Genomic DNA, 119,924 nt, shown 5'->3' on the forward strand with positions numbered 1-119,924 from the left:
GCTAGGTAAAATTATATGTGGGGCAATTTTTTCTTCTTTTTCTCTTTTTGGATGATTCCTTTTGGTTGCATGTCTTTATTAGGCTGGGAATCTGTCTCTATTTTGTGAGTTGATGGAAGGGACCTTCTGAGGCTGTGAATGGCTGTTCTCTTGGGGATGTTATGTCTAGTAGATTTTGAATAACTTAAATTTGTTTGTTTTTTTTAACATGTTGAGGTGCATCATCTTCCTCACTTGATGGTGTTATATCCAACGCAACTTTTAGGTGTTTCTTTCTTCTGTAATACCTTTTGAGTTTCCCTGCCACTGTTTTTTTCTTCTTTCTTGTTTCCTTGTCTGATCTGGAGTCTTCAAGTCAAATCACAAAGCTTTTCTTGTCGTTTCAACCATATACAGATGCTGCAATACATAGTGAAATCAAACAACATTCCTCCATGACCATGGTGCTACATATAACAACAGAGAACTAAGGACTAAGTACATTAACACAGTTCCACAAAAAGTGCATGTGTGCAAGTAGTACAAATCAGACAGTACAATACAGTATTGTTACACAGAGCAGTGCCAACCAGTATACAGTTCTGTAGAGTGCAAGAGTGCTAACCCTAAACCACACACATTCAAGTGGAGTAGATTCATTTCATAATCACCTACCACTACAAGATAAATTATTTTGTAGAAGTAGAAATTAAGTCAACAATATTTTTAATAGTTTGAGGAGTAGATATTAAATACGCAGGGTATATTGATCTAAATAAACTTTTTTTTTATAAGCAGCACTCATGAAAAGCCAAAAAATCAGAATCAGTTTAATTATTTACTTATTTAACATTACTTATCAGGTAAAGTTATTTATTTGCATTTTTTTATATTCTGAATATTGTTCAGATATTATAATATAATATTTAATAATATATTTATAATATTTAATAATATAAAATATTTTTAATATTACTGGAATTTCTCTTTCATTTCTCCAAAACCAGTATTGTGTCATCAGTGAACTGATAAATTCTGGTTTCCCATCATGTTTAAGCCATTAAGATTTGTTTTATTTCTTTGAAAGCATTTCAGCCACTGCAATACAAAAGAGAGGTGAACTTGGAGGCACATTGTTTTATTTCACATTTACTTTAAAATTACAAACATATATGATTAGAAAATTCAACTATTTGCACCTACAGGGGTTGGACAATGAAACTGAAACACTGGCCAATTTAGTGTTGGAGGTTTCATGGCTAAATTTGACCAGCCTGGTGGCCAATCTTCATTGATTGCACATTCCACCAGTAAGAGCAGTGTGAAGGTTTAATTAGCAGAGTAATAGCACAGTTTTGCTTAAAATATTGCAATGCACACAACATTATGGGTGATATATCAGAGTTCAAAAGAGGACAAATTGTTGGTGCACGTCTCGCTGGCGCATCTGTGACTAAGACAGCAAGTCTTTGTGATGTATCAAGAGCCACGGTATCCAGGGTAATGTCAGCATACCACCAAGAAGGACGAACCACATCCAACAGGAGTAAATGTGGACGCAAGAGGAAGCTGTCTGAAAGGGATGTCCGGGTGCTAACCCAGATTGTATCCCAAAAACATAAAACCACAGCTGCCCAACTCACTGCAGAATTAAATGTGCACTTCAACTCTCCTGTTTCCACCAAAACTGTCCGTCGGGAGCTCCACAGGGTCAATGTACATGGCCGGGCTGCTATAGCCAAACCTTTGGTCACTCGTGCCAATGCCAAACGTCGGTTTCAATGGTGCCAGCAGCGAAAATCTTGGGCTGTGGACAATGTGAAACATGTATTGTTCTCTGATGAGTCCACCTTCACTGTCTTTCCCACATCCGGGAGAGTTACGGTGTGGAGAAGCCCCAAAGAAGCATACCACCCAGACTGTTGCATGCCCAGAGTGAAGCAGGGGGTGGATCAGTGATGGTTTGGGCTGCAATATCATGGCATTCCCTAGGCCCAATACTTGTGCTAGATGGGCGCGTCACTGCCAAGGACTACTGAACCACTCTGGAGGACCATGTGCACCCAATGGTTCAAACATTGTATCCTGAAGGCGGTGCTGTGTATCAGGATGATAATGCACCAATACACACAGCAAGACTGGTGACAGAGTGGTTTGATGAACATGAAAGTTGAACATCTCCCATGGCCTGCACAGTCACCAGATCTAAATATTATTGAGCCACTTTGGGGTGTTTTGGAGGAGCGAGTCAGGAAACGTTTTCCTCCACCAGCATTACGTAGTGAACTGTCCACTATTCTGCAAGAAGAATAGCTCAAAATCCCTCTGGCCACTGTGCAGGACTTGTATCTGTCATTCCCAAGACGAATTGATGCTGTACTGGCCACAAAAGGAGGCCCTACACCATACTAATGAATTATTGTGGTCTAAAACCAGGCGTTTCAGTTTCATTGTCCTGTACATACGCGACATTAATCTGGCAAAGAACGCGGACAGAGCAACCCGTAATTACGACTTCCGAGAAAATTGACTGCGTCATTGTACTTCAACCATGTGCATGCTTTTGTGAGCATGCGCGACAACTGTACTTCCGGTATCAACTGAGCTATAGAGATATCTTAAGTGTCTTATAATAAATAAGTTTTTGAGTTATCATATAGATTAAGATTGCTAACTTATCACAGCTTCATGCTTACTTTCCTGCTTAACGCCATTTTCTGCGCAGCATACTTGTCTCCGATTAATAGCCATGACTTCACTAAGCAGGAAATGTCTCAGTACAGGTACGCTATCTAACCAATCAAAATACACATTAGTTAGCCTGGTATTCTTATAGCTAAGTAGCTAATAAATAATAACAAGTAATTTATTTACAACGAAGTTTGTTTGCATTATTCTTAACTTTTCCGGGGAAAGTAAACAACGCATTCTCACAAAGTCGCTTGAAATCACCATATGGACTCATTTTTCATATTGAGCTGCAATTTTCAGTTGTATGTAAAATGTTTCATTAAGCCTTTCAAGGACTGTTAGTTTATGGTTTTAAATACATTCATGTAGCGCTTTCAAGAAAAGATTTCATCCCTAAATAAACAAAAAATGCTGGTCCAGGGGGCGAGCTCTTAGTTGAATGTTGCAATGCAGCATCAATGAGCAAAACCTCAGCCAGGCTTTAACACCCTGGTAATGAGTTCAGTTAGATTTATTCATTGTATGCACTGTATGCCATATAATATATGCATTAAAATGCTTGTGTCAAAGCTCAAGTGAATTGCGAATGTAACAAAATGAATGATACCAAAAGATACACTCATGCACACTCTATGTGATCAAAAATGCCAGAAATGCTCTGTCAACTTGTATAACGAGCATATTACAGAAAGTTGCAGCATGGGTAAAAAACATGTCAAAAAAGTCAAAAAAAAAAAAAAAAAAAAAAAAAGATGGCATGCAGAAGTATAAATAATTTGTTTTTATTATTGGAATAAATCCTATATTGTTAATGTTTTAAAATGGTCTTAAGTATCAAATAATTTTCTCATTTTAGGCCAGGACAGTGTGATTAAAAATATCAATTTGCACTTACATTTGAGTTTTGATTTCACTGAATAGCAAGCTTCATCATATGCAGGGATATGATTTTTCCCCCAATAAATACAGATTTCCATATTTTGAGAACTATGCCATATCTGAGAACTATGATGAATTGTGTAAATACACATTTATTTATTTATTTATTTATTTATTTGTTTGTTTGTTTGTTTGTTTGTTTGTTTGTTTATTTATTTATTGCATTAGGTTTAGGGGGAAATCAGAGTGCACATGAACCAGATCTGCTCATTTACCTCTCCAGATCTGCTCAAATCTTAACTAAACAAATGTGTTTTAGTCTGGACTTTGTCTGAGTCCTGGACAGTAATTAGAAGGCTGTTCCATAACTGTGGGGCTTTGAAAGAGAAAGCTCTTCCCCCTGCTGTACCCTTTGCTACTTGAGGTACTAGGACTCTGGCTGCTGTGTTCTGGACTAACTAGAGCTTGTTTATGCTCCTACTGGAACATCCAGACAATATGGCAATACAGTAATCCAACCTAGGAAGTAACAAAAGCATGAACTAGTTTTTCTGCATTATTTATTGACACTCTATTTCTTATCTTGGACATATTTCTGACATGAAAGAATGTTACCCTAGTTATATTATCTACATGAAAGACTGGAGTCAATAGTCACACCAAGGTCTTTTACTGCTGTACAGGATGAAACAGAAATGCTGCATGTGGTCCTAGTACAAGCACTTCTGTCTTGTCAGAAATAAGCAGGAGGAAGTTAGTAAGCATTCACTGTCCTTTACACATTCTTTAATCTTATTAAGCTGGGGCCTCTCATCTGGCTTTGCTGAAACACATAACTATGTGTCATCACCATAACAGTGGAAGCTAATACCATGTTTACGAATAATTGTTAATAAACATGGTATTAGCAAAAGGTAGCATATAGGTAGCATATATGAGGAGAAAACTAGTGGGCCTAAAACAGAACTTTGTACAACACTGAACATAACCATAGTATGCAAAGAGCAGTCAACCATTTACATCTCCATTTCCTTTTCATACCAAAATCGGTAAACTACTATGGTAGATAAAAACTATTGCTTATTTTGTTTTACTGTCCCCGTCAATGTGGAGATGTACATATTAATACATATTGTTAAACAGTATTGTTAAACTCATGCTAGAGGGGACTGTTATCTAGTATAAGTCTTTAATTTCTTTTTAATGTCTTTAATTTCTTAAAAGATCCAAAGTTTTATATTTGTTAATTTATAGTCGGCTGACATAAAACATATGTCATTGACATCGGAAAAAAAATTCTTTCATGCTTTGGAGCAACTTTGGTCATTTATGTCTGCACACTAAATCACATCAAATAAAATTGTTGACCTATTACTCGTTATATTGAATTTTTTAGCATCTAGATAAGACCTAATTTATAGGCATTTACTATTGTTCACATTCATTTATGCAAACTGTGGTAAAGGCTACCCCGGCATTTGTTCTGATCTTCAGTTATGTACTTGTTCAGAGGTTGGTAGATCTGCAATTAATTTTCAGACTTGCAAGTGATTTTCTCTGACTGTTTCACTCATCAGAGACAGAATAAAGTCTATGTTTTACCATGCCTACAACAACTACTTGGAGCATGCATATCCATATGACGAGCTTCGGCCTTTAACATGCGATGGACAGGATACATGGGGCAGGTATAAAAACCAATTTACAAGTTAAATTAAATGACCATGTTACATGTCAACATGCATTTTCATAATTATGACATAAATCTATTATATTTTCTATTCCAATACCAGTTTTTCACTTACTCTTATTGATGCCCTGGATACCTTGCTGGTATGCATTTGTTTACAGATTTGTTCGTTTGTATGTATTTATGTACGGATTTATTTTGTTTGTTAAAGCTTTTGAATTCCATTCTCTCCTTATTCTCTCAGATACTAGGGAACCACACTGAGTTTCAACGGGTGGCTGCTCTTCTACAGGACAGTGTGAATTTTGACATTGATGTAAATGCCTCAGTGTTTGAGACGAACATACGAGGTGAGAAGCACCTTGATTGATTTAGGCTGGGTTTAAGAATTGCAGTAGAACAAAATGAAATCAAAATGCTTACCAAAAACCAGATGCTTTATGCTGTTGAGTCATTATACTTCTTACATGTGTCAAAGGACATGTGCTATACTGACAAACGTAAGTAGACACCTGACTATCACACCAATATGAGGGCCTTCTGTTCTTTTTTTTTTTTTTAAACTTCACTTAACTGGTGCTAGCCCAAACTTGTTCAAACTTGACAGTGCAGCTGCTCACAAAACATATAGAATAACATGAGTGGACTGCACAGATCTCTCACCTCAACCCACTGAGCACCCATGGGTTGGATTGGAATGGCAACTGCAACCCATGCATGCTTCCCCAATGCTAGTGATCAGCTTCACTGATGCTCTTTGGCTGATTGGACAGAAATTCCCTCAGCTATGTTCGAAATAGGCTGTTTTAACAGCAAAGGGGCAACCAGCTTTGGAATGCAAACCTGCCAACATCAGGCTTCTTTTTTCTCTAATAAAATGTCCACAAAGCTAAGTGAGACATGAATCTGAAATGATTGACATGAAGTCGTTTTGAACTCTCCAGTGTGATTGACAATCACTGAATATTCCATACTCTGTTAGTCTTGCCGGTACACTTGAGTTTCAAGCTTGTCAAGGTAAATAGGCAGCTGTGATGAGTTTATTACTTAAATAAAGAAAATCTAGCAATGTTTGTTCCATTCAGCTAAAAACAGACAGGTTTGATATTAATATTGATTACTATATTGATACTTGTCTTAATAGCAGTATGGCTAACTGCAGCCATGTTAGTGTGGCTAAAACATTGTTATTACCACAGTTCGGTTGAATTCTTGAAATAAGGTAACATGTATGTGCTTGTTCTAATACATTATTGTTTAGTCACAGCTACAGTGTCATCTACAGAAAGACCAACAAATGCTCCACATACAATTCAATCAATGCTACTTTGTGGAAGGACACTCATATGCCATGATTTTGGATGTCCTGATGGCATATTTCATATTTCACCTGTGTATATGTTTGCACCTGACAAATTCCTAGTACTGTAAAGTGCTCTTTGCTGACCCTTTGCTGTACCTGGCAATAAAACTTTTTCTGATTCTGATATCATAGCATAAAGATTAGCTTGCAATCTCTAAAAACACAGCTGAAGAATGCAGGTGTTTTTCGAAGATAAAACTATTCCAGATTAAACGACTTAGGGAATGCTATAAGAGCAGAACTGCATTCATACACACACAAATCGACTTTCTACTGCTGCAGCCTGCTGTACTTCCTGTATATTTTGAATGACAGTCTTTTCCAATCATCGGTAAGAATGCCATTTGCAAACTATGCCTACCTTTCCGGTTTGTTTGAATTGACTTTATTTTGTTTGTGTATCTGGGTTTTTTTTCTGAGTTGTTACTTTGTTTTTAGATTTATTTTGTTTTCTGATTTGTTATTTTATTTCGAAGTTCTCAGCCACTGTAGTTTCCATAGTAAAATTGTGTCTGTTTTTTTTTTTCCTTGGCAAGTTTGCACTCATGATAATACAGTCTTCACAGAATTCTCATCGGTGTTGAATAAGCAGAATGACACACATCTGTCAGGCAAATTAAAAGTATTAAAAGGGTAGCTATAAAAAAAAAAGCCACTGTTGAACAGTAAACAGATATTTGAAGCTGTTGGTGCCTGGAGTCCAAAGAACCTCTCGATATAGGATCCTATATTTTGACCACCCCTAACCAATGCTCACAAAGAGAAACATTTCAGTGGGCTCAGAAATACATGAAGACAAATTTTCAGATTTATTCACTGAGGAATGCGGTGCTACACTGGAGGGCCAGATGGATAGAGTTATGGATAGTTGGTGAATGGACAAACGTTCCTGTTCTTGTGACTTCAGCAAGGTGTCCAGAGTGATCTTTTGGGCAGGAATAGTGAGTGGATTTGACACATAACGGTCATGCAGTTTCTAACTGACCATTTTCTGCCATGGTATAAAAAGAAAAATTGTGCCTTTCGGAATAAAATTATTCTCATGCAGGACAATGCACCATCCCATGCTGCAAAAACACTGTTGACTCCTTGATTACCATAGGCATAAGGGGAGAAAACATCATCATCCCCTGGCCTTAACCCTATTGACAACTTATGGAGCATCATTAAAAGGAGGATCTATGAGGGTGGGTGACAATATACTTTAAAACAGCAGCTCTGCGATCCAATAATAGCATCCTCAAAATAAATACAGGCATAAACTGTACATTGGAAGTTCACTGGATGAGATGTTCAATCTGCAATGTGCATAATAATTTGAAACAGTGTATTTTTTGAGTTGTTTGCAAAATATTAGAAAAAGCAATCGTCCATACATTACACTACAGTGGAATTCTTTTCTTCACATATCCCAGCTGAGGAAGTTGCGGGCAGAGCGCAGGGACACCTATGATTCAGAGCCCCTGGAGAAGAGAGGGTTATTGAGTGGGTTATGAAGAGGCTTTGCTCAATTGCCCAACAATGGAGCTTGGTGTTGCTGGAGCTTGAAGCTTAACAACTTGAACCACCACTGCCCCTAAAGCTGTTGTCATCATCAGCAGTGTTGCTTGTACCAACACCCACATTATAATATAATGGTTGAGGATTTAAAAAATCCTTAATCGTATTAACTGATTAGGATAAACAAACAAAAACTTCATGTGCATAATAATTTGTTAAATTTCTTAAATTGTCGACAGTGTGCTTTACTTGCTAATGTTAGTTTTCATCTGTGTTTCGGCTTCTGCAGTGGTTGGTGGTCTCCTCTCAGCTCATCTGTTGTCCAAACAGGCTGGGATTGCTGTAGAAGAGGGCTGGCCTTGCTCTGGTCCTCTTCTCCGCTTAGCTGAGGATGCAGCACGCAAACTTCTCCCAGGTGAGTCCAAACCACATAACAAAAATTTTGTTACATCAAATCACATTCTAGCAGTGAATCATCATAAAGACAATTCATAATTTGATGTTGAGTGGTTCAAAGATTAGGTGTTTACTAGTCTCTCATAGCCAGACCTTCAGACTGATGGCAGAATGTCTGGACTCCATAGCAGCTTTTATAGGCCAAGGACCACCAAAGAGGATGCCTGGCTGGCATGTAAAACAACCAATCACTGTTTGTTTTGTTCAGTGTTATGTTTAGCAAGATGAAAATGTTTAGTCAATGTCCCTATAAAAACAGAACAGCGTGCAACCTTAGATCTTTCATTTCATGTCATGCAAATTAATGAGTCTATACCGTGAACTTCAAATAATTCAGAGAGTCATTGTGCTTAGCATTTAATGTCACAGTTATAAACATGCTTCTCTCTTCCATGAGGGAAGTACACAATGCCTTTGTTTCCAGGGGGAACCTTAAAAAAAAAAAGTGATGCATACGTCTTGCAGAAAGTCTATAGAATCCAACCAGTCAGTTGCCGACTTTGAAACTCCTGAAGTGTTTCCAATTTAATGAGCCATGTGCATCAGAAGTTCATCCAGCAGTTTATGGGCGTGACATATGAGACTGAGAATAGATGTTTACTAATCTGTAAATTATAGCACCCCCTTCAGGTGATTTTAGAAAGAAACTTCCTTGGAGTCCTCTGTGTGTTATTCAAAAGAATCAGATGAAAGTAGAATCACATTTTTTCTGTGACATGAGCTAACACTATAAAAAGATGTGCAGATTTGCTCTGTAGATGCTGCTTGAGGGATCGAGGAGCATAGCCTATATCAAAACTGATAAGTAGGTAGCTGACAGTCTCATCTCAGTGCATGCTAAATAGTCAGGACAACAGAACAGTGTGTAAGAAACCTGTGCAAACAATTTTCTGTACATTTGCTTTTGCCTTTCATAAAGTTTTTTGTAGAAAAACATAGCAAGAAAATAATTAATAAAATAAATAAATAAATAAATTGTCATGTACCAATATAATGTGACAGTGCATGTGCAGTGATGGTTTTACTATGGTGTTGAAATAGGTTTAGATTTAGTTGTCGGAGTCTGGTTGTGATCCCATGCATGCTTTGGCATAGGTTTATGCGATATTGGTTTTTCCTTGCTTGCAGTACCTTCTAGTAAGGTACATAAATATTTAGACAATGAGAAAGTTATTGTCATTGTAGCTGTCTACACAGTTAGTCTGTCTACACAGTTATGTTATAGCTGAAATTAAATAAGGAATATGTGAAATAAATATGTAATATAAGAATTTACATCTAAATTGGGTGAAAGGTGTAAGAATTATAGCACTTTTTTTGTCCAAAAGTAATTGGACATTTTGATGGAGGAGAATGCTATGTATATAAACTGTATTTCTATGAACCCCTACAGTTCCAAGTAATTTGGAACCTTCAGGAAGGAACCTTGCTTTCAGGTTTCAGGTTTTAAATATACTTATAGGTACATAGTTCTTAACAGCAGTTACCCATTGCTAAGCTCATGGTGAAAATGTCCTCTCTAGCATTCCACACACCCACTGGTATGCCCTATGGAACAGTGAACCTGCTGAGGGGTGTCAACCCCACTGAAACTCCCATAACCTGCACAGCTGGTGTTGGCACTTTTATCCTGGAGTTTTCCACCCTGAGCCATCTCACTGGCGATCCTGTGTTTGAAGATGTGGCCCGAAAGGCTCTCAAGGCCCTCTGGAAAACCCGCTCAGACATTGGCCTGGTAAGAACCACTCCCTTAGATCAATTTTTAGCAGTATGTTGGGGCCCTCCACTGATCTAATGATCATCCTCTTATTACATAAATTACATGCATTTTTAATAGCCATGCGTCAGTATCTGAATACTGTCTAAGCTTCACTGGATTATGGTTCACAGCAACACAGAAAAAATGTGTGCTTAAGTATTTAATAAGTTGTGAAGGAGCCTTTCAGTAGTTTTGTGTAATGTTGTTACTAATAAATAGTTTTCAGTCTACTCCACCTCATCCTTTTCTTTAATAAGCATGCTCAGTAATGCCTTATTTAATGGTCTGGTTAGCCACACTAGCACTCTATAGTAAAGATACTGTTTAAATGGCATAATTATTTCTTGTCAAACTTTGTATATGTGAGAAGAAATGACTAGTGACAACATTTTTTTCATTAATTAGACCGTTGTCTTTGGAAAATCCTGAAGGCTTGATGACTCCCTTTAAAGGCTTCATCATGCACTGTTACAATGCTACAGTAAGGGCAGGGGACTGCAGGTTGTTTTATATCCAAACAGTTGGCCACTGGTTATGTCCATCAGGTGCTTGGTGGAACACAGAATTTGACATCCTGCTCTGAAATAAGGTTTTGGATAAATTTACTCTGTGTCCACAACACCCAGACTGCTACATACCAGCTTAAACAACAGACCACATATCTTTTTTAACAACACAGAAAATCATGACTAAATTAGATTCAAATATTAGACACACCCTTACTGTCTATTTACATGCAGATTTTAACAATACCAAATGTAGCAGATTAGATGATATGCTCAGTATCTTGAATCTAATCGCTAAACTCCTAAACAAGGCAAGCATAAGAACAATGATAAGCATGAGATAACAGGGACCTTTCATATGCTGCAAAAGTGATAGCACAGTCACATGGTGATTACTGCATAGCAAGGAAACAAGAATACAGGACTTTCCTTTTGTGAAGGAAACTAGCCTGCTGGTCCAGAATGAGAGGAAGTAGAACTTTATTATTTATTACTTTTTATTATTATATTTTATTTTTTAGTAAAAACACGCTGTTAGTTTACTAACATTATGTTTGTTGAACAATGTTAGAATACAAAAAATTCTGTTATAGAGGATATTTATATACGTCTCCCACATCCGTTTTTTTGTTTGTTTGTTTTTTCCATAGCAGCATTGTGATTCCAGTTTTTCCCAGTGCATATTAGCTAAGGCTGTGAGACTAAATTTCTTTGAACTTCAGTTAATTTGTGTTAAATATCTCAGTACTCTACTTACAGTACTCTTCAAGGTTTCCCTGCAAAACATTGCTCATGTAAGCAACATACACCCTCCCATCCACATGATTTAAAAAATAATTTAAGGTTGGCTTCTTCCATTGTTCCATGGTCCAGTTTTGATGGTCATGTAGTTTTGATGGTCACCCATTGTAGGTGCTATTGAATGTGAAAAGGGGCAAGCATGACTGGTCCCCATTGTCAAGGTATGAAGGACTTGGCCAATATTTGATGAATAAAGCTGATTCTGATTATTTTTAGAAGGGGTTTGGTAATTGCTGGTTTTGTCTGATGATTTTGAAGAAGAAAATTAATGAAATTAAATCAGTCTCTCAAAGGGGAGTGAAACATTAATCAGACTATTGTACTATGTTTCTTATGTTCTGTAAAGCAGCTTTGAGACAATGACCATTGTTAAAAGAGCTAAACAAATAAAGTTGAATTGAACTGACATGCTAAGCACTGATCAAAAACATTAATATTATCCACAAGATAACAAAATAAGATCCACTATCCACTAGCTATCAAATTGTTTGGTATTAAATTAATAGTTTGAATTTTCTGCCTGATATTCTCAATATTGCCATTAAAATAATTCATGAAGTCATTGCTTCCGCATATCTATGTTGTGTGCTTTTCTACAGTGGTTTTATTGTAATTAGTTTTGTTTCAGTATTTAATAAACATTTACGATTATTTATCTTTAAGTAGGTTGGAGGTAGATGATCTAGCAGAACTAAGAGATTTTCTGGCTTTCCTCCAGTGGTAATTGAAATACTGCCGTTTACATTATAATTTCCTAGTGGATTGTTTTAACTTCTTCTAATTTATCAAAAGGAATATCGCTCACACAATATATGCTGTGTCTAAAGAAACAACTAGGTTTGAAATCAAATCCGATAGACTTACGTTTTTGTAGCTACATACACTATATTGCCAAAAGTATTCGCTCACCTGCCTTGACTCGCATATGAACTTAAGTGACATCCCATTCCTAATCCATAGGGTTCAATATGACATCAGTCCACCCTTTGCAGCTATAACAGCTTCAACTCTTCTGGGAAGGCTGTCCACAAGGTTTAGGAGTGTGTTTATGGGAATTTTTGACCATTCTTCCAGAAGCGCATTTGTGAGGTCACACACTGATGTTGGACGAGAAGGCCTGGCTCTCAGTCTCCACTCTAATTCATCCCAAAGGTGTTCTATCGGGTTGAGGTCAGGACTCTGTGCAGGCCAGTCAGGTTCATCCACACCAGACTCTGTCATCCATGTCTTTATGGACCTTGCTTTGTGCACTGGTGCACAGTCATGTTGGAAGAGGAAGGGGCCAGCTCCAAACTGTTCAAACAAAGTTGGGAGCATGGAATTGTCCAAAATGTCTTGGTATGCTGAAGCATTCAGAGTTCCTTTCACTGGAACTAAGGGGCCAAGCCCAGCTCCTGAAAAACAACCCCACACCATAATCCCCCCTCCACCAAACTTTACACTTGGCACAATGCAGTCAGACAAGTACCGTTCTCCTGGCAACCGCCAAACCCAGACTCGTCCATCAGATTGCCAGATGGAGAAGCGCGATTCGTCACTCCAGAGAATGCGTCTCCACTGCTCTAGAGTCCAGTGGCGGCGTGCTTTACACCACTGCATCCGACGCTTTGCATTGCACTTGGTGATGTATGGCTTGGATGCAGCTGCTCGGCCATGGAAACCCATTCCATGAAGCTCTCTGCCCACTGTTGAGCTAATCTGAAGGCCACATGAAGTTTGGAGGTCTTTAGCGATTGACTCTGCAGAAAGTTGGTGACCTCTTCGCACTATGCGCCTCAGCATCCGCTGACCCCGCTCCGTCAGTTTACGTGGCCTACCACTTCGTGGCTGAGTTGCTGTCGTTCCCAAACACTTCCACGTTCTTATAATACAGCTGACAGTTGACTGTGGAATATTTAGGAGCGAGGAAATTTCACGACTGGATTTGTTGCACAGGTGGCATCCTATCACAGTTCCACGCTGGAATTCACTGAGCTCCTGAGAGCGACCCATTCTTTCACAAATGTTTGTAAAAACAGTCTGCATGCCTAGGTGCTTGATTTTATATACCTGTGGCCATGGAAGTGATTGGAACACCTGATTCTGATTATTTGGATGGGTGAGCGAATACTTTTGGCAATATAGTGTATGTTAAGTTAATGTAAAGTCTAGGTTTTTATTCGGCACCTAGCTTATCATTATAAATAACTGGGACACCTCCTTCCCAGCCTGTTAGGCATGGCTGATGTAAATAACTATATCAGAGGGGACAAGCTTCCTTTAATGCTATTATATTACTTATTTGGTTTAATCCATGGTCCTGCTAAACTCCTGATCAGTAATAATTATCAATTATTACAGTGCTTTAGCTGCAAGAGATATAATATTTACCAACCAATCAAAGGTGCTGGATGTGCATTCACTATGATCTAATTTTATGCAAATCAGGTTACAAATCAGCTTCAGATCAAAGGTGCTGGATGTGCTTTCACTATTATCTAATTTTATGCAAATCAGGTTACTAAAATTATTTTTTGAGTGTTTCTACATTTTTGTTTAGCTTGAGGAACAGACACAGTATATTGTGAACAAGTCATTGCAGCTTGCAGACAGTCATTTGCAGCTATGCTACAAGAAATGAGATTAGAATGTCAGTGGAAACAGTAGGTCATTAGTGTACTTCTTACCCAATGTTTTAAGAATGTTTTAAGAATATTAATATGCAGCTCTAGAATTTGGATTCAATTTCATTCATGCTGAATGAAAGTTTCAGTTCAGTTGGACTTTCTGAACATCACTCCACCCCTATTAATAAGGGATAATTGAGGAAGAAACTTTCCTGAGCCATTTGTTGGCAGCTTTATGAAAATGGGACAAAAAATTATTTATTTTTTGACTAGATCTAAATAGAAGGTTTTGCATTATTAGCAAATTAGCAAAACATCTAAGTGATTGGTGCTAACTGGTCCAAATTGTAAATTGATTAGCCAACTGAGAAAAAATAATTTATCTTTAAGCCTCACAATTCTTGAGATATGGCCTCAAAAGTAAAACTGTGCTGTGCTGCTCTATAGCAACACCATTAGCCCAGAGTAAAACAATTTGGCATTGGTCCTGTTTGGATATCTCAAGAAAACAGAAAAAAGGGTGACTGACTGACAGAAAGACAGACGGTTACCGATAGAAAGCAATATTTTCTGGTACAGTTAATAGCTGTTTGATGTCTTTACTTCTTCTTCATTGCAACATTAAAGGTACATACTGCTAAAATGAGTTAAGGGTTAATAATTTTAAAATTAATCACAGTATTTCTTTTCAGGTTGGGAACCACATTGATGTCATTACATCAAAATGGGTCGCTCAAGATGCAGGAATTGGGGCAGGAATTGATTCATACTTTGAGTACTTGTTAAAGGGTGCAATCATGCTGCAAGATGAAGAACTTCTGAACATGTTTTCTGGTATTTAGACATGATACTCTATATTACCATTATTGCTATTTTTGTGTGTTGTGCCATATTTCAATAATTTCAAGAATTTCAATTCTTCAAAATATCAAGGCATATTAATAACTCTTTGTCATTTAAATTGTACTGTTTTTGTTTTGTAGAGTTTGATAAGTCCATAAAGAACTACACAAAGTTTGATGACTGGTATTTATGGGTACAAATGCATAAGGGTACAGTTTCCATGCCTATATTTCAATCTCTGGAGGCTTTCTGGCCTGGTCTGCAGGTGAGAGCAAAGATAGTGTCCTCTAGATCATGTAAACTAGATCTTTCTGCTTTATATTTGAATCATTCAACAGTCTCTTGGTGTACTAGTTAACTCAGTGTGTGTATTTGGTTTGTATGAAACAATTTTAGAGTCTCGTAGGGGATGTTGAGAGTGCGACAAGGACCTTCCATAACTACTGTACAGTGTGGCGTCAGTTTGGTGGCCTTCCAGAGTTCTACAGCATTCCTCAGGGCTATACTGTTGACAAGCGAGAAGGATATCCTCTGCGACCAGGTACATGCATATTACAGGAAACCAGGACAGCAACAAAATAGTGAAAAATGTGTGATTGTATGTCATGATTTTTTATTAAGTTATAAAGTTCATTGCGTGCTCATTGCATGAATTAGGTTTTTAGTGTAAGATTGGGTGTTAATAGGCCACATGTTGCTAGGAGATGAAGGATTACTGCACTCTGAAGAGCCTTTCTTTGTACCTGTATTTATCATTGCATAAATTTTGGCATTCTTTTATGTCACTGATAGACTGCAAGTAAGTTTGAGTTGTTAAGTGATGTTGCATTGTGAGTTCTAAAAGACATTCTTCAACTACCAAGCTGTGGCTGTAAATTTTTTGATTAATAATTTCGATTTTTTGAATAAAATTGCAATTTTTTTTTCCATTGTAAGGCTGTGCATATAACTAAAGTAAAACATCAGTAAAATATAATTAAATATTTGTTTAATTTAAAATATTTAATGTTAAATTTTAAATGTTATATAAATATAAAACATAATTGCTTTTTCTCCCCCCAGAGTTGATAGAGAGTGCAATGTACCTGTATAAGGCCACGGGTAACCCAACATTTCTTCAGCTAGGACGTGATGTGGTAGAGTCCATAGAGAAGATAAGCTATGTTAAATGCGGATTTGCAAGTGTGAGTACTTGAATGCTAACCCAGTTTTCTCCACACAGTTTAAACTTAGGAAAACATAAGACATTAAGACATTTACAATTACTACAATCACTAGGTTTCTGTCTCCAGACACCTGCTTCTAACACATCAACTTTGAGGAAAAAATGCTCACTCACTGCACAATATATCCCACTCACTAACGATCAGCCATAACATTATGACTACCACCTAATATTGTGTTGGTCCCCCTTTTGCTGCCAAAACAGCCCTGATCTGTCGATCCTCTGAAGGTATGCTGCGGTATCTGGCACCAAGATGTTAGCAGCAGATCCTAGTTGCAAGGTGGGGCCTCCATAGATCAGACTTGTTTGTTCAGCACATCCCACAGATGCTCGAGAGGATTGATATCTGGGGAATTTGGAGGCAACGTCAACACCTCAAAGTCTTTGTTGTGCTCATCAAACCATTCCTGAACCATTTTTGCTTTGTTTCACGGTGCATTATCCTGCTATCCAGTGCTTAGGAAGGTGGTACATGTTAAAGTAACTTCCACATGGATGGCAGGACCCAAGGTTTCCCAGCAGAATATTGCCCAAAGCATGACACTGCCTCTGCCAGCTTTCCTTCTTCCCATAGTGCATCCTGGTGCCATGTGTTCCCCAGGTAAGCGACGCACACGCAGCCATCCATCCACGTGTTGTAAAAGAAAACGTGATTCATCAGACCAGGCCATCTTCTTCCATTGTATCTGTGGTCCAGTTCTGATGCTCATGTGCCCATTGTTGCGCCCTGACTGGTCTGCAGCCCCATACACAACAAACTGCATTGTGTATTCTGACACCTTTCTATCAGAACCAGCATTAACGTGAGCAATTTGAGCAGCAGTAGCTTGTCTGTTGGATCAGATCACACTGACCAGCCATCACTCCCCATGTGCATCAGTGAGCCTTGGCCACCCGTGACCCTATCACTGGTTCACCACTGTTTCTTCCTTGGACCTTTTTTTGAGAGATACTGAACACTTTAGACCGGGAACACCCCACTGCAGTTTTGGAGATGCTCTGATTCAGTCACATCACAATTTGGCTCTTGTCAAACTTGTTCAAAGCCTTATGCTAGTCCATTTTTCCTGCTTCTAACTCGTCAGCTTTGACAAAATTTTTACTTGCTGCCTAATATATCCCACCCACTAACAGGTGCTGTGATGAGATAATCAGTGTTATTCACTTCACCTCTCAGTGGTTATAATGTTATGCCTGATCGGTGTATATAGCCAGTGAAATAAACTAAAAAAGAGAAACCATTCGAATAAATGTGAGGGAAAAAATAAATGAATGAAAGAAAGAAGAGGCCAAGTCAACATCTTGAACTCTTTTGTCATGTTCCTCAAACCATTTCTGAACAGTTTTTGTGTTGTGGCAGGGTGCATGGGCACTCTGACTAGTTATGCTGCTCCATACTCAGCAAACTGTAATGTGTTGTGTTCTGACATGTTTCTATCCTAGACAGCATAAAACTTTTCAGCAATTTGTGCTACAGTAGCTCTTCTTTGGGATCAGACTAGACTGGCTAGCTTTCATTCCCCATGCCCATCACTGAGTTTAAATGCTCACGACCTAGCTCTGGCCCAGCCATTTAGCCTTAAAAATGGACCTTGTCAGAGTTGTACAGATGCTTGTCCATTATTCCTGCTTTCAACACATTATAATGAGAGAATCAATGCTATTCACTTTACAGTTTCATTGTTTTAATGTTATGTCTGATAAGTATTTGCACAGCTTTTAACTACTTGAATAAATTAACATAAGTCTACAACTAATCAAAGTGAAAATTGATTCTTTTGGTTTGCATGTTACATGCAAAAAAAAATTCAGCTTACCTGTTGCTTGTCATGCTGCTGTCGAAATTGTGGCTCCATATAATTTACATAGGAAATAAATGGCTGTGGTTTGTCACTCTCTAGTGTGAAAGCAGTGTAAGAGAATTTAGAAAAAGCAGAGAGCCAAAAACGATAAAAAGAGAATGGAAAACATTTCCTGATAAGCACCTAATGCAAAACATGAAATTCTAAACTTTTGTTGGTGTTAGAAGGGACCAAAGTCAAATATTTACACCTAGTATAAAGTGTAAAATCTCATGGTGAATAATTAGTGCTGATTATTCAGCGATCCAGGTGACATTTAATGGCAGTCAATATTTTTGTACATTCATAAGAATGTTTTTTATTAATTCTGGAGTTAAATGTATTAACCCTCTAAAGCTGATGCCTTTATAACTTTTCTTGTTTGTTTTTATTTTTATATTTCCAAAGGTGAAGGATGTAAGAGACCACAAACTGGACAACCGGATGGAGTCATTCTTCTTGGCTGAAACTATCAAGTACCTTTATTTGCTGTTTGATCCTGACAACTTTATTCACAACACAGGCACAACATATGAGCTGGGCGGGGCACATGGGGACTGCATTCTGGGGGCTGGGGGTTACATATTTAATACAGAGGCACATCCAATTGATCCAGCTGCTCTGCATTGCTGCAGCAAGGACCAAGATGAGCATTTGGAGCTACAGGACATCCTTCTGAACCTGGCAGAGCGCTATAACCCTTCTGTGGTTCAATCAGAGGAGTCTTTGGAAGACAGAAATTCAGAAAGTGTCATATTAAGCCCTGTAGAGAGAAGAAATAAATTTCGTCTCTCCTGCCCAATGCAAAGTTTCAGTGCTCGATTTGCAGTCATGGGTCAAGTCTTTTTTGACAGCACCTGAGCAGAAATTGTTCTAAGATTGAGATGCAAAATATTAAATATTTTCACATATTTTCAGTGAAAATATAAAAATCTTTTCACCTTATATGTAAAACTGAAATGTGTGTGGCAGCTTGTGAAAACCAGTCTGATGTCACCGACACTGAATAAAATTGATAAATGAGAATCAAAAAGTAAATGTATGATAAAGCAATTCAATTCTTGCTTTATCATTTATTTTCTTGTTTTATGCGGTTATATTAATAAAAACCAAATAATGCCAGCAAGCCATGGCGACATGCATTAATCAGATGATGGTAAAGAGCTTCAGTTCATTTTTATATCAAACATCAGAATGAGGGAAAAAATGTACTTCTGTGACTTTAATTAAGATGTAGTTGTTTCTGCCAAATGGGCTAATTGATGTATTTCATAAACTGGGAATGTAACACGCAACAGTATCTAGAGAGTTCAGAGGATAATGACCAAACTGGTCTGAGCTGACAGAAAGTCATAAACTTTAGACAAAAACTTTAATAAGCACTCTTCACAACTATGGTGAGCAGAAATACGCAACATACAAAACCACTAGTGGATACACAACAACAGCAGACCACATCAGGTTCCACTCCTGTCAGCTAAGAACTGATTTCATCTCAGAAATATAAAATAATAAATATAATGTCACTACACAATGTAGAAAAATTGTAAGAAAAATTGTAGAAAAAAGTAACAAAAGTTCAGGCATTTGTTACCTCTAGATTGGATCTCTAGATTACCAGATTACTATCTTACATACACTGCATTTGCCCCTGTGCAACTTTCATTTTATTATAAAATACTACTACTGACCTATAAAGCTATGAATGGTGTTGTGCCGTGGTACCTGAGTAAACGTTTGGTCTTTTATGATTCACCATGCCTAAATTTGGCATCAGGCCTGATGCATCCTGTTTGCATCTAATAAAGATACCTACTTCTGGTTGGTGTTGCTGAGGATGCAGCAAGCCTTAAGATACATGAAACTACTCTGGATGGTACAACTTAGAAACCATGAAAATAGTTTTGGACTGCAATTGGTATGAACAGATTTACACTGAAGTCTCTATCAATGAACAGCTGATTGAAAAGAATTTGTGCTGAAACTAGAAATCCTGATTACACAATTACACTTTTTCACAACACAGTACACAGTAATAGAAGGGAAATTATTTCTAAACACACTATATGGTGTCACCCAGATGAGGATGGGTTATCTTTTGAGTCTGGACTTGCTCATTAGGGAACAGTTTATATCCACAATGTATTTATTTCTGTAAAGCTCCTTTGAAACAATGTCTATTGTTAAAATCAGTATACAGATAAAACTGAATTTCATTTAACACAGTTAGACTGATTGAGTGGTATTCCTAATTTAAGTTCTTTTTTTTGTAAAAAAAAAAATAAAATTGGCATGACACATCTTGACTTATTTTCAATATTTTCATACTTTTTTTTTTCTTTCAAAAACAAAGCCTATTTCAGGCAACCCCATGGATTTTCAGTAGAATTCAGGTCTGGGCTCTAGCTAGGTGATTCAAAAAATTTGGTCTTCTTTTGGTTAAACTTTTGGTTAGACTCCCACAGATTTTGTGTTAATTATTATTTTATAGCTCAATTTAGACTACATTTTTGTCATATTTACCTCAGTGTGTTTTGTGCATGCTTTTTTCACACCTTGATGTCTTATCATGGCCTGTAAAAACCCATGCCACAACAACCCAACAACTGAGGCCTGCTTCACAGGTAGTGACCCTGGACCTAGGGGCTCCACCCCACGGCTCCACCTCTCCACAGGGCCACAATAAGACCTCACTGGGCTCAAATGTGCATATTTCTAATGCTACTGAAGTTGTTTTACACTAATAAAATGAAGATAAGATAAAGGGTCTTTATTAGGCTGCTGTCACTTAAAAAACTTCAGATCTCATACTGTACTTTAATAGTAATACACATTTTATAGACATTTTATCTTTAACTGTTACTGTTCATTTAAGGCACAAATGACTGCGTTTACAAGGATACTTGGAAAGACGGGTATTTTTACACATAACTATGTGCATCTGAAAGATCAGGTACAAGGCGCGAACAAGGGTGCTTTAACTCCAAACTGAATTCTCCCCTGCTGCTTACTGAGCTGAAAATGTTTAAAACCAGTTGTATTAAAACCACAGTGCTTAAAATATGTTTAAATGATAAGCTTGCACCATGTTTCCTCTGCTGTCTTTTAATTTTTTGTATCTTTTTTGAGCCCCACTCTCATTTTTTTAACCAAATGACATTTTTACTTCATCATGCGTTATCATTTCCAAATTTGACTAGAATGAAGACTGAAGAGTGATTGGTGCATGCAGCCATCCTAATAAGGTGCAGCGATCACCTGATTGTCCCACGTCCAAGTGTTTCAAAAGTTAAATATAGAATAAACGCATTTGATTGGTGAAACACAACTGGCAAATGACAAAGCCCTTTCGGATGCCAAGCTGGCTGTACTGAAAGGTACAGTGGGGCAAATGAGATCAGGCATAACATGGCCATCTGCTTAATATTGTGTTGGTCCCCATTTTGCTGCCAAAACAGCCCTGATCCATTGAGGCATGGACTCCACTAGATCTCTGAAGGTGTGCTGTGTTATCTGGCACCAAGATGTTAGCAGCAGATCCTTTAAATCCTGTTGCGAGGTAGGGCCTCCATGGATCGGACTTGTTTGTCGTGCACAGGCCACAGATGCTCGATTGGATTGAGATCTGGGGAATTTGGAGGCCAAGTCAACACATCATACTCGTTGTTGTGCTCATCAAACCATTCCTGAACCATTTTTGCTTTGTGACACGGCGCATTATCCTGCTGAACGAGGCCATAGCCATCAGGGAATACTGTTTCCATGAAAGGGTGTACATGGTCTGCAACAATGCTTAGGCAGGTGGTATGTGTCAAAGTAACATCCACATGGATGTTTCCCAGCAGAACTTTTTTTGTTCTAACTTTTTTTGCAATTTGAGTAACAGTAGCTCGTCACACGGGCCAGCCTTCACTCCCCACGTGCATCAGTGAGCCCTGGCCATCCATGACCCTGTCGCCAGGTCACCACTGTTCCTTCCTTGGACCACTTTTGATAGATACTGACCACTGCAGACCGGGAACACCCCACAAGAGCTGCAGTTTTGGAGATGCTCTGAAACAGTCATCTAGCCATCACAATTTAGCCCTTGTCAAACTCGCTCAAATCCTTACGCTTGCCTAGTTTTCCTGTTTCTAACACATTAACAAATTGGACATTTACATTTCTGGCATTTGGCAGATGCTCTTATCCAGAGCAACATACAAGTGCTTTAAGTCTCTATCATTGAAAACATTAACACTGGTTCAACAGGTTGCATACTTAGGATACCATTAGCCTAAAATTGGATGTTTTGTTTTTGTTTGTTTTTTAATTAAACATATAACAATACATAAACAGGGAAAGATAAGAGCTAGTTTAAGTGCTTCAGGAAAAGGTAGGTCTTAAGACATTGTTTGAAGATAGTCAGAGACTCTGCTGTACGGACATCTAGGGGAAGTTCATTCCACCACCTCGGTGCCAGACCAGAGAAGAGTCTAGATGAATACCAACCTTTTGCCCTGAGAGATGGTGGGACCAGTCAAGCAGTGCTAGTGGATCAGAGGGAGCGAGGTGCAGTGCGAGGAGTAATAAGATCTTTGAGGTAAGATGGTGCTGGTCCATTCTTGGCTTTGTAGGCAAGCATCAGTGCATTGAATCTGATGCGTGCAGCTACTGGAAGCCAGTGGAGGGAACGCAGCAGTGGGGTGGTGTGGGAGAACTTAGGCAGGTTGAACAAGCCGTGCAGCTGCATTTTGGATCATTTGCAGTGGACGAATTGCATTCAGAGGAAGACCTGCTAGTAAAAAGTTGCAGTAGTCCAGTCTCGAAATAACCAGACTGAACAAGCACTTGAGAAGCCTGTGTGGATAGGAATGGTCGAATCCTTCTAATGTCGTACAGAAGAAACCGACATGAGTGTGTCACATTGGCAACATGGGAGGAAAAGGACAGTTAATTGTCCATGGGTACCCCAAGGTTGCGAGCAGTGGCTGAATCATTGAAGATCATTGAGTTGTTAGAGATAATGCAAGATCCTGGGCTGGGGATGAATCACCTGGGATGACCAGCAGTTCAATTTTGCTGGGATTAAGTTTCAGCTGATGAGCCGTCATCCAAGATGAAATGTCCGCCAGACACGCTGAGATCTGGGCAGAAGCTGTGGTATCTGAGGGAGGGAAGGAGAAGATAAGTTGGGTGTCATCAGCATAGCAGTGGTATGAAAAGCCGTGTGAGGATATAACTTTGCCAAGAGTGTGGGTGTAGAGAGAGAAAAGGAGAGGACCAAGTACTGAGCCTTGTGGGACACCAGTAGAGAGTCTGAGTGGGGCAGATGTCAGTCCCTTCCATGTTACCTGATATGAGCGACCATCCAGGTAGGAAGCAAACCATTTCCATGCTGTTCCACAAATTCCAAGATTCCTGAGGGTGGACAAGAGAGTCTTGTGGTTAACTGTGTCAAATGCTGAAGAAAGGTCGAGGAGGATGAGGACTGATGACAGCTTGGCTGGTCTAGCAGCATCTAGTTTCTCAGTGACTACCAAAAGGGCAGTCTCTGTGGAATGTGCTGCTTTGAAGCCAGACTGGTTGGGATCATGGAGGTTATTCTGCAAGAGATAGTCTGACAACTGATTATAAACAATTCGTTCGAGAATTTTTGAAAGATAGGAGAGGAGTGATACTGGTCTGTAATTATTGATGTCAGAGGGATCATATCAGAGGGGTCTGGAGCATAGTGGAAGGGATTGAATCCAGTGGGCAGGTGGTGGGATTGCAGGAGTGGATGATTTGCAAAACCTCTTCTGCTGCTATGGTTGAGAGATGCTTCAGTGAAGGAGTAGCTGAGTCCTGGCTGTGTAATGTAGATGAAGTTGGGGCGGACGTGAAGGTCTGGCAGACAAATTGTTAATCACCACTACGTTATTTCCTTTGCATCAAAGCACAATTTTTTTTTTTAAAAATGGAAAAGGCAGAGCTATTTGTACACTGCAGCAGCAATTTTAGCTTAGCTGGTGAGAAAACCTTATGAGGCTTCAATTATGCAATATAATCTATTTTAATGAGGGTCCTGTCAAGGATTTTCTTGTCAGTCATCAATTGTGTTTGCATTATTCTGAGAACCCATAATATGGAAAATTACGTCAGACCACTTAATATTGCCTATAATAATAAATAATTCTCAGCACAAAAAAGCCACAGATATCAACAAACAGTTGCAGTCTTCTTTTTTATGCTGTTCCAGGCATGTGCCGCAGCTTCTTTCAGTTGTTTCGTTTGGAGTTTTCTCCTTTCTGTCTTCTTTTCAGGAGGTGAAATGCATGTGCATGTGTTATGGTTTAACATCTGTCTAAAACATTTCAATAATTTTTTCCCTGATTAAGTCTTTTGTTAAGTTATTGTTCCACCCAATTAGATGCATTTATCTGTAAATTGGCAGATAGTATGTTTCTTTAGACTTCCTAATTAATTCTGCAGCTACATTCATGAGATACACCATGAAAAACAATTAGGGAGCTCATTCCTAAAACAGTCATGCAGCCCCCAAGCCACGACCAAGCTATGACCTCCAGCATTCTTGATCAATGAGCTTAGAATCTTGAGTAGAATCTCTATGTTTTCAACTCAAGTTTATTTGTATAATGCTTTACAATGGACAGTGTCACAAAGCAGCTATGTAGTAATATTTAAATTCAGACTAAAAATTATAATATTTAAAATTTATACTTATTTTTATCCCTAATGAGCAATGGTGGCAAGGAAAAACTCTGTGAGAAGATATTACAAGAAATTGCGAGAAGAACCAGACTCCATTCTCAGCTGGGTATCACCAGATACCTGGTGTGTTTGCAATAATTTCTTTTCTATAACTGCACAACATACAGTCAAGTGCAGTTGTCTAACCAGGAGCTTTTGCAGCCAGTGCGTATGCTTAGGAGTATCATCAATTCTTAATTCATTATAGTTTTTACATAAATTTATTTCTGCTGATGCCATCAAATGTTAAAGTGGGGCAATCCTCAGCAGCAGTGGGTGGCCTTCAAATAATGAGACTCCAACATAGGAGGGTATCAGAATGGATCAGGCAGGTCTGTAGAGCAGAAGTGGGCAGGAACAGTGGTATCCCAGGAGTAGCATGTGAAGAGAGTATTAGGCAAACCAAATCACTGTATGCCAATGAACCCTCCATATCTGCTCATTTACCTAATAAAAACAAAAGGTTTGACTAAACAAATGTTTTTTTTAGCCTAGACTTCATCTAGAACACTTCATCACTTTAGTAGAGGTTAATCTTGTTTTCAGAATTTTTGTGACTCATGTATCATATATTTCCTTGTATATGCCAGTCTGGTCTTCATATGCTGATGGGTGGTTTGTATTTTTTGGTATGGTCTAAATTTTGCTCTTGAATGTTGAATTGTGATACCTTCACTCCTGCCCTGTGGAGGATATTGATGATGCCACTGACTGTTGATTTTGAGGTTTTCTTCACAGATCAGCTGCTGTTGATTTCCCTAACCAACCTGCTCAACATTGGGTTTCCCTTCCAGATGATTGTATTGGGCTATGCCCAATGTTTGTGCTATGGATCTTTTTTTAGGTTTTTTTTATTTTTTATTATCTTTTATTATGGCTTGCTTTTCTCTCCATAGACAGCTCTCATTTCTTCATGTTGGCTTATCCTCTTTAACAATGGGTGAAGTCTTCACAAGCGAAACCCAGTACTCAACCCAAAAAGGACAAATAACCCAAATGTCAGTGTATAGCAAAAAAGAGTTTTAGACTGATGGTATTCTCAAAATGCTCTACTGGAATTTTCAACTCCTCAAATTAGATTTTTTCCTACATGAATTTCTTTTTTTAAAATGAATTTCAAAAAGCTTGACTGTTTATAAACTGAATTAATTAAAGTTTTCTGAAAGATCAAATTACATTTCAATTTACACTTTTTTCCAATAATGCATTACAAATTTAGCCTAAGGTTTCATTTTATACTGTTATAAAAGATTCTTTCCCATTTCCCAGAAGTAGCTGGTTTCCCAATTATGCTACTGAACTTTCTGAAAAGCATGCTCCCTTTTAATCAGTAAAGTGAATTTTGTATGAGATTTACAATTTGCATTTACATTTGACACGATATGGAGTTCAGGTTCAGCCTTCAGTTTTCCGCTTGTTTATGGGTTGACTTAAAGACAACTATACACACCTGGTCTTCTTCAAACACTGTTGCACTGTATTATTATAAGCAAGTTGAAGGGCTAGTCATCAGCTTGAATATGCTGAATGGGCATACAGTAGACTAACAAACATCATTTACAAGACAACTAAATTTATCATCTTATTGAATTGAATATTGATTCTGAAAGAACAGACAACAAAATTGTTATTTCATTAGAGATGGTAACTTTTCTATTGGCTCAAGAGGGGCACATTTTCTGAAGCTGACGATTTTAGTAGAATTATTTTTCGTGTGTGTCTTTAGGGTGCTCACAATTCCTTTGCCAGTCCATTGTGTTGGTAATTTCTGCTCAGTTTAACTATATTTTATTGTCTCTTTGTTTGGTGTGCCTTGTTTGTTGGAGTGGTCATTCAGAGTGAAGGTGCTGATCACTTTCAAGTGTTGCAGCTTCTGCCTGAGATGCTTAAGATTCTCATGCATATTGTCTAATCACTGAGAGTGGGATGAACAAAGTTGGAGCAAAGAGGGTGGCACATTCTTTCTGTGCAAATTTTTCAAGGCATTCAAAAGGAACTATTTTTGCTTTATTTTTTTCTTTGGAGTGAGGGTCTGCCTATTCCCACTTCCACTGGTAGGTGTAGTTAACCTTTCTATTTTTCCATCTTTTCTTTCCATCATCTCTTTCCAATGAATGTAGAGCAAAATATCACAGCTTGGACTTTTTCAGAAAAAATTGTATTTTTAATGGACTTGTTTATTGTATCCCTTTTTTTTCTTTTTTTTTTTCAACAGATCCTGTAGTTCTTGAATTTGCATCTGATTATGTTACTGTAATCATGTCTGTTCTCTTTAGCTAAGTACATTGTAACATTTGGTTATAATACAGATGGTCTCTCCTGTTTTTGTGCCAATGAGTTGTCCTACCATTGTTCCCATCTATACCCTGTCCGTTGGTCTCCTGGCTGTGTTCCGTTCCTGCTCTCTATTTATCATTCGCATTGTTTCAATTCAATTAGCTTAGTACTTTGGGTCTACTGTTTAGATTAATTGGTTGTACTAACCTAATGAAAATATATATCTATTTTTTGGTTTCTTTGATTTTTTCCCTTTGTTAACTCTTTTCCCTCCTTTCATAGGTATAAGAAGAATTTCACATGAAATGAAATGAAAATAAACAAAATACATACCTATCATGGCTGATAATCCTTAAACAGTACACAATATAAAATGTAGGAATCATTTGATAAATTCATATGATACTGCATTAATTCTTCTTGGAAATTACAGTGTTTGAACCACTGGGTGCACATGGCCATCCAGAATGGTTTAGTAGTCCTTGGCAGTGAAGGGCCTATATATCATGGGGAATGCTATGATATTGCAAACCAAACCATCATAGATCCCCACTATGTTCACTCTGGGCATGCAACAGCCCAGGTGGTAGAATTCTTTGGGGCTTCTCCACATCATAACTCTCCCATATAAGGGCAAGACAGTGAAGGTGGACTCATCAAAGGACAATACATGTTTCACATTGTCCACAGGCCAAAAATAAAAGATATCGACTGCTGTCACCACTGAAATCAAAGGTATATCTATAGCAACCCAGCAATGAATATTGACCCTGTGGAGCCCTCGACAAACAATTTTGATGGAAAAAGGTTAGTAAAGGTGTGCATTTAAGCTATGGTTTTGTGTTTTTTAGATATACTCCAGATTAGTACCTGGATATCCCTTTTAGACAGCTTCCCCTTGTGTCAACAGTTACCCCTGTTGGATGTGGTTCGTCCTTTGTGCTTGAATTCTGACATTACCATGGAGAAAAAATTGCTGTGGCTCTTAAAGACTTGCTGTCCTGGTCACAGATGTGCCAGTGAGGCGCTTGACAATAGTTTGTCTCCTTTTGAACTCTGATATACCTCTCATGTTGAGTGGATTGCAATATTATATGTTTAGCTCTACAATTGCTCTGCTAATTCATCCTTCACTCTCACATCTGGAATATGAATCAGTCAAGATTGGCCACCAGAATGTGCATATATAGGTATAAAATCAACACTCTATTGGCCATTGTTTCAGTTTCATTGTCTAATACCTGTACATGAAAATACAGTATTTTTGGTACAGTTTCAAGAATAGAGTATCAATTTATTCTGTCAATCTTTTGTTACCTTAGTCGTCCTCTGTCCTTAATTCCATTTTGAAGGAATGTGGTTCTGTCCCTGGTTACATGAGAAATATTGAAAATTTCTTGAATATTCCATACTTATAGATTGCTCAGAAAAGTATTCATTTCCATCTTACCCATTCAGATTTTGGTACTCATTGTGTTTTAAATGTCTTCTATTGATGATCCCCCAACATGATCCAACGTGGAGATCGTCAAGAGCACCAAATTCCTTGGTGTTCACCTGGTGGAGGACCTCACCTGGTCACTCAACACCAGCTCCATCACCAAGAACAATCAGACTGTTGAATAGCTTCTTCCCTCAGGCAATCAGGTATCTCAACAGAGAACTGAAACACGGACACACACAACCAAGAACTGTTTTCAACAGTGAACTGAACTGTGCTGGACATGGTCACACACACACACACACACACACAACAGAGAGCTGGTCTCAACAGAGAACTGAACTGAGCTACACACACACACACACACAATAATTTGTCTTGTTTACATGCACACGTTACTTTAATATATATCTCTTTGCATTCACTGTCAAACACTATTCTTTTGCACAGAGTCAGCGTGATGTCGTCATCCTGTGCACTTATGTTGTATGTTTAGTTTCTAAAGGTTGAACTGACAATAAAGCTTCTTTGACTTGACTTTGATCAGTTACCAAAATGAATACTTTTTTGGCTGTGAAGAATAATTTCTATTACATTACAATTTTACCACTATTTTCTGGATAGTGGATATAAATTCATCTTTATAGTTTCTGATATTAGTTTAATGTCTTGTTTTTACCAAAAGTAAATGTAACTATTTTTGCCTTGTATTGTGGTGTGCAGGCCACTTCTTCAAAGTACTGAGTCAGAACGGAGAAGAGGACTAATGTGCAATGGAATTAGTTCATCAACTATCAGCTCCAAGTGACCATTATGGGTGTTGATGACTTGAAGCACACTTTCTCTGTCCAAAGAAATATTTAGCTTTTAAAAAATGTAAATGATACATACACATATGTATGTACACTCTTTAATGTTTCCAGTTATTTTATGTTGTTTGTAAGTTTTTATTTATTAGATAATACAGAATATTGTTATGACCATATAAATATGTGATCCTATTATATAGTGTTTTGCATTAGTGAGCAAAACTGCAAAATATTTGTAAATGCAGTCTTTCATAATATAGCAGTGAGAAGTGTGGTGTGATGATCAAGAAAATACCTTAATGAGACTATTTATTGAAACCAATTCAGTGATAACAAGTGACACAATAAGGCAACATAGGAACAATAATAATAGTCAGGTGACTATTATTTTCATAAGCACTTGCACTCAGCTGACTATTATTTTCATAAGCTCTTTTTGAGCATCCCAACTTTGCTGTTATAACAGCACCAAACTTTTGGGAAGACATGGCACTAGATTTTAGAAATATATTCTGCCCATTCAGTCACAAATGCATGAATGAGGTCTGGCACTGAAATTGGGTGAGAAGGCCTGGCATGCAACTGGCATTTCCGTTCAGTGTTTAGTGGATTTGTGGTCAGAGCTCTATGCAGGCCACTCAAGGTATTCCACAGACAAAAAAAAAACTCACATTAATTCAGCAAAGAAATTTTTAAATTTACAGCATAAAGACATCTAACACAATTGTGTGCCTTCACCATTGTGGTGACAGTTTGATAGTCAGGTTTCCACAAACTTTTGTCCATATAATTTACAACTAATCATATCAAAGCATGCATTTCAAATCAAGTACAGAAAGGTAAACAGCGAATAGGCATCTGAAGTTTGAATCTGTGCAGTATTTTGTGATTTGACATAAAAACCAAAAGGTTTTCTTGCCATTGTCATATTGATACATTCTAAGGTGTGCTAATGTTAGCCACTGACTGAATGTGATGGTAGGGCCCTTTCAGCACATTTGTGATGTAACTTCTATTGATGACTGACCTACAACTGTTACCAAAGATGAAAAGCTGAATTTCATGAAACTTGTTTTAGTCACACAAATTTTCTAAATCACAGACAGTTTAAACATCTATTTGCAAAACCATCCCAGGGATATGTTACTTCACTGTGTGCCTTTCCAAAGCCAAAGTACATACACTATGCTCAACATACATAAAATGACTCTCAGCAACAATTGATGTACTGTAGGTGTGATGTATTTGTACAAACTAATATGAAAATGAACTAATAAGAAAATTCTGGGGAAGGGTATTCACAAAGTTTATCATGTCACAGTAAAGGACAAAAAATCTTCCTGAGAGAAAAAAAACATTACAAGACACCAGTTTGGTAGAGTAAGGTTTAAACTTTATCCTTAGAATAAAGCAGAGATGAAACGTGAGTATTGAGTGTGCACCTAAGTATCTACCATCCTAACATCCTAAATATCAAAAGACTAAGAAGGGCATGAGACAGTAGCACAGTGTGTGACAGACTTCACAAATTTGGACATTTCCCCATTTAATTATATCTAATTCAAAAACAAAAAAAACAAACACATATACACAAAAACAGGTAAAGTCAAGTGAGTATCGCTACTAATTTTATTTCTGTTTCCAGTACATTCTACAGATGTACGGTATAATAACTTTAAAACAAAATGATAACTTAATGCCATGTTTTAAAATTATATTTCTGTAAAAATATAGAAGGGAAAAAAGTCACAAAAACTGTACATTATTTAAAATCCATGAACACCACATTTGGTTATGCATTAGTTCTATATTTCCTTAACATCCAGCTGTTTTAGGGAAACTTTTGTGTCTTCATAAACAAATAGATAACTATCCTGGGACACATTCAGTGTAAAAACTACTTTTCATTTTCATAGTTATTTCTATTCTCACATGTTTCCATAGATCAAAACATAATTATATACAAGCTCAGTGTTCTAAATCTACTTAAATGCAACATAGACTCTTCTGCAAAATTATAAAAGGAATATTGCATCTAACATTTCCTTGCATCCTATAATTTGAGGTCTTCAAGGAAAAAAAGTTCTTGTACACTATAGGTTCCTACCATTAAAACTAACATTCATTAATTCACTGATTGAAACAATACTCCAGAAACAATGATGGATAGAATTTTCAGTCAGATGGGGACTAATGGTTCTGATTCATGTTAAAATAAATAAAGGCCTTCCAAGATATTTTCTTGTCTTGAAAATCCAAGAACCTCATTTCAGTCAAGACCGCATAATGATCAGCTACAACATTAAAAACACCTGCAATAGTGTGTAGGTACCCCTGTAACCTGTTGAGGCAAGGCAAGACATCTATAGATGGAAGACCCAAGCTTTCCCAGCAGAAAACTGCCCAGGTTGCCTTCTTCCCATAGTGTATCCTGGTTCCATCTCTGCCTCAGCTAAGCAATACATATGCATTCAGCCATGAAAAGAAAATATAATTCCATTTGTTAAGCTCACATTCCCATCGTAGGAGCTGAACAGTGAACAAAGGTCAGCATGAGCACTCTGACAAATCTGCAGTTACACAGACCCATATGCAGCAAGCTGCAATGCACTTTTGCTCTGACACCTTTTGTATCACAGCCAGCATAAATGTTTTCAGCATTTGCGTTACACTAGCTCTTCTGTGGAATTTGACCAGATGGTATAGCCTTGACCACCATATGCATCAATAAGCCTTGGATGTCAATGTATTGTGAGTTTACTAGTTGTCTTTCCTCTGACCAGTTAGGTAGGCAATAACCACCCTACAAGACCTGCCATTTTGAAGACTCTCTTACCAGTCATCTAATCCATCACAATTTGGTCCTGTTGAAAGTCGCTCAGATTCTTACATTAGTTCAAATTTTCTGCTACACCTTTAAGAGCTCACTGTTTACTTGCTGTCAGAGGTTTTAATGTTATGGCAGATTGGAATATACCAAAACATACACTCAACATCCACTACAATAGGAATACCTGTACATTTATTCAGTTATCCAGATAAAATCATGCAGATATAGGTCAAGAGCATCAGTTAATGTTCACATTAAACATCAGAATGGGCAAAAACGTGATCTCTGTGACTTTAATCGTGGCATGGTTGTTGGCGCCAGACAGGCAGGTTTGAGTATTTCAGAAACTGCTGATCTCTGGGGATTTTCACATATAACAGTCTCTAGAATTTGTGCTCCGAGGGTCTGAAAGCTGAAACACCTTGTTGACTGGAGAGAACAGATGAGAATGTCTAGACTGGTCTGAGCTAAAAAGAAGTCGAATAAGTACCCTTTACAAGTGTGCTATGCAAAAAAGGAACTAAGAATTCAAAAAACACATCCAAGCTTTAGGTGGATAAACGGTTCAAACTAGTCTGGCCATTTTCCTTTGACCTCTCTTATCAACATTGCAGTTCCGTACACGTGTGACTCTAATCTTTGTTGTTGCAGCAAACATACTACAGTTACAGAGTCACAGAGATCACATTTTTACCAATTCTAATATTTGATTTGGAACTGAAGGTCTTGACCTGTATCTACATGATTTTATGCATTGTGCACATGATGAGCTGACTGGATAACTGCAAATCTACAGGTGTTCCTATTAAAGTGGACCGTGAGTGAATCTATACATTTTACTTCAAATGTATAACCTTGCTATTAACCTTTCCACCATTCCAGAACAATGACCAGCCAGTGTAGTAAATTGGCTAGTCATAAACAGATGCAAAAACGTCTAAATTTAAACAAATGGTGTTTTTAAAAGCATCATTGGTTCTTCGGCTAAAAAAAGATATCTATAGGCTAGAACAAATTGTCCTTGTCTATACTGGCCATGCCAAGAATCGTTTAGAATTTTCTACAGACCTTCTCCAGGCAGATTCCATATAGGCTATTGCTATTCAATAATCCCAGCTATTGAAGGATTTTTTTTTTGTCTTTTCAGGTATAAACATACACATTAAAATAGATTAAAAAAATAATCCAGATGTGAAAGCACACTTAATGTGGTTTATAAAAGAAAAGCACCCTGTAATGAATAACACAGCAGATTTGCTTGTGGTCAGCAAGTGGTGCAAGAACTGATGTAATGATCTTTGTTGCTGAAATTACATTAAAGTGAAAGAAAACATAAAAACACTTTAAGGCTAGTTGAAATATGCACATTTACAGAAAATTTGAGCTAATTTCATTTGTAAATGAAAGGTCAAATGCAGTGCCATATTAACAATTCTATGTTTGTTATATCCACCCTGTCTGTTCCTTTTCTGAGTACTTAGCATGGAAGTTAACATAGCACCTAACAGTTAAGGCCTGATTTAAGTTTGAACATATGGATTTTTAGAAGGTGTCATGAGTGTTAGGGAGGGAGAATGTGCATGTAGGTGTATAGGTATCGGCTTTCATATCTGTCATATTTAATTTGTTTTCTTTTTGCTATAAGAATGGGACTGTTTTCTTTGGAACAAGTTTTCTTATTTCCTTGCCAAGTACCAATATATGTCAATAATGTACATGCTTTAATATACATCCTGCCCTTGTGGCCAGCAATGAACAAAAAACATAACATAAGGTTATATAATAGTAGTTCTAAGTAGAGGGCTGCCAGAGCCACCTAGGTCACTCAATTTGATGAGAGTGGCCAAGGACAAGCATGACACAGCAGGTGCCATTTTATAGTTTACACTTGTGGATCAAAAGGTGATGAATTTGCTATTGGAACTCAAGAAGAAAGCAAGCAGAAGGTAAAAGTCCAGAAGGTCTGAATAGAAAAATCTACTGCAAAATCATGATTAAATACCTCATTATTTATATTACTCTATGTATACAAAATACATTTATGTGTGGGTATGCATATTACTAGCATTTTCGGAATGTTGAATAATGTGAAGCACAGTGCACAAAACAACTTTGGGGGACTGCATGTGAATCTTTCAGTATGGGAGAGTACCTCTGCTTACCATAAACCTCTTCTTTATGTCATAATATTAATATGCTTCAATATTCTAGAAAAACTGTAACAGCAATGGTATATGGATAAAGTATTTTACATATTGGATGAATTATGTATGAGGTGGATCCATATGAATTCCCAAAAGAGAGAAATAACCTGCATATTCTACTTTTTTAAACACTTTCAGACATCTTTTAATATCTGGTGGATGGCTGAAGTGTCTGTTCTTTTGAACCTGACCACTTTCAAATCACTAGAAGCATCGAAACAGTAAACAAACGATTGGAAACTGGATTTACAAGAACATAAAAAATAAAAGAAGTTATTACAACCATGTGTTCTGCTAATAGTACAGGTCCTATTATTGTTTTCCACAACAATATTAACGCTTGCCCTATTGTGTCACTGATAGTTAAAGAAGCATGCGTACAAGTTAAAGCACATATACATATATTTAAGCATTAAATATATATATATATGACTCAAATGCTCAGAATGTTCAGTGACTAGTTAGATTATTTGATAGATGACTAACAAAGAGAAAATGGCAGAGAGAAAAGAGTCAGCAGAACCTGAACCTACATTTGTAATGCTGCAAAAAGGTGGACATTTTTAATGCTTGAAAAAAGTGTACATTTTATATATTTTTTAAAGATTTAGGCAAAAAAGTCAGAAAAAAATGTAAGTTGGTTAAAAATGTAAGTTGGATCTTTCAATTCAATTTTATTTGCATTGCACTTTTAACAATGAACAATGTCACAAAGCAGCTTTGCAGAAATACATAAATTCAGCATAAATATTATAAATTATAAATTCCCCTAATGAGGCCAGAGATGGAAAAAAAACTCCCTGAGCAACTGTTCAGAGAAAGAATCTTGAGTGCAAAACTGTTTATGGCAATTGTAGTCATGGTTTCTATTTGGTACCATCAAAAGCAATCCCATGTCTCTCTAGGCTGTCCACACAGGTATGCCATTTTGTATATGGAGTAATAAGAAATGTAACCAGAGAAATTTACACAGAAAGTGCAAACAGGCCACTCTCTAATTAAGCTCAATTCTCGGTCTTGCATATGCATAATCAGGAGTGTGCCGAAATATATGGACATTTTTACCAAAACTTCAAAACCCATTCAATGCCTAGAAACATCCATATCGCTATTCCAATATTAATATGCTATTTCATTTATAATCTGTTAAATGATATGTTAAAACAGATTTACAATGAATTTTGTTGGGCCAAATTAAGGCATTAATTAGGCTAGGCTAGGCCCAGCCCATGGGTTGTATGTCTGACAATACTCTAGATTTGAACCAGACAAGCAGTGGCAATGGCAGTCTGATGGTTAATATAAAACATTTTACAAAAACATGTTTTTATTTTTAAACCATCACAAATTTAGGCTCCGGTTCTGCTGACTCATATTTATTATTTGTTTTAAATTGGGAAACCAAAGTATGCACTATTGTTAGTAATGGATCCTGTCACTTGATCACGATTGCTGCTAAAGCAACTTAATAAACAGCTACATGATCAAGCATATACCCGAAAAAGAATCTAGGAAGCAACTGTAGAGTGCTTCATTAAAAGATAGTAGTAAAAAGGATAGTAAATGGTTTAGTACAAATTAAACAAAGTACACAAAATTTCCAGAGAAACAAAAAAGTCCTTCATCATTTCATAAAATACAAAAATGAACCAGGTGAGGTATAAGTGTAAATGATGAAGTGGTGTATGATTAAACCATTTTCAACAGGCCAGTACAGTTTGTGAAAATTTTAAATACACAAATAATTTTCTTTGTATTTTTACAGCATCATTTAATATACAGTATACCTGCAGTGTGCTATATTTGAGCCCCAGTTCCTATGTTTTCTTTCTCTTTAAAAGACCTGAAATAAAGAATTAAAATTTCCTGCTATGCCCCCAAGCAACAATATATAAAAATAACAGGAGGGCACAAAATGAATAGAGTTTTGCTAACAAAAGTTTTTGTGGGGAGTGAGTGGGGATGGGCAGTTGTTCAAATATTATTTCCCCAAAAGCAGGCTACTGGCAGGCCCTCTGTTTTCATTCTTTGAATAAAATTCTGCCCAGCGGCTCTCAAAAAAGCGCCTCATGGAGTGTCCAGCCATTCCCACCTCTGATGTGTCTTCATTAAAGAGCTCACAGTTGTTAAAGACCAGCTGAGCGTCTGCAGCAAACTCCTCACAAGTACTATAGCTGCAATAAGAAATATATACATTTAATGAAATTACTTTTTAAAATTTGACCTGGAAAACATACCACCTCACACAATTATCAGATTAGCTGATTGAATTAAAACTACTTAACTGAGCTCAATGAAAATCAAATAAATAAAATAAAGAAACAGATATACATTTTACACAAACCCACAAGCAATCTTACCCCCCCTGTAGAAGCCTTTCCCGCATTGTTAGGAAATCCATAGGGTTTTTAATGATGCGGCGGTACCCAGGCACAAGTCGTGGGTTAACTGGCTCTAGAAAGGGCCAAGCATCAGCATGGGCCTCCATCTCCATCAGAATAATCCTGAGAAACACACAAATATGGTTAATACATTATATAATGCAATATGTTGCTTTCCAACTAAAGAATAGTTCATTCTCCTGCTATAACACAGACATGAAAATTTTTAAACAAATTTTTAAATTATTATAATTAAACTAAGTTTATACCCATGGCAAGCTCTTATTAACACTCACTTTTTAAAATCTTAACTAAGACATAATACAATGGAGTCAAAGTCTCCAAACAGTTTGAAATGCTGAAACCTCTGAACTCACTCGCAGTATGTGAGGTCAGGTTGGTTTCGTGTAGCCATGCGTCTGCGTTTGGAGGGGGAGTAGTTTGACCCGCTGGAGGGGGTGGAAACATATTTTTGTCGTGTAGTCATGCTCTTCCTCTGTCGCTGCTCCTCAGCTGAATTTTCCACTCCATGAGCAGGGCGTTGTTTTCGTGCCTTTGCTCTCTGTCGGGCTGATTGTTTTGGCTGAGAATCTGCACCAGTTTCCTTAGAAACCATACAAATGAAGATGTTAAGTACACTAAATATAAAAGGATTTTGAAATAATTCAAAGGTGATTTTTCTTCCAATTAATCTGTAAGTGTTTGAGTTTTATGCTACATTACCATAGAATTGCAGGAGGGACAGAACCAGTCACCTTCTGGCACCTGAGTGACCTTTGGTCTCAGGCAGAACATGTGCCATCCATGATCACAGCCATCACATAGCAGTAGAGATGCATCATTATCTCCCTTATGGCACACCTGGCATGTCTGTAGACACATATTTTTACATGTACAAGTATTTATACATATATGGGTGAGCAGGGGATCAAACATATTGTTTTCCAAAGTATGTAGGAAAGGTCATACTGTTAATAGAACTGAAACAACAGTGAAAGTCAGTATAGTGAACCACTGACTACACCTGCTACTCACTCAAGACTAATAACTATTTCGCAGCATTAACAGTAAACATTATTAGTAACAGATAACAATATACTGGTCTGGCGTTTAAGTTTATTTTTAATATTAGTGGTGCTTGTGTAGCAAAAAGCATCAACATATTGTCATCTCAAATACTTTTTATGATGTTGGGTTGTGCACAACCAAAATACTATTCTGCTTTTATTAGCTTATTATTATTATTATTATTAAATACTACTACCATCTACAGATACTACTCCTCCTAGAGCTTTCATTCTACATGCACCAAACTCGCCCAAAGATGTATTTTTTTTTAGCTGAAACAACTTGCGGTTTTCCTGTAGCAATAATTTTAAAAAATCCTAAAAACTATCATCCATCCATCCATCCATCCATCCAACGCTACAATTATTGGCATCCTATCTATCCATCTATTCAACTACAGGTATTGGCACCTTATTAATCTATCTATGTATTTAACTATTTAAGTATTAACAGCCTATCAATCTGCCTATTTAACACTACAATTACCTATCTATCCAATACTACAATATTTTGGCACCCTAACAATCTATCCATCCAACCATACATCTATCCAACTTTACAATTACTGCCACCAATCTATCCATTTATTAAACACCTACCTAATCAACGCAATTTGCAAACTAAAATAATCAAAACAATAGGCATCAATGTGACTATTGACATTGTCTAATAATTAATGTTAATTTGACAGCCAAACTGTCATTAGTCCTCATCCTCCTCGACTTTTAAGTAGTACATGATATAGTCAACCACTCTATTTTCCATCCTTATGAGGAATTTTGTAATTTGTGACACGGTATGGTAATGTTTTGTTTGCTATCTGAAGATTGGCCATATCTACTTCATGCATCCCTTCCAATGGTGTCCCACAAGGCTCAGTACTTGGTACTCTTCTCTTATCCCTCTTACATTTGCTAAGGTCATATCCTCACATGGGTTTTCATACCACTGATTTGTAAATGACACTCTCAACATATCCTCCATCTACAATGTACCAGAAGGTATATAAACCCATCTCTTCTATCTTACCACATACCAGTAAAATTTTATTTCATTGATTATAACATATTACTACTGATTTATAAAGCATGGAATGGCCACACCACACCATTTTTTGTTTTTTTATAATCTGCAACACCTAATTCTATCAAAAGATGCAAGTAATTTTTTGGTACTCCCAGTGTTCCTGATGGATTCTGCTCTCCATTCTGATGCCCTACTTCTGGTTGGAGTCTCATCACTGCACTGAAGTGCTCATTTCTTGGCTAATCTTTTCTGCATCATTAATATCTCACTTAGAAGATGTAGCCAAGCCACCATCAGCCAGTAACTTTTCAGCAGGCACGTAACAAGGTAAATATTATTGTTACCAACCTAAACGTTTTTTTTTCATCTAAGAACCCCTTAGAAAATACATGCAATCTGTACGGTGCTATACATGTTTTGGCACAGAAAAATAAGCATATCGTCTTAGAACAGCAAGTATGTTATGTTAGGTATGTGTTTGATTAATTTCATAATAACTGGAATACAGTAAATTGTGACAAAATCCATGTCCAAGTTCTCAACTCCTTGTAAAAAAAATTGGAACATACATAGAAAGACTAGCATGTCATAGGTAGAAAACATGTTTGTTGACCTTTGTGTGTGTGTGTTTGTGTACATAGTTTACTTTTGATGTATTAGAATATTATTGTCTAAGATAGTGTATAGTACATACACATAGTACATATAATACAATACTACTGTATAAGAATAGTCTTGTCTGTCAGTACCAAACTGACTCTATAAAAAATTACCGGGAATGTTGTTCTCTGGATAGCCTTAAGACTGTAATTTATCCTCAACAATTTTCCAGTCAAGTTTACAACATTGAACAGTTACATAAATTTGACTTTACATTAAAGCTATAATGAACTCAGAAATTACTCTGATGCTCATAAGCTTCTAGTTGCACAATTGCACTTTATGACTTTAGTATACAGTTATAGAAGGTGATACATTACAGGTTGAGAGGGTCTGCTGATCTTTTTCATATGTATTTTCAAATGTATTATATTTTTAAGAACCTTTTTAGAATTGTCATGAGTAAGAGCAAACACAGTTTACATTCTTTTTTTTCTTTTAACATTTTTATTTCATTCACTCATTTAGCAATTTTCCTATTTTACTACTCTTTTGGGATTGGGGGGTTTAATGGGGGTTTAAACCAAGACTGAATGAATGCTATCCACTACCCAGGTGTATGTTCTTACCACTTTGATGATAGATTTCTCCCAGGAAATTGCTTTTTCCAGTTGGAGCAGACACAATGAGAGCTGTGATGCACTTCGGCACCGGTCCAGGGCCTGCCTCCAAGTCCTCAACCTGTAGGTAATCTCATTTTCCAGGCTGCAAACAGATCAATACAAAGAACAATGTAAAATACTGATATTAATTTAATATTTTTTACAAAAATTATCATCAAGGGTAAATTCCTGCCTTGTTCTCAGCATTCCTGAATAGGATCCTCCCATTCAGCACCACTCTGACCAGTGGTTACTGCAAACTTCCAATAAACTGAAAAGTATTAATCCTTTGGTGCTTCTTACTATATCCATAGAGAGCATTAATATTAACATTGGTAATTCTTTTTTTGTCTTGCAAGTTGAACCAACTTCTGCGAAAATTGGCCAGACAATTTCAAGCACTTCAACAAGAGATCTCTATTTCTGTTTTTCCTGAGACTGATCTACAAGACTCCTAAGACAAACCATTCTTCAGATTGCAAATCATGTTGAAGTTCATGGAATTTCAAGACTTGATTCCTATATCTCTAAATAAAAATAGAGTTTAAAATACAGTTTATTTTCCTTCCATACTTGAGCTAATTATTAGTTCATAAACTTAATTAATTTCCTATGATTTTATAAACGTTATATTATATACTCTTACCTTCTCCTTGCATCTCTGTGTGACACTTTTGCATGTAATCTTATACTAAAACAGGCATAGGCTCACCAAAACCATGAATCTTGATATCTGATGAAGCACACAAAAATTCGGCACCAACAGGATAACTTCTTTGACCCAACCTGTCTGTGTCAGCTGGTTTGGTTTAATGGTGTGAGAATGTTTTCTTGGCACAATTTGGGCCCATTATTTCCAATCAATCATTGAAAGCCCCAGGCAATTTTAGTATTGTTGTATTCCTTCATGACCACAATATACCCATCTTCTAAAGTTGTCTTCCAGCTTGATAATGCACTGTTACAATGTTACAAAGCAAATTTCATCACAACCTGGCTAATGAACATGACAATGAGAAACTGCAAAACTAAAGCCCCCCACTCTGCTAACGACCAACGTCTGGCCAACAGCCTGAATGAGTTCTACTGTCGCTTTTAAAGTCAATGGGACAGTCAAGTCACCAACAGCCCCAACGACACCAGCCATTAACATCAACTCCACCCTATCAGCTTCACCACCACTGTACAATTAATGTACAGTTAATGTTTCCATCTACACTAAATGTGTAATTTAATGTTGCACTGGTTCACTTTTTATACAATACTATACTGCAATATTACACAGTTAATATTACCTCTTGCTAAAAGTTCAAAAGCATCAAATGTATTACTATAGTGTTCCTAAGTGCTCTGTGAGTGTATGTAAAATAGTAGGAAAATATAGAAAACACTTGAATAAAAACTTCATGGTTCAGATTATAATTGTCAAGTGGCAGCTGGTGTTAAAATTGGTTTTTTTTTAGTGGGGGGGCAAACTTAAAATCAAACTGTTAGTCATGCAGGACTGTAAATATAAGTTGATAATGCATCATTACTGCTAAAATAAAATATTGAAAATGTTACTGTTAAAGTCAGCTGTTAAAGCATGCAATAAATGTACTATGAATCAGTGAATTTGAGTTCAATGTGGGTTTATTACCAATAACGAAATAATGAAGGTAATCATTAAAAAACACACAATGGAAAGTTGCCTAATCACAGGCCTCCTTTCTTTCTGGCTTGCCAATTTCTCAATGACTTTCTGGTTAAAGTCAGTCACGTCAGTCACCAGTCTTTTTTCCGAGTGTAAGCTCGACTGCCATCACATGACTGCTGCTGAATTTTCAAAATTGTTTTCTTCCCCCCTGCTCCTTGATTCTTTTCTTTCTTCTGAACGCCTTGTGAAAGGGTATTGTTGTAAAGATATAACAGAATTTTCTTTCGTCTTGAGATATTTTGCTTGCTTCCACATTAATCCGTACCTGCCCGTTAACTGACCATCTGCTAACCGGTAATAAGACTCCAATCACATGAGGCCAAATATATAAAAACAATATTGATTCGCCAACAACAATAGTGAAGAAAAATTTGAAACAAGCCAATAAGAGCTCAGCCTCAAGTCACATGCTTTTTAAAACTTTTACGGATCTACATACACACTCGTTTCCAAGCACACACACCCATGCACACACAAATGAACGTAACAGTTTTTATTTGTTTTATCTTGAATAAATGATAATATGACTAACAACAGAATAGTTTGACTAAATGATTTTATTTCGTTATTAGATAAATATATAATTATTGTTAACGTAGCATTCTTCTCTGGCTAACTTTTTTCTTCACTGTTGTTGCTGTTGAAGTTTTTGCTTGATTAGGCCACAAGGTAAAGTCTTTGTGTAGGTCATAATTTAAATATTCTTTTGTCATTATCATTGTCGTTATAATTAAATACATTTTAAAATGTTAATGGAACAGGGAGTAATCTTTATTAATCAATTATTTAATTTAAATAGTCAAATAAACATTTGATGCAGCCCAACTCATAACCCATTATCTACCACTTGCAACAGCTTTAAAAAAAGCATGTAAAATGCAAATTTCTTCCATTATTCCTTCTTTATTTCATGTTTCTGACCTGAAGGTGTCCATGGTAATCTCCTCTCCTCCAGGTGGGGATGTAAGAGGAGCTAAGCGCATCACCTCAGCAAGATTCCACAGTGGCCCCTTGAGATAGCGCCGCTCAATATTCCTCTCCAGGTTGGTAAGACGCAGCACAGCCAGATCCAGAGGGTTTGTGGGTACACGCAAGAGGTCCCACCACTCTTTTTTGCTCCTCACCATCCAGTCTTCTCTGGGGTCCACCTCATGTTCGTAATATTGCAGATCTTCCCGGGTAGAGTCAGGCTCTGGAGCAGTGAAACCCTAAACAAAGGAAAAGACAGATAAAACAGGAAGACAAAGAAAATACTAACAAGAAGAATAGATAAAGCTGATCTTAATGTTGCTCAGTATCAGCATCCCAGTGTGATGAGGGTATGCTGATTTAAAGGATGCCAATCAAATGGAGTAAAAATAATTTCAGAAGATTTTCTCTGCCTTTTTACTAATGCCCTTTTATGCATCACCTTAAGCTGCAGATCAGCTCCCAACACCCTGTGCTCCAGACCCTCCACCATTTGAAGGATGCTAATATCAATCTGCATGGCATGCTCCTGTTCTGCCCATGGCTGCTCCACTGCCTCCAGCAAGGGTCTGTCATTCTCCACCTTCAGATGAAAGACGGGATCTAATAAAGAAAAAGAAATGATTTAGGCTCAAACAATTCTCCAATTTAAACAAGTTTTAAGTACGGACCTTCAATAGTACTAAGCATTTGTTATTACTATGCTCAGATGTGGAAGGAGGGGCATGCTCGAGCACCGTTTTGTGAATGAATGGGCCAGGGAAGGTGAGTGCTAAGCATTGCATGCCTGTGGGGAATTGAACTAACAAATGCTCTGTGTTGCAAAATGCTGTGGTGAGGATAAAAAGGAGACAGATGAGCATATCAAAAGAGAAAGAGCCAACAACTTGCATGATGTAAATTATCCCAATAAAAAGCAAAAAAGAAGTAGACGACGAAGAAAAAGAAGGCTTTATTATTTTCACACATTACTTTATTTTCACAGCACAGTGGAATAATTTTCTTTGCATATCCCAGCTTGGGGTCAGAGCACAGGGTCAGCCATTGTACAGTGTCCCTGGAGCAGAGAGGGTTAACAGAGACAGCTTGATGGTACTGGGGCCCTGATCTTCTGATCAAAAACCCAGAACCTTAACCACTTCAGCTAACATTGCATAAAGAACACTACTGAGGTTCTACAACCTACTTCCTGCTTCCTCATTCCCTACCTGGGATGTGTTAAATCAGATTACATGGCTTTCTGGTTCATTTTTCTGCTAGAGTTCCAACTATCCTCAGTAATCAATACATAAAAATAATAAAAACATCATCTTAGCAAGACATCTATTAACTTTCATTACTATAATTTGATGTGCACAGGCGTCGACCTGGACAGCCACTTGTTACAGTTGCTCATACTAACTTTTTAAAATAACAGCTTTCCAAAATCTTTTTTTAGCTTAGATAAGTAACTAGACTCTATAAGTCATGCCCATCTAAAGCAATGAAGTTTGGAGGAGTTTTAATCATTATCCTGGTTATTGGAGCACTAATTCTACAAAACCATGCTTCTTGGGGACAACACCACCATGCAGCCATTGGTTACAGTCGGGACCAGCTGATCACCCTCCAACCGACAGCTGCCGACTTCCCAGCTAATTCCAGAGGAGCTCTCAAGGAAGCCTCAGGGGAAAGGGGCAGGGTAAGGAGGATGAAACTTCAAACACCTCAAACACTGCTATGTGCCTCTGAATAAGAGACATCTTGTGACCATCAGAACAGTGAGGGGTGGTCTGGGGACTACTATGAATCATTGAAGGGCTGTATCGAGTTAACTGACTGGAATGCACTCTTTGAGCTTCATGGAAAGGATATTGATGGGCTTACTCAATGCATAACTGTGCATAACCTCATCTATTTCTTCTTTCATAAGAAGAAATAAGAAGAAATAGATGAGAAAGCTGTAGTGGAAACCTGAGAAGCATGAACTGGATAATAAACATATCCTAGAATTCATACAACCCAGAGCCATAAATTGATCTAAAAGCAATCTACACAAAAGTACATTTGACCTCTCCCTGCTAGCATCAGAACTTCTTAGTATTTCATCTTAATGGGCAGCCTGGAGATCATGTGATCTGAGGAATGAGGCAGGTGTGCCAACCAATTGCATTGCACAATTACACACATGATCACATATCTTTTAGTCTACAACACCTGTCCTTGGAATGCTGGAGCAAACTGGAATACAAGGAAGAAACTCTCAAAGCACAGGGAACATGGAAGTTCCATGCACACAGGGTGGGAATCAAACCTCAAACCCCAAACCCCAGAGGTGTGAGGCAAATGTGCTAACCACTATGCAGCCATGCCCCCCTAAGTTCTATCCAAAATATATTAAATAATATCAAAACCCAACAATTATTAAACCATGCAAAAAATGGGAAGGTGTTCTAACAATCACACACAGATTATTTCTGGCCACAAATTTTAGATAACATATCCTACATAACTAATACCAGTCTATAACTTACACATATGAAAAAATTCATAGGACTTGAAACACAGAAATTTAAAATGGGCAACATGAAATACATCTGTAGATATTGCACACAAAACAAATGAAAAAAAAAAAGCATTACTAAGGAAGGTACCATGAAGACCAAGAAAACCATACTGGAAATCTAAGAACAGTATCAAGTGGTTCAGGTTCTGGGTTTTTGATCAGAGGATTGGGGTTCAAGCCATAGCACCGCTAATCTGCCATCGTTGGGCCCTTGAGCAAGTTCCCCAACCCCCCTGCTCCAGGGGCACTGCTTCATGGCTGACTCAAATCCTCCAAGGAAGGGATATGCAAAGAAAGATTTCACTGTGCAGTAATGTATATCTGACAATAAAGACTACTTAACTTAAAAAATAAAATTACCAAATTCAACTTTAGTTGGACACCACTCATCACCGATATGTTATTCACTTCATAGTTAATAGAGATCCTGCAGCCACACCAAATTATCAAAGCCATACTGCACATACTAGCATAATATTCATAAACACATACAAATTGATTAGAAAAGTAATCATACACAATAGTGTGCCAAAAGCATCATCGTAGCTGCATGAGCTGTAGCCATGGTTAGTGTTCTTGTTGATAAAGTCTGAGAAAAAGGTATGCCCATCTTTATTTTGCCATTATAAATGTTTAGTTCCTCATTGAAATTTTTTTATGAAATGTTTTAAGTGTTTTCGTACATTATAGTGTTTTTGGTTGACACTTGGCTGGAAGCAATGGACTGTCATAGCTTGGTTCCAGCACATACTAGTTCTCTTTTCTGAGAAACCCAGATAAGGGGATCAGTGGCAAAGCATGAATGTGGTAAATTAAAGAAGTCCCAGGTCAGGTGTTTTTCAGGAACTAAGTCATAACATTAAGAGAAATGTCTTTGAGGGATGAAAGTAGTGGCTGCTTTACACAACTGAGTTTCTGTGAATGGACATTCTGTTCTGCAACAGCTAATACAACGGCACATTTTTTTTGTATTCTATTAGAGATGGTTAATTGCAAGAAGCCGATTTTACTTTCAATATTCACACTGTAGTTCTAACTGAGTAAAGGCTATCTGGTCTAATATGCTCTCTGCTCACTCAAAAGAGATTCATGTTTTTAAAAATATTGTCATTTTAGACTGTAGAAAATTTTGGAAAATAAAGATTTTGGATACTATATGGAGACTTTCTGCCTTTGTGTTTTTACTTTTGACTGTTAACATTCTATATTTTTTTTTACCTGTCTGTGATTTGCTTAGTTACATATAAGTGTATTATATATACTTTTCTTTGTTTATTACTTAGTCCTGGTGTTCCCCACTTGAGTACCAAGGCCACTGCCTTTGCCCTTTGTCAAGTGCTTTATCTTTTGTTGCCTGCTCTTTAACTTTTGTCACCACAAATATGAAAGTGGGTCAAATACCAACTTTGTAATGTGAACACATCATTTGCATAAGGTTTCCATACACAATAAAACTACATGTCCAAGTAAACATTTGGTAAAGATTCCAAAACATTTATTTGTACCAGAATTTTACCATATTGGTGTAACAGCACATAACAATATTGTCTTCTTAAAATTGACTCACCTGTCATAGGTTGCGTGCAGCACTCAGTCAGAAACTCCATGTGTTTGGTAAGGTTCTTCCGAAGGACTCTTTCTCTGATACCACGGGGATGGAGAGCAGTCAAAATTGCAGTAAGTTCCTCAGGCTTTCTAATCCACCACCAACCTTTTACCATCTCTGGAGATGGAGAATTTTGTTATTGAAGACTAACCTTCTGAAACAACATCCTTTGCATGATTATTCTGGTTTAATATGTAAACAAGTCAGCATACATTTTGCTAACAATCAGTCAGCTCCAAAATTACTGACACCCTTCATTTTGATGGCTAAAAGGTTTTGTAAAGTTTATCCTTTTCAACACCATTCAAAGCTATTAATTGTGTACATACTCAAAAATAAGTTGCTCAACAAACTGACATGTAGGAAATTAAAAGCTGTCATTCTGTTCAACTGTCTCATATTCATCTTTTGTTTTCAGACCCAAATGTCTTCAGTGTAGGGCTGTAAATAACGATTATTTTCATAATCGAATAATCGGGCGATTATTGTTTTGGTTTTGATTAATCGATAAATCGGATAAAAACATCACATTTTTAAATACCTTTTTATTTTTATTTCAAATTAAATTTACACATTGGGTGTTACAAATATGAACGTAAAACTTTACACTACCACCATGTTTTTTCCAGCTTTTAAGCAGAAAACATCTGAACTTTTAAAACTTTTTTAAAAGCCACAAACCACAAACTGTTTGTGTTTCTTAAAGAGGCAGAACTACTAGACTACCAAGTTATGATTTATTCAGTCTTCCAGAAATATTGCATTGCATTATTTTTAATTGGTAACAAATACTGATAAAAAACAAATATTGTTTGTTTATTTTGATCAAACTGTTTTAATTTGACAGTATTTAATGGTCTTGCACTACAACTATTACCACTGTTTATTATCTACATTGTGAATGAGGAGTAACGAAGCACTCTTTACACAATAAACAATGGACACTGTAAGCATGCAAATAAAGCATTCACACAGAAGCATTCTTAGCGTCTACAAATGCAAGACATGGTGTTTAGGAATGGTTTTAAAAAGTGCAGTACAGAACGCAAAGGTCTCAGTGTGTGCCATGAAATTGCCATGCCAACTTGCAACTGTACACAAAGCTTGCAACGCTTGCCCCTCCTCTGGGGCCTTCTGATCTGTCCAGTGTTCTGTGAGTGACAATGATGAGCTGCGCTGCTTGTAAAAGTTGAAATCGTTTTAACATAAGACGCGCGAGAGGCTGCAAAATATGCGCGCGTAACAATCAAACACACTCGTATATCGCATTTATTGAAAAATAATGGAAAAGAACACACTAACACATTAAGGACACAAATATGGCACATGACAAATCTGCATTAAACTTTATGTGCTCGTTCATCATTTTCATGCTTTTGTGCATTTCCGATGTGCGCCTGTAACAATGCTATGATTGAATGCGTGGTGACGTGCGCCGGCCAACTAATTGATAATGTCATTCGTTGACAACGATTTACATTATTGATTATTATCGATATGATTGATTTGTTGTTTCAGCCCTACTTCAGGGTATAGTAAAAACACAAAAGAACTTCCTTGACTTTCCAATAGTTTTGGGGGGTTGTAATAAGAAAAGCCACTTAAAAAATCCCATTTCAGCAAGTGTGTCCCAGTTAGATAATAGATTCTCATGGGGTGCAGGGGGTGTCTAAGGGCAGGTATGGCTGTAGGTTTTCATTTCAAACAAGAAGTAGTCACATCTAATTCCAGCTTTTAGACAGTAATGTATGCTTTCAGTAGATACAGGTGTGACTTTTGCTTGGTTGGAATGAAAGCCTGCAGCCACAGCAGCCCTTCCCGAATAAGACTGGACACCCCCTTAATTCTATCAGTTGGCCCAAACACACACCCAGGGTCACCCACCTAGACTTTTTTGATAATTTGCAAAAATGCAGAACATCTGTGAACTAGTCCTGTTTATAATTTTAAACAAGTAAGAAGAGTGTGAGCCTCAATAAAAATCAAAAACATGTTTAGATATGTAAACACTATGGCCAACACATGTCAATAAATTCTAATGAACATCTGTAACTCATGATTGCTTGGATAGATTTGGACAAAATCTCATGTGCATACAAAACATTCTGAGGTCGTGTGCAGAATTTGAGGTACTCACATTTATCATAATCTGAATAATAGGCAAAACCTACTTTTGCAAAGCATTCCTAGAATTTTTGAACTTATCAAACAGGTTCACATACACTATGTTGCCAAACATTTTCGGACACCCCTCCAAATCAATGAATTCAGGTGTTTCAATCACTTCCATGGCTACAGGTGTATAAAATCAAGCACCTAGGCATGCAGACTGCTTCTATAAACATTTGTCAAAGAATGGATCGCTCTCAGGAGCTCAGTGAATTCAAGCATGGTACCGTGATAGGCCGCCACCTGTGCAATTTGTGAAATTTCCTTACTACTAAATATTCCATGGTCAACTGTTAGTGGTATTATAACAAAGCGGAAGCAATTGGGAACAACAGCAACTCAGCCACGAACTAGTAGGCCATGTAAAATCACAAAGCATGGTCAGCGCATGCTGAGTCAATAGCTACAGCCCTCCAAACTTCATGTGGCCTTCAGATTAGCTCAAAAACAGTGCATAGACAGCTTCAAGGAATGGGTTTTTATGGCTGAGCAGCACCAAGTGCAATCCAAAGCGTCAGATGCAGTGGTGTAAAGCACACCGCCACTGGATTCTAGAGCAGTGAACATGTGTTCTTAGGAGTGACAAATCATGCTTCTCTGTCTGGCAATCCAATGGACGAGTCTGGGTTTGGCGGTTGCCAGGAGAATGGTACTTGCCTGACTGCACTGTGACAAATGCAAAGTTTGGTGGAGGGGGGATTATGGTGTGGGGTTGTTTTTCAGCGATTGGGCTTGGCCCCTTAGTTTCAGTGAAAGGAACTCTTAATGCTTCAGCATACCAAGACATTTTGGACAATTTCATACTCCCAACTTTGTTGGGAACAAAGTTCTTCCTGTTCCAATAATGACCGTGCACCAGTACACAAAGCATGGCCCATAAAGACATGGATGAGCAATTACTGTGTGGAGGAACTTGCAAGTCCTGACCTCAACCCGATAGAACACCTTTGGGAAGAGCGGAGACTGTGAGCCAGACCTTCTTGTCCAACATCAGTGCCTGACCTCACAAATGTGCTTCTAGAGGAATGGTCAAAATTTCCCATAAACACACTCCAAAACCTTGTGGAAAGCATTCCTAGAAGAATTGAAGCTGTTATAGCTGCAAAGGTCAGGGCAACACCATATATAAACCTACGGATTAAGAATGGGGTGTCATTAAAGTTCATGTGCATGTAAAGGCAGGTGTCCCAAAAACTTTGGAAATAGTTTATATCTCTAGGTATGGCCTCTATATTTATTCTCTTGAAAATGGAGATAGTGATACAAGGAGTGTGTGAACAATTGGAGTCATACATTTTCAGTGTATGTGGAAATGCCACACATTTTCATTGTATGTGTGATATGCTTAAGTTTAACCTCTACCAAAGTGATAAAAAGGCCAAGTACAGAAAAAGGAAGGCTCTGATAATGCTCAGAGAAACACAAGCTCAAGCACAGTGGAGATAGTGTCAAGGCTTGGGCTTGAATGGTTTCTTCTGGAATGGGCTCACTAATAATAAATGACTATGTAAGTCATGATGGCATCAGGGAAAAATGTGGAAGGTTTTAAACTGTCAGTCAGAAGGGACTGAAGGTGAAAAATGCCCCAAAACAAACAACTGAAAGAAACTGCTTTACATTCCTGAAACAGCATCAGTAAAGGAACAAGTAATAGTGGTGATGTCAGTGGGTTGCTGAACCGATGCTATTAATGCAAACAAATAAGCACACGCACACACACACACAGACAGACAGACAGACAAAACAACATGCCCTGGCAGGACTAGCAGAAATATAGGGCAAACATGGAAGTTGTGTTTAAATATATTTTGTGCTAAGTTTATTTACTTTTCTTAGATCTTTAGGTAAACTTTAGATGTCTCATATTTTCAGTGTGAGATTAAGCAAATTAAACAAAAGCACATAACATTTTCCCAATTTTCTTAGAATTAATATTGGTCTCATGTAGCAGTAGTGCTGATTTATGCATGTTAAGAATATAAGCTCAGCCACTTCATTAATATTAATTTTATTAATATTATTACTGTATACCCAAAAAAAGACACCTGAACATCACACTGATATGTAAGCCCAAACATGATGATCATCTTTAGGATGAACTGTTACGCTGACTGTGTCCCAGGCCTTTCGCCCATTAGTAACATAGTGCAACATAACCTAACATAGTGCCTGACTTATTTAATGTTCTTGTAGCTGAAATAACATACCAATATCTTGTTTAAAGTCTTCCCAAAAACATGGAGGTTATTATAATAGCAAATGGTGAACTAAATCTGAAATGGGATGTTTAGAATGCACATTTGTGTGTTATGTTCAGTTTATGTTCATGGCCACAAACCTTGAACCACGCTTGTTTATGTCAACCAACTAGAATACAGTAAGGTCTGGTAGGGAAGCAAATGCAAATCAAACTAACCCTGTGGAATGGGCCTGACCACTAGCTGCTTGAAGTACTGCTGCTCCATTTCCTGAAAGTGAGAGGAGGGGGGTCTGCCCCTGCGTTTCACAGCAACTGCCTCAGTGTTCCTGTACCCAGCACCACTGCCCTTCCTGCACCTCCTGCCAGGTCTAGGAGTCTGAGTGAAGCACACATAAGGAGTGGAAAACAAACAGTAACAGCAAAATTATATACAAATCTTTACAAGAAAACCCATAAACAACACATGCCTTGATACTGTATGTTATTATTATTAGAAAATGTATCTGCTAATATACACTATATTGCCAAAAGTTTTGGGACAATCCTCCAAATCACTGAATTCAGGTGTTGTTTTTCAGGGGTTGGGCTCGGCCCCTTAGTTCCATTGAAAGAAACTCTTAATGCTTCAGCATACCGAAACATTTTGAATAATTTCAAGCTAACTTTGTGGGAGCAGTTTGGGGATGGCCCCTTCCTGTTCTAACATGACTGTGTAGCAGTGCAAAAAGCAAGGTCCATAAAGACATGGATGAGCGAGTTTGCTGTGGAGGAACTTGACTGGCCTGCACAGAGACCTGACCTCATCCCGACAGAACACCTTTGGGATGAATTAGAGTGGAGACTGCGAGCCAGGCCTTCTTGTCCAAAGATCAGTACCTGACCTCATAAATGCGCTTCTATAGGAATGGTCAAAAATTCCCATAAACACAATCCTAAACCTTGTAGCTGCAAAGGGCGGGCCAACTCCCTATAAAATTTATGTGCATGTAAGACATTCAGACGTCCCAGTTTTGGTCTGGCTCAGAGTCTCCGCTCTAGTTCATCCTAAAGGTGTTCCACCGGGTTGAGCCAAGCCCAATCCCTGAATTCAAAGATTTGGAGGGGTGTCCCAAAACTTTTGGCAATATAGTGTATGTACAGCATTATGTAGAAAAGTTAAGAAAAATTAAATTATAATTACCAGAAATGATAATCACCTGAGTAGCACTGACCTTTGGTAGTGTGACTGGTCTAAAGTGTGGACTAGTACCAACAGGAAGTGGAGTCTCTTTAAAAGAAGACATGAACGTAGACGCACATGGATTTAGTGATTCCTCCTTAGGCAACATCTGTCTACTATCTTTGTGTGCCTTCATAAAGTCTTCTGATTGGCTGCCACCCTTGCTGTTCTCTGCCCCTAATGCAAAGACATCACATAGGTCATTGATAAAAAAAGCATTGAGATGAATGTAACCAGGAATGCAAGGTAGACTGGATTAGATCTAAAATTTCAGAATTATGCCCTCCCCTTGCACTGAATCCTAGCCACCTGATTTATTGTAGCGCTGGCGGCGATTCTTGACTGTGCGTAAATGGAGCTCAACTTCTGGTCTGATTTTGCGGGGTCGGCCCCACCCTCGTGGGCTGCACATGAGAGAAGCCTCACCTGGAAGAGGGTCTACATCTGCAGGAGATGAAATGGAGGGGATATTGGAAGGGTGAGGGCAAAATGGTTGGTGTGTTTTGGTAGCACTGAGCAATGGAGACAGCTGTGGCTCCACTATGTTATCCACCTTCACAGAAGACATAACCTCTTTCTCAACAGAAGGCTTAGGTTCTTCCTTCAACAGAATGTCTCCTGAAGCTGTCAAAAGAGAAATAGCAGTAAATAAATGTTGATTTTAACAGCTTTCTGGAATTTAGTCATGTTTTAGTTGATGAAACTACCACAAAATTAATGCACTACAGTAGATCAGTATCAGTGAATAAAAATGAAATATTTCATTCTATTTAAAATTTTCCTTAAATTTCCTGAATTAGGTTCTTTTTTTTATTTTATTCTATATTTCCTTTTATGTAATTAAATTGCAGTTTTATTCAGGTTTTTTTTATTGTAAATTTGCATGGAATTCTATAATTTCAATGTAATGAATTTTATATAAAACAATAATTAAAAAAAATTAAAAACAATCATTTATCACCAGATATGAGATGCACATGATTTACCTAAGATCTCATCTGGCCCTTCTACTAGCAGACCACCGATATTTGGCAGCAGCCAGTACCTCCGCTGGTATCGGTCTTGTCCCAGTGACATTGCCCGCATGCAATGTGATGACTGGAGCAACTTCTTACGAAAAAACTCGTGGCGCTGAAAAACATAATTCCTCCATAATATCATAATGATGCATCATCTCAGCAATCAAAACCAATACGATACTTATGAACTAGCTGTATTTTAAGAACAATGTTTTTTTGTTTTTTTTTTACCAAGACAGTGTCAGTGCTGCTTAATTGTACTTGCATAATTAACAAAAAAAATCCCTTGTGCAGCATGTAGCTTATTTCTGCAACATGATTGTGCTAACAGCCTTCAGTCAGAAGACTGCTGCAATTAGTAGCAGGTTTGTCTGGCATAGCGGACTATTCTTAGCACAGCAGTGGCACTGACATAGCAATTAAGTCATGGATGTTGCATTACACAAGTGTTTTTGGCACAGCAGAAATGCTGAGACCTACTGTGAAAGAACTGAATCAGTGTATTCCAATCTGAATAGGGGTCCTCAAGGAATTCACAAAATACAAGTTAAGTTAAACATTATTGTCCTAGTGTTATTGTTTACAGTTGTCACTGAAAGTATGGGGTATGTGTAGGCAATATGACAAAAAATATATAAGTATGAAATATGAATATTATGAGCATCTAACAAGTATTTAATAATAACCTATAATTCTATTATTGCCCTATTGTAAATTTAAAAGCCCTACCTTGGTTAGTTTATCAATCTGTCGCTCCAGCTCAGGAACACTTGCACTGTTTAGACTTTCAGCCTGTAAGGAAATATAAACTACACTTATACATCAGAACATAATAGAAATTAATGAAAAGCCCGGAGGACCATTACAAAATGGCCAGAATCTGATAATGGAAATTACAAAACCATTCACCTAAAATGTGATGTGAGACAGTGGGGCATTGAATAGCTAGTTTCATTATGTTGGCATCCCTATGTGAGTGTAAAATGATCAGGATAATCACATTAATGATAATCACTATGATACTTGCACACTTTGCTACAGTATGCATATATATATTGGGATATTATTATCTGCATATTGGGATAGTATTAACATTAGGGACAAATAGTAACTTAACTGTAAACTTTATATATTTTCTATTTTCTATACTTCTGTAAAGCTGCTTTGAAACAATGTCCATTGGTAAAAGTGCTTTATAAATAAATTGATTTGAATTGAATATTCTACTATCACAACATTTATGTTGATAATTTAAATACAGTGTAGATTGTATAAATAATGTGGTTCTGTAATTTGCAGCAGGTGTCACTCATACATGAATGTAAAAAACTTAAATAAAAATAACATGAAGCATAAAAAATAGCACACTTCAAACATAATACAGCTAGTGGGGATTGACTATTATTAGGGACATTCTATTGACTTCTGTTAACATTTTAAAAATTAAAAAAAAAAAAGCACACACATGCATGTCCACATATTTATGTTAACAGGCATAATGTCCACACATTTATTGTTTTTTTCTAACGTTTACTAGTCAATTTTAAATGAATCGCATTAGCCAGCTACATTTGTTACCTTGGACAAAGACATTTTGCAGTGGAGAATTTAAATAGTGGTCATGAAAAACACTCACATTCTGTACATGTTCACTCATTTGGCAGATGCCCTTATCCAAAGTGACAAACAAAAGTGCTCTGAAGTCTTTATTGAGGAATACAGTGATACTGGTTCGCTAGGTTACAGAGTAAGGACACCATGAGTCTGAAACTCTGTTGGGATAGCCCACAGAAACAACTATTTTTATTTATTGATTGATTTATTTTTAATGTGGGAGAACTTTTTACAGAGGGTGAATTGAGCTCAGAGGTAGACCTGCCAACAGTAAGATGCTGTAGTCCAGTCAAGAGGCTGAACAAGCGAGTTGATAAAAATTGAATCTATGAAGCCTTCTGATACTGTAAAGAATCAGAGCGTGAGCGTGTCCAACATGAGCGTGTCAAATTATGAACTAGCAAAAAAAAAAGAAAAAAAAAAGGGACAGCTGATTGCCCATGGGTACCCCAAGTATCCTAGGATGCGTGCAGTGGCAGAAGAGGAAATTAGTTAGTTGCCGAAAGGGGAAATGTGAGAAGATGACATGGGAATCAATCACCTGGGATGAATAGAAGTTCTGTTTTGCTGGGATTGAGTTCTGTTGAGCTGCCATCCATGATGCTATTTGCCAGACATATTTTCACATTTGCTGCTAGTAATGAATTTCTCTTGCTGTGTTTTGTTTTGTTTTATTAGGTAATTTGTGTTATAGGTCATTCATAGAATATTATGTGCAGTTCGTTTTACTTTACTTGAAACATTCTAGTTTTAATAAGTTCCAAAAGTCATGAAAGCAACACTACCTTCACTTACAATACCTCTAGAAAAAGAGCACTGTGCCCCAGTAGTTAGTTATGCCTAGCAATGGTCCTAGTTTATGTCCCAGGGCACTCTTTTGTCTGTTACCTTCTGGTCATTGTTAAAAGCTCTAAAAAGAAATAATACTAAATAAAACTGAATCATGAAAGTAGGAATATTTTACATATAGAATTGCCTGCATATTTTTAGTGCAATATATTACAATATATCAGACATCTGTTAATATTAGAGAACACAAACAAGCACCCCCAACACACAAAACTCACTGGTCACATTACACTGATATAACATATGAAACTAGCAATAAAATTGCAAACTCTTAGTGATATTACAAAAAAAACTTATGTAATACCTCATAAATTTTGAGCTCGTCTTTACGCTGGCGAGAGCTGCCATACTGCAGAAAGCTACTATTTGGGAGGGTCTCATCTTCAGCCATGCTAACACGGGTACTGCGCCTCCGCTCCTCTAGAAACAGCTCCTCCTCAGAGCGCCCAGTTTTCCGTGCTAAAGCAGCTTTCATTCTGTCACATGTGTGAATTAGATTAATACTGAGACACGTCAATTCAAAATGCATTGACAAAAATGGATAAATGCCTTACTTGCGCAGTTTGCCCTCTGTGATCCACTTGTTCTTCTTGTAGGTAGTCATGTTCTCCAGGGTCTTGTCAATTTCACTGTACAATGTTTTAAAAAAATATTTTAAACATACTTAAAATGTTTTTAAGGGTACATACGCACACATTCTCTCTCTCTCTCTCTCTCTATATATATATGTATATGTGTGGAAGCAGTTGGCCTGGTCTGATGAATCACGTCTTCTTTTACATTACGTGGATGGCCAGGTGCATGTGTGTCACTTACTGGGGAACACATGGCACCAGGATGCACTATGGGAATAAGGCACGCCAGCGGTGGCAGTGTCATGCTTTGGGCGATGTTTTTCTGGGAATCCTTGGGTTCTGCCATCCATGTGGATGTTACTTTGACACGTACCAACTACCTAAGCATTGTTGCAGCCCATGTACACCCTTGCATGGAAATGGTATTCCCTAATGGCCGTGGCCTCTTTCAGCAGGCTAATGCGCCGTGCCACAAAGCAAAAATGGTTCAGGAATGGTTTGATGAGCACAACAATGAGTTTGAGGTGTTGAATTGGCCTCCAAATTCCCCAGCTCTCAATTCAATCGAGCATCTGTGGTATGTGCTGGACAAACAAGTCTGATCCTTGGAGGCCCCACCTTGCAACTTACAGGACTTAAAGGATCTGCTGCTAACAACTTGGTGCCAGGTAACACAGCACACCTTCAGAGATCTAGTGGAGTCCATGCATCGGGTCAGGGCTGTTTTGCCAACAAAAGTGGAACCAACACAATATTAAGCAGGTGGTCATAATGTTATGGCTGATCCATGTATTACAGTACTGGGCAAAAGTTTTACTTTTATGCAGTTATCCAATTTTACATTCAGTAGAGCTGGTTTGGGTATTTTAGAAACAGTCTCTAAAGTTTACACTGAATAATGCAAAAAAACAACAACAACAGAATAAGTGCATGTTGTGTGGATGGAAACACCTTTTTGATGGGCATCAGAGGAAAAAGAGCAGATTTGAACTGCCAGGAAACATATAGCAAGTCAAATAATCAGCTGTGGTGAACAGAAAAGCATCTAAAAAATGTGCAAAATAACAAACCCTGCTGTGGACAGGTTACAACAGCAGAAGACCACATCAGCCAAGAAAAGTTATCGGACACAATCATGGGCACAGGCTACCATCAAAACTGGACAATTAAAGAAGAATAAAAAACCAACTGGTCTTTCCAGTAATCAACTGTAAAGTTTCAGTGTCTCTGTGCCCATGATACCTCAATATTTGATGGTTTGTGCATTCTGAGGTGGTTTTCTGCACTGTATAGAGTGTTTTATGTTGTAGACAAACTGGTTTGGTCAATCTGGAACCAACAACCATAACAGTTAAAGTTACATAGGGATCATACTTTTCCCTCATTCTGACGCTTGATGTGAACATTAACATTAACTGATGCTCTTGAACTGTGTCTCCATGATTGTTTGCAATGCACTGCATGATTAGCTGATTAGATATCTGCACAAATGTGCAGGTGTACAGGCATTCCTAATAAAGAGGATGGTGAGTGTATATATTTGAAGATGAGTTGGTTATATCATACTTAATGACTATGTTGCTGGCATTGAGCTCTTCCACCAGGAAGGCCAAGATAGATGCCTTAACTTCAGGGCTCAGGGTTTGGAAGCTTTTAGTGCGGAGACTATTGCATATATCCCTCTCAAAGCCATGAGATTCCAGAAAGACCCGGAGCACCTCGGACACTGTGCTGTGGCGTAGTTCCAGGTCCACCAGCTTTTCACCTAGGATCTTCAGTGACTACAGGAAAAGTACTTTTAAATGTTAATGCATGTCATCAAGCATACATTTCAGGTAAAAACCTGATTTCAACCAGAAGTGTAACATTTACCAAAACAACAAAAAGAAGAAAATCTTTCAGATCCATTTTGAGCTTAATTTATTGGTAAAACTTTGGTTAACACTTGCTCATCCACTAATTAAAGAATCATAACCAATAAACTTTCCAAAATAAAAACACCATGCTGCACAACAACATGTTTTTGATCCTCTCTCTCTCAATCTTTAGCGCTCTGCTCTAGTACTGTGTGTGCATGAATAAAGCTACCAGTGTTTCATTTTGAGGTATGGTGTCATCGGTGTTTATGCAAAAGGTGTGCCAAAAGTTAATGAAAATTCAAGTTCAAAGTTTAACTGAGGCCCCTTTTTTCTTCAATCAGAGTGCACAGAAAAATAAAATTAGACCAACACAAAGAGATAAAAACAACATTAAGGATAAATACATTTCAACAAAAACATTATAGTATACAATATCAACGCACCTGGTAGTATGATGGTAAACCAGGATCATGCAACACAGCATTGACCAAATTTACTAACAGGTCCAGAAGTTCACTCTGGCTGTTGCCTAGACCCAATAGACCCTCCTGCAGGGTGGCCAGACTTGGGATATCCTTAGGCACCTGAAGACCCAATACCTTCCCATAGCTGTGCAGGAACTCTACAACTACGATACAGCGGGAAAAGATGAAACCTGACAGCACCAGTCCTGGAATGCGAGACAACTCTGGAAGAGGCTTGAGTGACAAGAGCAATAATTGATTAGCAAGTGACAATTTGGGTTATAATAAATTATTTTAATTACAGTAAATAAGCTGATGATAATTATTTTTATTTTGAAAAACAACAACAAAAAACTATAATATACATTATTTTATGCACTCACCATGTGGTCAGTGAGGCACATGTCCTCAGTGGGCTTTTTAAGCTCCTCCAAGATCTTTTGCTGCCTCTTCCTCTCTTCTAAGCGTCTCTTGGCCTGTGCTCTTCTCTCTGCCTGTCTCTTAGCTGCCAGTGATGCTTGAGCTTGAGCCTCTGCTTCAGCCTGGGCCTTAGCCAGAGCTTTAGCTTTGCTACGTGCTCCTTCTCTCCTCTTCATAGGACAGACCTTCTCCAGACTTTGCTCCACAGAAACTTTTCTTCTGTAGCCTGGTTTCTTCAGTTGATCATTGACAAACTGGTAGATGTCTGTGTTGAAAGACTGAGCTTGGTCCTCTTGCATTGGCTCACTGGCATTCTGCAACTATTCGCATACAAAATACTGGATTAGATCTTTTTTTTCCATTTTATCCCCAGTTTGGTAACCTAACAGTTCATATTCAGCTCTTCAGGTTTTTTCCATCATACAACAGCTACCAACCAGTGAGGGTAAAGGCTACCTTGAAGCCAGTAAGCTATTCTTACGCTTCTCCCAGATGTATAAATTCAATGCAATCTGCAACTTCCAATATAGTTTAGGAGAAACTATTCTGCATTTGTGACAAATAATACAAGTAACTACACCAAGTTACCTATGTAGCCCGGTTCCCTGTGAAGGGAACAAAATGCTGCATCATGACTGACACTGTGGAAACACTTTTATGTGGAAGTTGTGTCTAAAGCTAGATCTGAAGTCACACCGATTTATTGGCTCAGGTAGGTGGAGGTAAGTGGAGCGCTAGCAAGATCATAAAAGGGCAGCTACATCACATTACTCCAGCTTCTACTTGTCTGAAGGAAGAGCGAGTGGATGCCTGGGGTGTGGCATCTCGTTCCCTTCTCACAAAGCCACACAGGGCAGCTCATAGGCCTAGAAGATAGCTACCATTACCCAGCACAAGGTGATGCTTGGAGACAGGATTGCTTTTGTTGCGACCGCCAAAGCAGATGAAAGGGGTGTAAGTGCTAAGAACCCGAACTGGGCACAGCAGGTGCAGTCTCTCCTGCTCCGCCAAGTTGTGGGGCGGAGGGCAGAAAGCCCCTCCAGGACCACTGAGAGGTCCCAGGAGAGGAGACAGTCTGCAGGAAGGCCTCTGCTGCCTGGCACCATGCAGAAGGCGAGAGACCAGAGAATAGGGACATGACTCGCAGCAATGTCTGCCACATATATCTCAATGTAGAGGGTGATAAAAGAGGCGTGTGCTAAAAACTCTAGCACTGTACTAACAGGACAGTGAACTAGATCCTGATGGCTGGTGTGAAGAATCACCCCCTGCACCTGAGAGAGATGGCTTCTCCTGACGGGAATCTCCCAAAGAGCACCATCCAGTAGGGAAAAGACAAAGCCAAAAGGAACAGTGAGGCAAACATAGCCACTTCTCTGCCTGGCCAAAAATTGCCATACGCATTCCACACCAACAGGTGGAAATGCCATTCCCCGGGCCTCAGCCCCTGCCTCAGCAGGAAGCCTGCTTCCCTATCACGTACTCTGGAGTGTAAATTGCTCTCAGAGAGAGGAATCTGGTCTCTACCAAGGCCCGATCTTGTGCACCAACCTGAACAGACCACCCTAATGAAGGGGACCACCAAAGGTAGCCCCTAAGTTTCAGGAGAAAGTGTTTCAGCATTAGAAACACAGCTCACATCTTCAGGCAATCTGAGTGCCATGAGAGACAGGAGCCTGTCTAAATAGCATGGGCAAGGCGGCCTTCTAGGACTCCCCCCCTTCCCGAGAGGAGGCGTCCGTCCAAAGAATCTAGCAACAATAGCACGCCTTAAGAGTGGGACCCAAGGTGAGAAACCGGGGTCTGTCCTTTCTTTGTCCAGAAAGGTTTTGTCCCTTTCTTTTACCTCTATCAGATTTCCTCTCTGTGGCAACCAAATGCAGTCATGAAATGGCCGATGGCATGGGCCGTCAGCTTTGTGGCACAGAGGGCTAAATCTGTGGCCTGGCAAAGTTCAGACTTCATTGATGAGCCCCTTCCCCCACATATGAGCTCTTTTAGCAGGTCAGCTTGATGTGAATACAAAACTGCCATTGTATGCAGCACCACAATGGCTTAACCTGCATGATTGTAGGCCTTCCCTACAAGGCTGATGTGGCCCAACAGGGTCTCAATGTGAATGCAGTCTTTCTCCATACAGCCAATGAAGGGGAGAGATAGCACGCAAGCATCTCTTCAACCCTAGGCATTGTTGCATACTAACCTTTCATCTTGCCAATCTAAGCTAAGCTTAGCAAAAGCAAGTGTGATCACCTCAAAAAGCTTTTCGAACACCATAGAATGCGGTGGCAATTTGAATGCCGTTTGCTTCTTGTTGCCCACATGAAGCTCCTCAGAGTCCGATGCAGATAGCATTATACCCCCATCTAGATTGGGAGAAATCACAAAGCGAGCTCCAGGAGGCGAGGCAAAGGTATTAGAGTCAGCTGAGAGGACGAAAGGGATTCATAAAGCCGTGAAAATATTACCGAATCCAGAGTGCTGCTTCATCAAACACGGGAATCGGTGCATAACTCAACAGCATGAATGCCACTGATTGGTTTCTTTCAAGAAGTAATTTAGGGACAAACTGCTCATCATCACCCGCATCAAGCCCCTCAGAGTCCGATGAAGACAATAATAGTTCCTCATTCGGGTCAGTAGAAATCACAAAGCGAGCTCCCTTTTTCCCCAGTCTACACAGACAGGACAAACAATTGACACAAACATACACAGAGTGCTTCCTGAAGACAAAGAAGCTGGAGTAATGTAATGTAGATGCCCTTTTAAGGTCATGCAGGTGCGCTCTGCTTCGTCACATGACCTACCTGAACCGATAAATTGATTGCCATGATTTCACACAGAGCTTCAGACACAGTTTCCACATAGAAGCATTCCCATAGCATCAGCCATGACACAGCGTTGAGCTCCCATGAAAGGGAACACTGTTACTCTCACGCAGTCTCAACCATTCAGATGTCTCCCAGGCATGGAAAGTGACCCCAAAGACAGTCACATCAATGACATTGAAAGCCTGTTGGTTCAGGATTCAGCCATGCTAGGTCCAGAATGGGGTACATGTTTAAGTGCTGTCCAAGACATATACCTAGTGGTTCAGCAAATATTTCCTATCAAAATGGACCAAGAATTTCAGGTTAAATGTCCACATGCAGTCTAAACACTCTGGTAAATGGAAAAATCTTGTCCCGTGAAAGCAGCAAGATATGCAAAATGATGGCAAGATTACATTTATAGCATTTGGCAGAAGCCCACAGCAAATTACAATTATTTAATTTATACAGCTAAGCAGTTGAGGGTTAAGAGCCTAGTTCAAAAGTACAGTAGTGCCAGCTTGGTGTTGCTGGGAATTGTCAGGGGAACTTGTTACATTCCATTAGTCCGATGTCTAAACCGCTGAACTACTACAGCCCTCAAACATCAACTCTGATCACTGAGATATCACCTGCAAGCAAGCTGTGAAAGCAAACAATGTCTGCTCAGGTGTTGAATAGCAGACCTGTTTTAAATTTAATCCCAGTTCTTAACTCTTAAATTCTTTCCTTAGTGATGTGGAATTGTGATACAAGACATTTAGTTTCATTAATGTAATTATAATAATTATAGGAATTAATTAGAGGAATTAATAATAGCTTTTTGAAATTTTTTTAGGACATTTCAAAACGTTGTAATGACTATATCTAGTGTTGCAGTGAGGGTGCAGTTGCTCAGCTTTCCAAGTTTTCTTAGCTTCTTTGCTCTTCATGTCGCTTGATCTTTTTAAGAACAAATGAACATTCTTCATGGATGAAATCCAGGGCTCAAACATAAGAGTAGATATTCTTAAAGTATTATTCTTAAAGTAGATATTTCTTGAAAGCAAGAAAGAAACTCGAAAGACTATAAACAGACTTTTTTTTGTCATGATGATTATTATTATTATTATACATTTATATTATTATTTTAATCAGTTATTTTATAGAATTGTTTTAGTTACTGTTTTAGAACCAAATACTCTTCAGTCACTTGAACACTAGCCATGTTTTAGTAATAAATTTGGAAATTGAGGCTTCAATGCACTATTGGAATCAAAAACAATGACAAGTGATAGTTCCTCTTAATATGGACAGTGAACCCTCCTGGAAAACATCACTATTCTCCTATTCCAATTATAGCCAAAAAATGTAACATTCAGTACTTGTGGAAAATACAGACAATTCTGAAGTCAGAAACCCCCTATTGATTGCTGTTTTTTTGTTGTTGTTGTTTACGGAGGAGATAAAGTCACTTAAGAGCAACTGAAAGATGATTTTGCTTTTTGTTGTGGCATGTTGTCCTTACCTCACAAATTAAAAGCAATACTGTAAGTGAACTGAATTGTTATATTTATAATTTATAATTTGAATTTATATGATTTTCTCCATGATATTGCTTTACAGTGCTTGTGGTTTTTCAAATGGAGTATATGTTTGTTCTCTACAGTCCTATTCTCTTATGATACCGCCAACATGCACCCACAAATCTGTAATGCAAGACTCTGCCCTTTAAATATCAGGGGTTTGTTCATTTTTTTTGGTAAGTGACCCATTTTTGTGCAGTTTTGGATCATTGCCCATCTGGATGATTCAGCCACATCCTAAAATATAAACAAAAGATGGCTTTTCATTTTCAAAAAGAAAATCTGATAGTGATGCAATGTTATCTTAACACTTCCCAGGACCTTTGAAGAAAAACAACCCCACACATACTAAAAACACTAAAGAAATCAAAAATTTCAAAGTTTCTTCAAACCATGGGGCTTGTTCATAAGATTATTTTAACACACTTTACATTGTTTGCATTTGTATTATACATTTGTAGATGAGTAATGATTCATCATCCCAGTATCCAGGGTAACCCAGAAGAGAATGAATTAATTTTGAGTCTGGCCCCTATCAACATTTCATCCTCATGTTGTCCCGAGGAATTTTTTCTTCCCACTGTCACCTCTGGCTAAATCTAAATTTATATCAGGATATTCTGTATTATATGGTTGATATTATGTACTATATATAAAATTTCATTTAATGGAAGGCACATAAATTTCTTGAGCTGGAATACTTTAACTTTTTGTGCAGAAAATGTCCACAATAGTCCACAGTAGTTAAAAGAATAATCATGGAAAGAGTTCTGGCATTCTGATAATATATAATATATAAACCTGAACAGTATTTTCGATGTTTTTTACAACCCTAACCCAAATTTACTATGTTTTCTCTGTTTCACATTACCTTAGCTTTTAGTTTCTCCTGCCTGATCTTCCTGTTCTTAGCATCTTCTATCCTTTTCATTCTTGCCTAGTAAGAAAAATGAGAATCACAGAATCACAGAGTTACAGTGTAACAGACTTGTACAAGGTGACCAGGGTGAGCTTATCAGAAAATAAGTTCACCCTACAGGCAATATTAGCACAGCAGGCAATATCTAAGGCAAATGAAAATTTACATATTATGACAGAGAACACAATGCAGCTTGTTGCCTATTTCACACATATAAATAGTGGAGATCACAATTTGAGTACAACTTATTAATCTTCATCACTCAAAATTTGATGGAATATTATCTGTGGATATACCAGTGTTCTACTAGCAGGTTTTACAAAATAACCAAGGCATTTCACTAAAAACCCATGTCAATATCAGTTGCATGAAAATTGGAAACTGACTGGAAGATGCAGGAAATGAAGGAACCACATGTTGCCGAAGGATGTTCTGATAAACATTTGCATTCACCCTGCTGTATAACAGCCCCCAAACATTTCCTCCTCTACCTTCTTCGCACACTTTAGGTTCAGTCTTTCTCCAGTTAGACTCTGAGCATAATTTTTCCCTTCAGACCCAAATAAGTTAAACTTGCTCTCATTACTAGTGAACTTAGACCAGTCCTCGCCTTTCCAGACAACATGCTGAAAGTGTAATGGTTTGGATGATGTTTTCATATGTTGTAATTGCTCATATATTGCATTACATTAGGCATGGCTCAGACTTATAGAATATCTAGGGAGTTGAATGTTAATTTCCATGCTTTCTTGAATTGGTTACTATATAACTTTCAAATAGCTGTACCAACATTCAGACAAGTATAAACATGTTACAAATGCATATGATATTATAATGATTTAAATTCATTACAATGATTGTAATGTCATTACAATGCTTGAATGTAGTTATGCAAATCAGTTTCAAGTGGCAGAATGTTAACAGCCGTAAACTCTGGAATACATGGAGCACATATATCACTTATTATATCACTTATTATATGTGGCTTGGAGAGATTCACACTTGTGAGACATGCAACTAATGTGTGAATTTTTAAAGTGCACTAAATGATTGGATTATAATCCAAATATAATCATAATCTAGATAAATAAAATGCTTAAATGCCTTAAAATGTCTAAATGCCTAAAATTGTCTACAAATGTCTAAAATTGGCAAGAATAAACAGGGTCTTTGTAGGGGCACAACAGTTTATTGAAAATATCACCTTTTTCTTCATTTTCTTCTTGATCTTGGCCAGTTTGACTTTATCTTCCTCTGTGAGCTCCTCTGAGAAAAAAAAAAGAAAATATATAAAAATGATTGCAATCACATATATATGTGATTACTGTCTTACAGTCTTTATTTCTAAATGCCCTTTGTCCATATGGACCAATTAAATATTTTACAGAAATTTCAGTCTAAAATCTTTAAATCTTACCCTTTGCCTCCAGTCTCTTCAACAGCCTGGCATCTATTTTGCTAAGCAGATCAACCACTTTCAATTTGGGAGGTCTGCCTGGACGCCTACGTGGGCCCCTCTTTGGCTGAAGAGATCTAGATTGAGGCTTTGCTTCCTTATCAGGGTTTGGAGGGCGACCACGTCTGCCAGTAATTGCCATAATCATGGATGGGATCTCTTCATTAGCCAGAAGGAACCATTTCTTCCCCTGCAAGCCATAAAAGAAAGTCTAATACAAATACCTTGCTAAAATATTTTAAGACATGTAATTTATATGAAATATACATTTTTAGCACTCTCATTTTCTAGCAATACCTGTAAATCATACTTGTTCGATTATAATGCTTTTATTTTAAAAATTTGTTTTAAAAAACAAATCATTTGTTTAAAAAATCAACATGTTTATGCTTAATCCAACATTTCTCACTAGTATGAGACCCGGTATTACAAAGACTCAACTGGTTCTAATTATTTAACTAATTTTGCTAAAAGTTTCGGGACACCCCTTCAAATTATTAAATTCAGGTGTTGTTTATCAGGGGTTGGGCTTGGCCCCTTAGTTCCAGTAACAGGAACACTTAATGCTTCAGCATACCAAGACATTTTGGAAAATTTCATGTTCCCAACTTTGTGGGAACAGTTTATGGATGGCCCCTTCCTGTTCCAACTTGACTCTGCACCAATGCACAAAGATTCAAGATGCTTTATTGTCATTTCAACCACATATAGCTGACCCAGTACATAGTAAAATGAAACACCTTATGGATGAATTAGAGCAGAGACAGTGAGCCAGGCCTTTACAGCCAACATCAGTGCCTGACCTCACAAATGTGCTTCTAGAGGAATGGTAAAAAATTCCCATAAACACACTCCTAAACCTTGTGGAAAGCCTTACCAGAAAACTTGAAGCTGTTTGTACGTTTGCCCACTGACAAAGAAATGATCAGTCTGTAATTTTAATGGTAGGTGTATTTGAACAGTGAGAGGCAGAATAACAACGATGCAAACAACGATAACAACGATAACAAAAACATCCAGAAAAATGCTTTTCAGAAAAGTTCTACATTGATTTGCATTTTAATGAGTGAAATAAGTATTTGATCCCCTATCAATCAGAAAGATTTCTGGCTCCAGGTGTCTTTATACAGGTAACGAGCTGAGATTACAGTAGGAGCACTCTCGGGGACCTCGTTACCTGTATGAAAGACACCTGTCCACAGAAGGAAGCAATCAATCAGATTCCAAACTCTCCATCATGGCCAAGACCAAAGAGCTGTCCATGGATGTCAGAGACAAGATTGTAGACATACACAAGGCTGGAATGAGCTACAAGACCATCGCCAAGCAGCTTGGTGAGAAGGTGACAACAGTTGGTGCGATTATTCCCAAATGGATGAAACACAAAAGGACTGTCAATCTTCCTCAGTCTGGGGCTCCATGCAAGATCTCACCTCATGGAGTTTCAATGATCATGAGAACAGCGAGGAATCAGCCCAGAATTACACTGGAGGACTTTGTCAATGATCTCAAGGCAGCTGGGACCATAGTCACCAAGAAAACAATTGGTAATACACTACGCCGTGAAAGACTGAAATCCAGTAGCGCCCGCAAGGTCCCCCTGCTAAAGAAAGCACATGTACAGGCTCATCTGAAGTTTGCCAGTGAACATCTGAATGATTCAGAGGAGAACTGGGTGAAAGTGTTGTGGTCAAATGAGACCAAAATCCAGCTCTTTGGCATCAACTCAACTCGCCATGTTTGGAGGAGGAGGAATGCTGCCTATGACCCCAAGTACACCATCCCCAGATGACAGGACAACTGCACCGCATCAAAGGGACGATGGACGGAGCCATATACCATTAAATCTTGGATGAGAACCTCCTTCCCTCAGCCAGGGCATTGAAAATGGGTCGTGGATGGATATTCCAGCCTGACAATGACCCAAAACACACGGCCAAGGCAACAAAGGAGTGGTTCAAAAAGAAGCACATTAAGGTCCTTTAGTGGCCTAGCCAGTCTCCAGACCTTAATCCCATAGAAAATCTGTGGAGGGAGCTGAAGGGTCAGCCACAAATCCTTAATGACTTGGAGAGGATCTGCAAAGAGGAGTGGGCCCAAATTCCTTGAGATGTGAGATGTGTGCAAACCTGGTGGCCAACTACAAGAAATGTCTGACGTCTGTGATTGCCAACAAGGGTTTGACACCAAGTACTAAGTCATGTTTTGCAAAGGGGTCAAATACTTATTTCACTCAATAAAATGCAAATCAATGTATAACTTTTTTGAAATGTGTTTTTCTGGATTTTTCTGTTGTTCTGTCTCTCACTGTTCAGATAAACCATTAAAATTAAAATTAAAATTACAGACTGATCATTTCTTTGTCAGTGGGCAAACGTACAAAATCAGCAGGGGATCAAATAATTTTTTCCCTCACTGTATATATATATATATATATATATATATATATATATATATATATATATATATATATATATATACACAGAGAGAGAGAGAAAGAGAGAGAGAGAGAGAGAGAGAGAGAGAGAGAGAGAGAGAGAGACACACACACACGCAAAGAACAAAGTTTCTTGCCCACTGACCTCAGGTGTGTCTCGCTCCTCATAGAAGTCCCCCACAGGCATACGTGGGCTAAAACTGAAGTGCTCCCTTGTTACTCCCTTCAGATTTTCCTCATGCCTCTTCAGGTACTAAAATTATATACCAACTCTGGATTAAAAAGGTTAATAAACAGCACCACTATTTGAATAAGAAGCATTTACAAAAAAGCACTGATGGTTCTGCAAGTCTGACAGTCCAAGCTTTCATAAATAATAAAGGGCAAAAAGAAGGAAATGGCTACTATTCTGTGCTATGACTGACTGTTTAACTATTTCATGTCAGAAATGCAGAAAGGATTAAGCTTTACCTTAATGACCTCAGGAAACTGTTTTATTCTTTTCCCACAAGGAGTGTAGTACCATGTTTCTCCTTTCAGTCTGTTGTCAAACTTACGCACACGAATCTCTCTTCTCCAACTAAAGAACAAAAAGAACAAATAAATATTTCGAAAAAGACCATTTTACACTGTAATTACTTAAAAAAAAAAAACTACGACTGTACACCATCCACTTTAGTAAGTTAAAAAGGTGAACAGAAACATACGTGTGAAAGTAACATACTAAGCTTTCCTCTTTTCCGCTACATTTACACAATGATACAAATCCAATGATAAAAGAAAAGAATATATAATTAGTTAAACATGGACATTTATATCAAGTCCCACTGATGCAAAATTAGTCATACTTTAAAACTTGTTTACGGTTTTTACCCATGAAGAAGAGGGAAGATGACCTGCTCTTCCGTAGCGATTCTCCGCCTTGGGGTATCTTCTATGGATAAAAGGAAGACTTTAGCCTATTAAGCCCAGCCCATATAGCATGGCCTCAAATACAAAATGAAGCAGACTGTGACAGGAGGGATTAGCTTAAGGCTTTGGGCCACTCTTGTGTCGGGTGGTTCAGAGCCTCTTGTGAAGAATATGATAGTCAGTTTTCAGTCTTAGTAGCCAGAATGGTTGCCTCTGCAATCAAGTGTGCCTGAGCTCAAAATATCTCTTGTAACATTTACTATTGCTTTTATTTTTACATTCATCTCCATAAAACATGTCAAAAATTCTGGAGGGCACTGAATATTCACATTTTCTGTCATAATTTCCGCAGTTGGTAACAAGAGTTGCAGTTGGCAAGGTTGTGCCTAAAAAGGATGTGGTATAGTAATTGTCAAGACGTGATTAGAGATGTGAATGAATAAATGAATAAAAACTGTCAAACCTTTCTGTCCTGATAATGCTGTGTTGTCCTGCAGTTACACAAAAGGTGAGCGAGTATGTAAACAATGCCTCTACTTTAGGCAAGGGTTGTATTCACTACATCACTGCACATGTAAAATCATCTTGAACCCTAAACCTGAAGCTGATTTTGTACAAGCATGCCTGAACTGGTGTCACCCATTTTGATTTGCGCTTATTTTTGTTTGTGGTGATGTACTTTGAACATGCACTAAAAAGCACTTGGATGAAAAAATAAAGTGAGCCCAAAGCTCTGTTTGAAAATCTGCCTGCCTTGCGAGTCTTCTTCCAAGCACACAAGTTTGACAGAGTCAAATCCAACCCCAGTCTAACAGATTCTGCTAGAAGATAATGACTAGCCTTGGCCCACTGTATCATTCAGGGCTCCCTCCAATTATACAATGTCCCAGAAGCAAGTAAGAAAACTTATTTGTAACCTGTAATCAAGTCGCTGTCATCGTTGTCTTCCTTTGCTTTTTTATCCAAAACTATTTTGATTTTGGGTGGCTTTGAGCACTTTCCAACAGGTTCTTTTGTCCTGGACTTCTTCATATTCTCAGATTTTAAAACAGGAAACGTAACATTATGGGTCAAGTGTAAGTCAGTAATAAAACCTCCTTTAAGCAGAAGTGATGAAGCTCCATCAGGAAGAGAGCTGGCAGAAGCAGGCACCTCATTAGAAGTTTTGCTCTTCTTTGTTGTAAATGGTAATTTCTCTTCATTTTTCTTTTTCCCCTTCATTTTTCTGTCTTTGGGAGCTTTAGGTGTTGACTTTATTCTTTTTTTCTTAATGTCTCCTAATAAACCTAAAAGATAGAATGTTTACAATTATTATGCAAAAAAACAAAACAAAAATATGATTCACAAACAAGTTTCTTTGGTTTACTCTTTTAAAAGTTTAAAAGAATTGCATGAAAATAAAGAGGTTATATTTAATTGACCCTTGGCCAAAACATGCTTTACTGTGTGCAGATAAAGCATCTTGGGCTTGAATGCCTTCTTCTTTGTCATGGAACATGGGGTGGTAGACTATGGTAGCCTGATATGTACAACATATATACAAGTGCTTCCCAGCCATCCTGTGTCTGCAAGGATGGTATAATTCACACCTAAACCAGAGCCTGGGGAATCAGGCCTTTTCTCTTTACCCTCTATTTTGTTGTAGGTGTAGACAAGTAAGGCTGGTGACACAGTTTGAAAGGGAAGTTTAACAACCTCCATGGCCTGAAGAGTCACCAGATCTGCAAACTATTTATCCATTTTGAGGTGTTTTGGAGGTGCAAGTCAGGAAATTTTTACTCCACCATCATCACATAGTCTCTGTCCAATGTTCAGCTAGAGGAATGGCTCAAAATCCCTCTGGCCACTGTTCAGTCATTCCCAAGACAAATTGATGTTGTACTGGCCACAGACAGAGGCCCTGCAGCATACTAATAATTTATTGTTGTCTAAAACCAGGTGTTTCAGTTTCATTGCCCACCTCTGTAGACAATTCTTTAACAACTTTCAGTAAGATTCTGATATGGATTTCAATTAATTATTAGGCCAAAGTATGCCGTTATTTCCAAATTTATAAGTACTGCTGTCAAGAATAAAAAAGATACAAAACCTAGAGAAACAGATCCAAAACATGTCACAATTTCACAACATTATATTACTTTTCACAGACTGCATATTATGAGCCTTGATCTGGATTAAGAGCCGTTTTGAGATTAGTAGCTTCAAAATTTTGACATTTCAGCTAGCAAGACTCACATTCACTTGATTTAATATGTTATTTTAATCTTTTTTAATATCTTGACATAGTGAACTATGCAAAGAATTTACAACAAAATTTAGATGTCCATTTAACTCTGCTAAACAAACCAGCATTGCCTTTCAAACCACACAGCTGTATAGTATTCTAGAACAGTTTTATTTTCACAGCAAGTGTTCAAAAAAACTACAATAACATCTCTCGTGTGTACCACCCTTCTGGATTTTCAGTGAAAGTAATGTTCCTTTTTGTTACATATACATATGTTAAAAGTAGGGATGCACAATATTTATCGGACAAATAAATTATCGGCCGATATGGGTGAAAATTACGTCATTCTTATGGCTCCGATAAATAAATGAAATCCGATAACTAGAGCTGATAAAGTACGCTTGCTGGTAAATCAATCAATCAATCTGATTTATCCAAGATTCATCCGCTTTCCGAGTGCAAGTGACTGCAGCTTTAAACTGCAGTGACTCTCAGCCTGTGTCACGCTCATTTGGTCATCATCTGTGAACATGCCTTCACCGGTCTGAAGGTTTTTCTTGGTGGCAGCGGAGGACAATGCCATTCTATTTGCAGTGCATGTTCAGCAAGGATTCTGAGAGGAGGTAAAAAGGTGTCAAGTTTTAACACAACAAATCTTATATCTCACTTGAAGGGTCGTTATCGTGGGGAAGCTGTATTAAAAGAATATGAAGCAGGCCTAAAACACGGAGCATGTGACTTAAGGAGCATGTGACTTAAGGTCTATATACCTTCCTCATCCTCATGCACTAAAAAGGTTGAATAGATGCATTTCTTTGTTATGCACAAAATACTTGAATATAAATTTGTTGTTAATTAGTTGTTAATTGCAGATAAATCATAGTTCTGTCATAGTTCTGTTAAACCCATTCTGTTCTTACTGTAGTGCCTTACACAAAAAATAAAAACATCTGAAGAGTCAGGACTGATTTTTGCTATTACAGTTAGGCCAGAGCTACTAAAATATCAGCTTCATCAGTGCATCTTAGATTTTCTATTCTCCTGGGTGCACAAAATGCAGATTATATGGAAATTCTAATATAAAAATATGAACTTATTGGTTATAGGTATTGGCCATGAGAAGGACTTAATTATCGGTTATCGGTATAAATTTTTCATATCGTGCATCCCTAGTTAAAAGTATGTTAATGTTTAACTGATACAGTGTTACCTGTTATCATTTGGTTTTACACGGTTTTACACACCCCAATCATAAACAGCCCAAAGTTTATTTCTCTTTCAGCTCACTTCACTGAAATTTTGAATCTGATCTGTTCTGCAAATATGTAAATAAACAGGATATTGATTGGCCATGGACTCTATGCTGCATATTTATCCGGAATGATGATTAGCTAACAGGTATAAGTCGTATAGATTTGTGATCTTGGAGATGCAACTTTTTTCAAATATTATCCCAAAAACTTTGAAAGACATGACACAGACAACCTACTGATAAGTTTTTGTGGTGAAATGCCAGATAGAAACTTATAACACTGAGGCCACAAGTATTTTCAGTAACCTACAGTGAGGGAAAAAATTATTTGATCCCTTGCTGATTTTGTACGTTTGCCCACTGACAAAGAAATGATCAGTCTGTAACTTTAATGGTAGGTGTATTTGAACAGTGAGAGGCAGAATAAGAGAAAAATCCAGAAAAACGCATTTCAAAAAAGTTATACATTGATTTGCATTTTAATGAGTGAAATAAGTATTTGACCCCCTATCAGTCAGAAAGATTTCTGGCTCCCAGGTGTCTTTATACAGGTAAGGAGCTGAGATTACAGTAGGAGCACTCTCGGGGAGTGCTCTTAATCTCAGCTCGTTACCTGTATGAAAGACACCTGTCCACAGAAGGAAGCAATCAATCAGATTCCAAACTCTCCATCATGGCCAAGACCAAAGAGCTGTCCATGGATGTCAGGGACAAGATTGTAGACCTACACAAGGCTGGAATGAGCTACAAGACCATCGCCAAGCAGCTTGGTGAGAAGGTGACAACAGTTGGTGCGATTATTCCCAAATGGAAGAAACACAAAAGGACTGTCATTCTTCCTCGGTCTGGGCCTCCATGCAAGATCTCACCTCATGGAGTTTCAATGATCATGAGAACGGCGAGGAATCAGCCCAGAATTACACTGGAGGACTTTGTCAATGATCTCAAGGCAGCTGGGACCATAGTCACCAAGAAAACAATTGGTAATACACTACGCCGTGAAAGACTGAAATCCAGTAGCGCCCACAAGGTCCCCCTGCTCAAGAAAGCACATGTACAGGCTCATCTGAAGTTTGCCAGTGAACATCTGAATGATTCAGAGGAGAACTGGGTGAAAGTGTTGTGGTCAAATGAGAACAAAATCCAGCTCTTTGGCATCAACTCAACTCACCATGTTTGGAGGAGGAGGAATGCTGCCTATGACCCCAAGTACACCATCCCCAGATGACAGGACAACTGCACCGCATCAAAGGGACGATGGACGGGGCCATGTACTGTTAAATCTTGGATGAGAACCTCCTTCCCTCAGCCAGGGCATTGAAAATGGGTCATGGATGGATATTCCAGCCTGACAATGACGCAAAACACACGGCCAAGGCAACAAAGGAGTGGTTCAAAAAGAAGCACATTAAGGTCCTGTAGTGGCCTAGCCAGTCTCCAGACCTTAATCCCATAGAAAATCTGTGGAGGGAGCTGAAGGGTCAGCCACAAAACCTTAATGACTTGGAGAGGATCTGCAAAGAGGAGTGGGCCCAAATTCCTTGAGATGTGAGATGTGTGCAAACCTGGTGGCCAACTACAAGAAATGTCTGACGTCTGTGATTGCCAACAAGGGTTTGATACCAAGTACTAAGTCATGTTTTGCAAAGGGGTCAAATACTTATTTCACTCAATAAAATGCAAATCAATGTATAACTTTTTTGAAATGTGTTTTTCTGGATTTTTTTGTTGTTATTCTGTCTCTCACTGTTCAGATAAACCTACCATTAAAATTACAGACTGATCATTTGTTTGTCAGTGGGCAAACGTACAAAATCAGCAGGGGATCAAATAATTTTATCCCTCACTGTATGATTTACTAATGTGAAATCCAAATGCAAATGCAAAATACATACACAGAAAGAACCACATTTACTGGAGTACAAACTTTTTAAACAGTCACATTATGATTAAATAACTAAATTGATTAATTATTGAGCATATAGCTAAGTATTCTTTCACAGATTTGTTTTGGATAAAGTTACACTTACCAGAGAAGTCATTTAAAGTTGAATGCTGTGAAATGTCAGGCTGTGGAGTGTCATCTAAGGAATTATGAATCTGAGAATTATCCTTGAGAGGTATCACGCCATTGGAGTTCTTAGTGGTCAGATCCACTGCATCTGTTCTACAAGCAGTGTCATCAGTCTGGTCATTTTCTGGCAAGATATCTCCCAATTTGTTCTTGATGGACCTATCTTCAAACATAAAGGAACTTTCATTCTGGTTGTGCGCACAACAATCCACTGCTTCAGATCTATTAACATAAATCATCCCATCCAAAGATATACAATTCTTAGTCTCAGTTTCCCATATATCATTGACAGCGTTTTCTTTCCCAGAAGTGGCTTGGTCCTTGCTGGTAAATATATCCTTTTTAACAACAGGTACAAAATTCTTCTCTGAATCTTTTGTGCAGGGAATAATCAAAGAGGACTCTGGGATTTTATCAAGGACTTCATCAGAGTGATCTGTGTGGCCCTCCTGTTTACACACTGAACTTGTCACACTGACTTTATGATGAGTCCAGCTAACTTCAGACATACTCTTGGGTTTCAAGGGAGCACATGTCATATTAGTGGTCTGCTGCTCTGATACATGTGAAGCTGCAGGATCTGTTTCCTGACAAGAAGATAATACAACATTTGTATTAGATACAACAAGGGGAATCTCAGGTAACTTCTGGGGAGATAAAAGCTTTTGGGAAGAAACAGAAGCACTTAACGGAAAAGAAGAGGCAACAGCAATAGATGTAGGGAATGTACAAAGAATAGAATTATCAACAGCTGTATCAGTCAAAAAATTGTTTTGAGGGCTTGGGAATTTAGGAGGGGATATCAAAGCCCTTTGTACAGGTGCCAGTGAGAAGGAAGGACTGGGGAGTATGGGAAGATATGTACTTTGAGATAAAGGTGACTGAGTAACCTGTAGACCCCTAGAATCTGTGTTGTCTACTATAGGTGAGAGGGTTAAATGTTGAACTGCAGAGATTTTGGTACATGATGCCAGAGACTGGCTCTGAGATGCTTTGGAGCCTTGACTCATTTGAGAACTAGCAGATATTAAAGTTGAAATTGCTGCAGGCACTGTAACAATAGATGAAGACATAGGAGGACTTTTTTGTTGGACTTCTAATGAAGGTGTGGGAAGTATTTGAGGAGTGGAAGCCAGCGCTGATGGTGTGCTTATTCCAGGCTTTGGCACTACTGAACCATGTTCTGACAATGGTTGAGGTGATACCAAAGTAGGCTCAGAAAAGGTCTGAGGAAATGTTGTTGCCACTGATGTTGAAATGGCAGAGGCAGGAGTTTGACTCAACTCCTGGAAAGTAGTTTCAATGTCTTGGCACAGTTTTGCAGCTTCTGTATCCACAACTGACTGCTGGACTTGCAAATTACGGTCATTAGTAGATAGTAGGGAAGTTCCTGAGGCGTTCACAGGTAAATTGTCAATTGTGGACAGCTGTTGAGTGGCAGATGTCTTCTTAGTAACGCTATAATCTTGATCCACTTCTTGGTTGGAATCATTTCTACACACTGGAGTCAACAAGAAAAGATAAATTAGTTTACTAAACCAAGAGGGGGATATAAAAATTCTTTGGTATGGTATTTTAATCACTTGTGGAGTGTCTTTTCAATAGCATATTTGAATAGCATATTTTAATATGTTCCATTTTGTGCAATGTTCGTCAAAATTAACAATTATCCTAAAACCATGAAGTGACGCATGGATCATTGATGATATCCCATGTTCATTCCAAATATGCAGCCTAGCCTATACAAAAAACATCCCATGGTCTTAAGTAGTTTAGATTATGTGAATCACATTACAACAAGCACAATAAGACATTAATTTGTTTAAAATGAGGCCTCTTTTTGAAATTCTTGCTTGAAAAAAACGTCCCATTTAAAATAAGTAACAAATCTGCAATGCTAGCAAATCTGCAACACACAAAAATCTACACACAGCTTATGCCAGCTTTTTGTCATTTAAACAGTATCTTTAGTAGGTTGAGGAAGGGGTGCCAAGACAATCACTCAGAGCAGTATCAGTGAGCATGGTAATTTAAAAAGAATGAATTGCACGTACAATAAGGGTTCAGTGAAGACTTACTCAATACATGACAACAAAAATAATCTGACTTCATTGATTTTTTGTTTCAGTGGTAAAATTTAAAATATCAGGCAAAACAAATTCAGACTCTAAATTTAAAACCAGTGAATCTGATAACTAACTCTGAGGAAAACTATATCAGAACAGTAATTTAAATGTTTTAATCTTATTTTAGGACTGCAATTGCCGCAAATGTATGGTAGCTTAGTGGTTAAGAGGTTGGCTTACTGATTGGAAGGTTGTGAGTTGCGAACCCTTAACCTTTAATTGCTCAGTTGTATAAAGAAGTTAGATTAAATGTAATCAGTTTTGCACTCAAGTCTCCATCAATGAACCATCAGTAATGTGAACAAAGTAAATTCCAGGTTAAAAATATCATAAATTTTCTAGTTATGTTTGCACTTTCTGACCAGACAGTACATAATTATGGATCTCACTATCCTTTGCCACACAGATGAATATGGGTTCCTTTTGAGTCTGGTTCCTCTTTGGGTCGTTTCGTTTGGAAAAATTATTGATGAATCACAGTATTGACAATTCCCAGCCAAACTCCGCTGCAAACAGAAAATGATGTGGAATTCACACTTGTGTTACCCTCTGAAAACCAGATGCTGGCATTTTGCATTTGAGTGTTTGGCCTCAGCATTGATCATCATATACTATTTTTTAAGCCTTTGTTTATGTTTTTCTCGCATGCTTTTGTTTATGTTCTTCCCACGTGTTCTCTGCCCCACCTGCTCTGCTCTGAGGACTTTTTCCTATCCTCCCCACCCCATGGTGGAAGTTGCTCAAGTCCCTTTGACTCAGCGAGGACGTCGCTCAGCTCTGTTGGCTCGACTATGGACTTCACTTGGGCCTTGCTGCTGGGTCTCTCACTGTGCCATTTTTAATCCTGCATTTGTATCTAAACTCTGTACAGTGGAAGAATTGCAGTTCCTTTCTTGGCTTGACAAGTAATGATACCAGTTGAATAGTGCATCTTAGACAAGAACAGGTGAGACAAGAATCATGACTCGGGAGGCAGGTGAGTCCTACCTAATTAACCAGTTAATTAATTATGGTGATTACATCTGACCCTTCTGGTCAGTTTTATGTAATCCCTTCAGAATTTCAGATTTTTATTTGTATTTTATTTTATTGTTGGAGCCAAAAATACTTGATTTCACTACAGCTTTTTGTTTTTAATAAAAACTTGCTTCATTTTAACTTATTTTATTTTAACTTTATTTAATGCCACCAACTGCTTGTTGTTTTCCAGGCTGGTTCAAGTTCCATGTTATTGATCATTTTTCTTTTTCATGCTGTTTTTTAAGTTATTGAATAGAGCAACAAAACAAATATTCATGTTCACGAATATATAATATCTGTGTTCACGAAAATATTGCTCCTTAAAAAATTCTCAAAGACAAAAATAACCGGGATCATTTCAGCCAGAGCATCAAAATGTAAAATCTTTTAAAATGTAAAAAAAAATTCTTAAACAAGCATAAATTTTATTTAAACATTTAAAAATTGGCACATCAAATAAACATGACAAATTTGTTTAACCACTAGGAAGAAAGCAAAAGTAACAGCATCACTGCCAGCTCTGCAGTAAATAAATGAAACTGAAAAAGCACACATGATGCATTGTTGTGGTTCAGAGGGCATGCACAGAAACTGTGGGCAGCCCTGTGAACTCAAAGTGTTTTTATTTTTACTTGAACTTTTCAGCGCTTGAACGCTGAAAAGACAAACACATAGCTCTATGTACTCGACTCTCTCTGTCGGTCTCTCATCTCTCTCTCTTTTATCTCTCTCACCACTCACTGCAAAAGAGAACAAATTATTACTATAATAAGGCACAGGTGTGTGATCCATTCAGCTTAACCCAGTCACAAACAAGCGCTTGAACACTGCCCCACTTCTACATGCACTTTTATTTGACATTTTTCAACAGATTATCCAGTCTGCATTGTTTTCATATTTTCATAAATGTTTACATAAATGTAAATATTTATTTTCAGAAACTATTCTTTACATCTTGCTGGTAAGTGCACAACATTTATCATTTGTGGTCTGTTATTCTTTTTCTCTGAGGTTATGTTTTTTGTAGTTTTTTGTCTATGTTAATCAGTTAGCAAACTAGTTTGGTTGTATAGTTAGTTTCAGATAACATAATATCTTACTCTCTTACCCAGGTCAAGTCTGTCTAGTTTTTAACTGTGTGGACTTCACTATTGTTTTAAAAGACACTTAACAAATCTGCATGCTTCATGGCAGCTAACCTTCTTGACACATTTCATTTTCTGGATCTCCTCTTCATTCACACAAACAGGGCAGTTTCTTGAAGAAACATTACACTGTAAAAACCCCAAAACCTATTTTGTTTGATAAACCTAATTATCTAACATAGAAAAAGTTGATATTACATGTTACATTTTAGGCAATGTACTATGATCAACCTGGTCTCAGAAACAGAGAGAACCTACAATGTCAAGTTCAGTCATGAGGTGCTTACAGAACGCTGAGCATGTGCAGACTGATCACTATTGGTTAGTCTTGAGTAAGCCACTGTGGCAGTCTCTAGACTCAAGCTTCATATTATTACATTAATGACTTATGTATGTTTTCTACTTAATATGGACCATTTAATTCAGTAACATTAGTAATGTTTTAATAATATTTGTTCACAATATGCACTTCCCTTAAAATGCATAGGCCAACTACATGTTTTGCTTAGACTTTGGAAAACAACACATCTTGGTGCTGCAAAGTTTAATTATAGTAAGTAATAAAAGCAATGCAATGTTTTTATTCAAAAATACAAGTTGTCAACTTGTAAAATGTACTTCTGAATAGACTGTTTCTGCATGCATTTTTTCTGTGTGTGGGATAAGTGGTGACAAAATGTGAAAATCAGAAAAGGAAGGAGTGGTTTAAATTTGATTTACCAAGTAATCCAGCTCTACATTTTATGGAAGACGTGACAGCTTAACTACAATGTATGACATGATCAGACAAAAAGTTGGATCTATCACAAACTGCCAGACTGATAAAATATACAACTTTTTGTATATTTTTTTATTGTTGCTGAGGTCATGGAGAGATGACCTGGACTCTTCTTGCCCAAACAGGCAAGTAAATAGATTCTTTTCAACAAAAGTTCAATTAAATACCCTTAATTTAACTTTTATTATTTACATTTTCAGAAGATATATGTGAAATTCTACAAAGTTACTCAAGTTGCTCTCAGCCAGACCTTTCCTAGTTCCTTGGACTCACTTGAGCCATGACTGATCAAGCTCTATAGGGCAAGAAGTGGAGGCTTTGGAGAAGATATTCAGAAATTCTTAGACAGAGTTGATAAATGGGTAAAAACATTAGTTTACTTCATGATTTCAATTTTTGAGGTTTTAACAAACATAACTGCATGATATAAATGGTTACAGTAGTAATAGCAATTTTCTTTGTCCATGTTTTTTCTTGCTTCTCTTCTATTTGTTATTTTAGGCCACTGATATCCTGACACACCGGAAATCTGCAGTAATCTGCAGCCTTCCTTTGTTCCTGAGAGAAAAGGCAGACAACCTATTGAAAACAGGCCTGGTAATATTTTTATCTCATCACTAATACGACTGGTCTGTAGAGAAGCTGTTGAGGATGCAGCCTTTGTCAAATGGCATTTGAAGGGCAAATGACTCGTACAAATTTTAGTTATAGACTGTCAGTTTGAGTTGTCATTAAAGTACTATAGAAATTTACAGTACTACAGAAATGTACCTTCTATGACTCAAAGCCTTAACCACTGAGCCATCACAACCATGTAAGGACAAACCATAACTAGTTTGCAGTACTTCTACTAAATTAATGGAACTAAAAAATCCACTGAAGCAGTGTAAGCTAGCTGTGGCGATAGGTTTGAGTCACAGATTAGGTCATGCATTCATGTCCCAACATTAACTGCCTTGACTGGACCCTTCAGCTCAGATCTATCCTCCATCAGCATGCTTTATTTTCCATGTATGGTATGTATGATATTACAAAACCTTACTGTAGATAGTTTGTTGTACAGTTGCTTACCATACATTTTGCAGTACTTTATTGGCAACCTAGGTTGGCAGTAAATAACTGTAAAATCTACAGTATTTTTTTTACAGTGTAGAAATGGAAAGGTTATAAAACCTTGCTATCTAATCTAACAGAATACATAATGCAGTTAAAAAAAAGGATCATCACAGTTAAAGTAGATAACACCATACTTTTACAGACTTCATTATGGAGTCTGTAAAAGTTCAGTATTTCATATAGGACAGTATTTACCTATTCTGGTCTTGAAGTCCCTCAACGCTATACGTTTTAGATTTTTCTTTTGTCCAGTGCAGAAAACTGTCTATATATGCTGCCTGGCCAACAACAAAGGTCAGTGTTGGGATTTAGATAAGCAAATACTTAGAGTCTGAGAGTAAATTAGAGTCTGTGACTGGATCATTGTTGTAATAATTAATATGCTTCAGCTTGCAACAATTCTTTTAACCCTAATTAATGCAGTGTAGATAGAACTTTGTCGTCATTGCATAATACAGGTACATAGCAACAAAATGCCATTTACCATCTACCAGAGGTGCAAATAGTAGAAATTGTAGAAATTAATGTAAATATAAAGATAAATATAAAAATATACGGACAACAAATAAATTAGGCTATGGCAGGCAGTATGTGCATAAACAATATGTGCTAGTTGCATATACAGCACAATATGTGTAAAAAAAAAATTATATATATATATATATATATATATATATATATATATATATATATATATATATATATATATATATATATATACACTACCGCTCAAATTTTGGGATCACTTGCATATTTCAGCTTGATTTCAGCTATGGAGGAAGACTCCATCAGCCAATCCATCTTGTGGGAGATGCTCCAGGAAGCATGGGGGTGAATCTCATCAGATTATCTTGAACAATTGACAGCTAGAATGCCCATGCTTAATTTTTTTGATGAAGGCAAAGTTTGAAGAAAACATTCATTATTTCCATCAAAATCATTATTTCTAACTCTGACATGTCAGCATGTCCTGGTATTTTGCTATATTTTCTATTCAGACTAATTTCGTGTGTTTCCTTGAAAAACAATAACATTTTTGAGTGATCCCAAACTTTTGAGCGGTAGTATATCTGTGCAATATGTGTGCATTATGGTCACTGTACGTACAGCAGTAACAGTTAGTTATGCGCATTAATAATTTTATTATTATGTGGAGAAGACGTAGCAGAATGTACGGGGTGAAGCAGAACTGCAAGGTGATTACAGGCACTGAAGTATTAGTGAGACATAAGTGTCCTAGCAATGTAGTGTAGTAGATTTATGGTTGTGTGTGGGGTAACTGTCCCTGAACCTGCTGGTTCTGATGCAGATGGTCCTGTATCTCTTTCTGGATGGAAAGATGCTAAACAGTTAGTGACTAGGGTGGGAGGAGCCTTTGATGATTTTGTGTGCTCTGCACAGACATCTACTGGGGTGAAGACTGGCAAGTAGTTGGGTGCCGATGATGCGTTGGGTGGTTTTCACCACTCTTTGCAGTGATTTCTTTTTACACGCTGTGGTATGTTATACCACATATGATGGAGCTTGTCAGGATGCTCTAAATGATCCAGATGTAAAAATTGGTCAGGACCTCAGGGGTTAGATCAACTTTTTTTAGTCTCAGGAAGTAAAGACGCTGTTGTGCCTTCCTAACAAGAGTTGAAGTGCTCTGATGCCAAGACAGATCCTCAGAGATGTGGACGCCCAGGAACTTGAAGCTGGAGACACGCTCCACTTCAGTCCCTTTGGTGTCGATAGGGGAGTGTCTGCTGCTGTTAGATTTCCGGAAGTCCACAATGAGCTCTTTGGTCTTTGTGGCATTGAGGGTGAGGTTGTTAGTGGAACACCATGCTCACAGGCTTTGGATCTCCTCCCTGTAGGCTGATTCACTGATGTTGCTGATCTGACCAACCACTGTGGTATCATCTGCATACTTGATGAATATGTTGGAGTTATGCAGAGGAACACAGTAATGGGTGAACTGGGAGAAGAGCAGAGGGCTCAGCACACAGACTTGTTTGACACCGGTGTTCAAGATAAAGGTTGGGGACTTTTGATTAATCAAGGCAGATACCCAGGTCACTAAGCTTAGTGATCAGTTTAGTTGGGAGGACTGTGTTAAATGCAGAGCTGAAGTCAATGAACAACATCCTAATGTGTGTATTGTTATTATCTAGGTGGGTGAGAACCAGATGAAGAGCAGTGAAAATGGTGTCCTCCATTGACCTGTTCAGATGGTAGGGAAATTGGTGTGGGTTCAGTACATGCTCTGAGCACACTCCCAGGTATGCCATCAGGACCAGCTGACTTACATCCATCTACTCTGCTCAGTGACAAGTACACCTCTGTTGTGGAGAGTTATATTGGATGATCAACTGTGGAGGAGTCAACATTTGTGGTGTGATGTTTGATGCATTTGTCGACGCAAGCAAAGAAGTGGGTGAACTCGTCTGGAAGGAAGGCATTGCTGGTTGGAAGAGACTGTATTGTAGGTTTGTGGTCAGTGATAGTCTAGATGCTTTTCTACATGCGTCTGGGTCAGAGTTGCTGTGGAAGTGCTCCTTGATGCAAAGATTATGTGCATGCTTTGCTTTCCTGGCTCTGCTACAGTCCTCTGTGTCGCCAAATTTAAAAGCAGCATCTCTTGCTTTCAGCAAGAAGCGGACCTCAGTGTTCATTCATGTGTTTGACAGTAGTGACCACATGGTCCAGTGTGTTGTCTTCTCCAGTAGTTATAGGAAACATTCTGATGAAATTTGGGGAGTACAATTTTACAAAAGTTGAAGTGGTTGAGTGGTCCCCAGAAACAATAAATGCTCCAACAGGTTGTGCACAGTGTTGTTTGCTGATAGCTGCATGCAGTTATTCTATAGCTGCCTTGGCATTAGCATCCAGGGAGATGTATGCTGAAGTCAATGGCTGAGAATTCTCTTGTTAAGTAAAAGGGTCTGCATTTAATGACCAAATACTCCAGATGAGTTAAACAATGAAAAGTTGAGTTGAAGAAGTCTGTGATGATTTGGTAATAAAAAGATCGCCACCCTTGCGCTTACCAGAATCCACTGCTGTTCTATCTGCCCAGAAAACACTGCGGCCCTCTAGCTCAATGGCTCTGCTCGGAATGTTGTTGTCATGACATTACATTTCTTGATCCGTTTTTGCCATTGTAATCCAAAAGAATGAAAGGGAGCCTGGTGGTTACATCTATTTCTTAGTTGTATGTAGGTTTCTTTTTTCTTCACCTCTCTGCCACAAGGTCATGAGATTCACCTATTGACAACTGAGAAGGTGTCTGGAGATGACAGCCATACCCAGCATGTAGAATCTGGGAGGTCCAGGTAGCTGCAACACAGACCTAGAGCAGCATGCCTCTAGTTATTGCCACTACAGTTAAACATTTTGTGTAAAATAGCACATCACATTAGGGACCTAGTTTCTCCCCCCTTTGCAGGTCAAGGTCATAGCCTTGGACAAAATCAAGGTGGATTGCTGTGTCTGCACCATGATATATGGATAACTGATCTGACGAAAAAACAGTTGCTGTGTAATATAACCCCAATTCCAAAAAAGGTTTAGATTTCTAGTTGCCATTTATAGCAAACACGTCGTGTTTCACGTCATGATTTTTGGTATACATACACATGCACTAGCTGACTTCCAGGTATTAGATATTGCTCCTGGCAATGGGAAGAAATTCTTGCAGATTTTCATTAGGCAAATGTTGCTCAGCCTAGACCTGATCAACTGAAGCAGGCACAGATCATAACACATTAGGCACTATAAATGACAGGCCCTCAGTAATATCTTTTCCACGACCACAGGATACGTTTTCTGACATGATTGTTTAAGAAATCAGACTACACACTACAACAGTCGAAGAACTGTCACCAGATGAAACTCTTGCAATGACTGACCACAATAGGAGGATCTTAGGCTTTTAAGTATTTGCTTATTTAAATCCAAACAGCAAGTTTTTGGCCAAGCAGTTTATTAATATGAAATAATATTATGAGACTGATTACTTACACAAATGTGCAAACATTCATAAATCAGCAACTACCTACATTTTTAAGGACTGGTCTCAGCCTCAGACATAATGCCCACAAACCATTGGCTGAATGGCTGATGTCTATAGCAAACAAAGTCAGAAGGAAAAGTAATTCCAAAGTCATCATTTGATAGGTTGGATTCTACTGGATTTCCAGTCTGCCTAAAACAAAGCCACTGTGATGCCCTATTTCCCACAGGAAGTCGTTGTGTTTACAACTGTGACAATTAATGCTTATGTGGATCGGCTAAATGCAACTTAATGCTAAACAAAACAAACTCTGATTGTCTGCTTTTATTGGCTGTTGAAGTATATTGACTTGGAAGTTTGTTACCTCAGTAATTTTTTTTTAACTGTACTGAATTTTAAGCCTTTGCAGATAATTGTAGAGTTGTGTCAGTCAGATATAAAGTTCACTGGAGAAAGAGAAAAGTTTATTAGTGATTATTGTGCACAGTTGCAAACAGAAACAAATGCAGGTGGAGGATTTTTTAAAATCCTAAATTAGGTCATTCTTTTCTATTCTGCTTGAAGAGCAATACAAATTTGGTTACCTTTGTGCACATGAAAACATCCAGGAGTCCAGAGGTTGGGACACAAATTATTTCAGAGATAGGTAAGATTCTTGGTCCCCCTATTCAGCTTAGACCTATACATTATACACTACCCATTAAAACTCCCAGAGCAGAGGGTTCTTCAACACAGATTAGAGCCAGAACCTCTAGTGGCATGATTTGGAGTTGCTCCAAGGGAGGAATGGCTGTCAGCATCAATGCGCAAAACCCTTGCCTTTTCTTCTCTGCTGGCACGTAGAGCCATCCTATTAAAATGGAAGGATCCTCTCCCACCCACACATATTCAATGGATTAGAGAAATGATGTCTTGTCTCTACCTTGAAAAGATTAGGTACTCATTAAGAGGATCGGAAAAAAAAGATGTGGCACCCTTTCATTGATTATGTTGACCGTTTTAGATTATTATTTGAAACCCTTCTTCCTTCTTTTAAATTAATTCATTTTATTTTATTTATTTACCATAATCATTATTATTTGATTTATTTTTTTCTTTAACGACATCTGTAATTCTTATCGGATTTAATGGACAGCATGAGAGCTACTCTAGGGTTTTGTTGGTAAGGGCTGGGGGTTTGTTAAATGTTTTGTATATGTATATTGAAAATTCAATAAAAAATATTAAAACCAAAACTCCCAGAGCAGATGACGCTGTACTGGTACAGGCATTATTACATGCAGATGTATAGATGCCATTCTTAAACTAGTCTGATTCATTATCACTGGACTGGATAGGGGGACGGACATTTGGAGACTGATTAAATGATCTGTTTGTTTTTTTAGGTGTGTGTATAGGCTGTGTTTTAATGCAGTATCTTTATTGCAGTTTAAACAGTATTTTAAATAAAAAAACTGCAAGCCAACCTATGCAACAAATAGTGTAAGTGAATGTGCTTATTAATAGAGAGAAGAAGGTGCTGTGAAAAGCTATGCATGAAAAAATTCATCGAAGCAATGAATTAACTGTGTGAGAAGGATCCACGTGCAAGTGTATTTTCCCTTTGCATATAATGAAATCCACACATTTCATGTTACCATACAACTCTTTTGTCATGTCAAGTTGGGTTTCTATTTTGTCCATGTCACAATTTATAGCACTAATTCCTATGGGACAACCAAAACTATTCCATCAAGGCATTTGGGTTTAAGGTCAAAATTTGAATGTTTATATTATGTTATAAACATTTTATAAATGAGTTCAGAACTTCATCTTTATTCCATTATAAGTTAAACTTTGAACATGGCACCCTTGTACTGGCACCATGGCATGCTCCATTGCATTTATCTCTGATGACATTGAAAAACAAAACAAAAAATTTAAAAAAAAAAGGCCAGATACAATCGACAGAATTAATCAGCAGGCCAAGAGATAGTACAGACTAAAGCTGGAGGGATATTACACCACTACAGATTCCTGACGCATGTGACAAGGCCTGCTGCACATCACACAGTACCGGCAAAGGACAATACCACACTCCCAGATGAGCTGAATGAGTACTATGCCTGCTTTGAAAGGATGCTTATGTCCCACATAAAAAGGACCATCCCAGCCACAGTGAACCCACTACAATTCACCTATCGTCAGAGCCATTCCTCTGTCAACACTGCCGTTCACACAGCCCTTACACACTTGGAGGGTAAGGAAACACATGTGAGAATGCTATTCATTGACTACAGCTCAGCATTCAACACAGTAATACCACACAGGCTGTCTAAAAAGCTCTTGACACCCTCGCTCTGTAACTGGGTGCTGAACTTCCTGACAAACAGACCCCAGTCCATTAGAGTAGGAAAACAGACATCAGAACTGCTGTACACCCTTTTCACCTACTACTACGTGGCCTCCTAGGCCAACACAAGGATCATTATGTTTGCGGATGACACCACAGTCATCAAACTGATCACAGGTGGAGACAAAACTTACAGAAGAGACTGATGCAGGACTGATTGCCTGGTGTCATGAAAATAATCTCTCCTTAAATGCAGACAAGCCCAAGGAGATGATTACTGATACTAGGAGTAGGAGGAAGGAGTGGCACACCCCAATTTACATCGGTGAGACACATGTGGAAAGGGTGAAAACCTTTGGTAGGAGTCTCGTCGCTTGGTGGTGCTATGCATGGATCTGTGACAAGGAGACAGCCATGAACAGAGCCGCTTGGAGACTATCACACTGTCTTATTAGGAATAAAACAGGGATAAAATAGTAACTTTAATTTAAACTTTATAATTTTTTCCCTTCTCTGTTTCTATACTTCTGTAAAGCTGCTTTGAGACAATGTCCATTGTTAAAAGCGTTATATAAATAAATTGGAAAAAAATTTAATTCCCCAGAACCTACTTCAGTGAGAACCTCACTTGGCCTCAAAACACTCAGCAGCTCCTTAGAAAATCTCAGAAGTGACTGTATTCCTAAGAATGTTGAGGAAATTTGGCATGTCTCATGCAAGCCTCAGCACCTTCTACAGATGTACAGAAAGTGTGATTACCAGTTCAATCACAGTGTGGCACGGAAGCTGTACTGTTCAGGACTGGAATGCCCTCCAGCATGTGATAAAGACTGCACAGTTCATCTCTGGAGCAGCCTAATCACCACTTCAGGACATCTACAACAGCAGGGTCATTGGGAGGGCCCACATCATCATCAAGGACAATACACATCCACAGCACAGCCTCTTCATACTTCTGCTGTCAGAGAGATGCTACAGAAGTGTGAAATCAAGGACAAAAAGACTTACTAACAGCTTCTACCCACAAGCCATCAGACTCCTAAACAGCACATTCAACACCAGTGTCCTCACTCCCTATGACCCCCACTGATGCCTACACTGTGGAAATTTTTTGCACAATGCACCTTCCTAAATAGACTCAGGTGTTTATAGCCAAATCATTATATTTTTATAAGTTTCATATTTACTTTTTATGATTTATTTCTATAAAGGGAGACATGCAACGTGAGAATTTCATTGTATGGTCTAAAGCACTGTGGCTTCAGGGGGCACAACAAAAATAACTAGCCTTGTCATTCCAATAGTTTTGGAGGGTACTGTGCATAAGCTATGTACTTAGTTCAGCTTTATCTACATTAACATAATATATATATCATATAACATTATTTTAAAAAGATTCAGTGATCAGTGTTTACACAAAGAAGCTTTTCTCTTTCTTTCAATTTAAAAATATCATGATAAATTATTTAATAGTCCAGAACTGCTAGCGTTAAAAAGACAGGAAAACTATCATTTCCCCTATTTCAGGTTTAAGGGCAATGGGGAGGGTGTAAAAAATTTTTACCCACTGTGAAGTAAGGAACTGCAGTAATTCAAATCATCTTTTGTTTTACTTGAAGAAATGCTCTTCCAATATTTAACAGCAGAGCAAAATGCATAATGTTGGCAGGACTGGTAATATAAATGGCATAAATGTCAGTGGCTAGCAGGGCAATGTAACATTGCGTATAGACAGTAAAATTATTTCATACAAGCTTACCGTGCGGCCTCTGGTAACAACCACACTCGCTTAGGTTGGCCATCCTTACACTCTATTAATAATACTGTCTAAACAGGAGAATCTTCCAGTTCCTGCTTGTGAAAAACAACATGCTTAACAGAACCATGTTTTTCATTCTCCCACAGCATCTCCTGATTCAAGATTAATAATGAATAACCTAGTTTATTACACAATCTTTAAGGTATTTTTCAATATCAAATGAAGAGCTTGTATTGATATGTATTATTATACTGATAGTAAGTTTGCATCATTAACTGTAATTTTTAATGTATGACAGCATAATGTACAGCTTTGAACAAGAAAATAAGAAAAAAATCATCACAATACCAAATGTTTTTGGAACTTGTGCTCTGTAGATAATATTTACCTTGAATCCCAGAGGAATGGACCACAGTGCCTCTCCCCGGACTCTTCTTTCTGTTGGGGGAACCATTATCATTCCTTGCATTCGGTGACCTCATTGATGCCTGCATTGGTATGGAACTGTCAGTACTAGCATGGCCCATGTGATGATGATGCGAGCTTCCTCGTAGGGGGGTAAACATTTGTGCAGTAGGCATCAGTTCTGAAGAGAGAAGTGTATGCTGCGATTGATAACAGGGTACTCCATTTGGCACCATGCCAAAATGCTGCTGCTGTTGGTGATTAAGCACCTGGTTTGGGTAAACACCATACATGCCATGAGAATATGGCATTGTCGCAGATGACCCCCCTTGCTGTTGGCCAGGACATCCCTGCCCCCAGTACTGTTCCCTTGTCACTGGGGGTTGCTGAGAACTCCCCATGGTCCTGTTGATTGGGTAGTGTCCCTGAAAGGCATGAGGGGGTTGCTGCTGTTTTGGGTCTATTCCATGGCCAGTGCCACAACCAGAGCCAGCACCCATGTCAGAATTATAATGGCTTGGGATCCATAAGTAGTCATATTCCATGATGGCCTGCTGGTGCTGATGGTGATAAGAGGAAGCAGGAGGGTCAGGCCCAGACTGACTGCCCCCATCTGCAGCAGTAATGCCATTCACATTCATATCACCATTCAGATCTGTACACAAGACAAAAAAATCTTTCACATACCCCAAAAATAACAAGGCATACACTTATGAGACTTTTTAGGGTTTTTAACCATTAGTCTTTAGTTCCAAGTCTGAACAGAAGCACACATTTTAGTGCATCACAATTTTTAGATAGCAGGTGACCAGTGGCAAACAGCACACACTGTTTGCCCTTCATCTCATATTAAGCATATAATTTGCTGTGAACTGATTTGTTGTCAAATGGAATGCAAGTTGTGCCAACCACTGATTTATAGCCACTTATTACTATGACCATCAAAAGTGGGAACACGTACTGGAGACTTCTTAGTACCGCAATTGGTGACTTGAAGAGAAAAAATTGCTGTGTGAACATAGTCTTACTTACTTTCACCTTCATAATAAAATGATTGTTTAAAAATTGTTTAGAAATATCAACTGAAAAATGAGGTAAACATTTTCAATGGAATAAAATAAAATATTTTAGTCCCCTCAAAATATTGGAGGACAAGGCAAATTCTTTTGTTTGGGTATACACTGAATCATCTGGGTTTGAGATCAGAACATGAATATGAGATTCTTCTTTTATATATGAGACCAGAATTTCAGCTTTTATTTTCTGATATTTACATACACCTGTGTTAAACCACTTAGAACATGACACCTTACATAGACCACCCAATATTCTTGAAAAACCCTAATATTTGGTTCCATATCCTTTGCTTGCTATGACTGCATAAAGTTGGTGACCCCCTGACATCACCAATTTCTTGTATTCTTAATTTGTGATGATTTTCAGGCTTGTTCAGTAGCTTCTTTCAGTTGTTGTTGTTGTTGATTGGGGGGATGGGGAGGGGAGGTCCCTAGGGTCCCTAACCCTAGGCCCTTCAATATGTTATTCAGGACATAAGGTCTAATAATTGACATGGCCAGTCTAAAACCATCCACCTTGTGGAGGGTGTTGAGGAGGTCACTGACTGTTGTTTTTGTGTTTTCTTCACAGCTTTTAGAAGAGCTAATAAGAGAAACTGTCATCAACTGCTGCTGTTTTACTTGATCAACCTGTCTGATCTGTTAGTATACCAGTGGTTTCTTGCTTTCTGAGGATTGCTTTTTCTGCATTGCTGTTCCTGTTTTTCTCAGCTTCAAAATGGCTTGTTTTTCTCCTAAAGATAGATCTCTGGTCCTCATGTAGGTTTACTTTTTTGGAACCCCAAATGCAGTCTACACAGGTGAACCACAATTATCTACTTAAATGTTTAACCAAGCAATCTAACATATTTTCAAACTGCTGCTCATATAACATTAGAGTGTCGTAACACTCGAGCTATCCACCTCACGCAGACAAGAAAAGAGATGGCCATGTCTGATTGGCATCTTTTTGATTGATAGGGGACTAATAGTATGCCACACTCTCTCCTGCCGTGAGCGGAGGGAAAATTTTGCTCCCCTGGACTATCAGCCACATATGACTATAGCATCAACCAGATTTAATCTCGCAGTTACAAATGGATTGGGCAAACTTTTGCACCATGCAGGAACCCCCCTGTTCCAATATTTTTGATCACTTGGAGAATGGCTGCGTTTACACAAAAGGTGCTGTAGTGACCAACGGCTGGTGTGGATTAGATGTGCACTCTAACCTCTTTTGTATGATGTTGAAATAAATTTGTCTCTTATGGAAACAAAATATAACTGAAAGGTTGATGCAAATTAAACATCATCATACCATTAATCATACCCTTCATCTAAACGTTATAATAATAATAATAATAATAATAATAATAATGATGATAATAATAAGAATAAGAATAAATGACAAGAAGAAGAAAAAAAACAATAACCTAAAATGTAGACATGGCTATAACAGGTGCCATATTCTACATTTTTAACACATCAAGATGTAATTATTTGGATACAACAGCTTAAATTCTCATCCATCATTTTATATTCATCTTATGATCTCAGACCCAAATGTCTTCATTGTATAACAAGAACATAAAAATAGGCCTTGCCGCATTAATACTTTCGGAGAAGATTTTATTTAGTTAACATTAACTACGTAACTAACACATTTCAAATAAAACGAAAGCAAAAAATACTTTAGAGTTTGCTCACTTTAGATGTGCAGTTATAACTCAACTAATGTAACGTACGTCAGAAAAAGGGGTACATTGGCAATCAAACATACTACAATTAAAAATTTCATTACATTAATTTAGCTCTCAGACATAGATTAACATTTTAATATCGTCTTTACGCTGTCGTCCTGGGCCTGTAGAAAACTGATAACGCCGTGATGCAATGCTATTTTGCTTCTTAAGAGATTTGGCTTAAATGTCTACATGCATAGTATTTTCCTACTCGATATGTGCACTAAAACACCTCTTTATGAAGAACACATGCGGTAGGTAATGAAATCAACTGTATGCTTACCAAAAATATAAGTATATCAATAAAGTGTTAACAAGCTAGGTAAAGGTGCACTAAAATTCAAAGACTGGCAAATGATTCGAGATTCATGGCGATCCAATTTCTTCACAATTCCCAAATTCTACGTATGCTATACTGGCAGCTACAGACGGGTACCCTTTGTTTGTGCCACACATTTTCTTGTTGAGGTACGGCTAAGAAAATTTGAAGACACCATCGCCCACAAAGTTTTTACTCAATAAATAATTTTAAATGTCCCAACCTCGTATTCCTACGATTAAACAGACAACACTGCCTTTAGGTCCCGGTTTTACAATCTATGAGAAGATGATACAAGTGATCTTAATCATAAACAGTCTTTCTTTAGGTTTCAAATTAGCAAACATGGCTGCTATTTTCTGAACGTAGCTATGATCAGAGACGAGAACTCGAGCCTAAAGAGGAAGTACCTAGCTCGGTACGCACTACGGAGAGCCACACAGCCCAAGGTCTTGGCGCTTAGCAATTCAAGCAACCGTATAAAAACATGCAAAAACATATTTATATTTACTAGTTTGAAATAATTTATACTACTATAGAGTGTTGCGTGTCAAAATCCCAGGAGATGAGCAGTTTCGGAAATACTTGCACCAACCTGTCCAAGTCACTTAGAACATATTTTTTTCCCACTCCATGTTTGATGTTAACCTTAAGTGAAGTTATTGACCTGTATCTGCATGAATTTATGCTGTGCACTGTTGTCATTTTATTGGGTGATTAGATAATTGCATTAATGAGTTTCATAATTTTGTGCATGCTTGAGCCCATATGAAAGTAAAACATTCTACTGTTGCAAGCATGCTAGCCCATTATGCCTACATGTGAGCCTTCTCCAAACTATTTCTACAAAGTTGGAAGCATACAATTGCATAGGATGTTTTTGTATGCTGTAGTATTCAAATTTCCTTTCACTGGAACTACAGGGTGAAAACTAAACATGGTCCAGCATGACAATGCCCCTTGAAGTCTATGATGACATAGTGTGAAAAGGTTGGAGTGGAACATAACTCATGAAGCGATCAGCACAAAGCCCTGACCTCAACCCCACTGAACACCTTTGGGATGAAAACCAACTGTCCCTCACACCTCCTTCCCTGATCTCATTAATGTTCTTGTGGCTGAATAGGTGAAACCCCACAGCCACTTTTCAGAATCTAGGTAAAAGTGTTTCTAGAAAAGTGGAGTTTATTTTATATAAAAGACAGACTAAAACTGGATTGGGATGTTCGAAAAACTCATATTGGTGTGATGGTTAGGTGTGGCCATATAGTGCATATACATTTGTGCATAACATGTTTATAACTGTCTTCTACAGTATATATTTATACAGACATTAAACAATAAATATATTTTTATACTTTCAGTTTTAATGTAAGGGTATCTACATCCAAAACAGGTGAATGGTGTAGAAATATACATATATGTTTATATTTGGTCCAAGCCTTTAGTGTCTCTGTCTTCAGTTTTTAAGTTTTGACTGGCTTGAGGTCAGGTGACTGACTTTTGTAAATTCACTGAAAAACATTCCACTTGAAACAGTCTTGGGCTGTTTTTAAAGTACACTTCAGGTCATTGTCCTACTGCACTTTGAAGCATCATCCAGTGAATTTCTAAGCATCTGCCTATTTCTGAGCAGATAATATAGCCCAATATATTTAAAAATTCATCCTGGTCCTTTTGTCAGCAGTCACAAAAAAAAGGAATCAGTTCCACTGGCAGTCATGCCCACACCCTAAGATGAGGTTTTATGCTTCAAATCACGATCAGTTCCTTCCATTCTTCATACTATTATCTTCCCAAAAAACCCACCTATCCTAGAAACTATCGCCTTGCAACAAGAGTATTTGATGACTGCCATTTGACCGGGAGAGCACAGGTATCTTTGAAGATGAACAGAAGGTTTTCAGACGTTCCCAGTGGCATGGTAAAATCTCCAAATAAATTATGTGTATATGTTTTAAGCAGTTATAGTGTGCTTTGATTGCTTAGTAGACGATTTACATGCAAATGACTGAACACATGCAGAACACTTTTGGCAGAGGTCTAGTGTCCTTGTGTAATTCAGTCTGAGAGTGGCGCTCTAATGTTGATTGGTAGGCTCGACATACATACATACATATATATAGATATATAAAAATACACACCTTAATGTAGTATTCAGTGTGTTTGAATATTGATTTAGAATATTACAATTTGAGGGGGAAAAAAGCCAATTCTCAATACAATTAACCAAGTAACCATGAGCACATGGGAACTGGGTTATTTAACAAAACAAATGAGCTATTTACAGGCTTTTGTTAAACTAAAAGATTTAATTAAATCCTTTACTGATTGAATTTTTGCAATTATTTCCCTTCATAGAATGTGGAATGAAATTGTCATGTTTGAACAACCTACAACAATTGTTTGTTGTACATTTTTTTATATCTGGCATGTCAGGGCCAGGTTGTCTGATAGTTTTCTAACTGACAATCAAACAAGTAATGTAACAGAAACTTGACACTATTACACCCAGGATTGTCTTTGCCAATTTCCATGCTCACCCAGGATGATCTGTGCCACATGCCATGTTCACATTTCATTACAGACATTACAGACTCATATACGCTATGCTAATGCAGATGATATAGCATTTTCCAGAACTACAATCACAGGAGGAGGCCTGTAACCAAATTTTGGAGTGATTTAGGCACTTTCCCACTTTTCTTTACAACATTGGTTAAGTTCACTAATGTTTTAGGGCATTCATTTATGTACAATATCCAGACTCTTAATAGGGGCTGAGGTCTATATTTTTAGATGGCCATTGCAGCACATTGATTTTTTTTTTCTTTTTCTTTGCCCAGGTTGAGCTGCTTGCAAGATGACCTCATATTTGTCTCAAGTTTATTCTGGTATAAAGTTCCTGTCTGTAAAACAATCATATTTTGATGTTTCACCACATATTTACATTAGAAAAATGGAAAGCGTGACACCCTATGTCTGTTTACTTCATAACATAGCCAACTTAGTCTGCCAAAGCCATGAGCTGAACATATCCATCTCACTTTATGACATAGTATAATCTAGAAACTCTGAAAATATTATTGGAATAATGCTGAACACATTTATGGGTTAATAATGTAGGATTGATTCAGTTTATATGGAATTTTATATTTTCAAGTAGAAGAATATTCCCATAAAGTTGAGTCGCAGCTGCCTTTCACACTTCAACGTAGCATAGAACCTGCGTAGTAACATTTTTGCCACAAAGCAAAAATTGCTATTTTTACCATTTGGATAATCAGTGTGCCACATTATCTAACCCTGTTTGTTTTGTAATATATTTCCGTGCCCTGAGAAAAAAGTAAATCCATGCACGGCCAATGCAGCTCTGACATGAATGTGGATATGACTGCTCTACCTAACCGAACCATGCAGCACAACTCTATGAGTTGCAAAGCGGAGCCAATTATTTGCATTACCAGAGAAAGTGCAGCGTTAACCCATTTATTGTTTGTACAGAGCTCTCCACTATCAGTGGGTTGGTCTACATGTTTCCTGTGCATTCAGGATGATCTTATTTAATATTAATTACTAAAACAATATTGAATAAAACAAACTTTTAGCGTGTTTTCTAAACTTTTGTTTAGCTTGGGGAACATACACAACCAGAATATTGTGAAACTAGTGAAATGACTCATTGCAGCAAGCAGATCAATTTAGCCTTCTTGTTTTCTGGCCTTGGTTCTGGATTGTTACTAAATAAGTATGCCTGTTCTGAGACAATGTTTTATGCTACAAGAAATGATAGCATCACCTTCCTGAGTAGGAAGGATACTGTCTCACCCTAACAGGCTAGCCTTGCCCGCAAAAATCTCCAATTATTTATAAAGCCTGCATTGCTTTTGGAGTACCACATCTTGCAGAATCTGGATCTTACAACTTTCACCTATGCCCACTGTTTGTGGATTTTTTCTTTGCTTTCAAGAATATATTCCCTGACTTATTCATGGATAAACTGAGGCAGTTTAACATATATTCAAATGTCTGCCGCTGGATTATCCATTTGCTGTCTAACTGGAAAGAGTACATCAGAATGGGTCACCACTTCTCAGACCTTCTCTACCTCCACACTGGTGCTCCAATAGGTTGCTCAATCAAGCTCACAAATAGCTTAATTCATATGAAGAATGGTGAGTCCACATTTTGAACAGAAGTGAGTTGTGTGGTTGCATAGTGTGCAGCTAATCAATTTTAGTTTAACATGAAAAAACTCTTGAGGTGGTTATTCACATACTACAGACACAAATGGCTCAAAATCCAGCAGTGTAGAGTCACACAAATTCATGCATTCCATGATCCAACAGGACCTCAATAGGCACAGAAACAATCACCAAGAATTTTTGCAATGCCTGCATTTTCTGCAATTCATTATTTTTTACATCAGCCAATTCCTCCAGATCTGCCTCCTCAATGGTTGTGCAAAGGCTGTCAGAGTATAATATATATACATATAAAAAATACTATTGTAGTGTTTTTTTTTTTGTTGTTTTTTTAAGTTAACTTAAAAAGTTAAGGCAACCAGCTGAAAAGCAATTTTAGTAGTCACATATCTCATAAGCACTCAACTGTGTCTGTGTTTGAAGTTGTGCCAAATTATTTTAAAAAGTGGATTAAAACCGCTGGTCTAACAAGTCAGAATGAGTTTATTTAAAGTTGAATAGAGGGGTTGACTAAACTTAAAAAAAAGAGTAGGCACAACTACACATACCTTAAGTTCATTAAATTAAAAAAAGCTTTGCAGCTGGTTGCATTAAAATTTTAAAGTTGGTTCAACTTAATTTTCATCTTTTACTTTAAAACTTTAAATCTTGCATTCAAATTTCTCACGCAGATTCCTATATGGCCCTCACTTCAAAAATCAAACACAGGGATTGCAAAGCATACTGTAAACACTATACAAAAGACAAAAGAAAAATGTTTATTTGACAATTCTGCAAAGTAACATTTTCTGTCAGCATGGAATACAAACTGGAAGTCAAAAATACTCCAGTCAACAATTCACATTTATTTTATTTATTTAAAAATGGCAAATGAAGAAAAGAGGGAAAAAACTTAATAATTTACTCTTGTAATGCCATTAAAGTGCTGGAGTAATACAACTTTTAAAGTGCCAAAGTAATATTAAAATACAATAAACAATAAACAATACTTCAGAGTTTCAACTTCAAAACAATCAAGTATCAACAAAACTCAAAACGGTCTTTTTGGCACATTGTACTGTTACAGATACAGCCGCTGAACAAGCAACAAATCAATGATTGCACTTTTGATTATCCATATGGACTGCATGCCAAAGGTTTTTGGACACCCCTCCAAATCATTGAATTCAGGTGTTCCAATTATTTCCATGGCCACATGTATATAAAATCAAGCACCTCGGGCCAAGCTGCATCCAAGCCTTACATCACCAAGTGCAATGCAAAGTGTCGGATGCAGTGGTGTAAAGCACACCGCCACTGGACTCTAGGGCAGTGGACATGTGTTCTCTGGAAATCCGATGGACGAGTCTGGGTTTGGCGGTTGCCAGGGAAACAGTACTTGCCTGACTGCATTGTTCCAAGTGTAATGTTTGGTAGAGAGGGGAATATGGTGTGGGTACCAAGACATTTTGGACAATTTCATGCTCCCAACTTTGTGGGAAGAGTTTGGGTATGGCCCCTTCCTGTTCCAACATGACTGCGCACCAGTAGACAGAGTCCTGACCTCAACCCAATAGAACACCTTTGGTATGAATTATAGCGGCGACTACGAGCCTGGCCTTCTCGTTCAACATCAGTGCCTGACCTCACAAATGTGATTCTGAAATTAACTCTGCCTACAACACATAATCCACTTAAATACAATTTACTGTATTAACTTACACACTCTGTATATTTCCGTATGTTTTGATACATTCCCCTCTAATTTTACCAAGTAAACTGAACATTAGCTTTAAATGAATGCCTCTGAATAGTCTTTTCTGAACATAACGTTACATTTTACAAAGTATTTTTGTAATTTATTTAGGTTATTTTCTATCATTAATCTAAAAGAAAACTTCCCTGAACCAGGGAATATCCAACCCCTTCCACAGCACAGTTAATGAGGTGAAAACCTGTGCAAAATGCCCCAAAGAAAGACTGCACATGCGTAATGACAGGAATGGAAACTTTCGAGTGAATAAATAAAAATATTAAATGTTATTAAATTAAAACTTAAATGTTTATTTTCATTTTAGAAAATAGTAGTAAACATGCAGTTCAATCGTTTTTATAACTAAACTCAACACTGTGCATCAAAATTTGTCCTTTTGTACTTTTTTTAGTGTGGCTTCATCACTATTTATTCAATTCAGTTAAATTGTGTTTATGTAGCACTTTTTACAATGTACATTGTCAATAAGCTTAATAGAAATCTTTTTTTTTATTAACCTTTAATTACAATTTGTCATTACTCTTCTATAACTGTACCTGCTGTGCTAAGAAAAAAGGAACTTGAGTATGAGCATAATTAGTATTAGCTTTAAATCTCTTGTATAAGATTGAAGTTATCAACTGTTAAATGATTGAGACTTGAGTGAAAATTGTTCTTATTCACTGCAGTTTCAGGCAAAGGAAGAGAACATCCACACCCAATTTTAGGATGCCCATATGGGACTATCCACAGTAATCCCAATGTTGATTTAGGCTATTCAGGCTAGTTCTTCCTCAGTAGCTGAGTGACTTTCAGGTAATTAAATCTCCAATCATAATAATTTAATGTGCCTACAGATGCCTGTAGCTCAAATAATGAATCACTTGGGGTTTTCTTTGTATCTTTGCTGGGACGTCCACTCCTGGGAAGATTGGCAACTGATGGCTCTCAATTTGTAAAGAATCCTTCTCACTGTAGAATGGTCAAGTTCAAATAGTTTGGACATGGCTTAACCTGATGACCAGCAACAATTGATTTTGTGAGGTCATGGCAAAATCCTGTTTCTTCATATAATTTGACACACAACTGAGTTCTCCAGAACACCAAACACCAAAAGTTCTGCTTTTATACATGTAATTGCGCCTCTTGACACTTAACTAATCTTGTGGATTTCGTTAGTAGCACCTAGTTACTAATTACTGTCTAAAAGATAGATTTCATTTTTTACACTTGATATCTGAATGTTTATTTTTTGGAAAAAAAATAGCTACATATTGAAATCTGTTTTTGTTTTGTTTTTGTATTTGTGACAGATGCCCTTATCCAGAGCAACTTAAATTTTATCAAATTTTTTTTATACAACTGAGCAACTGAGGGTTAAGGCCTTGCTCAGGGGCCCAGCAGTGGCAACCTTCTAATCCAGTGGTTCCCAACCTTTTTTAACTCACGGCCCACACAACCAAACACATATGTTTCCGCGGCCCACTGCAAAAAAATTAAATGAACCCGCTATTTGTGTCGGGTTAGTAACTGAGTACTCAGAAGCAAGACTGTTAACTGTCTTTATTGAATAAACTGGTAATGTTGAATAAACAGAAAATGTACATAACGTTTCACCAAGCCCCGAGACACTCGGGTTGACAATTCTTAAGTAAACAGGAAAACAAATCCATTCAGAGGTCGGCAGCGGGGAGACCGTCACCGGAGCAATCAGAGGGAACAGGCAGAGCAGGGTTGAGACGAGCAGTCAAAACCGGCAGAGAACTCCAACACTGGACAAAGCAAGACTAGAGTCAGGCTCGAGTGAGAAGCGCAAATCGAGAGCAGATATAGAGCGAACAATTTAAGAGAGATAAACCAATGAGCGGCTGAGCTGCGTGCAGCCGGCACGTTAAAGAGAAAAACAAAGACACAAGGGAAACTGAGACCGCGATCAAACCCGCTTCCTGACGCTTTTTAATTTTTAATTGCAATGTGTTAAAGTACAAATTTAGTAAAACGAATAACATGCAAAAAAAAAAACCTTCTTGACTTGTTCACATGACAATTAGACATCATAAACAATAAACAACAATCTGTCACTCACCTAATGAGAAGGTTGGTGCTGTTTAGCATTGACTAAGCGCTGTATGTCGGGCTGAAATGAAGAAAGTTGCAATCGAAGATCAGGCTCGACGTTAAGCTTATTCAGGTATTTTGTCTTAAGTGCCACCAACGCAGAAAATCCTGCTTCGCATAAATATGTTGTCGGAAATGGCATCAAAAACCTCAGAGCTTTGTCAGAAAGATCAGGATACTCGGAGAGAGTAAGAATCCAAAAATCCGTCAATTTTTTTGTGAGAAAACGTTAATTTTAAAGCACTGTCACAAGATAAGTCAATGAGGCTGTCGTGGTCTTTTGCACTTAAACTTGTGACGGCTCCCTCACACAAGTTTGCAAAAGGATTTTCAATCCAGGTAACCTGAACATCTGGAGATGGAAAGTAGTCATGCAGCTGGCTTTTCAGTCCTTGGAGATGCTCTTCAATCAGCTTTTTAACTGAGGTGGGCAGGCTCGTGCCTTCTTCTGACAAAAAATGTGACAAATTCTCAAACGATTCGGATTTTGATTTGCAAATTCGCCCGGCCCAAATGTCCAGTTTCTTTATTGTGGCTTCAATTTTTTTTTGGACTTGAAATGCTGTCACTGATTTGCCTTGAAGACTCAAGTTCACTCCATTTAGGTGATTGAAAATATCAGAAAGGTAGGACAATTTTGCAAGCCACTCAAAATCACTGAGGCGGTCCGAAAGGGGAAAATTTGAGTCGGAAAAAAAATCCGTGCTTCGTTGCATAATTCAAAGAGACTAGTAAGCACCCGGCCTCGTGAAAGCCATCATACCTCAGTGTGTAACAGAAGCTGAACATGGTCACTTCCCATTTCTTCACAGAGAAGTCGAAACAAACGTGACTGAAGTGGCCTAGTTTTTATGAAATTGACTATTTTAACAGCCTCATCCAAGACACATCTCAGATCTGTGGGCATCTTCTTGGTAGCTAGTGCCTCCCGATGTAAACTGCAGTGGACGGAGCTCATAAGCGGCCCAACTGTTTTCACGCACGCAACGACTCCGTTGCGATGCCCCACCATGGCTCTTGCTCCGTCTGTGCTCAGACCTACGCATTTAGACCAATCGAATCCATTTGAAACAATAAATGCATTCAAAATATCAAAAATGGCTTCGGCAGTTGTTTGAGCCGGCAGCGGCTTACAGAAAAGGAATTCCTCTTGTAATTCTCCATTATTAACATACCGTACAAAGGCAAGGAGGTTGGGAAGGTTTGCTATATCGGTCGATTCATCCGACTGTAGGGCATAAAAGGGACTCTCTCGAATGTGTTTAACCAACTTCTGAGTTATATCATCTGCCATTTCATTTATTCTTCTCTCAACCGTATTGTCCGAAAGTGAAATCAGATTTAACCGCTTGCGGGCCTTTTCTCCACACATCACGCCAACCATTTCTTTCGCGGCTGGTAAAATCAAAGTTTCACCAATTGTGTGTGGTTTTCCAGCCTTCGCGATTAGTTTTGCAACGCGATAAGATGCCTCCACTGCTTTACTGTTGTCGTTGCCAGAGAACGCAGTTTCAAGAGTTTTTTTCTTGCTTTGATACTCTTTAAGTTTGTTCTCAAAAAACTCAATTGGCTTGGACGCATATTCACTGTTTTGTTTCCAAGTGCCGTTGTAATTTGCTCGGTTTTAAAGCTTCATTTGACAAGACTTCTGAGCATACAACAGAGCTGTAGCTCATTCTCCACTCCCACACATGTGAAACCTAGCGCTAGGTACTCGCTGCTATAATTTCTTCGTTTAAGTTTATTTTGAGTCTTTTCAGTGTCCTGCTTACTTGTCGATGAAGAAACGTCTGTATTTGTCCTTTTCAGCGATCCCGTTGACAACCATTTATCCATGTTTACATCTGTTTTAGCATGTATGCAGCAAAAATATGTTAGATAGCCTAAATTGGCGGGTTGTTATTAAACCAATCAACTAGATGGAATAGTGAATGCATAGTAACAGTTTATTATTAATTTTTCGTTATTTAATTATATATCAAATTATGATATTTAATTATGACTACACATTTTTCATACATTAGCATTATTATTATTTCTATTGATAATAAATAGCGGCCCCCCTGCAATACCGTTGCCCACAGGTTGCGTCACCACGCGGCCCACAGGTTGAAAACCACTGTTCTAGTCAGTAGTCCAGCTCCCTAACCACGAAACTACATACATCCACGTCCACCATTCATCCAAGGTAGAGTCCTTACCACATTCATAGATCTAGGTACTGTTGGCCACACATGCAAAGAGACATTGAACACACCATTGCTTGATGCACCACTTGTGTCACAGCCAAGGCTCCCCACCACTCATATCCGAATCTCTGTGGTCCAACCTAGCATTTGACTTTCTCACTGACCTTCCATAATCTGCTGGCAATGCTGGTTTGTTTCTCCAAGTCCTTGTGGTTTCCTTTTGGTTCCACTAACAAGCCTTAGAAACAGCAGATTTAAAAGACATAGATAGTGACTGTGGGCCGCAATTAACTTAAGTCTAGAGTATGGGCAGACTTCATGGAAAAACTAGGTATTAATGTCAACCTAACTTCTGGTTACCACCCTGAATTCAACTGGCAAATAGAGTGAACAAACCAGGAGATCAGCTGCTTTCTGTGCATGTTCTGCAGCTCCAAACTTGAGGACTAGACCCATTTCCTCTTCTGGGCAGAATATGCAAAGAACTCCCTGTGACACTCAGTTTACCAGCCTACACTTCTCCTGCGGAAAGCCAACATTACTGATTCCTGATTCCCCTGCATCATCGATGCAATTTAAAAGTATGACAAATTTGTATGTATCAGAATTTGAACAATTATTATATAATGGAATCTACAGTGGTTGCATGAACGTGATGTGGATGCGTTTTTAGTGAGCTCCTCGCGGGTGAAATTTCAGCTATATAGAAACCAGACCCAGAAATTTATTTCATTTATTCTCTCAGTGTGATATGATTTGTGAACATATACTGACACAAAGTTAGTGGGCATTGTGTGTATAATGGCAGCTCCTGGCAGCAAATGAGGTGGCATAGAGACGCGGGATACCACGGCTAACGTTAGCTCGGCTGACCCTAGAGGTACTCATAAGGGGGATTCACTCTCAGCTGAAATGTTCAAACAATCGCTCGAATCCATGAAAAATGACATTTGTGTCAAGATTGAGAGTGCGGTTAGTGGTCTACAATTAGACATAAACGGTGTTAAAAAAGAGCTGACATCGGCTGTTGCCACAATACAGCAATCGCTTAGCTCACAAGAGGAGCGGCTGAGAGCCGTTGAGGAATCGGCGACGGCCATGAGTGATACTCTCGTGTGCCTTGAAACTACCGTGGCCAAACTTCAAACCGAGGTTAATGCTTTATCTTTAAAGTGCGAAGATCTCGAAGGCAGATCAAGGAGAAATAACATCAGACTGATCGGAGTCGGTGAAGGAGAAGAGGGCAATCGTCAGACAGAATTTGTTTCAGACTTTCTCCACGACCTGTTGAACCTTGAAGAGAAACCACTGCTCGACCGAGCTCACAGGTCACTTCAGCCAAAGCCCAAACCAGCCAGGCAGACCCTTCATTGTTAGGGTTCACGTCTACCACATCCGTGAATTCTCCAAACTCCAAACAGATTCTCCAAACTGCACGCCAAAGCGGAAAGCTGACCTACAAAGGAAAACCTGTCTTTCTCTTCCCCGATCTTACAGCTAGCGAGGCCAGGAAAAGAGCGGCGTTTGGTGAAGTGCGCAAATATCTGCGGAATGTTCAAGGAGCCCGATTCGGCTTTCGTCACCCTGCCAGATTTCGTATCACTCTGCCAGGTAACACGGAGCAGCTTTTCACAGATCCTCAGAAAGCAATGGAATATGTAAAAAACACTCAGGCAGCTGGCGCGAATGGAACTGCAGTCTCACCGTAGAAGATGGGAACTCCTGATATGTCCTATTTGTGGTCTTTTGAGGACAGTGTCCACTCTGCAGTGCTGTCAGGTACTTTACTTCTGTGATGATCTTGGAAGGATCACACTTTATCTTGACCAGTGTGTTTTTTCTATTTTATTTCTAAAAATTGCTGTTTAATCCCTCAGCATGCGTTGATTGGTGTGATATTTTCATTTTACTATTATTATTATTGTTATTATCATTGCTTATCTATTTGTTTATTCTATTTTTACTCCTTTTATACTTCACTTGTTTTTACAGTTTTGCAAAATAATGCGCTGGTCTTTAGTTTGTCTATAGTTAACTGGGTAGACACTTATGTTATGGTCTGTGTACTGAATTTATGTCTCTTCACCTGATGATACGCTCAGTTTAAGTTTTGCGTATCCTAGACGCTAAGTTTATCGTCTGTGTTTTCTTGTTTTGTATGGGGTCTCGCATACACCTAGTTCGGGGAGGTGTTGGAGCAGGTGGGGGTTACGGGTTTGTTGCTTTTCAGAATATTTTGTTTTATTTTTTCTGTTTCTCTCCTTTTCCTATTGTGGTGGCTATATATTATGCATTGCACAATCTATTCTTTTTGCTCATTTTCAATATCACTTTACATGTCTCCAATATTTTTCTCTCACCTTTATGTCTATAAACAAAGTCATTAATTTTGTAAGCTGGAACGTCTTGGCCGTCCTTCTAAGCTTAACAAAGTGATAACTCATCTGGATAGCTTACAAGTTAGAATTGCCTTTTTGCAGGAAACCCATCTTAATATTTCTGACCACACTAAATTGCATAGAAGATGGGTCACACAATCTTTTCACTCTTCATTTTCTAGTAGAGCAAGGGGAGTTGCTATCCTTATTCATAAAGATATTTCTTTTAATCCCTCAGATGTGCTGTCTGACCGTAATGGCAGATACATTATAGTATCTGGGCTGCTGTTTAACACCCCTGTGGTTTTGGCGAATATCTATGCGCCTAACTTTGATGACGATAAATTCTTTACTAAGTTCCTTTCTGTCCTGCCGAATCTGTATTCTAGTTATTTGATTATTGGGGGAGATTTCAATCTTTGTTTAAATCCTCAACTTGACAGAGCTTCTCAATGAGGAACAATTCTCTCAAATTCTGCAAAAATAATAAATTCTTTTCTCAATGATTATGCTGTCACAGATGTTTGGCGATTTCTGAACCCATTTACTCGTGGCTATTCTTTCTTTTCCCTTGCTCATCAATCTTTCTCCCGCATTGACTACTTTTTAATTGACAACAAGCTCTTACCATTGGTTCAACATTGTACTTACAATGCAGTTGTCATTTCTGACCATTCTCCTCTTACTCTAGGCCTGAGGTTTGAATTTAGATACACGCAGCGCCCACTGTGGAGACTGAATGTTCGCCTGCTAACTATTGAGGACTTTGTCCAGACTATTTCTTCCCAAATAGACTTTTTTGTCAGCGTGAACGCTACTCCAGATATAACATTCGGCACAATCTGGGAAGCATTTAAGGCCTATATTAGAGGTCAAGTCATATCTTACATGTCATTTGAAAAGAACAAACAGAGGAGGTCTATGGCAGATCTGACGGATCGTATTTCGCAGTTAGAAAATCAATATATAAATAACCCTTCATCTATTATACTTAAAGAATATCTTCTCTTGAAAACCGATTTCGACACTCTTACTACTGTTGCTACTGAAGAGATGTTGATTAAATCAAGACATGCTTACTATGAGTATGGGGAGAAGGCAAACAGGCTTTTAGCCCATCAGCTCAGACAATCCTCTGCTTCCCATATTATTTCAGCTATTAAAGCACACAATACCTTACTGTCAGATCATTAGGAAATCAATAACTCATTTTTGGAATTTTATCGGTTATTGTATTCTTCTGAACAAACCTCTGATTATGAGGACTTTCATAACTTTTTCAAAGATCTTTCACTACCTCATATCAACACTGAGGCTGTGCAATTCTTAGATGGTGCTATTTCTTTAGAGGAGGTTCACAACGCTATTTCAGCCATGCAGTGTGGTAAGAGCCCTGGCCCGGAGGGCTTTCCAGCTGAATTTTTAAAGAAATTTTCTAGACAAGTAGCCCCCCTTTTGCTAAATATGTACAATGAATCATTAGATCTCGCCTGCCTTCCCCAAACTCTGCGAGAAGCTTCAATAATCATTAATTCTGAAAAAGGGAAAAGATGTTAAATAGCCATCTGACATTAAAGAATGAGAATCTGTTTTTAATATGTGTAGTTCATATCGCCCAATATCTCTTTTAAATGTTGATGTAAAAATTCTAGCCAAAATTCTTGCTTTACGATTAGAAACAGTTCTTCCTAGTATTATCTCCACTGACCAAACTGGCTTTATTAAAAACAGATTCTCATTCTTTAATGTCAGACGGCTATTTAACATCCTCTACCATCCCATGTCTTCATCAATACCTGAAGTTCTGATCTCACTCGATGCAGAAAAAGCTTTTGACAGGGTGGAGTGGGACTATTTATTCCACACTCTTCAGATGTTTGGTTTTGGAGCGAGTTTTATATCTTGGGTCAAGCTATTGTACAAAGCCCCACTTGCCTCTGTTCGTACCAACAATATCTCTTGTGCATATTTCCAGGTTAATCGAGGCACAAGACAGGGTTGTCCTCTGTCACCTTTTTTGTTTGCACTCATAGTAGAGCCTTTGGCCATTGCTCTGCGCCAAAATTTAAAAATAGCTGGTATAACCAGAGGAGGACGAGAGCACAAAGTTTCTCTGTATGCGGACGATTTGATTTTATATATTTCTGACCCGTCTAAATCCTTACCTCATGTCGTCAAAATATTTGATGAGTTCGGAAGGCTCTCTGGCTATAAATTGAATTTACAGAAGAGCGAAATGTTTCCTATCAATAATGCTGCCCGGGGGCTCTCTACCTCTTCTTTCCCTTTCAAAGTCTCGTACTTGTTTACATATCTTGGAATACGTGTACCTAGTACATTTTCAAAACTTTTTACTGAGAATTTCCTTTATTTATTGGAAAGAGTTGAACAGGATCTAAAGCGTTGGGCCCTGCTTCCATTATCAGTTGCAGGTTGAATAAATTCTATCAAAATGAAAGTGCTGCCTAAGTTCAGCTATCTATTTCAGTGTATCCCAGTATTTATTCCCAACTCATTTTTTCGTAAGCTGGATAGCGCTCTCACCTCATTTATATGGAATGGAAAACCTGCTAGAATGAGTAAAAGTCTTCTGCAACGTCCTAAGTCACTGGGTGGAATGTCCTTACCTAATTTTCAGTGTTATTACTGGGCCTGAAATATTCGCCCTATACTGCACTGGCTATATGAAGATCCTGGGGCTGACGCCCTATCATGGATAGCCATAGAATCTGCCTCATGTTTGCCTTCTTCCCTAGCAGCTTTAGTCTACGCTCCCCTTTCTTTTCCCTGCGACAATTTTACTAAAAACCTGCTTGTAAGATCTACACTTAAAATCTGGAAACAGATAAGACGTCATTTCGGATGGCAAACTATGTCCCCCAAATCTGCTATTCATGATAATCATGTCTTCAGTCCTTCAGTGATTGATAAGTCTTTTGCATCATGGCATGCTAAGGGCATTAGGGAAATTAATGATTTGTACGATGAGGGTGCTTTTTGTTCATTTCAGCAGATGTGCGAGCAATTTCATATCCCTAAGAACATTTTTTTCCGCTACCTCCAAATTCGTGATTTTGTGCGTAAAATGTTCCCTCATTTCCCTGCTCCGCCTCCATGTTCTCCATTTGATCATTTACTGGAGGACCCTCCAAGATGGAAAGGCATCATATCGATGCTTTACTGTAAATTTTGGCCCCACTCTATACATCCCTCTCCCAAATAAAAGCTTTCTGGGAAGATGACTTAGGAATGGTTATTTCTGATGAGGACTGGGAATTAGTCTTATATAGAATTCACAAGTCTTCAGTCTGTGCAAAACATGGACTTCTGCAGTGCAAAGTTGTACATCGAGTACACTGGACAAAGCTGAAATTATCTAAGCACTTTCAGCATATAGATCCTGCTTGTGATCGCTGTAGGTTTATCCCAGCCTCTCATGCACACATGTTTTGGTCCTGTATAAAGCTCAGGGGCTTCTGGTCCACTGTTTTTGAAATGGTCTCTGGTTTTTTTAGGTAAATCAATCTCTCCTTGCCCATTGATAGCCATTTTTGGAATAACTCCTGTATCATATAATCTTACAAAGATACAGTCTGACTGTATAGCTTTTATTATGCTGTTAGCCAAACGACTAATATTGCTGAAGTGGAAGGATCAGAGGCCTCCAACTCCAACACAATGGATTCGTGATGTCCTCTTTTTCCTAAAGTTGGAGAAAATCAAACATTCTATAAGAGGCTCATCTAGCCAGTTTAATAAAGCTTGGGGCGCTTTCAAGAAATATGTCAGGGAACATGTTTCATTGTCGGACATAGACTGAATCTTCCAGCATTTTTTTTTCTCTTTGTTTTCTTTCTTCATCAGTTAAACTCTATTGTATCTTACTGATTGTGCATTTTCATTGTTTTCCCAAGCCACACCTGTCTGGCTTTTTTGTTTCCTTTTTGTTTTGTTTTGTTTTTGTAATTTTGTCTTAAAATTCATAAATAAAGTTAAAAGAAAAATAATGGAATGTACAGTGAGGGAAAAAATTATTTGATCCCCTGCTGATTTTGTACGTTTGCCGACTGACAAAGAAATGATCAGTCTGTAATTTTAATGGTAGGTTTATCTGAACAGTGAGAGACAGAATAACAACAAAAAACCCAGAAACACACATTTCAAAAAAAAGTTATACATTGATTTGCATTTTATTGAGTGAAATAAGTATTTGACCCCTTCGCAAAACATGACTTAGTATTTGGTGGCAAACCCTTGTTGACAATCACAGACGTCAGACATTTCTTGTAGTTGGCCACCAGGTTTGCACACATCTCACATCTCATTTTGAACCACTCCTTTGTTGCCTTGGCCGTGTGTTTTGGGTCATTGTCAGGCTGGGATATCCATCCATGACCCATTTTCAATGCCCTGGCTGAGGGAAGGAGGTTCTCATCCAAGATTTAATGGTACATGGCCCCGTCCATCATCCCTTTGATGCGCTGCAGTTGTCCTGTCACCTGGGGATGGTGTACTTGGGGTCATAGGCAGCATTCCTCCTCCTCCAAACATGGCAAGTTGAGTTAATGCCAAAGAGCTGGATTTTGGTCTCATTTGACCACAACACTTTCACCCAGTTCTCCTCTGAATCATTCAGATGTTCACTGGCCAACTTCAGATGAGCCTGTACTTGTGCTTTCTTGAGCAGGGGGACCTTGCGGGCGCTACTGGATTTCAGTCTTTCACGGCGTAGTGTGTTACCAATTGTTTTCTTGGTGACTATGGTCCCAGCTGCCTTGAGATCATTGACAAAATCCTCCAGTGTAATTCTGGGCTGATTCCTCACCGTTCTCATGATCATTGAAACTCCATGAGGTGAGATCTTGCATGGAGCCCCAGACCGAGGAAGATTGACAGTCCTTTTGTGTTTCGTCCATTTGGGAATAATCGCACCAACTGTTGTCACCTTCTCACCAAGCTGCTTGGCGATGGTCTTGTAGCTCATTCCAGCCTTGTGTAGGTCTACAATCTTGTCCCTGACATCCATGGACAGCTCTTTGGTCTTGGCCATGATGGAGAGTTTGGAATCTGATTGATTGCTTCCTTCTGTGGACAGCTGAGCTGAGATTAAGAGCACTCCCCGAGAGTGCTCCTACTGTAATCTCAGTTCATTACCTGTATAAAAGACACCTGGAGCCAGAAATCTTTCTGATTGATAGGGGATCAAATACTTATTTCACTCATTAAAATGCAAATCAATGTATAACTTTTCTGAAATGCGTTTTTCTGGATTTTTTTTGTTGTTATTCTGCCTCTCACTGTTCAAATACACCTACCATTAAAATTACAGACTGATCATTTCTTTGTCAGTGGGCAAACGTACAAAATCAGCAGGGGATCAAATAATTTTTTCCCTCACTGTAAATTTAAATGAAATCTTAGTTAAAGCGGTTCATGGGATTTGATAATTACTTCTGAAACAGTATTTGTTCTAATTTCATTGCAATTTAGTGTTACAAAATCAGCAGGGGATCAAATAATTTTTTCCCTCACTGTATATAGCTGCACAAATGGAAAAAGCCATTTGGGTCTGTGATTCAAAGTAGCATTTTATTTGAATGCCACTTAAAATTGTGAAGAATTTTGAAAAAAAAAAAGAAAAATCAATTTATTATGAACTATTGCCTCATGAGCCAGGAGAAAATACTTCCAAAATTATGGAATATTTAAAAAATAAAAAAAAGAATAAAAAGGGTTCAGTTACATGATGTGTTTCTCATAGCATTTCTAAGATTAACACTAAATGATAGATTTAATGGAGAAATATCATTTGTGTCTTGTCTATGGGCAACTGAGGTGAATATTGAGTATGTGTAATGTACCCTGCCTATAAAATCTGACTAAACTAAGCCTTTCAGGACCAAAGCTTCACAAAAGCCGTCATAGCAACCAAATCACTCCAAAGAGGTTGTCACCATGGCAGTAATGACTGGACTATACAAGTGGAATGATGAAAGGAAAGGGAGGGTGGAGTGTATTTATGCTATGCAAATAGCAGTCTCAGTAGAATTCTCACATTGAATTTATTTCAAGCATACTTATTTTTCATTTTTGTACATTTGATTACGTTGTCTACACAAACATTTTAAACATTTTTAGTTTTATACTATTATTTTATTAAAGCCACTTTTTTTCTTTTTTCTTTTTTTACTTTGTTTTAATCTGCCAGATTAAACAGCAATTATATCATGCTTGTTTTTATGGTGTATGGATGTTCTGTAGTTGCAGACAGAAATGGTGAGAATGTGTTGGCACTGATTGAAATGGGGTGTGGTCTCTGCATTCAGACAGACTTAAGGATGGAGCCATTTTTTATGCCAACACACTCTCCGTCTGTATCTTCCCACATACAGAGACAGGTAAACAAGCCCTCAGTTCAGCATGAATCTACAGGAGGTAAGGCCAGTTTCTGCATAAAATACTGACTCAGAAGCCATCTAATTTTTTTAAATTATTTTTTTTATTATTATTTTACTATTGCTGTATGATATTATTTGCCAAAGAGCCACTTAAAATCTAATAACATTGTGTTCTCTGGAAAATATTGAAAAAAAAAACCCACTATTTATTTATTTGTTTGTTTTTGGTTTGTGTACAGCTTAAGTTAACCAATTGAAAAGATTTTGATTTTGCTTTTCAAAATAAATGCTGGCTTTTTTATACACATTAAATGTGGTACCCACTGGTAGAAAAATTCAGCTGCTAACTGCATAACTGCATTCTGTGTCCAAAATCGACAATCCAGTCAAGCCCTAAATATATCTTTATATGTCTTTTAAATGCTATTTTTACTTTCTTCCCATGGTTCCATCAATCCATTGTGCAAAAATCAAAATCAAAGGTGTTGCTTTGTCAAAGATATTTAATAGACATTTAAATCATTTAATACCTCTATCTCCAGCATGACAGTATTGTGAAGAGTATGCATGTTATGAAGAACACAGATGAGAAACAACATTTAGTACATTTAGTTAGATCTGAAGTAGCTATTGTATGCTTACTTGCTGCAAGGTATACATCTTCATTAGAGCAGCTAAATCATAAATTTAGAAAACTCAATTCATACATGTTTAATCAGGACTATAGTATTGCATATACAGTTTGTATATCTCCCTGTCAGTACTCCAATTAGACTAATCCAAAGTAGATTACAGTTTCTGAAATGGACTTTATTTTCATACAAAAAATGTTGTCTGCATTTAATTAGATTAGATATTCTTACATAGCACTTTGTTTGCAAAAAAAGTGTTTATTATTGTCATCATGATCATTTACTATTATACTATTTATCAGAAGTGTGTTGCCTTTTCCCTATCCCCCCCTCTCTACTTTATTCTGATGTTACTTTAATGTTTTACTGCTGATTCAGGAGTTGAGAAACCCCAAGTTTTGGAGGGGCATACTGGCAGAGATGATGGGCTCTCTGGTCTTTGTATCAGTTGTGTTAGGCTCTTCACTTTCAGGGCATGAGAGTGTCTCTTCTGGACCACTGTACCCAGCACTGGCAGCAGGTATGGCAGCAGTTGGTCTAGGACATTGCTTTAGAAAGATCAGTGGTGCACAGGTAAGAAATTCATGTATATATTTCTTAGCACTTACACTACACACACACACACACACACACACACACATACATATATATATATATATATATATATTTATATATATATATTTATATATATATATATATAGATATATATATATATATATATATATATATATATATTTATATATATATATTTATATATATGGGTGATTCTCACGAAATCTTGGTTTTAAAAATTTCAAACATGAAAATTTTAAAAATGCTTAAATTAACTTTTTTTTCAGACATTAGCAACAAAGTCTGGAGTATTTGTGAACATTAATTTAAAAACTTTTATTTACCATTTAACACCTTTTTGAACATAATTTCCAAAATAAGTCCTAAAAAATCTCATTACCGCAACACTGTGAAAACATTAAAACTGATAGAAAAGCAAATACATTTTACATTAATACATTACACAGTTTTAAAAATGGATTATTTATAGTCATGCACAGTTACTTCAAGTTCTGAAATAATATTTATTTTTACTTTAACAGTTTTTTAAATTTTGACTGATTTCTCTCATTACCGCAACACCTTCCACAATTTACAACCATTTTTCTTTATATTTTGAAGAAATCTGACATTTTTTCAAAATGACATGTCAAACCTGAGAAAACATAATTTTAAGATTCTGCACATGCATTTAAAATCAAAGTACTATATTTCTATTAATTAAATTAACATCTAATAAACATGAGTTTCGGTAATGATATATAGGTTTCGGTAATGAGGTTAGTCTCATAACATGGGAAAAAAACATTTTATGTATACATCATCATATAATATAAACTTGATGCTTACTCTGTGTGTGTGTGTGTGTGTGTTCTATACTGGGCCTGAAGTTGTGGGGTGGGGTAGAGCTTAAATTTAGTCTTTGAAATGAATTGAAAAGTAAAGTAAACAAGAAAAAAAACAAAAAAAAAACAAATTACTAACAGAAGAACAAATAACTGTTTATTTATTATGTAATTAAATTACTAAATTATAACAAAATTGTGCAGCAAATTTATTAGGCTGTTGTCACTTTAAGAATCACACAACCTACATGCCTTAGTGTGGCGGGAATTTCCCACAGTATGAACAGTACACTAAGTCCAGCACCAAAGTCCTGTTATAGTAGTGGCTAAAGGGTTGTGTGTGTGTGTGTATACTCTCATGTACATTTCCTAATACTGTAGGGTGTTTATTGCTAATTATACCTGCTGTAATATCTCCAAACCTAACCTCTCTCTCTCTCTCCTAACCTCCATCTTCTGTACTCCTCCAGCAGTTCTGGGTTTCTGTAGAATTTTTCCCTGAACTTTGTCACCCTGACCTTTGCTAAAGCTTTTTTTCACACTTGCTGATTGTCTACAATGAAAAAAATCATAAAGCAAAATATCAACATTTAGGAAATTTGAAATTAATATTAAATTCATAAGAGATATTTAAGGTTCTCTTTACCACAACTGGTCTTAAATGGTTGCGGTGTATGAGAATGGTGTTGCGAAGGATGAGGTGCATTAGGATGTTTTGCTAACAATAGAGAAGCCATGATGGTTTTTCTAATTTTTTCTCAATGCATATAATAAGACCTCAATAAAGTACATTTTTATAAAAAATGTTCGAAATGTAGAAAACTTCCTGTTTCGGTAATGATAATCAAAAAGTCGTGTTAACATTCTGACAATAGAATATTTAATATTTAACTGGAAAGATATAAAAAGATGATCTTACCTGATCACCATCTTGAAGTAACAGTCCCATGTGCTCCATCACACATAATCAAATTTTATTCACATTCTGTATGTGTGTTTAAACAGTCCTCAAAAAGTGTTGTGGAGGATGAGAACATCAGGCATGGACACATCATTTTCCTACTTTTTTTCATTATTATTATACATGAGTATTCAGTAAAAAAAAAAATTCTGTCATCTAGAATAATCTAGTAGTGTCAGGAATGGAATCAGAGGCAGAGAGAGGATCCAAAGAGTGATTTTTAATTCAAACAGGCAGGAGGGAGAATAAGGAAACTTAGAGAAGAATCAAGCAAACAGAAAATGCACATATGGCTCTCGCACATATGGCTCTCGCTCATAAATAGTCTTAATACTCGCCGCTGCCCTATTTAACGCTTTAAATAGTCTAGTGGGATAGAGTGCAGGTGGTGCTGATTAGAATTCCGGTGATTGTGAGCGCGGGGGTGCGGTAGCAGTAGGCAAGCCCGTGACAAGAAGAACATCCCTTTATTTTTTTTCTAAATTTTTTTATGTTTATTTGTTTAAATTAAATCATAACACACATTCAGACACGCGTTGCAGATGCGTTGCGGTAATGAGAACTTCAGCAGAAAATGCAGCAAAATAGAAAAATAATTCATTCTCATTATTCTCATTCTCATGCTGAAATTACACATTGTGCAAGGTAGAGAACAGTATTGTCTTTATTCTGATACTTTTTTATATTACTAAATTATACTTTTTTTATTTAAAATCATTGGTGCCATGGTGTTTCAATGGTTTCATGAGAATCACCCATATATATAGAGTATATATATATATACAGGGGGAAAAAAAAGAGACCGCTGCAAAATAATCAGTTTCTTATGTTTTTATGTTTTTTTTCTTACAGGTGCATTTATTGGTGAGATGAACAGTTTTCATTTTTTTTCAGTTTCATTTTTTGTGAACTGCTGACAATATTTCTCCTAAATTCAAAATATAACTCAACTCAACTTCAAAATAACCCAATATCATACAATATTTGCAGAGCTTTAATAACTCAAATAAAACAAAATGCAAATAATTTGTAAACAAATTATGTTAATGCTTTGGCTAAATAACATTAAGAAATCAGTATTTGGAGGAATAACCCCTCCATGCTCTCCACCAGTTTTTCACATTGCTGTTGAGTAACTTTATACCACTCAGCTCAGCTTTGCTTAATGGTCTGTGACCATCCATCTTCCTCTAGATGACATTCCAGAAGTTTTCATTCATTCATTCATTCATTCATTCATTCATTCATTGTCTCCCGCTTATCCGTAGCCGGGTCGCGGGGGCAGCAGTCTAAGCAGGGATGCCCAGACTTCCTTCTCCCTAGCCACTTCCTCCAGCTCTTCCAGGGGAATTCCAAGGCGTTTCCAGGTCAGCCGGGAGACATAGTCCCTCCAGCGTGTCCTGGGTCTTCCCCGGGGTCTCTTCCCGGTTGGGCATGCCCGGAACACCTCCCCTGGGAGACGTCCAGGAGGCATCCGAAACAGGTGCCCAAGCCACCTCAACTGGCCCCTTTCGATGTAGAGGAGCAGAGGCTCTACTCCGAGCTCCTCCTGGGTGACAGAGCTCCTTACCCTATCTCTAAGGGAACGCCCTGCCACCTTACGAAGAAAACTCATTTCGGCCGCCTGTATCTGGGATCTTGTCCTTTCGGTCATGACCCAAAGCTCATGACCATAAGTAAGAGTAGGAACGTAGATTGACTGGTAAATTGAGAGCTTTGCCTTTCGGCTCAGCTCCTTCTTCACCACAACAGACCAGTACATAGACCGCGTTGCTGCTGCTGCTGCACCAATCCGTCTGTCAATCTCACGCTCCATCCTTCCCCAGAAGTTTTCAATAGGGTTCAAATCTGTAGCTTAGGTAACGGTCTCTTTTTATATATATATATATATATATATATATATATATATATATATATATATATATTTATATATATATATATATATATATATATATATATGTGTGTGTGTGTGTGTGTGTGTGTGTGTGTGTAGTGTTTGTAGTGCTTGTATGACATGAAGTAAGACACTAAGTAAGAGAAGTAAGAGTCCCTTTTCACTAATTCGTACTAATGTAATTATGGTTTTAGGTGAATCCTGCATTAACTTTGGCCTTATTAGCTACACGGAAACTGGATGCTCTAAAGGCCGTGGTCTATGTGTTTGCTCAGTGTTTAGGAGCCACTGTAGGAGCTTGGATACTCTACATGGTCCTACCCTTAAAATCAGCAGCTAAGATCTATGTCAACAAGGTAATTGTGCCACAAAACAATTAGTGTGTTCATGTCTCTGTGCAGGTTCCAGTATTAGTTCCAGTAAATATTAATTGTAATGCTACAGAATACAAGGCATCCTATTGTTTTTGTGCCTCCAACATTATGGCAACAGTGTGTGTGTGGGTGGGGGGGTATGGGTGGGGATGGAGGCATCTCACATATGGGTGAGATGCTCAGATGTCCACAAACCTTTGGCCATATTATGTACAAATTAGGGTGTAGTTCACATCTGAAATTGAATTTGGGCTTGTTGTAAGCATATGATGTGTAAATAAATGAGTAGTGGAAGAAGGGCTTTGCATTCTGCATAGCTGAATCTGGCAGTGGCAAAGACCCCTGTACCCCTGTGTGTAATATAAGATGGGTTAGAACTAAAGTCTCAAGGACTGGAATAGAAGCTAGTCTAAAAAAAACTGGGAAATTTTTTTTCTTTAGAATTTAATGTTTAATGTGTTCAATTTCTGAATTGGTAAACACTGTGGGGAAAAACATATCAACAGGCTTGAATTTTGAAATAATTATTAAAAATAATGTCTGTTTTCCGCTCGAAACATTCACTCTGACACACCATAGGTACCAATGGAGGGAAATGCAGGGCAGGCTCTGGGGATGGAGATACTTGTCACCTTTCAATTGGTGTTTACCATCTTCTCAGTGGAGGATCAGCGAAAGAGTGAGGATTGTGAACCTGGCAATTTGGCGATTGGCTGCTCCCTTAGTGCAGGGATTTTCACTGCAGTGAGTATGTGTTCATATTTATGACAGTAATGCCAGTATTAATAATTAGCAGTAATTTCTAAATAAACAATAATTTCTAAATCAAAGATTTCCAACATTTTACACTTTGCAGGATGTATTGAATGATATATTGAGATGGTTGTAGATGACATATTAAGAAACCTTTCTTTGAGAAGTTGATACATTTGCTCCATAATATGCTTGATTTTCTCAATGTGTATGCATTATGTGAGCATAGGGTAGAATTTCTGGAGGCAGCATGAACCCTGCTAGGTCTCTTGGTCCTGCAATTATAGTTGGATACTGGGAACACCACTGGGTGAGTTATTTTATATTGCTTAAAGACCAGTGTCATGTGCTAGTGTAAATAACTTGTGAATTAAGTAGACCTAAATACATCTGACACATTAGTAATCAAGCTCAATTAATTTCTTTCATATGCAAGGTGTATTGGATTGGGCCAGTGTTGGGTGCTGTATTAGCTGCCGTGGCTCATGAATTCTTTTTCGCTCCAAGTGCCTCGAGGCAGAAGTTGGTGTCCTGTCTCACCTGTAGGGACATTGAGATATTAGAGACAGCCAGCGTGTCCCGTTCATCTTTATCAACCATCACACAGACAGCTGTGAGGGCCAAGCAAAGCGACAAACTTGACCACAGCTGAATTTTTGTTTTTTACTATACTCATCTATATGCTATATTTGATTTATATTGTACTGTACTACCTACACTGAAGTTGAATATTATATTGTAAAAAACAAAGTATTGTTTGTATGCTACATGTTAAAGAATAATGATGTTTTTTCTTAATAGTAACCTTACCTTTTTGTATCAGAACAGTATGTAATTTAATTTTCAGACTTACTGGAACATATGAAAAATTTCTCAAGACTTATGTATTAATGAAAACCTGCAATGGGATTTTTGGTATGTGGACAGTTAAGGAGTGAGCCTTGAAGGGACAACACCTGTGTATGCACATAAAACTTAAATAAATCTATTGCATTTCTCCAGATTTTTTGCCTCTTTGTATCTTTATTAAGGGAAAAAATCCCAAACATGAAATGTGCGTAAGGAAACAACAATAGTGTGCACACTATAAACAGTATGACCTCAATCCTCCTTTTTTCTACATTTAAGGTCCCAGGACATATAAAAGTAAACCTGTGACAGGAAGTAAAGTAAAGAAAAGTTTCCAAGCATGTTTTGAAAGTTTTGGCTGGACGTTATACTACATGCATTAGAAAAGTGAGAATGCTTCCTGGTGAAATTCAGTGAATGACACTTGATATGGAAGTGTGGAACACTGAACTGCTGTTGTTGTGTGAGCTGTATAGAGAGCTGTGATTGCAAGTGAGAATTGACACTTCAAAAGACATATATTTGACTATATATTTAAATGAGTAGTGTGATGCTGCTCTGTATGATTTTTTATTGTTTTTTAATGTCATATCAGCAATAAAGCTATTTTATAGCAAGTACAGGAGAATCAGATTAGAAATCAGAATTTTACAAAATGATATGAATATATTTAATAAACTATATAAGAAACTTTAGACTAGTACAAGACAAATTCTAAAATACAGTCAGATGGTACTTTCCTAAATGTTTCCATTAACTCTGTCTCTGAATAAAACTGTTGATTGTATCAAAGGCTTTGCTGTTCACTAGGCATTTGACAAGGGAGAGTGTAATGGGGGAGCTTCAACAGTGAGTAGACACCCATGTGTTATTCTTGAATGACCCAGCCAGCACCTAGTGAACACAACACAGTTCTGCCTGGATCGAGTTAGGAAAGGAGCTTCTTTTTATACTGAAGTGTATTTTTCTGCATTTCTCTAATTCCATCTTCCATTGATACAGGTAAATTAACTTGACAACTGAGGTCAGAGGGTGGTATTTGATGGCTGTATCTGCTTTCTTATTGACAGCCTGACCAATTTAAATAAAGTGTGTTCAAATAAACAGCATTCATTATTAACAGTGATTAAGCTTACTTTTCAGTAATCATGGTTTATGAATGTGTTGTTTTTTCATTTATGTTTTCAGTTTTCGTATACTATCCCCACATATATTGTCATTCACT

The 119,924-nt window shown here is 37.9% G+C and overlaps 3 protein-coding genes across 9 annotated transcripts; 2 read left to right on the forward strand and 1 right to left on the reverse strand.

The window, feature by feature from the left end:
• The first annotated feature begins 2,539 nt into the window (after positions 1 to 2,539).
• Positions 2,540 to 19,290, forward strand: edem2 (ER degradation enhancer, mannosidase alpha-like 2). Its single transcript, XM_058409791.1, has 11 exons — positions 2,540 to 2,762; positions 5,127 to 5,237; positions 5,343 to 5,382; positions 5,484 to 5,589; positions 8,392 to 8,517; positions 10,082 to 10,293; positions 14,923 to 15,064; positions 15,214 to 15,338; positions 15,470 to 15,614; positions 16,136 to 16,257; positions 18,548 to 19,290. The coding sequence occupies exons 1-11, from the start codon at positions 2,668 to 2,670 to the stop codon at positions 18,998 to 19,000; spliced, it is 1,677 nt and encodes a 558-aa protein (XP_058265774.1). The 5' UTR covers positions 2,540 to 2,667; the 3' UTR covers positions 19,001 to 19,290.
• Positions 19,291 to 29,690: 10,400 nt separating this feature from the next.
• On the reverse strand, positions 29,691 to 93,211 carry baz2a (bromodomain adjacent to zinc finger domain, 2A). 5 transcript variants are annotated; one of them, XM_058410114.1, is made up of 28 exons: positions 93,043 to 93,211; positions 89,687 to 90,358; positions 74,982 to 76,526; positions 70,390 to 70,758; positions 69,434 to 69,494; positions 69,032 to 69,140; positions 68,706 to 68,813; positions 66,085 to 66,313; positions 65,872 to 65,933; positions 64,620 to 64,685; positions 59,337 to 59,693; positions 58,933 to 59,187; positions 58,197 to 58,411; positions 56,610 to 56,684; positions 56,360 to 56,531; positions 54,322 to 54,384; positions 53,560 to 53,704; positions 52,883 to 53,197; positions 52,551 to 52,750; positions 51,571 to 51,730; positions 46,947 to 47,102; positions 43,277 to 43,437; positions 42,787 to 43,073; positions 40,137 to 40,272; positions 37,537 to 37,683; positions 37,191 to 37,417; positions 36,793 to 36,936; positions 29,691 to 36,606 (listed from the first exon to the last, which is right to left on the reverse strand). In XM_058410114.1, the coding sequence occupies exons 2-28, from the start codon at positions 90,342 to 90,344 to the stop codon at positions 36,414 to 36,416; spliced, it is 6,615 nt and encodes a 2,204-aa protein (XP_058266097.1). In that variant the 5' UTR covers positions 90,345 to 90,358; positions 93,043 to 93,211; the 3' UTR covers positions 29,691 to 36,413. The 5 variants fall into 5 exon arrangements, with proteins under 5 accessions (XP_058266097.1, XP_058266098.1, XP_058266099.1 ...); XM_058410115.1 differs by having other exon boundaries at positions 92,784 to 93,211; XM_058410116.1 differs by lacking the exon at positions 93,043 to 93,211 and having other exon boundaries at positions 53,000 to 53,197; positions 89,687 to 90,343.
• LOC131366029 (aquaporin-4) lies at positions 80,324 to 118,813 on the forward strand. 3 transcript variants are annotated; one of them, XM_058410119.1, is made up of 8 exons: positions 80,324 to 80,456; positions 80,596 to 80,691; positions 111,834 to 111,876; positions 112,850 to 113,044; positions 116,918 to 117,079; positions 117,677 to 117,841; positions 118,080 to 118,160; positions 118,287 to 118,813. In XM_058410119.1, the coding sequence occupies exons 3-8, from the start codon at positions 111,862 to 111,864 to the stop codon at positions 118,500 to 118,502; spliced, it is 834 nt and encodes a 277-aa protein (XP_058266102.1). In that variant the 5' UTR covers positions 80,324 to 80,456; positions 80,596 to 80,691; positions 111,834 to 111,861; the 3' UTR covers positions 118,503 to 118,813. The 3 variants fall into 3 exon arrangements, with proteins under 3 accessions (XP_058266102.1, XP_058266101.1, XP_058266103.1); XM_058410118.1 differs by lacking the exons at positions 80,324 to 80,456; positions 80,596 to 80,691 and having other exon boundaries at positions 111,789 to 111,876; XM_058410120.1 differs by lacking the exons at positions 80,324 to 80,456; positions 80,596 to 80,691 and having other exon boundaries at positions 111,789 to 111,876; positions 116,999 to 117,079.
• Positions 118,814 to 119,924: the final 1,111 nt, after the last annotated feature.

Source organism: Hemibagrus wyckioides, linkage group LG15 (assembly GCF_019097595.1).
Source record: "Hemibagrus wyckioides isolate EC202008001 linkage group LG15, SWU_Hwy_1.0, whole genome shotgun sequence".
Lineage (NCBI taxonomy): Eukaryota > Metazoa > Chordata > Actinopteri > Siluriformes > Bagridae > Hemibagrus > Hemibagrus wyckioides.

Coding starts and splice junctions, on each gene's coding strand:
- LOC131366029 (XM_058410119.1), top strand. Junction 117,842..118,079: donor GTGCAGGGATTTTCACTGCA/GTGAGTATGTGT, acceptor ATGTGAGCATAG/GGTAGAATTTCTGGAGGCAG. Junction 118,161..118,286: donor GATACTGGGAACACCACTGG/GTGAGTTATTTT, acceptor TTCATATGCAAG/GTGTATTGGATTGGGCCAGT.
- baz2a (XM_058410114.1), bottom strand. CDS start 90,344: ATGAATGTGAATGGCATTACTGCTGCAGATGGGGGCAGTCAGTCTGGG. Junction 68,814..69,031: donor AGTTTCCTGAGGTCATTAAG/GTAAAGCTTAAT, acceptor ATATAATTTTAG/TACCTGAAGAGGCATGAGGA. Junction 54,385..56,359: donor ACGAGCTCAAAATTTATGAG/GTATTACATAAG, acceptor ATTTCCTTACAG/GCTGAAAGTCTAAACAGTGC.
- edem2 (XM_058409791.1), top strand. CDS start 2,668: ATGCTTACTTTCCTGCTTAACGCCATTTTCTGCGCAGCATACTTGTCT. Junction 5,238..5,342: donor GGACAGGATACATGGGGCAG/GTATAAAAACCA, acceptor TTCCAATACCAG/TTTTTCACTTACTCTTATTG. Junction 5,383..5,483: donor ATGCCCTGGATACCTTGCTG/GTATGCATTTGT, acceptor TTATTCTCTCAG/ATACTAGGGAACCACACTGA.